Source organism: Amblyomma maculatum, chromosome 11, assembly GCF_055883805.1.
Source record: "Amblyomma maculatum isolate TAMU_Amacu chromosome 11, ASM5588380v1, whole genome shotgun sequence".
NCBI classification, from domain to species: Eukaryota; Metazoa; Arthropoda; class Arachnida; order Ixodida; family Ixodidae; genus Amblyomma; species Amblyomma maculatum.
The window spans coordinates 9,914,530-10,058,708 of record NC_139354.1 but is presented as its reverse complement, the minus strand read 5'-3'; the positions used below and the strand labels follow the sequence as shown (position 1 = coordinate 10,058,708).

The 144,179-nt window shown below is 43.5% G+C and overlaps 8 protein-coding genes across 8 annotated transcripts in view; all 8 read right to left on the bottom strand.

Moving 5' to 3' along the window:
• Positions 1–8,328: 8,328 nt before the first annotated feature.
• On the bottom strand, positions 8,329–16,892 carry LOC146172829 (uncharacterized). The gene is made up of 4 exons (XM_084583699.1): positions 16,805–16,892; positions 15,328–15,505; positions 12,483–12,624; positions 8,329–8,424 (listed from the first exon to the last, which is right to left on the bottom strand). Exons 1-4 carry the CDS (start codon positions 16,890–16,892, stop codon positions 8,329–8,331), a joined length of 504 nt encoding a protein of 167 aa, XP_084439825.1.
• An 8,778-nt stretch (positions 16,893–25,670) lies between these two features.
• Positions 25,671–37,178, bottom strand: LOC146172828 (uncharacterized). The gene is made up of 4 exons (XM_084583354.1): positions 37,063–37,178; positions 33,294–33,471; positions 29,317–29,458; positions 25,671–25,853 (listed from the first exon to the last, which is right to left on the bottom strand). The coding sequence occupies exons 1-4, from the start codon at positions 37,148–37,150 to the stop codon at positions 25,761–25,763; spliced, it is 501 nt and encodes a 166-aa protein (XP_084439480.1). The 5' UTR covers positions 37,151–37,178; the 3' UTR covers positions 25,671–25,760.
• A 1,972-nt stretch (positions 37,179–39,150) lies between these two features.
• Positions 39,151–59,942, bottom strand: LOC146172827 (uncharacterized). The gene is made up of 5 exons (XM_084584407.1): positions 59,780–59,942; positions 57,634–57,832; positions 56,745–56,886; positions 39,567–39,789; positions 39,151–39,244 (listed from the first exon to the last, which is right to left on the bottom strand). Exons 1-5 carry the CDS (start codon positions 59,940–59,942, stop codon positions 39,240–39,242), a joined length of 732 nt encoding a protein of 243 aa, XP_084440533.1. The 3' UTR covers positions 39,151–39,239.
• A 4,609-nt stretch (positions 59,943–64,551) lies between these two features.
• On the bottom strand, positions 64,552–83,720 carry LOC146172826 (uncharacterized). The gene is made up of 4 exons (XM_084584405.1): positions 83,636–83,720; positions 74,024–74,201; positions 65,041–65,182; positions 64,552–64,641 (listed from the first exon to the last, which is right to left on the bottom strand). The coding sequence occupies exons 1-4, from the start codon at positions 83,718–83,720 to the stop codon at positions 64,552–64,554; spliced, it is 495 nt and encodes a 164-aa protein (XP_084440531.1).
• Positions 83,721–95,107: 11,387 nt separating this feature from the next.
• Positions 95,108–106,826, bottom strand: LOC146172825 (uncharacterized). Its single transcript, XM_084583451.1, has 4 exons — positions 106,528–106,826; positions 100,061–100,241; positions 97,758–97,899; positions 95,108–95,801 (listed from the first exon to the last, which is right to left on the bottom strand). Exons 1-4 carry the CDS (start codon positions 106,619–106,621, stop codon positions 95,631–95,633), a joined length of 588 nt encoding a protein of 195 aa, XP_084439577.1. The 5' UTR covers positions 106,622–106,826; the 3' UTR covers positions 95,108–95,630.
• A 6,732-nt stretch (positions 106,827–113,558) lies between these two features.
• On the bottom strand, positions 113,559–118,197 carry LOC146172824 (uncharacterized). Its single transcript, XM_084584404.1, has 4 exons — positions 118,116–118,197; positions 116,853–117,036; positions 115,531–115,672; positions 113,559–113,645 (listed from the first exon to the last, which is right to left on the bottom strand). Exons 1-4 carry the CDS (start codon positions 118,195–118,197, stop codon positions 113,559–113,561), a joined length of 495 nt encoding a protein of 164 aa, XP_084440530.1.
• Positions 118,198–127,616: 9,419 nt separating this feature from the next.
• On the bottom strand, positions 127,617–130,068 carry LOC146172823 (uncharacterized). The gene is made up of 3 exons (XM_084585062.1): positions 129,953–130,068; positions 128,793–128,934; positions 127,617–127,891 (listed from the first exon to the last, which is right to left on the bottom strand). Exons 1-3 carry the CDS (start codon positions 130,066–130,068, stop codon positions 127,796–127,798), a joined length of 354 nt encoding a protein of 117 aa, XP_084441188.1. The 3' UTR covers positions 127,617–127,795.
• Positions 130,069–136,969: 6,901 nt separating this feature from the next.
• The window catches only part of LOC146172822 (uncharacterized), a 10,129-nt gene continuing 2,919 nt past the window's right edge, over positions 136,970–144,179 (bottom strand). Inside the window, exons 2-4 of the mRNA XM_084585043.1 lie at positions 143,332–143,515; positions 142,674–142,815; positions 136,970–137,139 (exon numbers count right to left, since the gene is read on the bottom strand). Coding sequence (XP_084441169.1) covers positions 137,059–137,139; positions 142,674–142,815; positions 143,332–143,515 — 407 coding nt within the window. The 3' untranslated portion in view covers positions 136,970–137,058. The remainder of the gene's footprint in view (positions 137,140–142,673; positions 142,816–143,331; positions 143,516–144,179) is intronic.

Genomic DNA, 144,179 nt, shown 5'->3' with positions numbered 1-144,179 from the left:
CCGTAACCACTGCGCCACCCCGGCGGGGCACTGCTTACATTGTGGTCACAAAGCAACAGAACATTTTTTCTGAGAATGTAAGAAAAATCCTCCACAAAAACACCTTCTACGAGCACCCTTACAGTGGGCCTGGCTTAGGCTCCAGAGGGACCCGGGTAAGTACACACAAATCAAGCTTGCGGGTTGAGTGGGAAAGGTCACCTTTGGGGGGGGGGGGGGGGGGGGGACACTGACCTTATCCTATAGGCAGCACAAAGTGGGCTATGAAGAGGGGTTCGGTGGGTTCGATGTACGCAGTGCAGACCCGCCTTGGTCAGCTCGATGTGGGTGCTGCAACGGGGGCCGACGTAGGCTTGAAATGGTCTGTCGGCAAAGCCCCGATGGGCTCTTCTAGCAACCGATGCAGGCAGCCCCCACATTTTCCCCGCATTGACAATATGTCACATCCCGCTAACTCCCCCCGATTGTCCTACTTTGGACCGATTCGGGCAGCCGCTCTGGATGAACATTTTTTTTTTTGGTTAGCCCCTCAGATAATGATATAGCACCGATGCAGGTTCTATAGCGCAAGCCGCACTTGGGCTTGCCCACATTATTCTCATAGGAGTCCGACGCCGATAATTGATAGGAAGCCCTAGTCCAAGTTCTCCCAATCAATATTTACGCACATAATTAGGTAATTATTTTATATGTATCTACCCTTTCTAAACAGCCACAATATTAAATTTTACAATAATTTCAAGCGTTAATCTAGCCTAAATGGCTTCATGTACATCTTGTTCAGGGTATGGAGATGTGTGTTCTGAACAGTAATATTGTGCTGTGAGTTACAGGCTGTCCACAGCAACCACATAAAGAGCAACAGCTAGCAATCAGTATGTTTTAGTATTTTTAGCGCAACTTGCATAAGCGCGAGAACTAAAGCCTTGTAATAGTTCCGACCGACTAAAAATGACATCAACTCTTATACAAATCATCTATAATAGTAATTTAGGGCAACGTCTAATACAAAGAAAGGATGGTAAGAATGATTGCACAATTGCACGTACGCCTTCTAGCCCCATTACCGCCGATGTGGGACCTACAGAGGTTTTCTATGGGCAGTCTAAATTGAGCTGGGTGTTGTTTTTGAACCTAAAGCCCACTTACTGTTGCACATGCCTTCAATTCCCCACAAGGGACCGATTTTGGTATCATGCGGGCACGCCCGCCTTCCAGCCCCATTACGGCGATGTGGGACCTAAAGCGGTATAGGTAAGATTACGTCGTTTGGGCTTCACGAGGGCTTGTCCAAATTGAGCTTTTATTCATATTCCACCTGCCCTCAAGTAACCTACAAGGGGCCGATTGGGGCAGCATGTGGGCATCTCCGTTCCTTTGTCCCACTACGGTCGATGTAGGTCCCACAAAGATTTAACGGGAGCGGCCTCATTTCGGATCTATGAGGGGTTTCCCATAAAAAGCCCACATTTAAGTTGGATTGCCCTCAAATATCCGACAAAGGACCCTTGTGGTCTGTATGCAGGAATGTGCTCTGCATCAGCCCGAGCAATGCCGCTATGGGACCCATGCAGAAGGCACAGGGGCAAGCCCAAATGGGGCTTGCCCACTTTTGCCCCATCGGGGACCGATGCAGGTTTTATGATGGTTGCTTTAGCCCCACTTGCCTACATCGGACCTACTGGGGCCCCACATTCTGTGCTACCTGGGTAGCGTCTTATTGGCCCCGAGCTTTCACCCTCGTTTAAAATCCCTGAAGACGCCAAGAATCGATCTCGGCACCTTGCGCTCTGTAATGCTCACTCCATGGACCCTTTTGCTTGTCTTCTATACCCCACCCGCTCTAGCCCTGTGATGACAAGTGCAACTATGTAGACACCACTGTGCCCTAGCGGACGCAACAGGAAGTACCAGCGCCGCTAACTTATTTTGAACTCAGACCATATTGCACAGCATTTCCCTTCGGAGGCCCCTTGACGTCTTACATCCTGCTGATTGGGAAATGATTGCAACTACCGGTAGGATATGCCCACTAAGTGACCCTGTTACACAGGACACATGAGGTCTCAGACGCAGAGTTGTGCTCAATTCTGACTCATTTTGCAATGCCGATGTTGACTCAGGCTTGCCGCACGTCGTTCCTACTTGTGCGGCACTCTGCAGTGTTGCCTATTAAGCAGCGGTGCGCTTTAGCAAAAGTAATTTCGTTAGCAATTGATTATTTTGCTGCGAGATTACTACCAAAAAGTGAATTCTTACTTCACTAAATTATAAGAAAAGAAAAGTCATTCATTGCATTACAAATTACTGGAAAGTAATTAGGCTGCAGTAATTTCATTACAGTAATTCAATTACTAGCATTTTGCATGGAGATGTTTATCATCATGTAACATTTTGTCAGAATGGCTACAGGGTTTCGATTGAGCGGTATCGTGATCAACAGCAGAATCCACCATTTGTAAGCTCGGATTCAACTTACTTCAATTCGTAGCTTTCATTTGCCTTTCGTTGCTAATGTCGGCATTACTGGCGTTTGAATTTCGTTCTGATTTTTGTCGACTGTGCTACTTTACTTTGTAGTTGTTGTTATCTTTCATTATACTATAAGCCGTCAAATTCTAGTCTTTTCTCCACATATGTGAAATAGAAATGCCAATGCTCCTGCCATGCATCTACCTCTTTTTTCATGTCCCCGTTAACTATGAAAATGTCCGGGATCAAAACGCATTTTGTTCATTGTATATGCCGGCACCTTGCGTGCGCTAGGTTTAACTTGAAAAGCAATGCCTTCCGCAGTTCTGTTCGCAGCTGTGCCTGCTACAGATATTGCAGTGCTTAACAGTGGTTATAGGTGGCAGTAACGACCTCACTATGGCCTGAGGCTATCACCAATGCGCTGTCAGTGACCCGTACCGGTTGGTTGCTCCCAGCACGTGCCAGAAAAGCATCATAGTGCAGACAGCAAAAACAACGATCTGTATATAGTACAACTGCAAACGGATGTTCTGCCGCTGAGATACATTTGCGCGCATTTCGCTTAAGAGCTGAAAAACACCGCTTATGAATTTCATTTAAACACTAAACCCAGATCTTCGTGTTCAATGTGCTCGTTTATCACCGTATGAATAGCTTCGCAGCAAGATAACATATGCTGAATATAAAGGTGGGCTAGAAGTTACGAAGGGTACTTCAAGTGTTTAGGATTAACAAAACACCTTTAGCATTTTCTCAAATAATGTCTAGTGTCTTATGCAGCCTCAATTGACATTTTTAATTGATTAAGGAGAAGTGACGTTGGTGCGGTCTGTGATGTTCCTATAATTCCTTTTCTCCATCATACATTACGCACAGTGAAGCCCCCTCCTGGCGCGTGCGTTTGGGATCAAACGTCAAAAACTCCAAATTTGAGCTACTTCCTAAAGTTTCATGACCTCCATAATATTGCCGCGAACCATCCAAATCTTTACTTGTTCTTTTTCGACAGCCGCCGGCGTGGGGCCTTATCACCGTGATTGTAGCGCAGGGATCAATTCGGTAATTTTTCTGCATTGTTCCTTGTCGAGAGACGCGGCTTTATTGTCCAGCCTCAGAATGCAAAATATGCTGATACTTATGACTACTTCCTGGTGCAAACGAGCCTCAATAAATGTAAAGCGTTTCGCTCTCCTTCTTCCCCCGCTCTCCTATGCCACGCCTGCTGATCGCCAGACGCATCGAACACGTAATGCATGACCTCTCACTGCATCTCATTGTTTGTTCTCAACCCTTCCGCAAGAAAACAAACATTTCCATGCTTGTTTTCTTTATTCACATGAAAAAGAGCATTCTGACCAAGAGAAACTTGTGAAATAGTTAGTGAGGATAACTCTGTTATAACCCCTACTTACGGTGGTGATAACAGAAAACTCTCTAACAGGTCAATTCAGCTTTGGATACACCTTTGGAGATCGAAAACCGAAACATTATCGCAATCAAGTGGCAATATCGGATATTCCCGCGTTTGGACAACCATTATTTGACATGCAGCAAGTAAATATTGGGCCAAATGTTCTGTTTGCAACATCGAGCATTACTCTGTACCGAAGATTAAAGCTCGTACGTAGTTAAGACCGCTTGGCCTACCATGATCCGACTCTGCCCAAACAGGGAATTCGAGATCCATCCTGGTTCCGCACGGTCACGTGTGCTCTTGGATGGGAGTCGAGCGGCTTGCTGATGCTGAATGCAAAATTGACAGTCATCGTTTTTCCAAGCTGGGCGTCTTCGAGGGAGACGTTGCTCAGTTTTACTATTCCCGTACCTGCATCAGTGGAAAAAGGCATATCTTGTGGCCTGATTTCGCGTTTTTCGATGGCACCTCTACGGAGGTGTGGTCTTTTTAGATGTTTTTTTTTTTTTTTCGATAAACTGAGGAGTCAGTGATCGATTGCATTGAAATTCCGGATTTCTATTACTCACATAAGAAAAGAGCATATGCATTACGAGCAGTGTGACTACACTAAGAAAACTGAATAGCTTTACGTATATATCCGAACATCGTTAAGAAACTCACTATTTCTTTCTCCCAGATCCACATTTAAGATTCACCTGTTGTGTCCCGTGCACATCTCCGTATAAGGCAGTAGTAGATATATTGTTGAGCTTACGTTCATACTTAATTTTGTCTCTCATTGTCTCTTTTTCTGAACTGCCCATCGGGTTAACAACAGCCAGAATTTGTAGAATGAAATTTAAATTCCGTAAATTGCAGCGCAGGAGTAACAGGCACGAGATTGGAAGAACGCGAACGCAGGCGCAGAGCTTCTGTTTGCGTTCTTCTCGTCTCGTCTCTGTGACTACTGCGCTGAAATTTGCAGTATGCAAAGCCAAATAACCACTCACTATGTTTTAACACATTCAAATTGTACTACAAATATAATTAAATTCTGCCAGGATCTTTTGCTGCCCGAATTTCTCATTTCACATGTGTTGTTCAATTTTGCTTTTTGTTTTTTTTTTCACAGTTCTATAATGTGTGCTTAATACGTTTTTCTTGGCGCAGTGTACCTAATCTTGTGGATGACCCATATTTCACTTGCGCTTCCTTATGTGTATCTTGTAATGAAATGTAGTCTCACCCTTATTCTTGAAGTTCGCCTTTGAGGCATAGGGTTCAGTATTTCTGTTGCTATTACATGTGTTTAATTAACTTTGTTTACTGCATGTATCTAGTTTTTTGAGGTTTCGATATTTCACTTCCACTTCTTGGTTTTTTGTAAAATGTGTATGGTTATAGTAGCAGTCCTTTGAGTACATCGTTTAATCTACACCTTTGAACCCTGACAGGTACCACTTCCAGGTACTCAGTTGAGTGGATTTTTCATGAAGTAGTGATTACTTTATTTCCTTTGATGCATCTCAGTTTAAATACATAAATATTTATCGTGGGCTCCTGCGTTTAGTGCATTAATAATTCACTCCATGCCTGTCCACCTCGAAGCGTGATGGTTATAGTCACCCTTTCGACAGCCTATAGAAGGCCGTGGTTCTACTTGCAGACAGAGCTGAAGTTGAAAATGCTGGAATTTAACAAAACTTACTTGTGCATGAACTGAGACTTGGGGTCTGCACCGGAGATATTGGATTCTGCATCGAGCCCGTCGCCAGCTGGCACCCCACCACGAAAAAGACCAGAACTTTGGAAAGCATGGCTGAGACGCTTTGCGTGTCCTTGCTGGGGGTGGAAATTCCTGATTGAGCCCGTAGTCTCATTGCATGGCTCAAATACAGCTACCCTGCTTTCGGACGTCACATGTGACATTTTTACTTCCGACAAAGCAACGTTATTTAATCTAGCAGAGCACGTTCGCAAGTTGAACGATCTCGACTTTCGCAAATTAATGTTTGCTGCGTTAGAGACTGTCAAAAGCGAGCAATAGTAAAACAACTTGGAGTATGCTGGTGTCTCTTTATGACGTCGGGTAATTTGCCAGTTGGTAATGTCATCTGTGTGTTCTCGTGTAAGCTGAATAAATTTTGAACTAAGTTTCTACATTTTAGAGTCCTTCTGTCTGAATAAATATATGTGCGATAAATCAGTCGCGTATACATTCTCACAGTAGTGTTTACTCGCCGCTTTCGTGCGACGTTGCAGTAGTGTATTTCCGAAAGCACCAAAAAACATTGTTTTCATAGCAGATTATTGATGTTTCTTCGGGCCTTCGCAAAATAACCTCTTCTTTACTAACTGAAGTCCTGATATATTATCAAAATATACCCTTACATGTGCGAAGTATTCTACAAATTTTAAGTGACCGCTGTTTTTAAAAAAATTGTTCTGGCTGAAGTTTAACTTATTTCGTATACAAAAGAATCTACAGGCCATCCACGCTCGCGAATGATTAGGTAAATTTGCAGCTAATTAGGCTGCCAGATCTCAGACAGAATTGCTCAAAAGCACGCCATGAGGAAGCTTCCAAATGCTATACAGATAAAACAACCAAGTGTTTCCACCTAGGTGCGACATGCTTTTTATGCCGCATATTAATTAAGAACTAAGTGCAAATAATATCAGCCCTAATTGATTCACCACTCTCTCACAATTAGCGCTGCTAAATTCGAAGCCTTCCAGAAATTAGAATGCAGTCACCTATTTCAATCTTTTGTTAGAAATTCCTATTCCTGGAATCTTATTCCTGCAGCAGATTGACACTTCATTCTAAGCAGGCTTATTTTCTTTTTACGGAGTGCTCCAACTGAATAAAATGCCATTCAAACAAATTTGCATATCTGTAGCCATTAAATCTGCAATTACTGCGTTTTTGAACTGTTATATGTTGATATTTAAACGCCATAATTTATATTTGAAGTGATATTGGCGCATTCCTTTCTTATTCAGCCCATTCCGCGCGTTACTGTTGGGGTCGCCATCTATGAACTTACCAGTGGCGCCCTCTACGCTGAAGCCCAGTCGGAGGTTATTTGAACAAAGCCGTTTTGTGTTTGGTTCTGGAGCGGCGTGGTTACTTGGCGATCTGGGCATGCGCAGTGCAACACGTGGTGGCGGATCACTGTAAACTAAAACTCTCTAATATCGTTGTTTAGGCGGTATAACTAGATTTTTCTCATAATAATTGTTAAACTTCTGCTCTGATTGGCCTGCATATGTCATTATTCAATATTTGTCATTCATTCCCTGAGTTACTTAGGAAGGCAGTGTCATGAGCGAACCGCATATTAATGAGGTATTATCCGTTGAAGCTTGTACATAGTTTCTAATCCAGGTCTCTGAACACCTTCTGCAAGCAAGATGTGAAGAGTACAGGAAAGACCGTGTCTCTTTCTCCGGCAGATTTCTTTATCGTAAATTTATTGCGTTCTTTATAAAGAATTATGATTGCTGCACAACCGCTTGATCTCATCAAAGATTTTTGTGCATGCTTCATTTACACCCTGATTTCGCAATTCCTTCATGAAAGGTGCTGCTTCGACTAAGTGAAATGCCTTCTCGTTATCTATGCAGGCTTACTATATGGAGAGCTTTTATATTTTGCGTATTTCTCTTATCACCTGGTTAATAGTATGAGCATGATCTGTTGTGGTGGATTGTCGCTCGTTGAGAAACTCCTACTTAGTCTTTGGTTGATTGAATTCTAAAGTTGTCTTGATTGTATTGGCCAATACCGTAGTTATATATACCTTGTATTAAACAGGCAGTAAACCGATCGGTCTTTAATTTGTCACCACGTCGCTGATGACCTCTATTTTTATGGTTTAGGGTAGCGTATATATATATATAGGAGTTCTTTCTATGTTCGGATACTTAAGAGGACAAGACATATTGCGTATTCAGCATGGTCACTTTTTTTCTAGCCTGATCACTCACCGTTCTTCAACAAATCTGCAGTATTGATCATTCCTCGCCAATTTCCCCCCGTTCAGTGCTTCTGTGGCTTTCTTCACTTTGTTTTCCGTTACCGGCGGAACGTGTGATTGCTCTGCGCTACTATCATTCTTATTATTGTTCTGGTTACTAGAAATACCTGAACCAATAGCATTCTTATCTCAAGACGAACGCCTCTGTACCTCGTTTGCTGAAGTAAATGTAAAGAAGATGACACTCTGTCATTGTGAAAAAGAAAGGATGCGCTCGTCTTCGGTGAGCAATAGACGTGGCCACATACCCGGCACCGGCTTGTGCTACGAATAATCGTTTTCAAAGGCATGCACGACAAGACAAAATGTGCCAATGGTGCATTTATTTCTAGAGCTTAAGTTAATGTTTTCACCCTTTCAACAGTAATGACCGCGCTCTTTGTTTCCGAAGATATTGCACATCTATTGAGCCGATCAGGCAGCCGCTATCGTCACTTTGAACGACTGGCATCCGACGACCGCTCCTCCATTGATCACTTTAAACTCGATGGTAATGGTCGTTGGTGCGGACTGAAAGAAACAGAAACAGCGGATAATCAGACATGCTTCACGCCATAGAGCGTGACTAATAAAACCATATTTTTTACTTATTTGCTCATTGACGTGCACATACAGACAGAAGTCCACGTTAACAACTATTTCAGAGCCCGTATATAAATAAATAAAGAAGGCAATAAAGAAGGCAATGGATTATTCGGACTACGTGAAAAGACAACACAAAGTAGTAATACAGTACTGCTAGACGAGCGATGTAGTTATCTTGTAATCTATTAGCATGGTTTAATTACCAGCTCACTATTCCGTTTTATTGAATCACAGTTGCAACTGGTCAAAATAAAATAAATCGCGCTAGCTCTAACACAACAACAGGTCAAAATTATAGTTACAGACTCGAAATCAGCGATTAGAAACTTTGACGCGGGCCGCATTTCGGCCATAGCAGCAAGAGTGTTGGCCAGTGGTTCACCACCGGCAGAGCAGGTCGCGCTCATTTGGACACCGGCGCACCAGGGGTTGAGGGGGAACGAGAAAACGCACGTACTGGCCCGAGGATTAGCTACATTCCGGGATCCCAGTGACGACTTATGCGCAACCCCGTACCCCTTGCGCGATGAGGAGCCCCTGCAGTTCGACGATGACCTTAACACCTACCAAGATATCCTAAATCATTACAAATTAGGCAGATCAGTACTACCAAAAGCGTGTAAGCAACTCACCAAAAGCGAGGAGGTTATGTGGCGTAAGCTACAGACTGGAGTATTCCCGAACCCCCAGCTTTACAGCAAGTGGCACCCGGAAATTTTTAGCCCCAGGTGCAAACGTTGCAATGGCATAGCGGACAGGATCCATATGATATGGACGTGTCCTAGATTTTTAGAACCTGACCGAACAGATGAGTCCTGGGAGGCACTACTTCTCAAGCAGGACGAAAAAGGGCAACGAGAAATCCGTCTTGCCCTGGCCGCTGCTAAGATCCAAGGGATCCAGGTCGACGGCTGAGGGGGAGGACATGGTTGGGACAGAGCTTCGCCTCGGATCCTCACCAGCCTTTTGACGGGTGCAATAAATGTTATTTATCTCTCTCTCTCTTCTCCCTTTATCCGCAAGCGCAATTTCGGCAGACCTGCGCTGACTAAGCGTCATATATAGAACAGGGCGAACAGAGACACGCACAAGAAACGTGGACGCGGACATGAAACAGCGCTTTGCTCGTATGCGTAATTCCTCATTTCTTTTGTGGCGCTGTTCTATGGATGGCGGGTCTTGGAAAATTCAGGTAAACGTTCGCCAGGGGCTGCAGCAAATTTGAGACTGAAGATTAAGCCATACTTAAGCCCAAAAATGTGTCAATCACACTAGCTCAGCAGTTTAGGGTATAACGCGACGGCATTAATGGCAGCCGTCTCTTGCGGACCTTCGTTCGCGTTCATACGCTTCGGTACTCGCTTAATCGGCTGCTACTTACGTTTTTGCTTCTATTATCTCAAAAATCTTATTTTCTTCGAGTCGTCACAGAGAAAATTATGTCAAGACTACCAGATATTACTTTCTCGTAATGTAAACCAGTCAGAAGGCAAAGGACAGAGAAGAGATTGGCAGACACGAAACCTCGATCATTCGTAGTGCATGCTTGTGCCTGGTCTCTCCTCTCTCTTTCGTCTTTTAACCATTTTATCTTTCGAGAATATGCACCAACTGACCAGAATTGCGACTCTGCTACAATATCTAATATCAAAGCTAGCCCCTCTTTTACCAAGCTGTACCAGCGAGCTTGCGTGACCTAGTAGTAGCGTGTCTGACTGAGCATGCAAGGGTCCTGGTGAGTTCGATTCCCTCGTCAAAGCAGAGGTCAGAGCTGGCCGCTCCTGCCATATAGGGTCTCGCGACGTCACTGTGTCCATCGACCAATCAGTGCGCGGTCACGTCACCCGGCAACTACCTCGTGTAAGAGCCATGTTCGTGATTTCTCGCGTACAACGCCGACGCCGGCAACATGGGATTCTCTGGAGAATGGGACATTTACCGCTCTGCCGTTCGTGTTTCAAAAATTGGCTAAAGTAGGCAACGCCATACTCAAACAATAGACAGGAGTCGGCGGCAGCCTGAGCTGACGCTTCCTACTCTTTTGTTCCACCTTGGCCATCGTAGCACAAACTTCGTTCAAGGATAAGCGGAGATAGCTGGGCTAATTCATTATTAATAGCGTTATGACTCATATTTATGTAGGGTAGACAGGCTCGCCTGATGTTGCCAATTGTTGTTTCATGTAGCCGCATACAAATGTGAGAGGGCAGCGTAGGCGGCCAACGCGTAGGTTTACCTAGAAAGAGCGGGCTAGCGCCATGGCACTTTAGCAGCATGGAACGCAGAGTGTGCCAAATATGAACGGTGGAAGACTGCCATTCATAGTGCACTAAAACCGGTGAAGTAGTCCATGTTTCAATATTCGTCTGGAAGAGCAGCGGCGGACTACGAGAGCTCTTCAAGCAGCCAAATGTTTCCGTGGAAACCACGCCTTCTGGCCGGATATCGTAGATTACACATTTGCCGAAGTGTACCGAGCAAACTAGCTTTCCAATAACCCAGTGCAGTTATACCGATCAATCAGGTGTCCGTATGTGCTATGCCCATGCTTACGCTTACTCTCGACGACAAAAAAAAAAAAAAAAACATTATTGTTTTTCTTGCTTGTCAGGGCTTAGTATATGTCACACATTAAACACACCACTTTTACGGCAGTGGCCACAGGGAAGACGTTCAACTCGTATTGTGATGGACTAGAAGATGACCGAAAGGATAGTGTTGCGGTAGGAAGCGCTTGTCTAACCCGTCAGCAAAATATCCCTATGCTTCCAACATAGGCCTATAATGCGTAACATAGGCCTTGTCACCACTACGTGACAATATTCCTCATGTGTTACAATGCACATTCCTATTATCTGCTACTTTCTCTTCTTAAACTTTACTCATATCTCTTATCTCCCATCGTAGTGAGGAGTAGCCGGCCGGAAAAAACTTCTGTAACATACGTCTGTGCTGCTTTTCCGTTTTGTATGTCAATGCGAAATCATTGGCCTTTCCGTCACACCAGCGTGATGAATAAAATTCCCCGATTTGTCGGGGCAGTGGTGACGCTATAAAGATCACGTGACTACGAAGCCAGTTACAGAGCGTCATTACGGAGAGCAAAATTCAGAAATGTCCCTTGCTTATCGCAAACATTTGGGGTCGTATACCTCAAGCCCTGATGGTGGTCGGCTGATATACTGGAGGATGCAAACATGAAACTGACGCAAAATACAAAACCGAGACGCAGATGAGAATTAGAATGCTACTGAATTCTCTGTCTAGGGATCTTAAGTGGCCCTCTTGTTTTCGTCAGCCTCCGTTTGGTTGTCCACAAACAGAGAAACAAGACGATAAATAGCCTGCCTATAAGGCGCATGGGAAAAAACTAAGTTTAGCTAATGACCATCACGTGCCAGCCCAAGAAGATTTCTGTTTCGCTTGCTTGAAATAAGGACAAAGGTTACAGCTATTCATAAATGTAAACTGCATGCATTTCCTTTAATCTGCTTTCATTTTTATTTTGTCAAAAGTAGCCATCTTTCAGGCCACATGCACCCCGATTTGTGGTGATTAATACTAGCCCAAGCAGTTGGGCGTTTTTCTTTTCATGCAAGAATATCTTGAAATAGCAATGCGTACTGCATGTGTTGTGCAGTGGTGGTCTTTTTCACTGAATGACAGCGTAATATGTCGCATTTGGATTGCTAAGACCTTTGGAATGTCGTTAAGCCCAACTTCCAGCACCATCATATGCCGTACATAAACAAAGCTTAGTTCCCCGATAGTTCCGTTAATATTATTTGGTAATCTCACTAAAATAAAGCTGACTACAGCCTCACCAAATACGAACCACGTCACTTATTGTTGCCCACATCCCATCGCGCCTCCACTAAACGCAAGAAGAAAAAAAATGTACTGGTGAAAACACAACGAAGGAATTTTTTTCCTAATCCAATAGGTGAGCTCAGCACTGAAATATTGCTGCTTTAAAAACTTACGCCGATAATCAATTGAATGAGAGGATCCAACTTGGCATCTATCGATTCTTGCACCGTAATGGCGGGTACTGGGCACTGGTTGTTCCACAGTTGAGCCAGATCTTGCTCTACACTGGTGGTTCCCGCGCAGAGCTTGTACGTGCTGCAAGATGTCGGAAGTATTCAGTTGCAGGTAATGGACACAGCAATAAAGGCAGGCTGAGACAGACGATTACAGAGATAGACACACTAAAACAGTGATAATGGCCTGAGTTTGTCAGTCCAAGTCGTTATTGCCTCACATCACTGTGTGCTTCGGACTCCGTGGTGACTATGAATGCTGACCGAATAGTACGAACTACACTTATGATTCGCAATCTTCTGAGTGCACAGTCGGTTTCGTTAGCTCTACATTCATTCCCGAAATAGCAAGCAAGGTCGCCTTTCCTAAGAGTAAAATCGACAGAGAAATTATTATTGATTCAGTGGGATATAACTCATTGTTGATAATGGAATAGTTGTATTAAATTATGTAAGATCTACATCAAAGCAGATCTTGCTAACTCCTGCTACTAACCCTGGCACAAACGCTGTAATAAACTGGGTGCGTTATATATCAGCTATGAAGCGTTGCAGCGTTTTCAAACATTTATATATTTGAATTACTTAAACGCTCTCGTATGGCGCACAAACTAAGACGGGTTATGTGTAAAGAAAAGTACTAGTTAGAACTGAAGGCTGGGCTAGTTGGTACATATTCACGTAAAGGAAAGGTTAATAGCGCAACAAAATGACACTCACAAATAGGCACAAACAGACACAGAGGACAGGCGCTGACTCCAACTTTTTTCTAAGAGCATCACATACATACAAACTTCTTCTTCTACATCCAAATGCTCCCAAAAAGTCAGCAACAAAGTCATCATAGCTTCTTAGGCCCACCCTACCTAACAACATTTATTAGTCAACCTTCACTACTATACAGCGAGAGCGATGATTCACTAGTACATTTTGAACCAAGTCTTTTTATATGCGAGGCTTCTAGCAGCTCACGAGCAAGAGTATCCCTGCTCCTGCCTCAAATCTTAATTTATTTGAACTTCGGTTCACATTTTGTCTTGAAATCGCACGATTTGCAATGAACAGGGAGATGTAAATTCTGATTGTTGTTTAGAGAGCGCTTATGTTCTGCAGCTTTATCGTTGACACAACGCCCAGTTTGCCCAATGTATACTTTTCCACAAATTAAGAAGATTTGGCAAATAACTTCTGTGGCGCATTTGGAAAAGGGCTTGACATGCTTTTTAGTGCAGCCTTGTCTTCGACAGGCATCGGCCATGACTCGTCCGCACATGCCAGCCAACTTTTGGGGCCGGAGATAACCAGATAACAAGGCTTCTATCAGCGGAATATCCTGAACACCTAGCGGTATCCGTTACGTAATCCATGTAGCAGAATATGAAAGAATACAAACGTTTGCAAAAAAGACACTATGATTAAAAGATTGGATCCAGACCGACTGTTGCCCCTTACTATATAAGGTGGCAAATAATATGAAGAAGGTAGCCAACCAATACGGTGTCAGAATGGTCTTCTTCGTCCCCAAAACGTTGACTGGAATGTGCGGACGAGTCATGGGTGATACTAGTCGAAGACAAGGCTGCGCTAAAAAGAATGTCAAGCCATTTGTCAAATGCGCCACAGGGGTTATTTACCAAATCCCCTTAACCTGTGGAAAGGTATACGTTAGGCAAACCGGTCGTTGTGTCAACAATAGAGTTGCAGAACATATGCGCTCTTTAATAAACAATCAGAATTTACATCTACCTGTTCATTGCAAATCGCGCGATTTCAAGACAAAATGTGAACCGAAGTTCAAACAAGTTAGGATTTCAGGCAGGAGCAGGGATAATCTTGCTCGTGAGCTGCTAGAAGCCTCGCATATAAAAAGACTTGGGTCAGAATGTATTAGTGAATCATCTCTCTCGCTGTATAGTAGTGAAGGTTGACTAATAAATGTTGTTAGGTAGAGTGGGCCTAAAATGCTATAATGACTTTGTTGCTGACTTTGTTGGAGCATTTGGGTGTGTGTAGAAGAAGTGTCTATGTATATGGTGCTCCTAGAAAGAGTTGGAGTCAGCACCTGTCCTGTGTGTCTGTTTGTGCCTATTTGTGAGTGTCTTTTCGTTGCGCTATTAAACTTTCCTTTTTGTGAAAAATATAAGTGTTGACAAATATAAAAAATAACCTAAGCGCCAGACAAACGTATAGATATGGAGCATAAAGTGCGTACAAGCGCTGGCAAAAAGCTTCGCGCTGATTTAAAAGAGAAATGTCCTGACGCGAAGCTAGTTAAAGCACTTTTATTGCCGAAAATGCACCTGAAGTGTGTTTGATCCCGACGATACCTGGAAACTCTAAACCCAAATAATCTGTGAATCCTAGAAAATACTTCCTATGCGAATCTTTCAGAGAGTGAATGCGCTGGTCACTGTTCTTTGATATCTCAGTCCTACATCGGTAACATTATCTGCTTCTACATCAGCAAGTATGAAGTTATAAGTAAACTATAATTAGGCGTACCGAGGGTGGGTAAATCCACACGTGATTTTTTTTGAGAGATGAGCAATATTTATGATTAGCTAAATTCGTTATACTGTGCTGAAAGCTGAATCTTTCTAGCCGTTAAATGTTGCCTTTGGACCTGCTGTAAGTTATATTATCGGTCATAAACTCGAAAAGAGAAACGTATAGTTACTGCCCGATATGTCTCACGTGACCCGTAAAGCTGGTTAAATTTTAATGAATGGTTTCCCGTAACTGCCCTAATTTCACTCTAAATGTGACAAGACGGAAAGCAGCATACCATGATCCGACGTTGTTCAGGCAAGATATTTTATTGCCGTTCTGCTTGCGCATGGTAACTTGCAGAGTTGGGTTGGATCCGAGTGATTCAGTGATAGTGAGCGTGAAGTTCACAATCATCGTTTGTCCAATCTTGGCGTTCGTGATGCTCACATTGCCAACCTTCACTTTTTCTACACCTGCGCACGCACGGAAAAATAACCTTACAAATTCTCCCGTGTCAAAAGCCCGTGTTCGCTTTTTTTAGAGCCCGATCACGCATGTAGCAGCAAGTTGATACTTCTCTTCAAACTTTTCCGCGCTCTCACTACAGCAAAGCTATGTTATATTCAATCTTTTAAAATGCTCTGATTAATTAGAGGTTTACAATATTCGATGTTATACACCCGTTTCCTTCAGTTGTCAATTCCTGTCTTATCCTTTGCTGGCACGCGTGCTGTAGTTATTCGACCCACACTTACCATTATTATGGACTGAAAAGAGGCTCATACAGGACCTAAGCTACAGCACGTTTTTGACATACACGATGTCTAGAGTACGTAATGTCGATCTTTAAATTACCTTTTTTCCACTGAATAATAGGACGAAAGCACGTGCATCATATTCACTTTCAATTCCGAATGCAGAAGCCACAAAAGCGCCTAAACCTAGCTCACCCTCCAGAACCCTAGGACACCATCACACTCTCCGATGGTTGGACTTAATATCAAGTAATCCGACATGAACAAAAGTCCCTTAATATGACTTTCGGACGTCACTGCTTGTGTCAAGCCTCTCCCAATAGCCTACACCACTTGAACAGGGGGTGTTGCCCCCTCGGCCAATTCTGGCTGAATAGCCAGAGCCTACTGAGCAGAGGAGCAGGGGAATGCATGTGTCCGCTAAGGGCATCATTCCATTTAAAATGGAGGATGTTCTAGGCGCTATAGTTAAGCAGTACAGTAGCCTAAAGCACTTGAATGCTGGCGTAGTTATCTTTCTTTTTCTCATTCTCTAGATGAAGTGTGTATCTTCTGCTTAATTGAGCCGTATTGGCAACAACTTTACAGCTTTTATTGCCGCAACAAAAATTCTTCTAGAAACTTTCTTCAATGGTTCTAGAAAAGAATTTCTTCACACTTCCCCAGAACTTTGGTTTTCAAGCATTCAACAAAATATAGTGAGGTATGAAGGCTCTCACGAACATGCCGACATATTACAAACAGCGTCATGGTTAATCGCAAGAAGGTTGGTAGTTATCTGGTCGCATCCCACAGGAAGCTGGTTTAGAGCAACCCAACCACCTGACTTACAGCTACAAGCAGCCCTATTTCTGCTCAGTTCTTAAATATGGTACTACGCAGGTGCGCAGGCGGTGCTCTCGAACTACCTTTAGCGTAAGGCTGAAGAACTGTTTACTTTTTTCAGAAACCTCTTAATGAAAGGAGTGTCCTGTTGTGTACGTGGAATTCACTGTTAATATAGCTATAAACACTTACTAGAGCATGATGTCAGAGTGGGCGTTTGCACTGAAGCTGCGACGAACGGAAATCCCACGACAGCGAGTGCTAGTAGGCTGGACAGCATGTCTGGGCTTCTTTCCACGGCAGACTTGGAAACAGACGTATTATTGGGTCCTGTTTTCAACCTGCTATATATATGTTGCACCCGTCCATAATTCAGCACTGGTAGCGATACTATGAAACAAAAACAAAATGACTCATAACAAAGGATGCAGTTCCGTATCCGCCTTGTGGACTTAACCTTGTGGCAAACGCACGTGGTATGAATTTAGGTGTCCACCATCTGCTCCTTCTCGGCAGCGCTCTAGAACAATAACTGTACATGGCAGGCCCACGTGGGCACCAGAAAAGTAAATCTGACCCTTCAAAGACATCCGCTGCAGCGCACGTGTGGACTAGAGCGGAGCATCAACAATGATCAGATGTTAATCACCTGCAGTCAATAAAGCATATGAAGAGGCTTACTTATTTCTCTTAGCTTTCACATATGGAGGTTGTACACAGACGACGGATGTGCTCTCCAGTGTGGCTGCAGACAAATGGGGTCCCAGAAATAAATGTTACATCTGGCACGTGGCTTCCTATGCGGGCTTTAGGCGAGTAACGACAGTGTATCCAGGCCAATGGGCCATCGTGAGCTATATACCCGCTGCAGAACTTGCCCTCTGACGTCGCGGTGTGATCTGGATGAAGATTAATTAGCCTATTAGCGATCTCGAGAGCATTTGTTCCCGAAAACTCACCATGGCGACTATCACCGTACCACGATATGATGATCATATCAATCAGTGTGAAACTTGGTTGGTTTTTGCTGTTTAACATCCCAAAGCGACTCACGCTATGACGCTATGAGATACTTCGTGGAGAGCTTCAGAAATTGTGACCACCTGGGATTCTTTACCATGCACTAACATCATACAGCCTACGGACGCCTTGCTTTTCGCCTGCATCAAAAAGCGGCCGCCGCTGTCAGGATTGGATCCCGCATCTTGGGCGCAATAGTCAAGCGCCCTAACTGCACCGCCGCGGCGTAGTGATCAGTGTGAAAACCACCGAGGGGCAATCCTTTACACGATTCTGTTTTTATATATGTATCACTGCTAATATTTGGTACTCGTATGCCCGTCAATAAAGACACAGTTCTTTTTAGGAATCAATATTCTCTACCAGGAAACCACCATTGCATTGAATTAGAGTTCTTATTTTATTTCACACCTTGTACCGTTTCATTTGCTTTGTATTTTTGTACATTTATATTTTCCTTTCCTTAGGTGCATAGGATCTATTACAGTTTCAACTGCACATTTTATTTTGTTCTTTCATTTATTCCTTTCATCAGTTTGCCTCCTTCCAGCGTATTTTTTTTTTGTTTATCCGTGATCGATTTTTACCAATCTCATAAAACCTCGATAGCAGTGCAGCACTCCCAGCCAATAAACATACAGATCAGGCATTCTGTCATAGGTACGTAACCACAAGTTCTTTTCAACCCTGTAGCGGTATGCACGAAAAACAATGTCAAGGGGAGCAGTGTACTAGAAAAAGAAACTAGGCCTTCGGTAACACCTGCGGCCTGCGAAGCTCATGCTGCCTTCGTAAAAAGCATACACAGAGTACACTACACCAATAGAAAATCTAACTACTGTCAGCAGTGTAACCTAGATAATTTGATTTTGATTTTATATGCGAAGTCAGCAAATGCGCTCCACTTTGCCCGTACTATGTGAAAATAAGATCAGCATAAAATTATTTCACGACCACGCCACGCCACGCTGAAAACTGTATTTTTGCTGATAGCATTTGCACACTGTTCTTCCCTTCAATAGATTACATGCACAAACAGCAATGATATTGAACTTCCTAGACAGGGATGTTTGGGTATTTGCCTACTTTGCACTGATTAATAATGCAAAAGCATTATATGTCCCAAGTGTAGAAAAGCAGGCAAAGACGGAAATTTAGAACAATCGCTCGGTAGGTGGCAAATGGCAGGTGACATGTCCGAGGCTTATAGGTCGCGGATTCTTGGATCTAGAAGCCGAAGCCCTTTTATGCTTCCATGCAGGCACATTCCTACTGTTTAGTTAAAGAATGGTTCGAATCCGGTAGCCTTGACGTCATATGTTCCCTGCTTAGTCAGAAATGCTTAATAAATTGAAAACTGCGCCTGTTTTAAGTTTTTACGCTCGTTTATTTTTGTTTTTCTCTGATTTGTGCTCGTGTTGCCTTTAATTACGTATGTAATATTGTTTGTAATTGTTTGTTAGTTCTGTATATCACTTTTTCTCATTTTTTCTTGTTAGCATGTGATGACACTATGAAACGTTTTAACAATGTTTTTATGACTTCTCCCCCCCCCCCCCCCCTATGTAATGCTCACTTGGGCCTTTAGGGTAATAAAATGAAATGAAATGAAATGAAATATCCGGTGTAACAGGGTTATCACATGGCTCCCGCCCTCCCCGTTAGATTGGGTTCTCGTGGTACGTATTCGCGGTCACAACGTTGCACGTGCGCCACTCCGTCGAACACTTTTGTTGGCCGCAGAATGAGTCAGCATTTTATAAAGTGATAAAATATACGATGTAGAGTTTGTTCAAAGAGTACGCAGAGGCACAGTCATAATTAATAGTCATTATGCAACCTGACATGAGTCAACATTGTAAAATAACACAATGCTTTCGCGTTCTAGCATCTAAGCAGTCTTAAATGTACGTTTTAGAGGTTCTGTCTGGCTTTTAATAGCATCGGCAAAGTGGTAGGGGAAATAGAATTTTAACAGTGTAGCATTGCCACCTGTTTTTAAAATGCAGCTGAAATAATGGGGCCACTAGTTGTACCGGCAGGACCATTGAAAACATTATAAACGGTAGGAGCTTGTTTTTGCGCCAGTAAAAGAATCAGGGAAAACCAATTGAAGGAGTAGCCAGGGAAAGTGTGAAGGTAACTTTGTGTTACAAAAACTTTAATATACACTTAGTGCGCCAAAAGCCAGAGTAAAAGTCTTGCTTTCACGGCTTCACACACTGGGAGAGTGACCGTTAACTTACTGAAACCTTTTCAAAGCACGTGTCATTGAGGCGAGGCATCCTAAATAGCAAAGCTGCAAATAGATTTCCGGTCTTTCAGATGTCCTTTGCTTGTTTCTCTTACGGCATGGCTATCAATTTATTTGTCGAGATGAGTAAACTGCACAAACATTTGCTGCTCGTTCCCACACACTGAACATCAGCAAGCTGGGCTCATTAGTTTAATTCATTTATTGCTTGGGCTTTAATTCATGCTGGTAAAAAGGGGACTTCTTTCTATATGTTTAGAGTGTAGCACTGTTTAAATACGAACACAGTGTACAATAGAGAAAGAAATTGAACCGCTGATAGGAAATAAATAATAACTAGTATCTAATTCAGACATCAGCAAAATCTATCAGTACAGATTCAGTGTACCAGAGATCTATAAGAGATCAATTCTGACAAGGGAAGCCAGCTCAGAGCTGGATATAAATATAAACGTTTCCTGGGCTAAATCTTTTACGAGGTGCGGTGTAATTGAATACTGCTTTTACAAATGATTTCGATTCTACTCTCTCGATTCTACTCTCTAAGGGCGGGATGTATTATGAGCTGCGATCGTGTGTAAACAAATATTCCAATATGGCATTTTTCTAGTTTTGGGCTAACGGAATATAATGACATCTACTAACCTAATCTTCGCTGCGTCAAAATGGAATAATTCGTGTGCATGACATGAACAAGAATTATTCAAGCAGCAGCTATAATCAGCCATATAGGGGCGTCATTCCAAATGTGGCGGCATATTCGGCTCAAGGAGCGAAGCCGTGACTTCATTCGTTATTGAGCATTTGGACAGGTCAAAAATTAGTGCTGTCCTCTGCTGTTATCCGGCGGATTTTGTTTTAAATCAAGTAAATTTATAGCGTAATGTTAGGAGCGAAGAGTGGTTGGGTAAAAATTTAACATTCGAAGCAGCTGGTTTTATTTTCCTCATAAGAGCAACTTTACTTTCGACAGAACTCTACCGATTACCAATGCAGGTTTTATGTTATTTTGCACTACGGTGATTTCGAGCTATTTACTGTGACTAGCGCTGCATATGTTTCCCACCTAATTTATGGTCAAAAGGTAACATGTAAGGAATTCCAAGACAGCAAAGTTCAACCTCAAGAAGCAAGAAAATAGGGCAATGAAGCTACTCAAGATGATAAACCTGGAAGCTTTCGGCAAAAAAGTCGAAAAGGGCGATAGTAAAGCTCTTCATGTGTGCTTTACTGAACTCATAAAAAGGAGTGCCCTCTGCAGCCATAGTTTTTGAAGAAACAATTTGGCAAAGGATAATTGGGGGCTGCCTTCGGCGCCACCTGGATGCGATAGTTGGAAATCGGAAAAGAGCTGTTCCTTGGCAGGAGCTCTAGTAAAGTGGTGGCGTGCTTGGACTAAGGCTTCTTGGCAGCCACGACAAGTTTTCTGTTGACATTCAAGATCTCTTTTATTCCGCACCTCATGCCTGTTTGTTCGATGCAATATGTGAAAGTATACACCAACGAGATGAAATAGGTTTCCAGAATAGGACAGGTGTGGGCACGGATCATTTTCTAGAACTGTTCAGGTTTTACCTCAGTTGCACTCTGTTGAATTTAGAGGCAAGCATTTTCTTCAAAAAGCTGGAATTTGAACAGGATCATCAGTGGCACCTGTCCACTGTGATATTTATTTCGTTGAGTTTGACCAGCGCATTGAGTAAAAATTGTGCCATCAGCACGATTATCTGGAGTTACTTAAACTGCCGCAGAAAATAATCTGCACGACATTATCACTAAGATTCTAGTACTATTCACACCATCATCCTTGGGCTTAATCTTCGCACACGAGTAAACTGCTGACAATAACTACAAATTTTTATCTGAAGCTCGAATTTACGTTTCAACGCATTTGCAGGTCGTATAATTCAAGAACCAAAAAGAAATCACTGCCGTGTTGAAGCGCGCACTTCAAGCTTGTAAAACATGCCAACGTAAACTTAGCCTGCCATTCTGCCTTAGAAAAATCACACAACCATGAAATAGACCCCAGCTTCAGCAAGCACGTTCAACGCTTCCGCTCCGCAGGTTATCTAGTCCATATCATCACAGCAACATGCGAAAGCTTGTTGGGCGCAGAAAGGACAAGAATGTTAAAGAAAAACCGTTGCAGCTAATCCTTTGTATTCACTGTGTTTCTCACAATTTCATCCTCATCTTCCTCCTCCTCCTCCACAATATGAAGACAGTTGGCGAACCAGTATGGTATTAGGAATAATGTTTCGACACAGATTAAGCTGAGCAGCGTCTGCCCTTTGGCGTCTACAGTAAAGAAACCAAGCCTCAGTGTAACAAGAATCACGAAAAGAAGTTCACCAAGTGTGCTTCAGGACTTGTATACAAAATTCCCCTTACATGCGGCAGATTTTACATCGGGAAGACTGGTAGATGTTTTAACGTAAGGGACCATGAACATAACTTGGCAATAAAAGGAACAACACTGGAGGGCATCTAGCACCCCATTTTAAGAACTGTGAAGGCAAGGACAAGGGAAAAAACTATGTACCTTGCACACCAATTTGGCGCGAAACCTCGTTTTTCTTTAAATTAAGAGATAAGACAGAAAGAGAGATTGTTGAAGCTTTTTGCTTATTAAACACTAGTGAGAGGTGTGTCAGCACTCTATGTATTTTGCTTTCCTCGAATGAAATTGAGGTTTTGGAAGGCCACATGTAAATGTGTCTTCCACTTACCAATATTGGTCGTAAACAGTTTTCTGATTTGGAAATGCAGGTTGTTACATGGTTTTACGTTCACCTTAACACCTTTTTTTTTTGTTATTTTCATCTTGTCATTGTTTCACAAGATTTTGTTTACCTGGTATTAATGCTCACTTCAATAACTGATCATTATTTTTCTATTTTGCCATTGTTCACATTTACTATGAATCCAGTATGAAGAAAGTATTAATCACCTTTACTTTTCAGCTCCGTTAATACCTTCACGCCACCATTGGTTTTCCATACAGTTACACTATATTCTATAGCCTTATCATTTTTTCGGCTCTTTCATCTGTATTGTCACTCATCTTTACTCGGTCTGATTGCAGCCTTTCTTTTTGTTTTTCACGGGATGCTTCTTGGGCTTGACGTTTGAGTGTTATGCATATTATCTTACATTCCGCATTGATTAAATGTTTACCTAAAAGTAAAAGAAGCTTGCGATAGCATTTTACTACATTTTATCACTTCTGCGAGCCTCGGTTCCTCACTTATATCATGTGCTCTCTTTCATGATTAAACAATTGAAAGTCCGCTCCTGTGTTGTCGGTTTTTGTTCCTTCGTCTCTTGTCCTGTTTCATTTCCGCACTTTCACTTTTACATGCAAAGAAGCAACTAGCCCGCAGCAATATTCTACTTCAAAAGACCTTGATTTGTATGATGTAGATCCAGAGCTATAATATTCAAGACATCAGGGTGTATAATTTTAATTTGGCACTGGAAGTCGGATGAAAACAGCTGATGTCGCCTGTTGCGGCAAGGCGAGTAGCTATCACTTTAGTATCCTATGCGTGACCACATCATGGAAAAAATATCCCTGGTTTTCATACGTACGTAGTGTTCTCAATTCTTTGAAGAGGGTTCGCGTTGTTCTAATGTATTTTGCACTCTCTGCTGCGCCTGTCAGCAATACGTTCGCTGTTACCGCGTTCACTAAACAGTGCGCCTAATTAGATGAATCGCTAATAAACACCATGACATGCAGGAACACTACTACCGTCGCGTAATCCAGGCTTTTGTCCTTAGTCGAGTAATCTATTCGCTACCTTATCACTTCTTCTCTCGAGTAGAGGAAACAAGGTCAACTGCCTTATCCGGCAAGCGTACAAGACACCCTTCAACTTTCCTCCAACCACATTGAATGAGCGCCTTCTTAAGATGGGTGTACAGAACACCCTCACCGAATTCGCCGAGGCCCATCAATCTTCCCAACTTGATCGGCTTTCCTCGATCCTAGCCAGTCCTTATAATGCTGACGCTAGTGGCTTACAGCCCCCCCCCCCCCCCTCCCTCTGGACGTTACTCACATGTCTCCTCCCGCCCCACGCACACCAGACGTTTTGACCATTTGACCTTCCCCAAAAACATGCATCCCGAAGATCACTCGGTTCGTCATGTAGCTAGGACTGCAGCTCTACGCAAACAGTATAGAACACAGCCTGAGACCGTCTATGTCGATGCAGCCTCTTAATGCTCCTCTCCTGTCTTTGCCCTTGCAGTAGTGTCAAACTCCTCCACCGCTCTTAAAGCAGGTACTATCATTGCCAAAAAGGATGTGTAGGAAATGAAATGTCCTGGTTTGCCGCTGAGTCTGCATGATGAGGAAAACTGGTCTTGGTATCGGAATATGGGATAAGTGTAGGATATGGAGCAGTCCAAGTCTGCTAGCTTCGCCAGTGTACGGCTTGCGCTATGGTGAGAGAGGGGGCTGGGGTGTACATTCCCTTCATTTGTCCCTGTAGTATAAAAGAATATCACGTGTGTTCGCACCATTAAGTGTACATCGTTAATAATTCTCTAATTATTAACGGTTGACAGCCTAGAATCTATGACCAAACGAAACTGGCCGAGGAAGCTTTCCGAGGCGAAAAGAAAAAGCAAAGAGGTTGGGGAGATGGCGACGGAGAAGGAAAGAACGGGTATGAAAGAGGAGTAGGAATAATTGGAGGGGGAGCTGAAAAGGAGGAAAGGAAAGCTAAAAAATGCGGTAGAGATATGAAAAGGCCTGTAAACTCACGCACAATGACCGCGGCTTCACAGTGCTGCGGCTACTGTGACACAATATAATATAGGAAAGAAGCGCAGGCTGGTGAAAAGAAGGTACGAGCTGAGAGAGACGAAAAAAATTGAGAAAAAAGGCGCCGAAGAAATGATAAATTCAGGAGCCTATACGATGCAAGAACGAAAACTGTTGTAATACTCAGTTAGAAACGACATTCCTGATGATAACTATCACACATTTTACTGGTGTTCATGTATGCTACCTGGACCACTCGGCCACTTGGCAAATATAGACCACAGCACTGCTTAAATAAGGTTATACGATAATCAATTGCACTAACGTGGCGCTGGGCACGCATTGTGGCCCTATATATAGAGTATTGATTTTCATTCTGTAGGGCGTGCCAGTTAATAAGTACCATGTATAATAGGGGCCTATGATAGCTTCACAAGTGATAAGCGCAAATTAAAACGCACGCGCCGTTCCCTCTGCCGCTACCCGCCGAATTGTTCAGCGCCAACTCATGCACGGGCGAAATCTTGCTCGCTGAAATGTCTGCTGCACACATGACAATGATCACTCGCTTTTTTGGCCATTCAAAGCTTGAATAAGGAAGATTCCGTGAGCTTATTTTTCGAGCAGGAATGGGCGTTTACGCCAGGTTCCGCCCCGTGCGTCCGGGTACAGAGCAATAACGTAGCGTGGCAAAAAAGGAAAAAAATTCAGCAGCTTCAGCAACGATGTAACACCAAAACGTGCAATGGTGGCACTCGTTATCAACTAAGACTACATAAATAAACGCGGGTATTAGCTTTTAAAACACACAAATTCAGTCGAGCGTCTGCTTCAATAGCAGTAAGAGGAATCACGTGATCCTACCTGCTCACCTAGGTCGACGCTAGTGCCATTCGCTCCAGTGGTGGCACTCACGCCCAATATATGGTACCGAATAATGTTGCAAAACATCAACGTTTTAAAAGACAGGCGGGAATGGGCTAAAATGTTTCGATGGTATTCATTTATTCCGCGTAATCTAGGCGCTTTTAATTACATTTTCCGAGTGATTTCCAAAGCTCTTTGTTTCTGGAGACATGGCACATCTTTCAAGCCACTCAGGCAGCTATCGTCACTTTGAACGACTGGCATCCGACGACCACTCCTCCGTTTGTCACTTTAAGCTCGATGGTAAGGGTCGTTGGTGCATACTGAAAAAACAAAAACAAAAAAAAAAAGAACAGGAAAAGCAAATACTGACAGATACATCCCATCACTGCACAGGACCAAAACCTCCTTGTCTTTAATTTATTTGTTGAGTCCTCTAGATATTCATAGACGCCTAAGTTACCTACTGCATAATAGCATGAAGAAAAGAAAATTAATGATGCAATAACAACAGGAATGAATTCTGTGCTAGCTCATCAGCGCTAAAAGACATTAAACAAGCAGCAACACGGGGCGAGTGGCGTAGTTCTCGCTCGTTCCACTAACGAGACTTAGCAACTAGCTCAATATTTGTTTTTAAATGAATCGCATTACCGAACTACGCTTGCCGATAAAAAGAACAGCAGTACGGCTATTTGTCTAGCGCTCTAAGGCTTTGCAGGTCCTGAGAATAATTTACGGATTACGGTTCATATATGAACACCGGCTGTAGCGTACTCGGAAAGTCTTCGAAGCATTCTGTGATATTAAACGTGGGCAACAATATATGCTCTATTTTGTGTATTTAAGCGAAGTTATAACATTTCGCTACCATTCAATACCTCTGGCCAGTTCTTGCTTTTTTTTATTCATTGAGCATAAAATCCTGATTGCTCCATTCTAGGCAAATTGAGGGAATTATTGTCTGGAGAGAATAGTTAATTGATACACAGTGATTAAACCGGTCTCAAAAACAAAAATTTGGGGAACACTTAAGCCCCGCCTTTAAATCTAAGACGTGACTGCCTTCACGGATCGCGTTTGTGGCTACTCGCACGGATCCTTCTTCGTGTACATGCACTTCGCTCCTCGTCTTATTACTGACCCTTTAATCTGTACTTCTATTCTCATACAAGTTATCAACGCATAGTCGTCATGCAGCTAATACATTGTGAAAGATTACCAAATATAAATCAAGCACCGCTTTTTACAAACCGGGCGATCGGGCCTGCCTGGCGTAGGAGTAACCTGTCTGAATCGGCATCCAATGATCTCGGAAGGTTCAATTCACACCTCAAACATGTAGTCCCTAACGCCATATAACCCGCCGACCAATCAGTACCTGCCATGCCACTCATCATGTATTATGTGCGCTAGCCGTACTAGTGATTTCGCGCAGACAACGTCGACAACTCCGGATTGCCTTGAGAATGGGACTTTTAACGATATCGCTTTAATAACTCCATACATAAAGCAGCTAAACAAGGCAAACGCCTATAAGGTATAAAATTTGCGGGGGCAGACGACTCGTAAGCGACGGCTGCGGCTGTTTTGAGCTGGCGCATCTTAACCTCTCGCTCCAGCGTACCTCCATTTTCCTGCTTGCGGAATTTACAGAGCGTGCAAGAGTAGGCACTGAAAATATGTATTGCCTAACTGTGCCTAAATTGTGCCTAAAAATAGTGCCTAAAATAAAGGCACAATTGAAGAGTCACATGCACGCCTAATATTCATATACTTGTCACACGAACCACTTCGTAAATATTTACGAGGACTTACACGACACCGTTTTCACCCACTGATCAAGATTCTGGACGAGCGGACGGACTACAGTTTTACAAGTACACTCCGTTGCCATCAGCCGCAACTACCAACAGAATATGCACTGCTATATCGTCCCGCCCAACCCCCATGGGCGATGGGTAAACCTTTGGTGCAGCTTCGTGTTCCCGGGATACTAAAGATATCAATGGTGCCACTTAATGGGCTCAAACAACTTACTCTGGCGCACATCTGGTCAGAATATTCTAATTATATTCATGGATACACCGACGGATCTGTGTCGGTACAGGCATCCGCTAGGTGTGGTCATACCAGCTAAGAAAACAACTCTACATTTCCTTTTGGGACATACTTCTACGTCAACCGCTACTGAACTTGTACACCTTCGGGAATCTATTCGGTACATATGTGGGGAACCTGCTCACAAATGGTGTATATTCACGGACTCAAAGACTGCGTTGCAACTTTTGGAAAATTTCTTACGCCACACCGCCTACTAGTCTCTGGCACTAAACGGTATGGAGCTCCTTACGTCTGCCCAATTGCAAGGCCTCAGGATAATGTTTCAATGGATCCCTGCCCACTGCGGGTTCCATGGAAATGAACAGGCCGATGTTGAAGCAAAACGTTCACATATTTGGAATGGCATCCAAACATCTGTGCCTTTTTCAAGAGCGGATACGACGTGTCTTCTTACGAACTGTATGAGGAAAGCTACGACAGCTTACTAGGTCGAGCCAGATGGAACATCTCACAAATGCTTCGCTGCTTAGTTTTACACGGACAAAGGAACTGGACAAACGCTGAGGTTAAGCGCTTAACCTCAGCGTTTGTCCAGTTCCTTTGTCCGTGTAAAACTAAGCAGCGCAGAGTTTGTGAGAAGATGTTCTAAGTAGCTCAATCTCAAGCACTTCTTAACTTTATTTCGAGCCAGACGCCCGACACATTCGTCTAAGAAGGCTCGAGTGTTGGTACCGGGTTCGATCCCTGGTGCCGCCAGTTACCCACCGGTTTTTAAATGGGTACAAGCTTTCCCCCGGCCTGATGCTCGGCTCTTCTGGGGTGAAATGCTTGGGAAAAAAAGGGCCACATAATGCGCTGTTGCCGCGCAAGGCGGACTTATTGTTGTCCGATGGCGGAACGAATCACTGCCACATCGGCGCCGACTGTTGGCTTCTTTCCTTCATGCATTATAACGAGCACCCTCATTTCCCCTTCATTTATCTGCTTGTAGCTTACGGGGGTCTCGGTTCTGGCAGTCTTGAAGCGTAAGAGGGTTCTAGCACAGCTTTTGCCCTCGCTCTTGATCACGTTCTACGTGACGCTGGCGGTAACACAGGACGTTCCACGTCCGCCGCTATGGTTGAGGGTGGCGCTGGTGAACACTCTCAAGGTTAGTATACAGACAACATTAATACCCGAGAAAGTAGCAGAGGGACAGCGGCTGATATAGCTCGGTTGGAAGAGCACCGGACGCGATATTGGGAGGTCGTGGGTTCGGTCCCCATCATCGGCACGTTGTTTTTTCTTCTACTTTGTGTGTAATTATCCTTCCCCTAAGCAGATTACATTACTCATTTTTGCAATTATCCAAGTAAAAATTAAGAAAAAAAAAGTCATACAACATAATCCCCAATGCTTTCCTTGGCCTCGCCAACTGTTGGCTTCTTTCCTTCATGTAATATCTTAGTAGGCGGTTTAAGCCAAACTTCCGGCCCCACGATATGCGGACCGTAATCCAGTCTTTGTTAACCTATAGTTGAGTTCGTACTCCCTGGTGACCCCACTTAAATAAATCGGACATGCAGCCTCACAAAACAAGAACCAGAATCGTTTCTTTATAACCACGCTGAACGGCGCCTCCACCAAACGCAAGAAGAAAACACTTAGTGTAGAAAAGAGTAAAATTGTCGTTAATGCAATAGGTTAGAACAATGCTGAAATGTTGCTGCGTTATAAACTTACGCCGATAATAAATTGAATGAGAGGATCCAACTTGACAGTTATAGATTCTTGCGCCGTTATTGCGGGTACTGGGCACTGGTTGTTCCACAGTTGAGCCAGATCTTGCTCTGCACTGGTGGTTCCCCCGCACAGTTTGAGCGTACTGCACGAAGTACCAAGTATTCAGCTGTAGCGATAAAACGTGTACTGAGCTAGAAGGTTACAGAGATAGATACACTGCAAAGGGTCAATGGCAGGAGGTATGTCAGACCATGTAGTTTTTGACTCGCGACATATCACTGTTGACCGAACGGCACGAAGTACACTTGTGTTTCCGTTTCCCGTTACTCTGAGACAGACGAACGGTTTGTCTCTCCTTCGCTGACTGAGAAACTGCAAGTTGAAGAGGCGGTGGCATGATTAATCGACAGGACAATTATCGATTTTTTTATATAGTTATAGAAATAATAAATTGATGAGTACACATACACTAAGATAGGCAACAAAGCAGAGGCCAACTCATTCTACTCACACAGACACGAGCAATGCATTAAACTGCGAACTTTTTTACTTGTGCTAGAAAAGTGGCAGCCTTCATGACCGTTACCTTGCTTCAAATGCCTTACAGGCTTCCTTATTGCGCACAAATAAAAGCTGGTTATATGAAGAGAGAAGACCCGTTGACAAATACAAAACGAACTATGTAGCAAACAAATGGTCAAACTATGCAGCATAGCCGGCGTGCAAGCGCTCGCAAAGGGTTTCGCGATAATGTAAAAGTTCACTGACATGATAAAGTGGGACGGGACTTAAAAGTGTTGTCGTGCCGAAGATTCACTTGAAAATATTACTAATTTAGAAGTTTTTAACCGCAGAGTGTACCGCCATAAGAATGAATTGTATAGTGTTTTTCGGGTTCGATCCCCGTCGGCGTCTGTATATGTATGGGGGCGAAACGGAGTGGCCTCCATACGCTGTGCGATGTCAAGGCATGATAAAGAACCCCAAGGGGTGGATATTTCTGGAGTCGTTCACTACGGCTTCTCTCATAGCCTGAGTCGCTTTGGGATGTTAAACCCTACAAATCAATCTACAAACCATCCTTTTAGGGAATGACGGCCCCGGCATATCTACCCGTTTGTCACAGTCATCGGTCTACGCCTTCCTCTTCTTCTGTGACAGCAAATATTCGGGTTTAAATGGAGGTAATAATCAGCAAACTATGGTTGTGTGACTAAATCCATGACGTATATAAAATTAAAAAACCGTAATTAAAGTATTACATTGTTTATGCGGTCATGCCACGGTCATCCAGTAAAATGCAGTAGTGTAGTCTGGCAGATAGTAGTGGACCTTAATATCCTATTTCCGAAATTTGAGCGCCCTAGATGCATTCCTTGTTTCGAAATGAGTGGCTGAAGTTGACACCACGTAGCTCCACCCATCGACAGCGATCGCCATGTTGAAATGCTTGGTGACGTCACAGAGTGACACCGACCACCGCATCGTCTGCTGTTGTGCCGCCGCCGTTAAGCTGCAGATACACTGTACTGTGTTCGCGCTTACTAACATGACTCCCAATAGCGTACGAAGTTTCCGCGAACGTTTCTAACTACGACGTTTCTGAGAAAGCTGTATAGCTTTTCTTTGTAATTGTATGGTTGCGCTTGGGTAGATGCCAATGAGTAATTAGCTCCTTTGCAAATCTACTCCCCCTTGAGGAATTCCCCTAAATATTTGGCCAACACCATTCCCCATTCGAGTTCTTGATCGATTCACGCTCGCCCTACCATCTCATCTGCTGACCTCCCCGGTTAACTCAGTTGGTGGAACGGCTGCCCCGAAAAGACGGTGGTCCCGGGTGCGATCTCCGGATCAGGACGAATTTTTCTTTAACTCCGAAGGTTCTGAGAAAGTTGTATATCTTTCCTTTGTATCCATACGGCGGCGCTAGGGTGGATGTCAATGAGTAATTACTCCCTTATTACCAATAAGTGTACTCTGCTCACTTCTGAAAACAGAACACGGGCTGCAGCGAAGCACGATTTAGTTCTTGCCTAGTTATCCACCTTCGGCGCGACCGCCGCCATCGGATGGATGGATGTCCTCTTTGATACGAGGTGGCAGCAGTTGCTATCATGCTCTTTTTCCCCCTGTATATTAATTATTGTTTTAGATCGGTTAACTATGCCGTCATTCTATTTATTGAATTGTTGTTTCTACATTACTAACATTATGTTACTTCTCTGCTTTTAAGCCACAAATCTTCAAATCATTTTTGTTAGCTTTCAGCGCAGGTTCATTCACTCGGCCGCTGATATCTCTAAACCCTAGGGCCTCAAGAAGACTGACTGCACGTGCATAGGCATCCGGATGGATACCATCGCATTCGATTATCAGATACTCAATTGTTTCTATGGATTTACCACATACTGCACATGTGTCAGCTTCTTGGTTAAATTTCTTTTTGTAGCTGCGTGTTGTGAGGCACCCCGATCCAGCTTCAAAAAGTAGGGCACTGCCTCTTGAGTTATCAAAAAAAAGGTTTCCTGCCTCATCTAGCTTTACCACTTTCGGTATAGTTCTGCATTCTTTTTCTTTTTCACAGAATTCATCTAATTTTTCTGTGTTTTTCACCTGTTGTTTAACGCTCTTTATTTCTCCATCCTATTGAACAGCATAATTACAAGTTAGTTTCCTTTTTTTTCCTCTATTGTGAGTCAATGCTTTTTAGGTATTGGTATTTGAGCACTTTTGCTGCCCACCTGTTACTGTCCAATTTCCTCAAGCGCTCCTCATATATAATATTTTATTCTGAGGTTCCCGTGCTTCGAAAGATTCCCAGCATATATCTCCCTGTACCTCCTCATTTGTGCTTTTGCCATGGGCACCCATTCCAATCGTCCGACGGATCTCTGATTGATTTCTAATCTCGACTGTACCTCGGCTTTTAGCCAAAGAATCGCATTTTCGAAGGTAAGCCTGGACACCATAATTGCTTTCCAAACCCCCCTCAGCAGTAAGGTTGGGCAAGTGGAATCTTGTTCATTTTGAAGGTAGCGCAAACAACGAGGACCAAGGAGTAGAAGGACACAACACGAGCGCTTTTTCGCAACTAAACTTTTTATTGAAAAACACGGAATAAATACCCATCTCACGAAGTATATGGCTAGATTCTGGGGGCTAGAGCCAGAATTGGTCCTGACAAAGAGTAGCGTAGACGATGCTGCTAAGACGGGACCGGGGTTTAGGTGCCTCGATGTAATGCGCCGCGCCCTATACACTGCGCTACAGCGCTGTCGGGCGGTACCCGAAAATTGTACAAAAGCGCCGTCGGATGGCACTATATACACTGCGCATTTCATGTCTTGATTTTCAGACACATTTTAGTGTAGAATGCGTGCGCTGTTCGAGCGGGTCAGCTCGTGCAGTTTTCGTACTCGGATGCAGACGTGCCCCTGAATCCCGCTCACAGATGATGCTATTTCCTAAGTTAAAAACACTAACAGAGATCGACAAAAGCTCGGTATGTGGTAATCTCGGTAAGCGGCATGACTGCTGTTTGACCGACAATACCGCGGCTTCGCGTGACCGTGGTTGACGCTGCTTGTGCACAGAACATGCAGTAGACAACGCGGCGTCGGCCTATGTCGTCACTGGCTGCTCAGGTTGCCAGAGCAGCACGCTGTTCAGGAGGTTTCGAAAATAGTCGTTTTTAAAAATATCTGCAACCCCCATGCAGCTGAAACATTCAGGTTTAGTTACCTGGCACATCAGGAATAAGATGCAATAAACAGTTTGTGTTCCAAAATTGGTGTCAGGACCTCGTTAATATTTGAGCTAATTTTGTCCATGCATAGGTTGTGGTTTGTATTTTTGGCCAAAAAAGCCAAGTGCGATCAGCGCCTGGTATGTGGGTTAGAGTTGATTCAGGGCCTTGCCATAATTGCTTCATTCTCACTTTAAATTAAATTTTAGCATGACCCAAAACAACGTACCATGATCCGACGTTGTTGACGCAAGGGATTTCATTGCCGTTCTGCTTGCGCATGGTGATTTTCAAAGTAGGGTTGGATCCGAGTGATTCGGTGATAGTGAAGGTGAAGTTCACAATCATTGTTTGCCCGATCTTGGCGTTCGTGACGCTCACGCCGTCAACCTTAACTTTCGTTGCACCTGTGCATTCAGGAAACAAAAATGCCATCGAGATTATGCTATCGAAATAGCGCGTTTGATTTTTGGAGAGCCTTGTGACGTATGAAACAGCGCAAGGTGACATATTTTATTCTTAGGCTTGCTCACACCCTCTTCATAGCAGTACGTAGCATTTGGACATTATATACTCACTCTTGAGGCTATGTTACATTCGGTCTTTTACAAAGCACCAATCGATTAGAGGTATCTCATGTTCAATGTTAAATATCGATCGTTCTCTTCTGCTGCATATGGCAGCCTTCATTTACGTGGGCTGGTACACGGGTTCGATTAGCATAATTCACTAAGACAACGGATTGAGGACGGACATTTAGGATACGCACATGACGTCTAGCACACACAATGTGGGCCTTTAAATTACATTTTTGGTAGCTAACATGCCAAATGCAAGGGCAGGCATCTTGTTGAACGTGCTATCCAGCAAAGATTTCTCTTTCGTTCTTTTAGAGTCGTTTATTTGTTTTTAGGACATGAGCAAAAAATAAAATGACATTGATTGGGGACAGAGAGAAAAATCACCCAATTTTTTTTCGTCTATTTAAATACAGAAATGTACCACCACTCTTAGAAAATATTTCTGCCAATTGTAATCTACAGATATGCACCAGGCGTCATTTAAATATGGCGTCAGATATGCCTCCACCGCCGTGGCCCGCCTACTTTGTGCGACGGGCCGCGGGGTTGCTGTTGATATCCTTGATTTAACAGCCCATAAAAGCGTTTATTTCAATAAATTTATAGAAACGATATGTAGAACTTCTTCAGTGTTTTCTCTAATGCCGCAACGGTGCTGCGTAGCATCATAAGACGCGCTTTTGTTGTGCAAGGTTCGCTTTTCTTTTTTTTTCGTCTGGCGCGTCTGGTATGCCTTCGGTCTTTATGCTTTAGTGTGCGTAATTCGTTACCTTTTAGCCATGTCGCAGGTGCTGTGTGACAGCTGTATTGTGCAAGCAGCAATATCTCGATTTTCTTCTAATTCACTCAAAATTGAATTCTGCGATAACGAGTACACAAAATGAATACCAACGTGTCAACCGATTTAATTTAAAAATGCATGTTTTCAAGCTATCCGCTGAAAGCAAGAAAAGAATTAAGGAAAAGCAAGTAAAAGAAAAGAGTTTACCAGGCAATCCGAAGCGAACAATGATAAAACATTATGCATAAGGGGCCTATTAGGACAGCATGACTAAAGGTCTCAAAACACCTTTTCTGCAGACGTAAGGAATATTTTCTCTGCATCCGTTCAAGTTAATACACTTTGTTTGAGTTGTTTCTGATTGCTAACAGAAAATTTTGAACCAAATAAAATGTGGGGTTGAAGTTACCTTTCTTTCTTGACAGTTTTTATCCGCTTAAAACGGTTAAAATTGTGGTGTTTGTAGTGCACGTATTTTTATAAAAGCAATGGTTAAAGCCACTAATATTATTTCGGTTCAGAAAACAGCCAGACGTATATATATAACAGCGAGAAAAGGTTTCAGAGGTCTCTATGTATAAACTTTTCTAAAAATGTTCTTTCAGCAGAGAATAAAAATGGAAAATGTTTCATAGTGATATTTTAAAAGGTTTTCAAAATATTTGTAACATATTTCCCAGGCTTATACTCGGCTTTCAATGAAAACAGCCTGTACATTTTAAGCTCACTTTTTTTAAAGAACGGCGAACATATAGGCAGGCGTATCTAAATGGGTGTCTTCAGTAGTTGAACTCGTAGTGCATGAAATGAGGCATACAAATAAAATACTAAATATCCATTTATATGCATGTAACAAGAAAGCAGAATGTTATGCCCGTTCAATATAATATCAGTTAAAATTCGCTAGATGAGGTAAAGTGTTTAAGTTTCTTAGGAGTGCACTAACACATAATCTTCATTGGCGACCCAATATTGAAAATGTCTATTAAAGCCTACCACAAGTTGTGTTCCCTGAGGTGAAAAATGCCGAATACGACTAGAGATATAAATTGATTGCGTACAAGACGTTCGTGCAGCCAATCATAGAGTACACAAGTGCAGTGTGGAGAAGGGTTGAAAACGAAAACTTCAAAGATTTCAAATTATTTGAGCACATTTTATATGTTCTAAATATCATCACACTGCTCCGGTCACAAAAATGCTAAAACAGTGTCAGTTAGAATCGTTATAGATAAGAAGATAAAAGTAGAATTTGAAACTTTTTTTTGCTGATAATGAATGACAAAGTAAAAATTACTAAACAACATTATGTTACACCTCCTTCGAAGTGTTGCCCATGAAAAAAATTCACAGTAAGGTATTGCAACCTACTATAACACGTACTGAAGTACATCGCTACTCCTCTTTTTCCCGATGCAGTAGAAACCTGGAATCAACTGCCAAGCAACGTCGTGGAAAAAACAAATGCAGAACAATTTTAGATAGGTGTGAACGCGTTCCTGAACGATATTGCTGTGCAAATCTATAATTATGTTTCTTTAGTGTACTTTAGAGAAAAGAATTGCCCTCGCATTTGTCTATGTTTCCCTCCCTGTAATGACGCTCATTAGAGGGTTAACAGTACGAAAAAATAAAATAAATAAAAAATAAATATCTATGGCCACTGTCCATCCGCCGTTCAATAACAAATTATCCCACTTTTCGCTTTCAATTCGAAACGCAGAAGTGACGATTCCGGCAGCACTCAGCCTTCCCTCCTGTGCCCCATGAAAAGAGGAAATTCTGCCAAGGCCGTTCTTATTATCAAATAACCCCAAATAGTCAACAGCGTCTGAAGACGGGAGGTTGACAACACTGCTTGGTATAAGCCCACTAAATAGTAATGCCCATTTGCGCAGGGAGTTTTGCCAGCACCACCTGGACCAAATCTACCTCATTATATAGCAGCGACAGAGCAGAGGAGGATGTACTACATGCTCTGAATAAAGACACTAAAACAGCCTATGGTTGTTAGGGTTCATTGTCACTCATTAAATTAGCCCTGTGTACTATGTTTTATGTAACTGTATTGACAACCGCTTTACTGCTTGCCTCTACAAAACTTCTTTTATATTTAATAAAATCCCATCTTGCTAACTTCTTAGAAGAAAAAAAAGTCTTTATCGCAACTGCGAAAACCTTGTTTTTTTTTCGCGTTCCTCGAGACATATTTCTTAAGTATGGGGGCTCCAATGAGCATCACGACGCAACAGTTCAGCGCCGTAGATTAAACAGTTTCTCCCATCTTTCGCGGCGCGCTCTGCTGCCAGTCTCTATGCCTTCCGAAACATGGGACAACTTGTAGAGACATATTTCGTGCAGGATGAGAATTTAACTGCAGATTACAAACAGGCTTAGGGTGAATCGCAAAACACGATGTATACAAATCGAGTGACCTTGACGATGACCCAATACACCCTTAAAGCTACAAAATTGTTAAAGAAGGTACTACAAGCCTGCGCAGTTAGTACTCTCTTACTCCTGTTTGCACTTAAGATGAAGCAATATTGGCCTTTTCAAAAACATTTTCAAGACGTTAAAATATGTGCATTGCAATGTATATGAGATCTACTGTTAATATTGCTGTGCACACTTACTAGAGCATGAGGTCGGAGTTGGCGTCTGTACTGAAGCTGTGACGAACGGAAAGCCCACGAGAGCAAGTACCAATAAAAAGGACAGCATGTCTTGTCTCCTTTCCGCAGCAGAGTTGTATATCTATGCCCTATTCGTTATTGGTTTCAACCCGCTTTATATGTTGCCCCCGTCTACAACCTGGCGTGTGTGTCATGGTGTAGAAATAGCAATAAAGCACAAACCAAGAGAAGCAGTTCTCTATCCGCCACGCTGATGTAGCGCGTACAAACTTTAGTGTCTACCATCTGTGGCCTCTCCCCTGCGTTTTGCAGCAAAAACTGCACATGACAAACCCAATTGGGAAGCAAACAAGTGAAACTGCGCCAAACGCATTCGCCGCAACGGAGAGCCACGTGTCCTCTGGAGAAGAGCTTCAGTATAAATCGGATATGAATCACCTGTGATCGACAAAACATTCTCAAAAGAAGCTTAATTACTCCCATTAGTTCTCGCGCATGCAGTGTCTATTCCGACGACGGTTTGCTCGCCAGCATGGCTGCATACAAATGGGGTTCCAGAAAAATGTTACGTCTGGCATATTTAGCTTTTCATGTGGGCCCTAAGTGAGCCATGACAGTGTATATTCAGGCCACTGGACTGTTTTGAACTATATAGTTGCTAAGGAGCTCGCTCTTCGAATCCGCACAATTCTTCGTGAAATTTAAGATTAGCGACCATAAGAACGCTTGTGCTGAAAAAAAAAAAAAAAAAAAAAGCACGCTGCGACGGCCACTACCTCAGTGTTGTGTTTTTCGAGATTAATACAAGTGAGCGATTGAAAATTGCGGATTCAACCCCGTTTACTCAGCATTATCATGGCCTGTGCTCAATGGCTTCGAGTAATATATTTCTTAAAATCCTCATTCACGGGGCCGTTAAAATGGCGGGTTCATTCTACACAGCTACAGTGTAGCAGATTGTAGACAAAAGCACAAGTACGCAGAGGGAACAAATGCGAGCTTTTATGAGCAATAGATAGCGAATAGTACTACGAAATCAATGCGCCCCTGCATATATATATATATATATATATATATATATATATATATATATATATATATATATATATATATATATATATATATATATATATATATATATATATATATATTGCTACGCGATGACGACGATAAGTGTGTCCTCTTGCCTCGCGGAAGGGACAAGGTGAAGAAGCTGGTTCCGTGTTGGTGCTCGCTGCTGTGCCAGTTCTAACTGTGCTGTAAATATACTGTAGATACATTGAGTTTCCACGTAACAATATATATATATATATATATATATATATATATATATATATATCAGAAAGAGTTGATGACAACTGATTAATAAATCTAAATTTTGACGTTTCAACCTGAGTCCGGTCTTTTTCAAGAATGAAGTACAGGAGCTTACACGCATCTTCTTAAAACCGTTCACAGAGAGGGTGAAAAGGGGGAACTAAACGAGTGAGGCAGAGATGTTACCTGCTGCGGCGACAAGAAATAGTAGACACACACTCACCAGGAAAGGGAGGAGAAAGAGGGAAAACGGCCGGCGTAACGCGTTTCCCCTTCAAAAGAAAAAGGAGAAAAAGGGGGAGAAAAGGAGGAAAATAAAAGATAAAAATGAAAAGAAGGGGTAGTGGAAGGTTTAGAACTCTACAAAATGGAAGAACGGATGCACCATTTGGTGCAATAATCGGGACCAGGCTCATCACAGTGAAGGCTAGTCTAAACGATTCACAAGTCAAGAGCGGCAAAGCCGTTACCATGCCTCCAGCAATTTCTGAAATGCATCAGGTAGTCCTCCACGACTTAGGTGAAAACCCATCAAACTCTTTGCAAAAATAATATTAAAGAATGATACCGCCACACGAGCTGAATAGTTTATCTTTTTCGTGGTGTTTAACAGGCGTTAATCGCATCGCACAGCAATTCACGGTCGCGTGCCAAGGCTGCCAGCCAGCTAAACGTTAATACCCGATGCCTTGTTAACAGCGACTGCATTCTCCTTCAACCAGTTCCGCCAGCGTCAGTGCGAAGTGAAGATACTACAAGTCAGACGTATCACACAGTACACCGGCTTTTATTTGTCCCCATTTGTCGTATGTGAGCAGAGTACCGTGAGTGAGTCTGTCGTTATGTCTTCTTAGCTGCTCTTACCCTGTTGAAAGAATAAAAGCAAAAATAAAAGCAATTGTAAACCATTCGTAGGCATGATATCAAATGAAGTAGAGCTAGAACAATCAATGAAGTCATTGAGGCAATCTTTCTAAAGATGTCGCAGTTCTGAATCGTCAAATGTACGAAGAGCCGCGGATGTGTCTGAGGGCACAACGTAGTTGCTTTTGCATTCGCTGAAATAGCGCACATTCGAAATATATTTCCTGCTGTCTCATGTATACATACATTCACGCGCTACCCTAAACTGGCAGAGGTAGGCAGGTTCCCCTATGACATATATACAGTAGTCCACAAGCACTCACCGGCGACGTAGGGCAGTGGGGCCACATAAGGGAAGGCGGCAACGACAGGGTGGTGCACCTTGTGGTGGTACTGGTAAGAGACAGCCGTGGGCGCCAGCAAGGGAGCAGCGGCGACCAAGGGTGCAGCGGCAACTGGTGCAGCCACGATAGGAGCCACGGCTCCGCTCTTCACCAGAACGGCGAAGCACGAGGCCAGGACAGTCAGCACCAGGATCATGGACTTCTGCATTGGGGAGACAGCACGCCGGGCGTGTATTCTCCACAATTACCCAAACTGCGAAAAGGCTAAGCCTCTAATACCGTGACAGTTGATTGATTGATTGATTGATTGATTGATTGATTGATTGATTGATTGATTGATTGATTGATTGATTGATTGATTGATTGATTGATTGATTGATTGATTGATTGATTGATTGATTGATTGATTGATTGATTGATTGATTGATTGATTGATATTAACATTATAGCATCCATCTTCTGAAACTTTGTCCGAAGCACTGTAATCTCTTGTGGTCCCATGAATTTTTTCTTTACCGCAATTCTAGCATATCATTGCTCCAGTGATGGCTTTGTCTGGTGGTCTGGAGCCAGTTCAGGGGCAACTTTTCTAACTTGCCGCATTAAAACGAAAGCATTATTGCTACTGGTACTGTTAACATTCCTGTCGCAATTCTTCTGTCCTTGTGCCGCCGCTATGTATTTTTTGTAAAGTATGTCTAGTCAGATCTCTTCATAGCTAAGAAAATATCCTCCCCTGCCTTCTCATCTAATCTCATCACTTTTTGCTGCGCCTATAGTGAACGTGCCTCTGTTTCGTCAACTAGAATAATAATGACAAGACACAGAGCTGGTACTGAGGCTTTGTTTTTCCTGAGTAAAACAATTGGAAAAATGTTATAGTACCAAAAATACCTGACCAATTACTTCAGATTTACCATGAAGAAAGAGTTCTCCTTATCGTCTGTTCCACCGCCTAACCTTCAGAACTAGTTAACAATTTCTTGTATATTTCCGTTCCGCTGTTCTTGCGTTAGACTGTATATGCCACAAGATCGACTGCACCTTTCTGTCCTTCACTGAATACAGTTATCGCCTCATCTGGAAGCAATGCTGTCAAACTTCACTTACCATTATTGCTTAGTTCCGGCTTGTGTTTCCGTTCGGAAAGAAGTTACGAGCAGAGCTCTTCGCTGAAAAAGGCACGTAAGATGCGAAAGGGCTCAAGTTCGTTCGATGCGTTCGCTGCAGTGGCGAAGGCACTTATATACCGACGCCTTCTTCTGGGAGAGGCGCTGTTCAGTCGAGAGCGCTGTTCAGTCCCTCCTTCGAAGCTACGTCGGCGTTCAGGCTGACCGCGCAATTAGGAGAAAAGCGAGAGCGAGAAATCTCTTGGCTTACTACACTCGGAAGAGCTTCCGCGGCGTCACGGGGCCACGCATTCTCGCTCATCGAGTCCGAGGAAGGTGATATTTCGTAATAAATGGGATGTAGCAGGTTTCATACCTGACGCCACCACGCTTACGCGCCCGCGGTGATGTAATCAGGCGACACTCGAAAGACTATACAGACAGGGGGTTTTACAAAAACCAAGAGTGAGAGCGAAACTACTAGAAATGTATGCAAATGGTGAGTCTTACGTAGGAGTGTGACTGGTTCTTCGGCGAAAGTCGGGAACAACTGAATGGTATTTCTGTGTTTTGTTTTGTTTTGTTTGCACTGAGGGTTTTATGTTCCGCTTACTCGAAGGCGAACGTCTTCGACACCCGTTGTGGATTCTCGGAACATAAAATTTGACTGTTTCTTTTCAATTTACAAATTGCCATAAACAGGTACGTCTCAGCCATAGACGACTCTATTGGCTCCCACGAATGTACCACTTCCAATAACAATGTCCACGTGGAAAATAAAGTCATATTGCCTGCCGAGGCAGGTGGTGGTGGCGGCACAGTCACCTCAGAAGGAAAATGGGTAGAGATAACGGAAGAACTTAAAAGCAAAAACAAATTCTTAAAAATTAATAAAAGCTTAAGCTTTTCAGAATTTATCATTGTCGCACAAAGATTTTGTCCTGTCAGACATTAGGCAGTAGACACGCTGTGCAGTTCTCTCACAGCGTCGTAAATAAATTATCTGAGTAGACACACTTAGTAATTGTGCGAAGCTTTCATGAAAACCAGCATAGACAACATCTAATGTATTGGAGTTCTCCTGCTCTCAGACCCTACCGTCGTGAAGAAAGGAATGAGTTAAAATAGGAAAAGCCATTTAGACAGGTGAGACAAGCCATTGTATGTAAAAGCCAGTTTATTGTGATTTTCACACCTTATATATAGGTATATATATATATATATATATATATATATATATATATATATATATATATATATATATATATATATATATATATATATATATATATATATATATATATATATATATATATATATATATATATATAGGATAAGTAAATAGACGTACTTGGTTGCTAGAGGTTACATAAAAGTGAAAAATTGCTTCATACTGTTTCCAAGTTTATTTGTAGTCGACGTTTCGGCAGGAGCCCTGCCTTTCTCAAGACTGATGGTACATGATTCTTGTTTGTCTTCTTATAGGGTTGGCCAGAGGTGATACAAACAATATGGGCACACACAGGTGAGTCAGCTGGACACGCACAACACACACACAGCTGCGGAGAGCAGGCTAGGCCCAATGGGCCATCAACCCAAGGCACCGGCCGCCGCGAGTCATCTGTATACAGTACAAGACACAATACAGGCAACCGCGGAAGAACCTTGGAAGGGAAAAAAAAAAAAAAAAAAAAAAAAAAAAGAACACGAAAACAGGTGGGGGAAGGTGTCTGCTGCAGGTGGTGAGAAAATTATTCTTCTTGTTCTCACTAAAAGATGGGAGCGCCCAGCGTGATGAGAAAACCAGGTGGACACTGCTGGTTAGAAGAACCTGACAGCGGCGAGTAAAGTTCGAGCAACTTGCGACGGGAGATGAACCGCAAAGAAAAAAAAAAAAAAAAAAAAAAAAAAAAGCAAGTAAATATGTGGGCAAGTTGCTCGAACTTTACTCGCCGCTGTCAGGTTCTTCTAACCAGCAGTGTCCACCTGGTTTTCTCATCACGCTGGGCGCTCCCATCTTTTAGTGAGAACAAGAAGAATAATTTTCTCACCACCTGCAGCAGACACCTTCCCCCACCTGTTTTCGTGTTCTTTTTTTTTTTTTTTTTTTTTTTTTTTTCCCTTCCAAGGTTCTTCCGCGGTTGCCTGTATTGTGTCTTGTACTGTATACAGATGACTCGCGGCGGCCGGTGCCTTGGGTTGATGGCCCATTGGGCCTAGCCTGCTCTCCGCAGCTGTGTGTGTGTTGTGCGTGTCCAGCTGACTCACCTGTGTGTGCCCATATTGTTTGTATCACCTCTGGCCAACCCTATAAGAAGACAAACAAGAATCATGTACCATCAGTCTTGAGAAAGGCAGGGCTCCTGCCGAAACGTCGACTACAAATAAACTTGGAAACAGTATGAAGCAATTTTTCACTTTTATATATATATATATATATATATATATATATATAGTCTTGAAGCCATAGGTAGCGTAAGAGGGTTCTAGCACAGCTTTCACCCTCGCTCTTGATCACGTTCTACGTGACGCTGGCGGTAGCAAAGGACGTTCTAGTCCGCCGCTATGTTTGAGGGTGGCGCTGGTGAACACTCTCAAGGTTCGTATACAGACAACATAAATACTCAAGCAAGTAGCAGGGGGGACAGCGGCCGATGTAGCTCAGTTGGAAGAGCACCGGACGCGATATTCGGAGGTCGTGGGTTTGGTTCCCACCATCGGCACGTTGTTTTTTCTTCTACTTTGTGTTTATCTTTCCCCTAAACAAGATTACATTACTAATTTCTGTGATTATCCAAGTAAACATTAAAAAAAAATAAAGACATAAAGTAACATCCCCAACGCTTTCCTTGGCCTCGCCGACTGTTGGCTTCTTTCCTTCATATATATATATATATATATATATATATATATTGTGAGCCTTCCACAGATCTTCTTTCATTTGTACATACCATAATCTTCTTCTTTCTTTTGTACATACCATCGTCATCGTCCCGCGGCGCCGGCTCCAACACGCGCCTGGGTTTACCATCAGATTAAAACGCTGACACGGCGTACCTTGCCTGCCGTCACGACTTTGGCGTCTCGACCTGGCCTTCTTTCAATATATATATATATATATATATATATATATATATATATATATATATATATATATATATATATATATATATATATATATATATATGTATGTATATATATAATTAAAATGCTTTCATTATTAAGTATGGAACCTCATACAATGTTTACACGTTGTTACTAGGCTCTAAAAAGCGAAATCAGCGTTATTGTGGCCGCGTCTCCTCACACAATTCGGGAGGCATCATATGGATTCAAGGAATATCTTTTAATAGTACTGATAATATATTGGAGGCAACTGAAAGTTTGTTTTTGTTGTCCCTTGGTGTATGTTTTGAGTGCCAGTTAAAGATAGTGCACTCAAATGTTTGAGTTTTTAGTGCGCCGTTTGATCACCGCATGACGCAGTTCGAGAGCGTTCTAGAGTGCTCACACCATCTGCTCGACTGTTACCGCCGAGGTTAGCTTTCGGTTAAGCTGCATCTGTCTTTCTTGTTTGTATTTTATTTTATACTAAACTTTCATCGCATGTGCATGGGCATACCATGAATATTTGGCTCTGCCTCCAAGCACCTGCAACAAAATATGCACTGGTACTGAGATTAGTCCTTCAACAAAGCATGCCCTACTGCTTCGCTTTTGATCATCCATCTACACAACATACCATCGCGTAAACACAAGAGTGGGTACTACGACGCCTTTTTATGCACTCAAGTATGTACACATACTTGAAATATACATTTATCCTTCCTTCCTTCCTTCCTTCCTTCCTTCCTTCCTTCCTTCCTTCCTTCCTTCCTTCCTTCCTTCCTTCCTTCCTTCCTTCCTTCCTTCCTTCCTTCCTTCCTTCCTTCCTTCCTTCCTTCCTTCCTTCCTTCCTTCCTTCCTTCCTTCCTTCCTTCCTTCCTTCCTTCCTTCCTTCCTTCCTTCCTTCCTTCCTTCCTTCCTTCCTTCCTTCCTTCCTTCCTTCCTTCCTTCCTTCCTTCCTTCCTTCCTTCCTTCCTTCCTTCCTTCCTTCCTTCCTTCCTTCCTTCCTTCCTTCCTTCCTTCCTTCCTTCCTTCCTTCCTTCCTTCCTTCCTTCCTTCCTTCCTTCCTTCCTTCCTTCCTTCCTTCCTTCCTTCCTTCCTTCCTTCCTTCCTTCCTTCCTTCCTTCCTTCCTTCCTTCCTTCCTTCCTTCCTTCCTTCCTTCCTTCCTTCCTTCCTTCCTTCCTTCCTTCCTTCCTTCCTTCCTTCCTTCCTTCCTTCCTTCCTTCCTTCCTTCCTTCCTTCCTTCCTTCCTTCCTTCCTTCCTTCCTTCCTTCCTTCCTTCCTTCCTTCCTTCCTTCCTTCCTTCCTTCCTTCCTTCCTTCCTTCCTTCCTTCCTTCCTTCCTTCCTTCCTTCCTTCCTTCCTTCCTTCCTTCCTTCCTTCCTTCCTTCCTTCCTTCCTTCCTTCCTTCCTTCCTTCCTTCCTTCCTTCCTTCCTTCCTTCCTTCCTTCCTTCCTTCCTTCCTTCCTTCCTTCCTTCCTTCCTTCCTTCCTTCCTTCCTTCCTTCCTTCCTTCCTTCCTTCCTTCCTTCCTTCCTTCCTTCCTTCCTTCCTTCCTTCCTTCCTTCCTTCCTTCCTTCCTTCCTTCCTTCTTCCTTTTGTTTAAGCAGTACACCTTTCTCGCACAAACACGAACTTCGTCGAATTATGTACCGTGCTTACTGCGCATACAGGGAGTCTTAACATAAAGATATTCAAAGAGCTCTCATGCTCCTGACTCGTTACGGGCCGAGAGTCGTGGCCTTCACTTATTACTTGTAATTATTATTTACAGGTCATTTTTATGATATGAATGTGTCTTATGAGCGCAGAAAGAAAGGTACTTATGATGCAGGGCTTACAAATAAATCTAAACTGTTTGCCCTGATGCGCAGCAGTTCGGTAGCGTGTTTGCCTCTAGCTGGCGCTCATTTTGCAACTAAGAATGCATTCGAGAGCTGCCCTACACGCGTGGTTGTGGTGAGTTTTTCAGCGAACTACTAATATCGGTCTGTGCTCGGATATTCCCAAAATTACTACACGTTGGTGATTGCTACACAACAGTATGGTTTGTTAGAGGTTTATTATGCATTAAATACATGTGTTAATGCAACAAACGACGGTGGGGAAACGAAGCAAAGCAAATGAAGGCTGCTGTGTGCTTGACGGTAGATTGTTGAGTCATCAACATGCTTGTTATTTAGCAATTTTAACATTCTTGTCCTCCCTGAACTTTGCGGCATTGCTTACGTTGCTGTAATATATGTTGATCATTTTATTTCTCCTATCGACTATGACTGATTGGTCTTTTGTCCGGTTATTCCCATATTTAGGACATTGTGCTTTAGTGCATATATTTTATATCTGTTACATTTTTGCTTTATAATTCCCTCCCTATTGCCTCCAAAGCCTTCCGGTGTCTCAAATACATTAGGCAAGTTATTTCCTAGCCTAACGCTCATGCAAACCTAGGCCTTTCAAATTTTAGATATATTAGCCCTTATTTAGGAAGGATTAAGGGAGAATGATACCAGAGCCAGGGCACTGGATATCAGCATGCGTTTTGTATTGTGTTGGTAGTATTATCCTCCTTATTGCGTTTTACCGGGGTAGATAGCTCCACACGAATGTCTTCCATATTTATTCCGATTTTGTTTGTCGTGGTAAACCGAACCACCGAAACACCTGTCGTTGTCTGTCGCATTACTCTAACGTACAGTAGCATTTTGTGCATCTTTTACTGAGCCCTCATGTTATTTATTGTTGTAATACTACTCTGCTCCTCGGCGGCAGCTTTTCGATGGAGGCGAAAAGCAAGGCGCCCGTGTGCTGTGCGATGTCAGTGCACGTTAAAGAACCCCAGGTGGTCGAAATTTCCGGAGTCCTCCACTACGGCGTCTCTCATAGCCTGAGTTGCTTTGGGACGTTAAACCCCACCAACCAACCAACCCTAAATAGTACACCTTCTCCCGGAACTTAGCAGACTAGCACCTTGTACACTAAAACAGATTTTAAATATTGCTTCCGTCTCCTTGTTCATATCACATGGCTTATTGTGAAGAGAACAATTATGTAACTGCCCGTGAACTTCCGAAGTACATGACAGTGAATAACCTCCCCTTGTCAGTCTTGATATCCTAGCTCCTTTAACGAATGCTGTTCTCCTGTGTAATTTTAACGAGATAAATTTAAAGGCACCGTTCGCCAGAATATCCGGCGTCAGCTTTGTCGGCGTCGTCGTCGGCGTTGGAGTTGTGGGCGGAAAATCCGGAGCGTGGCGTTGGCAGGCGGCAGCTGGCAGCTCACATGGCAGAGCACCAACTGAGCGTAGGGTTGCCTGACGTTACATTTGGCATCAGCTGCAAGCTCGGGCCTCTCCTTTCACGTGAGAGGCTGATATCAGAACCAGTCTGGTTGCATTGTGACTCAGACTCGTTAACCATTAGGCCACGCAGGAACGTTCATACGACTTGGTTAAAGCGGGGTTTCATGTGTTGGGTTGTGACCTGCAGTATCGCGTAAACTGAAATATCCTGCTTCTCTGCTCTAACCTATACCACAAAAAAGTAACGCCTCCCTGCCATTTCAGACACAGCAGGCACTGTTATCTAATAAATGATCGAGTTTAAAGAATCAAATAAAGCGCTGTAGCCCGCCTATTTGGCTTTCCACGCAAGTGAAGCTGACGCCACAAGCAGAGCAAATCCAAGCGGAATGCACAAGCTATAACTCTTCTTGCCCCTCCACTTATGCTTGCGTAACGAGCAGCGCGCTGGGCGACAGCCCGACACATCGTGCGGCATAAATCAGACGCACATGGAGAGGGTGGGGTCACCACGAAAGCCACAGAAATGCTAAACACGCCTCGTATTTTTTCTTTCCGCTGAATACATTAAAGGAAAAGGTGACAGAAGGTCATTTGAAAGTCGATATGCCGTCAGCATGGCATGAAGTTTCTGAGTAGCACATGTCAAGCGGCGTACCACTTGCCAAAGCAGCGCCATCAGGCGCTGCTTTGACTCAATGGCGCCGCTGGTGGTTTCCCTCTGACATAATCAGAAATGCGGTCGCTCTTGAGTAATAGTTGAACAAATGCCCTTCGACTAAACGAACGGCCAACATGCTTGAGCTAGACATGAGTATAGAGTGCGTGACACTATGCTGGATGGTGGTTTTAAGAAGTGTTCCTGCGCAACGCGTCAAAGGAAGTCAAGTTTCGCAAGAAAGCGATTAGCATTTTGCACCTGCTGGGCTTCTAGCAGCTTCGCGGTGACGTAGCGTAAGGTCTTAAGCAGCGTGTTTGCCAGCCATCTAACTTACAGTGTGCAGCCATGGAGCTCATAGCCGGAGTCAACATCTAGAGCACAATAAGTTGTTTTAGCTCGGACAAAAAAACATTTCGATACTCATAATATAAGCTACAAAATTCGCAAATCAAATGCAGGTGCATTGGCATGCCGTCATACAACCTCTAATAAATGAGCATTCAATAACTGCGGTTGGTGTCGTTGATTTGTACGGTTAACATTCAAAAGTGACTAAGCTATGAGGGACAACGTAGTGAGGGCTCTGAAGAATTTCCACGATCTGGGTTATTTTAACAGGCTCAGACATCGCACAGTCACACGGGTGCATTGCACTTCGCCTCCACCAAAAAGTGGTCGCCGCGACTAGTCTTTCCGCTATACACTGAACACAAAGACCCTATATGTGTTCAGCAGTTGAACGCCGAGCCACTGAATTAGGTTGCACAACTACCGGAAGAGTCGCGAGGTGATGGTTGTTGATACAAATGAAGCGCCGGAGGTTTTCTGTCATTGTGTCGACAACAATGGATGCAGTAAACGGATATTTCCGGGTGAAAGTAAGACGTACTGCTGCACAAGCACATTTCTCTAGTAGAAAGCAGGTACGAAAAGCTTTTGCGTTCACATTGTGAAGAGCATGGCTGTTTGTCTTTCTAATGTCCCTGAGTATTGCAAAGCAGCATAACAGGCTGCCAAGGAATGGCGAACGCCAATCTATACTGATACGCCCGTGCACAGTCCGCCCTTTTGAAATTTCTGTTCAACTTATCTAAAATATAGAATATGAAAATAACGTATTTTATTTGCATTCTTTTTCACATGTTCTTCAAGTGAAAACGCCACGAGTGAATCCTTTCGGTGACTACTGCGAGAAAGGGGTGGCTCCTCCCTTGGGGAACGGCATGCTAAACGCGTCGTCAACGGAACGTATTTCAAGGAGACAGGGTTGATGCTACCCTTTCAAACTCATCTGTGTGTGTCTGTGTCTGTGATATCGCGCGTAATTGATTTCTGTTTCGTTCTTTCTATTTTCTTCACTTTCTTTTCAGTCTCAACACCTCGTAGTATCTCTTTCTCTCTCTCTCTCTCTCTCTTACTTAGGGTGAAAACAAAGCGCTTTCAAGCTCTGATCGGAGCGCAATTGCGTCTGACCCGGCCGCGCATCGCAAGCAGATTGGCACGCAATGGGGAGCACCACCTCCCAGGTCTCATTGTGCGTACGCAACATTGTTCTTTATGCGTCCTAGTGGGGTGCAATGGCGCTTCAACCAGCTGCTCGTGTGTTCTCAATAAGGGTGTACGACCCCGTATATATGGCGTAATGTGACAGTATTTTGTATGCGGTCTTCACAAGCCGATACTTCTCGGTCGAAACATCCAAGCCCGGCAATTTCTGTAATCTTTTCAACACATGCATAGTCACAAAAACATTGCAAGAGAAGATTAAAGATTGGTGAATGCTTACAATAAAAGGTTAAAATGGGCGTCCTACGAAGTACCATTCTGGCAAACTACGGAGCATTCGTTCCGGTCTACATGAAATACTGTCTATATTTGGGAGATAATTAGGTTTTGCCTTTTCGGCTGAAACGCGCCAGAGTTAATAGCTCTTGTCTGCGACTACCCTCGCGAATCTTTGTTTTCGTACACGCCCTTTGCTTCTGGCTTGATATTAAATCCTTCTACTTTTGCCTCTATAATCTCACTCATACTTAATAGCAAGGCGCTGCTGCATTATGTAAAAGTCCGGTTTTAATCAAACGGATGAATATGCATGCATGAAGCCTGTTACTCTTTGTATTTTCAGGCAGTAAAGAAAAAAAAAGTGGTTTGCTTGCCTGTAGGGGTAACACCGAGTCGCAAAATACGCCAGACTGTTTAGTGTGCTCTAGTCTTAACGGCAGAACCTTCTGCTGTGCCTGGTGTACACACCAAAATAGCCTGTGGTACTTTATTCGGAACACCAGGACAACTTGGTGTGCTGGTGTTACCACCACACCACATTGCTGGTGTGCGGTGTAAGCGCTAGACCAGCCTGGTGTGGTACGGTGTAAACCCTGGCCTGCCTAGCATGCCTGATGTTACACCACACCAACTTGCTGGTCTCTGAAGTAAACACCACACCACCTGGTGTGCTCTGTTGTGGCGACCTGACCAGCCCAGTGTGCCTGGTGTCACCAACATATCATATTAAGGTCTCTGATGCTGGCAGTCAACCAACATTTTGTGGTGTGATACAAACACATTGAAAAATAATCTAATGCAATTGAATTCTTATATAGATGGCATACCGAAGTCTACAGATTGTGTGCATCAACACTCTGCTATGGTCTAGCCAGCTGTTTATAAGACAAAGGTGTGAGGTGTGAACTGAATCCAGACAGCTGCTCCTCCCTGCGGCAGTTTTGGAGCTTTCTGATTCGGGATGTAAAGTTCTCGGGATCGATTTCCATCTCACCTGCTCATCTCAAGATGTTTATCCCAGTTGGCAGCTTTAACAATATTTATCAAAAAAAAAAATTCAACCTCACGATCATTTTCCTCTTTTTAGTCGGAATAGCGGTTCTAACTGCGCCGGAGAACGCGGACATTAATAACAACATCCGGTCACAAAAATGGACAGCTTATACTCTATGTCTAGATTCAAATAAAGTTTCAACGAATTACAATCAAGGACCGTGTTAAGCTCATACATAGCTTCGAATTGGGCCATGTGACTAAGCCGGGCACTTATCACTCCGGCAGTTGTGCGTCATCACGAGAACCACATATCCTTCATGAACTGGCAGCTCCTACCAACTGGTCTCGCGACATCACATAACCTGCCGACCAAACACTGTGTAGCCAAGTAACCTGCCAGAAGCATGCTCGGGAGTTTCGCCATGCTCTCATTGAGACCTAAATTCTATAGTGCCAAAAAGGTTAAGCTGATCTCAACATAGGCTGTAAACAGTTCATCACAGAAGCCGGAAGCCGCATTAATTCTGTTTTCTTTTTTTTCAATTAGACCCGGTATTCCGAAAGAAATATCAATATTATTTTGAGGTATTCTTCTCACAAATGTAGCCAACAATTGGTTAACAATTGAGCACGAGTAGTTTCGTCAGAAAATGACTTGCTTTTGAGACCATTGTTTGCAATACATTAGTTTCGGCATAACAGAAATAATTCCCTAACATATGACATGAACATGCACTGATCGCTCCGCCGGTTGTGCCACTCGGTTGCGGCATGTAGTTTTGTGACGTCACACGAGCTGGCGGTCATTCCGTACCCAGTCATGTCACCTGCCAACTACCACCTGCCAGATGCTTATTCTTGGTGAGCTCATAATGCCACAGTGCCTAACCATTATCCTGATCTTGGGTTCTCGGCATAGAGTTTAATTTACCCATCATTATGACTGGAAGGTTTTCGTATTCGCTTTTGCCTTGATCAACATATCTGGCATTCCGAAACAAAAAGCAAAATTAAAGTGTCGTTAACTTTTTTGTCTGGATAAATATCGCGAGAAGTCATTTAGAAATTGAACACGAATTATTTTCTTAAAGAATGACCTACTTCTGAGGGCAGTGTTTACAGCATAGTCGTCCGAATTCCGGAAATAATTTGTACACCGAGCATATAAAAGACGGCCACAGTCTATGCAGCCGGAAACAGGACGGCGTATATGCCGGGCATGAAGCAGAATTAGACCGATAGAAGAAATCTCTGCAGCAGTGGAGCTAGCATAAAGGGGATATTTTTCGTTCAAAATGGTGCCACCTTCTATTATTATATCCTAGGCGCTTGTCACAAGCAAAATTCTCTTTTCGTGTTTTCCGCACTGAGCATGATCCAGTAATATATAGCGCTGTGGGAATGATGACCTTGTTTATCCCTTGTTCTCTTCGCCGGAAATAAAATAACGTAGCCGTGCCTCACGATCATTTTTGCTTCTTTAATTCGTCCCGCGCGTTTCCTGCGCCATACATGCTTAAAATATAAATAAAACATAAACGTTATGAACAAATAACTTTACCTCCCGAATGCGTATAGTATACTGCGGTAAATGAATATGCGACCCGCATTTCGAAGCCTCCGGGCTACGGCATGACCAGGGCATATGCCGTTGGAGCTTCCCGCGAGTATGGTTGCAGTGTACCCACTATGTAGGGCGTATACACCTCAAGCCAGGAAGCAAAAAGCTTAGGCCGCGCTAAAAACATTTCTGGTTCCATCATAAACAAAATGGTTTCTTAGCGGCGCGTGCTTCAAGGTCCTGTGGTTCAACGGTTCAAATGACATTGAAAGTGTATTCGTGTTCACGACCTACTACTTGGGCAACAACAGGTCTTAGACTCCAGAGCGCAACTCGTCCGGATGGAACTCACAGACTTGCTAACCAGCATAAACAATGATGGTCCGTGACGACTTTAAATACGCTGCTGTAAATATAAGATCAAAACTTCATGGGGGCCCACACGACCGCTAGGCATTCCTTTTCCGACGTAGAGTAATTTGTTTTGCCACGAGAAAGACTGCGGCTAGCATAGGGGATGACTTTCTCAATGCCGCAATGCCGTCTTGATACTGCACTAGGACTGCGCCAAGACCGATGCGATTACCGTCAGTGTCTATGTCGGGTTTTGGTTCACATAACGGGAACTTTACGCCTCTATACAACTGAGAATGTATGAGGTAATGGTTGCTATTCAGTAAGGGCTTGTGATCAAGCGAGCCTCAAAAAGGATGTACGCGAGCACCGCAAGAGCAACCAAAGATAGTACGCATTGAAGCTGTTGCGTTAAATTCTTAAAAGCGAAGCATGAGTTTCACTAGGATAACTTTATTTAACATGACAGGGTTAAACGTTTCGCTCGCCAGAAAACCCGGCGTCGATATTGTTAGCGTCGGTGTTCGGTGGTGGTAGTGTAAGCTTTATTGGCCACTAAAAATATAGGTGGGAAGAGCCCTTCCTTCCCTCCTTATGTCCTATGGGCTGTGTTGGCAACCCGTAGGTAGAGCCGCCGGGCGGGATCTAACCATTAGTTTTGTCTCGTCATACTCTTAAAACGTATCCTAATTGTACTTCCAATTTTATTGCCCCAGGTGAATGTTCTTATCGGCTTCACTCTTTTGCAGACATCATGGGATCTTGTAGCAGGCCGCACAGGTCTGCTCTTAGTGGTTCCTTGTCTAAATGCTGGGAGAATGGTGGTTGTCACAGACAGCGACGTTAGTGTCGTTTTCATGGTCCTTCACAACGAATAAAACAAGTGATTTCTTACTCTGCATTTATCATCATCATCATTATCATCAGCCTGACTATACCCACTGCGGGGCGAAGGCCTCTCCCATATTTCTCCACTTAACCCGGTTCTGTGCTAGCTGCATCCACTTGACCCCTGCGAACTTATTAGCATCATCCGCCCACCTAACTTTCTGCCGCCCCCTGCTACGCTTTCCTTCCCTTGGAATCCAGTTTGTTACCCTAAGCGACCATCGGTTATCCTCTCTTCGCACTACATGTCCTGCCCATGCCCATTTCTTCTTTTTAATTTCCACTAGAATGTCGGTAAATTGAGTTATTTTTCTGACCCACTCTGCACGCTTCCTATCTCTTAATGTTACCCCTACCATTTTTCGTTCCATAGCCCTCTGGGTTGTCCTCAACTTAAGTAGAACTCTCTTGGTTAGCCTCCACGTTTCAGCCCCATAGGTGAGTACAGGCAAGATGCAACTGTTGTATACTTTCCTCTTGAGCGATACCGGTAAGCTGCTAGTCATAATCTGCGAGTGCTTGCCAAATGCGCTCCATCCCAATCTTATTCTTCTTGTTATTTCCTTTTCATGGTCCGGATCTGCGGTTACTACCTGTCCTAAGTATACATATTCGCCTACTACTTCCAGTGCTTCGCTACCTAACGTAAACTGCTGTTCCTTTCCGAGGCTGTTGAACATTACCTTAGCCTTCTGCATATTGATTTTCAAGCCTAACTTTCTACTTTTCCTGTCTAGGTCATCAATCATTATTTGCAGTTCATCCTCCGAGTTGCTTAGCAAGGCAATGTCATCAGCAAATCGCAGATTACTGAGGTATTCTCCATCTACCCTTATCCCTAACTGCTCCCATTCCAAGTCTCTGAATACCTCCTCTAAGCAAGCTGTGAATAGTACTGGGGAGATTGTGTCTCCTTGCCTAACACCTTTCTTTATGGGAATTTTGTTACTTTCTTTATGCACAACTATGGTTGCTGTGCAGCCACTATATATATATATATATATATATATATATATATATATATATATATATATATATATATATATATATATATATATATATATATATATATATATATATATATATATATATATATATATATATATATATATATATATATATCTGCATTTATATGCCCACCTTACTAGCAAAACTATGATCAAATGTTCACTCTCGCCATCCGAATGTCATTCTTGTTACTTTACCTCTACATATGGAATATGATACCTAGATGAGTGACATTTTCTAATCTGCACACTTTTACCGTCACAGTCATCGATCTACAACTCTGAACATTTGAAAGTCGTAGGTGCAATCAACCCATATTGTCGTTTCCGGATTTTCAAAATATTTGCAATGTAAAACAAGAACTGTCAGCAGCATTTGCAACTGAATAATGCACAGATATAAAATACTTCTTTTTTGCTGCTGTAGTCGTAAACAACTACGGTAGCAAAAAAGAAGTATTTCATCCCTGTGCATTCTTCAGTTACAAAGGCTGCTGACTATCTTGCCCTCTTTGCCCTCTGCTTTCAAGCGGAGGGCAAAGTTGAAGCTGACTCAGCTTAACCAAGACAAAAGGAAATTTCCATATGAGATGTGGTTGGGGAGGTGAGCTAGGCATATACCTAGCTTGACTAGGCCCCATCTTCCTTAAGCTGGCATTTTGGCTTTGTTGTTTCACAGCTCCCTGTTGTAGCAGCGGACACTTGCAAAGACATAACGCATACAAAATACAGTTTTCGTAGAATCCCGCCAATATTTTAGCTGCATGTATATAAGTGGTATTTTCAGGCATAAAGAACGAGCCTCTCCTGTTAACTAGTCAGTTGGTTAACTAAATTATATTAGTTTACTTTTCAACTTCTACAGTCAGCTATGCTTCTGAGCACTGCAGCTTAAACAAAGGGTTAATTTGGCAACAGGATAAGGGGGATGTTAATAGCGCACTGTGACGACGCAGTGCATGCATTGTGCTAGCTACTTTAAATCGGTTTGCTTAAGCATTGATGTATGTAACTGAGTAACGGCACCATCCCCCTCCACATATCTGCTGCTGGTAGATTTTATTAGAGTATTAGAGTTTTATTAGAGAGATTTTATTAGATTAGAGTTGTTTTTTGCGAAAACAACGACATCAAACAACGACGGCGAAAACAGCGCATGCATTCAAGTTAAAAATTTTCGATGAAGCAACTTGAATTTGAAGGTCACTCAAGAGACGGCCCTGTGCTGCACGCTTGACTTCCGGGTCTATGTAAGAGAGTGAAAGAGCGGCCATTATTCATAGTTCCTCTGCATGAGTAAGCTTTCAGGTTTGAGCATCGTTATTCACTCGTCTAGAAGTGAGATGCATCTAACAGCACCAGGCAAAAGTCTCCGAATGTGTCCATAAATATCAGAGAAATAAAACAACTCCTCCTTTGGAATACATGAAGTAATTTGGTGCTTTGTGGGACATAGTAGAGTCGCATTTTATTACGGGGCACACCAAAGTTTACAGCTGCGTCTCTTTCCTGAACATCATCTTGATCTTGTAGCAGGCCACACAGTCATTCCCTTCGTGAAGCTGTGCTTGGATGTTCAGTATAGTTGTTCTCTGCACAGAGAAGCCAGAATCGCGTCAGATATCGTCACAAGGGATTTACGCCTCTGCCTAACATTGCATACTGTTGAGCTCATATAATAATAGTGCTTTTCCAACAATTCCAGCAACATTTAAATGGTAATTCAGATAATTTTATTTATGCTTTCTGATAACTGATAGCTGACTGCGGTCAAACAGCACTGTGATGTTAATTTAGCTTTTTGTTGGCAATGACGATCTTATTACACACCTTACTGAGGTACGTGGCACAGATTTCTTCGCCAGATACTTACAGCCAACTGACATTTGGAGCTCGCAGGTTGGGCTCCCAACAAAGTCAAATTGTGCGTTTCTTTTGTCCCCCTTCTCAAAGTGCATTGTGGAATAGAACTTCTATTCTACCTGAGCTTATAAATACAAGAGTACGGAAAAACAATCAAACAAATAATTATTTGTGATATCCGCGGTTTCAATTGCTGTAAACGTTTCTAGCATAAATGTTGTTCCCACGATAGCCACACATAATAGTTAAAAACTCTCCTCCTAATGACTAAAGGGGACTCTTGCCACATAGGGCTCGATTCTAAATTTTAGTAAAATACTCCCAAACAATTCAATTAGCCGCTAGATCAAATTGTGGTTTTCAACATCTAAACTAAATTTTCGAAAAAGAGGGTCGATATTGTGGGTACGTTAAATAGAAATAATAATTTACAGGTAATTACGTTACTTTCAAAAAATAAGAAAATAGGAAAGAGACAGCCATTGTATGGACATTCAATAAAAATAATTCGGTATTGTTACCTACCTTTTTCTCATGCAGTATCCTTGGCGGCAGATTGAACACGAACTCGTATTCGTAGTTACCGGGTCTCAAGGGGCACTTGCCTCGCCAGCGTTTTGTAAGTTTTTTCTCCTGTGAAGTCCCCGGGTTGCACAACTTGTAGGTACTTATGGAATAAAGAATATTACCAGGTAAGAACATTTATTACGACATATGGCAAAGTACGTCACTTATTCAGAACTCTACAGAATGGCAGGAGTGCTAGATGTAGTAGTAAAAATAAAAATCAATCAAATAAAATAATAAAAATGGCGCTTTAATGCACGAAGAATCAAAATAATAAGTTAAAATAATTGCATAAATTGATTACTAAAATTAACAACTAAAGTTCCTCTCATCATAGAGAAACGCAACTAACGCCGGTTTCTTACCCGAGATATTTGAAGCATCGTTCTGTTTTTGCTTCCATTCCTAAGCTCACTGGCTCTCACGTACCGGTTAACACCCTCATGACACGCAGGCAATGAATTCTTACTATGTTCACTCATATTGGACCCATATTCATTTTGTATTGCGATAGCAATACTGCACCAGGTTTCGGCCTGTCACGTGGTCCCGGGAAGGGCCACGTTTCACCTTGATCAGCCGCGAAGAAGAAAAAGAAAAATGAAAATAAAAAGGAAAAGAAGAAGAAGAAGTATTAGGAAGCATCAAAACCTCAGTGACATTTTAACGGGATAGCGCTAATTAAGGGCCTAATTAAAGGTCACGGACGGTAATCCTATGCCATACCGTGCGTACGTTTATACGGCTTGGGTAAAGCGGGGCTTTATATCCATGTCGATTTCAATTGGTCGAGTTGTCTGCTAGCACCAATACAAAACATCATTGTCTTCACGTTCATTATACTCACCACGAGTTCCTGTTCATACACTGGTAGCTGTACATTTTTTCGTCCGTTATGTAGAAGTGAAGTAGTGGGTTGTTCTCTAGTTGTTTCCTAAGGTCCACCCTGACGCTGACATTTCTGTAGTCATCCGCAAGAGACTTAGAGGACACGCTCAAATTAATGTTGCCTAAAAAAGCTTTGTTGTTGATTGGTGGGTCCAAACCTGGGCAAGACAAGAGCGCACATCAGTCAGGAGTCCGACTCAGAGAACGGGAAACGAAAAAAGAAATGGTGGAAGATGGTAGCCAGATATTCCACCCTGAGGTGATCGCATTTGGCCAAGATAGCGTGCAGACCATCTGCGTGGAGCAGCTGGTCTCAACTCTCACCATATACGGGACTCTTTCGCCATCATTGCTTACCTGAATGAATGGAATAAAGGAAGCGTGTCGCACGCTTCGCGTTGGTTGGCGTCTGCTTCTTTAGGGCGACCAATGAGAGCTTGACGTAGACCAGGCATAAAAACAATTTCATATTTGGTCAAACAACACTGGCCCACAATAAAGGTTGTGTTAATTTAAGCCTTTAATAGTGTTTGTATTAGTTGTCCTTTTTTCAAAGAAACTTGAGTTGGTAAAAAAATGAACGAAACTTTTTCTTTCAAATACTTTGCAGCAGGTAAGTGGCTTTGATATATTAGTGGTGCTAAATTCAGCCTTTCAGGCTGCAACTGCAAATTCTGCGAGTTGGGTAACAGCCATGAAATGCACTCGTAAAGTGCAAGTGACGCTTAAAGACAAACTTACCGTTTCATACTAACTTTCATGCCTTAATTTTATACTTTTATTTTATTTTATACGTCATGCATTGAAATTTGTATTTTCTTCAAAATTCACTTTGTTACGCACTTAGCCCGTTTGACACAAAGTTTCTTTGGTGCCCCAAGTTCACCTTGTGTGTCTTTCGTCTTGTGCTTCATAAGCGGTGGATAAAATGCATTTAGTTTAGTGCCTAGTATGGTCATTGGCTGTTGTTCTAATAGGGTTATCTGTGCAGCTTATTGTCCAAAAAATGTGATATCTTCACACCATCTTCCTGAGCCTCATCATTAATATGATCAGTGATTAAGGAACATTCTTTCCATCGGCCTAAAAGCATCAGACTTTAGATGATTAGATTAGAGATTAGATTAGATTAGATTAGATTAGATTAGATTAGAGCCACAAGCGGAGTGCCAATGACTATATTTGTGCTGTCTGTGTTGGCAAGCTGAGAAACCTTACAACAGATTAGGTATATCAACACAAACCACTGCTTGGAAGTAAAAACAAGTAGACGGGAAATCCTTACAGACGTATGAATAATATTGGTAAAATTAAAGCTCATTGTACATTCGTTATACATTTAATGCCTTGCAAATGACTAGTGTGGCTTAATGTAATCCTTTCAATTCAGTTCGCCCTAGTGAACACTGGTACGCAATAGTTTAAGCTGCATGTGTTTACATTTTCCAGTTTTAAATCTTCTGGTGTTTACGGAAATATTAGTTTAGGTTACTAAAACCCTAACAGAACAACCCGCAAACTGCAGTAAACAAAATGTTTTAAGATGCAATCAATAGAACTAATCTTGAAGAAGTAAAAGCACCTTCCTTATGTCGAGTCATGGTTTTACTTTCCTGATTTTACAATAATTGTGATAGATATGGGGCACTGTATGATTTTGAGGAGCTAATGACGATGTTGCATTCATCAGTGAGCCTACACCACGTCAATTGTGCCTCTCTCTTTAAGAATTGCCGTTAATTTACAGTGCCGGCGATGACGAGCTCGACTTAGTAGCGCCATGTGACTTGAAAAGCCCCGCTGATTGGCTCAGTAGTTTTGTTTGCGAATCGCGTGGTTTATCACACACTCAGGGTGCCACGGCCGTACGATGGTCGCTTTCTTAAATGAAGGCGGCCATTTACAACCTCCGCTTTTCGAACTAAGTGGTCCTGCAGTCTCCGCGATTCGGAAAAATGAACGTGCCTATATATGATATAATGCTCAACATCTCCCCAGTTTGCGTTTAATTTTCGACGCCAGAATACTTCATGCGATGTCTTCGGTGCATTCAGATAGCGAAGCTCTCAGGTAATTCGACATACTACTGGGGTAAACGCCCTTACCTACGCAGCGGTCTATCGTGGCGAAGTAAGTGTGACTTGCGTAATCGTCGTCTTCTTCTTCCCCTTCATCTGCGGCAAATTCTTCCTTTCTGTCCATCGCAGTTGACTCCTCAGCTGATGCAAAAACTGCCGAGCTCGCCAGAAATATGCAACAAAACCGCATCTCTTAGAAATGCGCTGCGGTTTGGCGATGAATAGCGCATTTAAGCAGGCACATTTTCATTGCTATTACGTCAGTCCCGCATCTGAAGAAATATACGCACAGCTGAGTGTCGTATAATCTCGACGTTTTTATATCCTTTTCGCAGCTCTAATTCGTTCGCAAGCCTTAGCTGAAAACTGGAACACCTAAGAGATATAAAAGCCCCGTTGAATTCTGCATCTGTGGGGCTGTAATCGTACCGCTGCCCGCGCAGCGCATGCATCGCGCAACGGCGCCTCATAATTTCACGAACTCGGCCGAAGTGTCGGAGGGACGAATAAACTAAACCGCGGCAAAAGATCTAACAGACTAGGAATTTAGGTGGCCTAAATTTCGTTATATCCGACGCCATTGGGATATTAAATTCGCCTTCAGCGCTGTGGAAACACAAATGACGAGGATATCGTAACCCCGTCCACTCCATCTTCCTTGGGAGCGGCCAGCCGATTGCTCCACACAGGCTGCGATCGTAATAATAATAATAATAATAATAATAATAATAATAATAATAATAATAATAATAATAATAATAATAATAATAATAATAATAATAATAATAATAATAATAATAATAATAATAATAATAATGATAATAATAATAATAATAATAATAATAATAATAATAATAATAATAATAATAATAATAATAATAATAATATTATTATTATTATTATTATTATTATTATTATTATTATTATTATTATTATTATTATTATTATTATTATTATTAAAATATTATAGTAGTAGTAGTAGTAGTAATAGAACTAGTATAATTCATTCACAGGGAGGGGAAGGCGCTTTATCTGTCACACCTGTTTCTATGGACACCAGCACCGCGCAGTAAAGGAAAAAAGGAAGGTGGGAGGAAAAGCGCGAAGAGAGAAAGGAGAGGCGAAGTGGAGGGCTTCGGAGTAATTTCGACCACCTGTGGATCTATAACGTGCGCTGATATTACACAGTACATGGACGCCTCTTCGTTTCGCCTCCATTAAAGCGCAGCTGCCGGTGGTCGGGATCGAATCCGGGTACTTCAGCACAATAGTCGGGGACGCGTATTTGGGTTTGCTCTTTACGGTGGCTCCGCAAGGGACAAAACGACAGAAGAGACGAAGAAAGCGGGCTGTTCCAACTAGCATCTGCCGCCCCCAGGAGCCGAGCAGCCTAAAGATTAGCGGCGCATGCTTTTTCAATGGGCGTCATGTTGGACGCGGCACTAGCTTGAGAACCTATAATACTATACTACTACTACAACTACTACTACTACTACTACTAAATAATAATAATAATAATAATAATAATAATAATAATAATAATAATAATAATAATAATAATAATAATAATAATAATAATAATAATAATAATAATAATAATAAAACACACTAATATTTCTCTGTTAAATTAAAACTGTGAAGATAATATTTAGCCAGTTAATTCGGCCGTTACCTACAGACAATTCCGTGCCAACTTCGTGAAACGAGTCTTCCTCTACACTACTAATACTACTACTAGTACTGCTACTACTACTAATAATAATAAGAATAATAATAGTAGTAGTAGTAGTAGTAGTAGTAGTAGTAGTAGTAGTATTGTAGGCTTTCTCAAGCTAGTGCCGCGTCCAACATGACGTCCATTGAAGAATCATGCGCCGCTAATCGCTAGGCTGCTCGGCTCCTGGGGGCGGTAGACGCTAGTCGGAACAGCCCGCTCTCTTCGTCTCTTCTGTCGTTTTGTCCCTTGCGGAGCCACCGTACCGAGCAAACCCAAATACGCAGTCGACGTCGGGACCGCAAAGGTTCAAGTTTACGCCACTGCGGCGACCGTGGCGCTAGCTATCGGCGAAGGATTGACGGAGCAGATGCCCTGACAGGGCAGTGGCCGCATACCTAACCGAATTATCGCTTGCGTTTTCTAAGAAGTAGAGGGGGAGGGGGGGGGGGGGGGGGGTTGTCCCAATGCACGTTTTGAACCGCATCAAATGGGCCCCTGTTATGTATGCAGTTAACGTGTTAACAATAACGTAAATAGTATTTGCTTCCTGACTTGCGTGTCGTATCTGAGTTGCCTGTAATTTTAAAATTCAAGGTAATTTTTCGCTTAAATGACGCCTTTTGCAGTATTTCATACCTTTAATTAATCCAAGTAGGGAAAAAGTCGAGTTAATGTAACTTCATACCTCTATAAGCATAATAATAAAAATTAACACTAATAAACGCATGGACGACATGAGCATAGACAGTTCTATTTTTATTGCGCATGGTGTTCTACAGTGATGTATTCAACACCTTATAATAATCAATGGCACTGCTTAGTGTATTATTGCTTAAGGGTTGTATTTTACGTACTCGCGCACAGAAGGGGTTGATTAGCTTTATTTCATAGGAAAAACGCGTCATGAAGTAATCCGAGATACATATTTTCGCACATAGAACAAGCCGGTAAAAGGTGGCGAGCACTAATTTGGCTTTCCAAAATTAACTGCACCCTAGTAAACCACTATCTTTGCAACTAGGTGACAAACTCGTACTTTTTATAACCAGGTGACTGCTTTAGCCGACATATTCTGATATTGCGAAAAACTTGTCCGTAGCATGACTTTTCATTACATCCAGTTGAAATCTGCCATGTTTCTTTCCCCGTTTTCCACAGCCACACAAAAATTTCTACTTTTCTCCTCAGTTTTCAGCGCTCTCGAGATACTCTGCTCTAATGCAGGTTGCTTGAAATACAAGGGCATCAGATGAGAGTTTTAGTCTACTTGGAAAGCATCAACTGTATGCAGCTGGTAAAATAAAAACTGGGTCGGAACCGCCGTCGGCTTCAGCAGCTGGTGCGTCATGCATTTCTTATTATAATTGGGCTGCTTCTTATGCAGCGCTCATAACTCGTAGAGCGCTGCTGATAATGGCTGCCCTTGTAGCGGAATATTGCGTAGCCTCACTTTCCAGTAGTTTTCTTTGGAGGGAAGTTCCCGGTAACACATTTCAAAGTTTTTTGGGGCATTCGATTTGTAGCAAAGTACGCAGCAGTTTTAAAGTCAAAGCTTCACTGAGCAATATATCAGTCAATGTGAACATGTCCGGCCACTTGACCATCAACGAGCCAGAGGCCACAGTAGATATATAGCTTGCCATTAGACCTTCGACCTTTGAGAGCAGATACAGCATCCCGTGTTCCCTCTTGTAGTTGACGGCATTCTCGGTTCCATAGCCTTGGCACTTTAATCGCTGCGCAACCATTACTGCCCACGTCTGAACCTAAGCCTTTTCAAGTCAAAACCAAGCAAAGGCATGCTTTAGCTTCGCCTAACTATAGTTCACCCAAGGTTAAACCTCAGCCAGCTTTTTGGGCCATCCCGAAAAGCCTGCGCAGGAATTGGCAGTGACGTAGCTCACACGGCAGCAGTTTAAAAAAAAAGAGCACATCAAGGATCCGGCTTTTCGGAATCGCGATGACTCGAGAGCAGCATCTTGGAGTAACCCACGCGTGTCAAATCTCAGCGCTGACACATAAGCGAACTGCGCGCAAAATAGATACAAATCAATGTTATCTGTGTCAGAATGTTTAATTTTCCATCACATGTAAAATTCATTTTTTGTTTCGGTCTTGAATAAAATGCTCTATTTTGTTTTCTTTTTTTTAGGGGAGGGAAGGGGGGGAGCTTCTCTCCTCGGTTCTCACGATTTGATGCTGGTACTCTTCTTCACTCATAGCCCAAGGTCCTGTTCTTCCCTTTTTGTTGTCCACAGCTTGATATCGCACACCTCTAATTTCCGTAAACCTTTCGAACCCTACGACAAGCTCAGAAGCCATCTGAGCTTTCGTCATCTTCTGGAAGAGTATAAGGTTCTCTGATGGCAGAGAGAATAACGGTTTTTTTTTTTTAAAGAAAAATTATGTTGACATTCGGAAGGACTACGGATTCCAAAATTACTCACTTAGGCAGGCGCCAGTCAATAGTGCCTTTCTATTTGTCTATTGGGGAATTCCTTCTAAAATTGGCCTTGCACGGTTGTGACACCATTTATAATGAGCGACGTACCGGCCTGGCAGCGTTGGAAGCTGGAAGACTGCCAAGCTCTCTTTGCTAAACTTATCGACTGCCGAACTTAAGTATTTTGTAGTACATTGGCGTAGAAACTATCCGAGCATACTTGTTCAACAAGCGTATGTCTTCACGGCAAAACCTGAACGAAACCAACAAACAAACTGACCGGGAATTCCACTCATGGTCACAGCTTTCGCGTCCTCTGCCGCAACCTCGTTCCTGGATCTTCGCCGATAAGTAGCACCCCACGCTGCCGCTCATGAAAGCAGCAATCACACACTCGGCACTGTACGCTCCGTATTTTGGGAAGCCGCTCCTACGGGAGATGGATTGGCCATGGTGGAGCACATAAGCTGTATGCATTCTCTCAGGCAAAAAACAATTTCTCTGAGAAAGATCATTTTTCAATTATCTCATTGTATCTTCAGAGTTCTAAGTCACAATTATTTTAATTTGTTTTGCAAAAGAAACAAGACACCAAGAAGGAAATGTTTATTTAGGAAGCAATAGATTTTATTATATTGTTCAAAAAGGCCTTATCATCACCGTCAGGCGAAAGCATGCTAAAAGCTCGCCACCTTCAATCAAATTCGCACGGATGAGGACAGCACGGCCCTGTGGTAATGAAATAAAGGAAAAATATTGATATATCATTACTATTTGTTCATCAAATAAACTTTTGCTTGATAATGATGTCCCTTCGCTTGGTTGCGATCGCGGGTCTTATTCGTGCAGAAATCGATCTAGAAAACAAAGCACCCCGTATTTCAAAACACTTTGAGAGCCTCGTTGAATGCAGTATCGGTTAAAGAGAAATTTAATTCATTTTACAGGAACGGAGCTGAGAAGTGTTCATTAAAGAATGCATTTCTCCTATCTACATGCATTATTACCGTGCTCATATTTGCTCCTGTCACTGCGAGATGGTGCAAGGCGCTCACTCGCTAAAAGAGTACTCTCTTTTTGTCTCACCGTAACCTTGCCTCCGTACGAGCAGACAGCATTGCAACTTACCTGAAGTATATTCCAGGCCGCATGACCGAGCCGGTATCGAAAATATCCGTTGTATAGACCTCTCGGTATGGGGCACTCGTTTCTCCAGGTGTCGGTGATCTGCGCTTCGATCTCCGTTTCGGCATTGCATAGACGGTACATGCTGGGCGTGACCATGCAAAGTTAAAAAATATGAGCTGCCTTTTTTTGCATTGTGAGGCAGACAGGCAATAGAAATGTTCAGTTGCTCGGTATATTTTCTCCAAGTGTGTGTTCAGCTAATGGCCGCGAGATGTTTTTAGAGAGTGTAAAACGTGTGACAATTCGTATATCCACACTTAATATCCTTTTTATGTCTAAGATATTGTTTCACTGAATTCGTGATCAACTCCCCAAATGGCAGCGAAGTGAATAGTTTTCGTTCAAAATGAACTCTACGGCGTACAAACCACACTATTCCCCGGGAGACCTTGTTTGATATTTTAGCACCTGCGCAGTAAAATAAGCCAGTTTCATGCTCCGAAAGGCAAAAATTGATCAATAATAATTTCAGTTTTGTCATTACAAGCGTACACTTCTTTTCATGGCCTCTTGCGTACGTGCCTAGAAGTATAAGGTTTATCTACGACATACAGGTCAGGTTAGAAATAGAAAGATGAATAACATGAAGATAGTACACTCGGATAGCGCCAGTTTTATGCAGAAGCTTGTAATGAAGCTTCAGAAAGAATTACAAGAACAGCAGAGGAAAATTTCAGGACTGCGCTCAAATCTGCTGAACAACGAAAATGGGGAATGTCATTTAATAGACTGTAGTTCAAAAGGGTGGCTTTTTGGGCTTGTTGGTGCGTGAACATAGCGAGACTGTAGCGCAAAGCAGACAGGACACACGAGAAGAACGAACAACACGAGCGCTAACTTCCAACAATCTTTATTTCAGACATGCAGCACATTTATACGCCAAAGATAGGAAATCACTTGTGCTGACAGTATCACCGCCGGAGAAAAGAGAGTTCTTTATCGCATAAACTAATAGACGGAGTGCTAACACAAGTCTCTCCGCAAGCATTTATCTTCTCAGCTTCAATTATCCTTCGCGTGGTCATGTCAAAATTTCTTGCTAGCACAACTGTTTGTTCCAAGTACGGTTTGCAAGTTTTCGATTCACAAGAAAGAATATGATCAACAAGAGTACTACCCTTCCCATTCTTGACGTTACGTGCGTGTTCCATTAATCGCTGATTTAGGCACCGTCCTGTCTGTCCGATGTAGTGGCCACCGCATGATAAAGGTATCTTGTACACAACACCTTCAATGCAACTGACGTAAGGCTTCAGATGACGAGTCGTGCAAGCACGTGCTCCGTTCCTGTTTGATTTGCCAGTCTTGCACAAGGTAGCGAGTTTTTTTTTGGAGCTGAAAATACGACAGTTGTGTTTGCCCTACGTCCAATTCTCTTTAAATTATGTGGAATTCTGTGCATATACGGCATAACAACAAAGCGTTTTCTTCCATCGGACAACGGAGGCTGTTGACACTGATTACTATTGAATTTTCTCAGAAGTTTCTCGGCGACAGATACCTTTACATCGGCAGAGTACCCAGCATTAGTCAACCTTGTGGATTGCTCTTTAAAACTTTCAGTTATCTTGTGGGTACACGACTTTTTCAGAGAGTTCTGGAAACACATGCTGACGATGGCTCTTTTTACGAGTTTTGAATGGCGGAATGATACGGCAGTACAGGTTTATTACTGCGAGGCTGGTAGGCCCAGCAAATGCGATTAGGGTGGAAGGTGAAGATGAGGTCTAAAAACCTGATAGTGTTATATACTGGCAATTCAGTGGTTAAAACCAGTGGGTCAAAACATTCCTTCATGACGGTCAAAATGTTAATGGCCTTTGACTCTAATGAGCCAGAGTCACTGTTAACAAGAATTAAGAAATCGTCAACAAATCTAAAGATTTGCAACACGTCCATACCATCAAGGCGACTGATAACAGTCTTGTCAAGTTTAGATAAAAACATGTTGCTTAAAACCGGCGCCAGGCATGAACCGATGCATATACCGTCCTTCTGAAGGTATGGTTTACCTTTCCAGTTAATGAACGTTGATAACCCTGAACGGCTGTTCAGGTTCATGGGAACCAGTGCAACCAGTTCAACCTCAGTAAGCTTGCCAAGGCAATAGCAGAGTCAAAGAAAGATTTCTTAAACGTTTTCTTCAGCGTTAAAACCCATAAACCTGAATAGCCGTTCAGGGTTATCATATCTGAAACTGGGACTTGGCAGAAAACTGTTTCCCTATATTTGCAAGAAAAGTTAAACCTGTTAAGAAATGACGACCCTTTCAGTGTTAAGAATTCTGACGAAATCATAGAGTTTGTCCGATGCGTGCCTGGTGGAAACATTAATGCATTTTCTGTTGACATAAAGGATTTGTATTACTCGTTGCCAAATGACAAGGTACTCTGCTGTGTTGAGGAGTGCATTGAAGATTTCGGGTGTGTTGCTTTTCAAAACACAGCGGGTGTATCAGTGGGTAGCTTCCTTGAACTTCTAGCATTTTGCTTGAAATCAACGTTCATTAACTGGAAAGGTAAACCATACCTTCAGAAGGACGGTATATGCATCGGTTCATGCCTGGCGCCGGTTTTAAGCAACATGTTTTTATCTAAACTTGACAAGACTGTTATCAGTCGCCTTGATGGTATGGACGCGTTGCAAATCTTTAGATTTGTTGACGATTTCTTAATTCTTGTTAACAGTGACTCTGGCTCATTAGAGTCAAAGGCCATTAACATTTTGACCGTCATGAAGGAATGTTTTGACCCACTGGTTTTAACCACTGAATTAATCATCTGTTTAACCGAAACATGGTATCGTCATGACACCGATGTTCTGCGAATACCGGGGTATAACTCTTTTTATGTTAACCGTGCTACAAAACGTGGGGGAGGCGTTGCGCTGCTAGCGAAAAACACGTACGCCTGTGAACTGTTATCTGATCACTGCTTCTGTAATGGTGATATCGAAATGCTCACTGTGAAGTCCGCCCGCCAAACGTTTTCTGTTCTTTACCGGCCCCCCCAGGGAAACTTAGCCACGTTTTTTGACCGCTTTGAGCGCGAATTATTCTTTTTTAACACAGAAACCTTTATTTCCTGTATAGCGGGAGACTTCAACATAGATATTAACAGAGTAAGTCCTGCACAGCAAAAGCTTTCTGCGCTTCTCGGAGCGACTGGATTCCACAACGCTATCAGTAGTCCCACACGCATCACTGCTACCTGTTCTTCGGCGCTAGACCTTATAGTAACAAACAGTCCCAGTACACTCTTTTCGGGCCGGATCGCAATAGATATCAGTGATCATTTACCTGTTTTCTTGCGCCTAGACAAACAAATCCGTACGAAGGCAAACGCACAGGCTCGACGGCAACTTATTTCTCAAGAAAGGCTTGAGCAATTTAGGAGACGCATTGTTTTGGTGAACTGGGATCCCGTATACCGAGAAAATACAGCCGAGGGCGCTTACCGCAAATTTCTGCAAATTTTTCTCTTATTGTACAATGACTGCTTCCCTGTGGTTGACATAACGCCATGCAAAAATGCTCGTAAGCCGTGGATGAACCGTCGCCTCACGCGACTCGTGAAAAAGAAACACAAGATGTTTGCACAGTTCATTAAAACGAGAGATGCGGACGTACTAGCGAGATTTAAATCATTGCGCAATCAGCTGAATAAAGAAATTAGGATAGCTAGAGCCGCTTACTATAACAACTTGTTTGATATCCAGCTTTCTAGAAATCCCAAAGAAAAATGGAGGCGCTTAAACTTAGTTTTAAATAGAAACACACACAGCAGGAACATAACGAGCTTAATAATCGATGGTAAAGAGACCTCAGGTTCATGCCTTGCAAATGCATTTAATAAATTCTTTTCCGAAGTAGGTTATAGCCAATTCAATGCCGGAATCGCGAATTTCTTGAGTGACAAGATAGAGGCATCTCTCTTCTTAAGACCAACGGACGAAAGTGAAGTTTTTGCAATATGCCGAAAATTAAAAGACACCTGCAGTCTTGATGCACATAATATACAGAGCCGACCAGTTAAGTACATTCTTGACATAATTACGCCATGCCTAACCTATATATACAACACCGCACTTATTACAGCTCATTTCCCTACTGACATGCAGCTAGCCAGGGTAGCCGTGATATATAAAAAAGGCGATGCGAACAAGTTGGGAAACTATAGGCCAGTGTCTGTACTTCCGTACTTTTCTAAGGGTTTAGAACAACTGATTCGCATCCGTTTGCAACATTTTCTGCAGAAACATTCCGTAATAACCGACTGTCAGTATGGCTTTACACAAAATAGGTCGACGGAGCATGCGCTACTCGTCCAAAAAGAATACATTTTAAATAATTTTGAGTCACAGCTTCTAACTCTCGGTGTTTTCGTTGATTTCAGTAAAGCCTTCGATTGCCTAAATCACGATATTCTTTTTGCAAAACTAGAGAACTATGGCATACGCGGACATGCTCTCAGCCTAATCAAATCTTATCTGAATTCACGCTCTCAGTATGTGGTGATTAATCATTCCTCTTCACAGATTCTAGGAATTTCGAATGGCGTCCCTCAAGGCAGCATTTTAGGGCCACTCCTGTTTAATATATATATAAATGACATCCCTAATATCAGTAACCACGCAAAATACATTATATATGCAGATGACACCAGCCTATTTTTTTCTTCCAAAGACGTACAAAGCTTAGCAGACACCGCGAATCGCATGCTCTTATCGCTTGCCACATGGTCATCAGCCAACTCATTAAAGATAAACAAAGAAAAAACTAAAGCAGTACTCTTCCTTCCTAAAGGAAAACAAGTACTTTACCGCCCCTCGTTATACCTCAATGGCAGTGAAATCGAGTACGTGGACACATTCAAATCATTAGGTGTAACGTTTAGCAGTACGATGACATGGGATGCCCATGTTAATAATATTGTGTTAACGCTTTCTAGAATTGTCGGAATTACTTCACGTAACAGGCATATTCTACCTATCAAAACTAAAATTACTTTATATTATGCATTTTTTTATTCGCACCTTAGCTATTGCCTTCTTGTCTGGGGCCATACAACGGTATCCAATGTCATTAAACTGCAAACATTACAAAAGAAAATGCTTCGCGCAATTGTCAACGGGACGTATGATTCGCCTACTAAACACATTTACCTACATTATAATATTGTACCTTTCAACAAATTGTTTGACTACAGATTTACATGTCTCTATAAATCAACGATAAAAAAGGGTGATTCATTTTTTTCTGAAATTGTTCCTATTACATGTCGCCACTCATCATACGACATCAGACTGCAGAGTAGGTTTGCATTACCAAAGTGCAGAACTAACTATGGGTTTTGTATGTTGAGATTTATTGTGCCAAAGTTTCTAAATACCCCTTTGAGTGACCAAGTGAATATTATGTCTTTTTCTTCCATTCGTAAAAGCTTCATTCAGCAATCTATGCTACAGTGATGTCAATTGTGTTTGAACGTACTGTGCCACTCTGTGTTATAGCCTCACGGTCTTCTGCGTCTATTATTGCTGCCAGTTATGAGATATGTTCTGTCAACCTTGTTCTGTAGATGCACTTGTATTCATTTTTTTTTTTACCAGTGGTTGTTCTTGCCTTGTGCCTACTGCTGACTTGTAGGGGTGGTGAGGCCCGTCAAGCGGTGCATAATTCACTGCTTTTTTCTCACCATCCCCAGTTTGTATGTACAAACTTAAATAAAGATTGATTGATTGATTGATTGAATTGCCAGTAAATAACACTATCAGGTTTTTAGACCTCATCTTCACCTTCCACCCTAATCGCATTTGCTGGGCCTACCAGCCTCGCAGTAATAAACCTGTACTGCCGTATCATTCCGCCATTCAAAACTCGTAAAAAGAGCCATCGTCAGCATGTGTTTCCAGAACTCTCTGAAAAAGTCGTGTACCCACAAGATAACTGAAAGTTTTAAAGAGCAATCCACAAGGTTGACTAATGCTGGGTACTCTGCCGATGTCCAGGTATCTGTCGCCGAGAAACTTCTGAGAAAATTCAATAGTAATCAGTGTCAACAACCTCCGTTGTCCGATGGAAGAAAACGCTTTGTTGTTATGCCGTATATGCACAGAATTTCACATAATTTAAAGAGAATTGGACGTAGGGCAAACACAACTGTCGTATTTTCAGCTCCAAAAAAAACTCGCTTCCTTGTGCAAGATTGGCAAATCAAACAGTAACGGAGCACGTGCTTGCACGACTCGTCATCTGAAGCCTTACGTCAGTTGCATTGAAGGCGTTGCGTACAAGATACCTTTATCATGCGGTGGCCATTACATCGGACAGACAGGACGGTGCCTAAATCAGCGATTAATGGAACACGCACGTAACGTCAAGAATGGGAAGGGTAGTACTCTTGTTGATCATATTCTTTCTTGTTAATCGAAAACTTGCAAACCGTACTTGGAACAAACAGTTGTGCTAGCAAGAAATTTTGACATGACCACGCGAATGATAATTGAAGCTGAGAAGATAAATGCTTGCGGAGAGACTTGTGCTAGCACTCCGTCTATTAGTTTATGCGATAAAGAACTCTCTTTTCTCCGGCGGTGATACTGTCAGCACAAGTGATTTCCTATTTTTGGCGTATAAATGTGCTGCATGTCTGAAATAAAGATTGTTGGAAGTTAGCGCTCGTGTTGTTCGTTCTTCTCGTGTGTCCTGTCTGCTTTGCGCTACAGTCTCGCTATATAATAGACTGTTTTCATAACTGCTTTGGCATTGCTATTCTACTATCATCACTATCGCTACTATCATCACTATCAACTAAACTGCATCGTCGTTGCTATCACTACTACAATTGTCACGCTAGACAAGGAGAATTGCGATCGGCGTGGAGTAGTATCTTGCGCTCTATGGGAAATGGTTCGATACCGGTGGAGGCAGACATTTTTTTAAGTCTCAGTTCGTGCAAACATTGCCTGAGAATGACTTCTGCGGACATTTCAGCAGCATATCAGCTAAGAAAAAATACCGTCATTAGTCGCCACACGCTGAGAAAAACTTGACGGGAACGCCTTCCTGCTACCATTACACTAGCGTTTGGAGAGCGCACTATTGCAAACGTTTGTTCCTGCCGAAACACATTACCTGTTTACTGCCGCATCAAGTGGACTGCCAAAATATTAACATAAATTAATTCACATGTGCAATGTCAGTGCACAGCAAAGAGCCTTTTGCGATCGATATTTCCAGAGCCCTTCACTACGGCGTCCCTTTTAGCCTGGGTCGCCTTTGTATGTTAAACCTTATGAACGAATCCTAAACAAAGCCAAACTGGTTATTGTGGTTAGCCGAAGTGTAAAGTTTTATACCCCTCACATGTGTACCTGACATTTTAATTCCCCGAGACACATTTATAAAAGAAGCGTCAGTTATTACATTCGTATTGGACTGCAGGGGGGTTTGAGGTGTGATGTTTTTCGCACGCATTCAAAGCCAAACAGAACAGCACATCGAGAATACATCGGATGAAGTAGCGATCACTTCTCGCAGCCAGTTCGAGGACTATGCCAGCAAATCTCTTTAAATACCAATTTCTCGCATCCATAGATAACAAAAATCGCGCAGAAAATTGTCTCCCGACGCCATGTTCGCACCGTGTCCGCAATCTCGCTGTGTAGGTGCGGGCTATATAATAACAATGAAACACGTGGTTAGTTCACTATATATTTTTTGGCTCCGTGAAATTTTAAAATGCTTATATTTTTTTAACATTGCACGCTGTTAGTTGGTTGCTCCCTTAAGTAAAATAAAAAAAAAATAGAACTAACTGTGCATTTTAACTGGTCCCGGCTAGCAGCTGTTTTTTGCTTTCCCCAGTAATAGTTACGAAGAAATAAACTGGAAATCAAGTAAGGTTTAAGCATTCCGCCGCAGTGGTGCAGTGGTTAGTGAGCTCAATTCTGTTCCCAAGGATGCACAGTCGAATCTCAGCCGCGGCGGCAACCTTTCGATGGAGGCAAAAAGCAAGGCGCCTGTGTGCTATGCGATGTCACAGCACGTTAAAACCCCAGGTGGCTGAAATTTTCGCAGCCCTTCCCTGTGGCGTTTCAAATAGCCTGAGTCGCTTAGGGACGTTACACACCAGACACCAATAAAGCAAACCGAGCGTTAAAAATACAGCCACAAGTACAGATAATGTCATGTGGGCTTGTTTGTTACCGTGTCACAATGAAAGAAAAAACAGGTCGAAGGACGCAACAACGACACACTGGAGCAGATACCACAACGCTTGCGCTGCCTGCTTCTGTGCAGTCGTGTTGCGTCCTTCGCATTGCTTTTGTAGCAGCAACAAGTTTTCGCAGAAAAGCGGATTCACGCGAAATACCGTTGCTAAAGGTAGCCTTTTCGTCAGTGTTCTCCAAAGTGAACACACGAGATTGGTTGCTGCAAGTATACCGAATGTGACTCTAATTCTAAAACGTCGAGCGCATCCATCATCATGCTGCTTTGTAAATATGAACTGAATATCAAAATCGTTCGCTAGTGACTAATATGGTCAAGGAACACCAGTTGAAGGCGATCCGGGTGCGCACAGACCACTAGGTTAAAATTTGGGTGCTGGCTAAGCCGTGACATAATGGACTTTCCCCGTGAATCGGGCTGGTTTTTGCCCCATAAACGTCCCCAGTAATAAAGCATACAAATGTGTAAGGACGAAGAAATTCCATTTTTCCCCCTACGCAATCGAACAATGAAACGTCAGCTTGATTTGATTGCTGAATGTATTTATTCTTATATTTTTAACGTTCTTTGCTATACTACATTTCCTAATCTTCTCTTGCCTGGACAACACTGCTGCCTAAAGTATTTGAAAATAAGTCAAAAAAAAAAAACTTCAAGCGTTTGCAACTACTTTAACGCGCATTGACTTACCAGGAGCCGATGTTGTCGACGCACGGAATCTGAGGCCCTCCGGCAGCCGCCATGATCAAATCAAGTCTCGGCCTATGCTGTATTCTGTGCATGAACTCCACCGTGTAGTTAAGGCTCAAGTACTGCCCCAATGTGGCATTCGTAATGATAGCGTTGCCAATGTACACATTCTTATTCTCTGCAAAAACAGGGGCCGAAATAAGGTAAACTGGTCATGCAGCAATGTGTTCCCTCCAATTTATTTTAAATGCCCTCTTCTTTCTCACGTAGAGCATCTCTGTTTATTTGTCGATATTGCATAGCGCCTGGTCTCTACATTCGTGTTATATTTCTTTATTTTTTTCGAACATTGTTTCTTTTTGTCCGTTTCCTCCTTTTATCGAAGCAGAAGTACGCTGTTTCTGCAGACAGTACCACCTAACGCACCGAACTTTCATTAGACCTTTTTTGATGTTACATTGAGTGGCCGGATGCTAAAAATATTCCTAATAATATCGTCGTTGACAGACGATTCAAGCTACTCGCTTTGGCGATCCTGGTATCCAGGCAAGTGCCACTGTTGTGCTTTCTCTTCAAGCAGCCGAATCACTTTCTTTGCAACGGGAACCTTTCCCCTTCAGGCGAATTTTTTCTCTTTTTTTCTCCAGCGATGGCAAAATGATAAGCAGGGAGCGGTACACCCGCATTTGGCCCGTTCCAATCATTTCATTTCGCTATATTCCAGGCGCGATATACGGGTGCTGGCAGCGATAGCCGCATTCTTCTCCTCCACAGAGAGTCTCATGCGATAGCTATTCGATCATACAGCCAGCAAAACTTCGCCCTCAAACCGTGTATCTAAATCGCCCTGTGACTATGCCAACACCAGGAATCAACCGGACGCGACGCTGTATGCGATCCTCGGAACATCTTAGAGGTGCCTGAAGCACAAAAATCTTTCCTCAGCCTCATTGTAGAGATTATGATACGCATGAAACGGATTTTATAGAAGAATGCATAGAATACCCTGAGATGCCTCATAGCTGGTGGTGCTATCTGCCCTCTGATTCTGGCAAGTTATTATTTTTTTTTGGCAACTGGAACGGTGGTCAGCATTGCCTGCTCATAATGTTCTGTGGCAGTCGCCAGGACGGGGCGATGCGCGTCCACATCTATGGAATAGTAGTTGGAGGAGCGGCAGCGGCCGCGTCTGGTAGAGGGGAAAGCGCTCGTGAGTCATGTTACGACCAAGCATCCGCATTTGCGCGCTCTATTGTTCGCCTGTGGGCATGGAAAAGTATTGTGAATATGTGGTGATGGTCCAATGGCTCTAAGTGAGCCTGTTTCCAGGAATCCTGTTTTGTAAGCCTGTTTTGCTTTGTGGACAACCTGCAAATGCCAAATTGACCCTGTCAAGAGAACGTCTGGAAAAACACAAAGAAACGTCCCCCTGCGGGAAATAGCAGGAAGTGCTTTCTTTTGTTCACCCTTCCAGTCGAGAAGGGCTATCGTCCAGTGAGGAATGTCTACTTTTCAAAGGAGACGACAGAGTGACATGTCCGCTGACGTGCAGGACAAGAAAGGAGCATGACGAATACAGCCATTAAGTGATTTCCCAGGAATGCAGGAAAGATTTGCAATTGTCGAAAACGGACAATGCTGGGAGCGGATGCGGCGCCACGTGCACTCGGGTTTCTGAGAAGTAAAACCCCTTGTCAGAACCAGCCTGTGGTTTCTTTGCTGAAGAATAGAAATGTACCTCCTCTCCTCGCCGTTCCCAAGCTTTTCCCGCCAACAAGTGATCACGCCCAACGAATGAATGCCGAACCAGTCAGTGCTTCAGACCATCAGTGCAGTGATGTGTTCGATTGGATGCCGATACCTGAGGGGCGTGCCCTGGATTTGGTTGGTCAGCATCTTCAGAGAGGGGCTGGACATAGGGGGTTTTAAGGACGCTGCAGAGCACGAAATGTCGCTCTGAGCCCTGGGTAAACGGCTCATCCAGTCGCTTCTCGCTATGAACTCTTAACGCTTGCCATTTTGCTGATGTACCCTTCTTTTTCGTGTAAATAATCTTGTAAATAAGTTTCTCAAAGTGCCATTAAACCTGCTTGTACATATTTCACCAACTTCGAAGATTCAATCCTACTTCAACCCCGAGTCTCTGCACGCTACCAAGTGAAGGCCGGGTCGACGTAGCCCCAGCGTCACGACAACTGGTGATCAGCGGTAGGATCTGAATCTACAAGCACAACGACTGGTGACCAGCGTTGGGATCTGAATCTACAAGCCACAACATCTGGTGATTGGAGGTGGATCTGAATCTACAAGCCACAACATCTGATGACTGGAGGTGGGATCTGAATCTACAAGCCACAACATCTGGTGATTGGAGGTGGATCAGAATCTGCAAGCCACAACATCTAGTGATCGGAGGTGGCATCTCAAGCAACAAGCAGGAGCAACAATCGGCCAACAAGAAAGCAGCTCGGAACATCGATCGCATGTGTGGGTGAGTGCTTGGCTTTTCTTCTGATGTGGACCAGGTTCTAGAACAGGGTTAGATTTTAGAACTGGTAAAAAGTGTTGAAACGCCTTTAGGTTTGGTAGTTTGCACTGTTGTTTTGGAAGTAGCCGACACTCGGAGCGATCATGGACCTACAAAAGCTGCAGAAACCGGAACTGTTGCAATTGTGTGAGGAATTGGGAATTGATACAAGTGGTTTGGCACGAAAACCCTTGATTATAAAGGCAATCACTGATCTGGGAACCGATGATGAGGAGCTCAGTGAAGCATGGAACCTCATCGGTCAAAAAAAGGAGCAGCTCAGACAGCAGAAAGAGCGGGAAAAAGAGGAAAAGAGGCGTGAGCGTGAACTTGAGAGGGAAAAAGAGGAAAGGGAGCGCGAACGTGAGTGGGAAAAAGAGGAAAAGAAGCGTGAAAGAGAAGCAAAAAAGCTGGACCAAGAAATTGAGCTCCGGAAATTAGAACTAGAGTTGAGCAAGAGGTCGGGCAATTGTCCCCAGCTAGCGGTACCTCTTCTCAACAAGGAGGCAGATTTCAAGATGTCAAAGTACATGCAGCCATATGTGATAACAGGGGATATCGGTCTGTATCTGGCTAACTTTGAGCGAACCTGCGAAAAACTGTCCTTCCAGCGAGACACTTGGTCTCAGAGATTATTGACGGTTCTGCCCTGCGAGGCAGCGGAGGTTGTCGCGCGGCTAAGCAAGGAGGACGCGGACAACTACGAGAAGGTCAAAGCTTGCCTTCTGAGAAAGTATAGGCTTAGCGCCGAGGCGTTCAGACAACGTTTTCGGAACGCTACTAAGTCCAGGGACGAGAGTTACCCTGAATTCCTGTACAATTTAAGAGTAAATTTGGGCGAGTGGCTAAAGAGCACAGATTCCTACAGTGATAGGGACGCTGTAGTCGAGCGAATTCTTTTGGAGCAGTTTTATAACTGCCTCCCAGAAAAAGAAAGAAATTGGTTACAGGACCGAGGCGAAATTAAGTCGGCAACTGAAGCTGCCGAACTTATTGAGGAGTATGCTTCGCGCCGACAATTCAGCAACCCAGCAGTGGATAGGCCCCGCAATCCCAAGTTCAGTGTGAAAAACCGTCAGGAAAGGCACTTTGCTAGAGTTGGAAACGAAGAAATGAAGGTTTCTTCAGGCAAATTCCCTAGAAAGGACGGCAGTGAGAAAAGTGGGGAAGTGACCAACGTGCAGAACACAAAGAATAAGCTTGAGGCTAGGAAGCCGCTCACATGCTTTAGGTGTAATGAGCAGGGTCACATTGCCGTCAACTGCCGGAAAGAAAAGATTGCTTTCTCGTATGTCAGTGACTGCGATGAAAATATGCAGCTTTTGGAACCTTACATGCATGACCTAGTAGTCAACGGGAAGCCTTGCAAGGTACTGCGCGATTCGGCCGCAACGATGGATGTTGTCCATCCGGTGTATGTGTCGCCTTCCGACTATACAGGACAGTGTGCGTGGATCCGCCAGGTAGTGGAGGAACAGAGTGTGTGCTTGCCAATCGCGAACGTGGTCATCGAGGGCCCTTTCGGCAAGTTGACAACCGAGGCTGCCGTTTCAGGAAAGCTTCCTAAGTGCTATCCGTATTTGTTCTCCAACAAATCGGATATGCTACTGCGAAAGAGGGGCATCCTTTTCGGAGACAGAGTTGTGCCAGCCTTAACACGTTCAAAGGCGCGAGAACTAGCTACACTGCTAATTCCAGAAAAATCCACCGCGGAGGAAACGACAGCTAAAACAGTGGTCGATGCGGAAGACAGTGGGTCAGAAAACTTTGAGAGCAAGGCATCTCAAATAAGTCAACTTGAAAGTGAGCTTGATGAGACGCGGAATGAGGACGTCCTTGGGAGTAACCTCTTGCCGCCAGCGTCTAGTAATCTAACGAGGCTTTTAAGTGAAAACCGAGAGGACTTAGCTATGGAGCAAACCGTGGTAAATCTAACGTTAAACCTTCCCGAGGAGATGGGGGATAACTTGATTTGCCTCAGCGGAAAGGGAAGCAACGCTCAGGAGCTTCTCAAAAAGACGGAGCAGAGAGGAGAACTAAAGAAATCCCAGCTGTCCGATCTGGGCGAGATAATAACAGAGTTTGAGGCCTGCTTCGTGGACAGGCCAGGCAGAACTGATTTGACTGAGCACGATATTGAGCTGACTTCAGACGTGCCAGTGCGATCAAGGTGCTACCGATTTTCTCCAAGGCAAAGAGAAATTCTGGATAGGGAAGTAACTCGCATGCTGGAATTGGGAGTAATAAAACCCTCGGAAAGCGATTATGCTTCGCCTATGATCTTAGTAGAAGCTCCAGGTAAAGACCCTAGGCCTGTGGTAGACTACCGAAAGCTAAATTCTCTCACCAGGGATCAAGTGTATCCTATTCCGAATATTGAGGAGAGAGTAGAACAGGTCAGTAGAGCGGCATATGTGACTACGCTGGACCTTACTCGAGGTTACTGGCAAGTACCGCTCACTGAACGCGCCAGCAGATACGCGGCTTTCGTCACTCCGACGGGCAGCTACCAGCCAACAATGATGAGTTTCGGGCTCAAAAATGCTCCATTTTGTTTTTCCCGACTCATGGATAGGGTTTTAAAGGGGTGTGAAACATTCGCGGTGCCTTATTTAGACGACATTGCGGTTTTTTCCGACTCATGGGCGGACCATATGGTACATCTAAGAGCTGTACTGAGCCTTTTGCGTCAAGCTGGACTAACCGTAAAGGCCGAGAAATGTTGCCTGGCAAGGGCGACCGTGGACTACTTGGGTCACAATGTAGGTCAAGGTTTCAGGAAACCCAGCGAGATTAAGATTTCTGCGGTAGCAGACTATCCGCGGCCGAGCACGAAGACGGAAATTCGAGCATTCCTAGGTCTGACTGGGTACTACAATCACTACATCCCTAACTATTCAGCTTTGGCTAGCCCTCTGACCGACGCTCTCCGCAAGACAGAACCGACAAATGTAGTCTGGGACGAACAAAAGGAAGCCTCCTTCGTAAACCTGAAGGCTGTGCTGATTAGCCGTCCGGTATTGCGAGCTCCAGACTATGGCCGAGAATTCACGGTCCAGTGTGATGCCAGTGATCGAGGGTTAGGTGCTGTTCTCTGCCAGAGAGATGACGACGGTAATGAGCACCCCGTGCTCTACTTGAGCAGAAAACTGAGTTCTAGAGAGAGGGCTTATTGCGCGTCAGAGAAAGAGTGCGCTTGCATTGTATGGGCCATTCAAAAATTGCAGTGTTATCTTGGAGGGGCCAAATTCACCGTAGAGACGGACCATTGTCCCCTGGCTTGGCTGCAAACTGCGACATCAAAGAACAGTCGCCTTCTTAGGTGGAGCTTGATTTTACAGCAGTACAATTTTGAAATAAGATACAAAAAGGGGAAGTTAAATGGGAATGCGGACGCGCTTAGCCGCTCTTTCTAAGCGGTCCGAGATGTTCCTCACCATGTATCCAAATTGATAATCAGGTTTTTTTTTTTTTCGTGCGCTTGTATATGTGTGACTATGTAAAGCAGCACTTTGGTTTTCTAGGAATACGTGGGTCCTGAACGTCTTGAGAGTGGGCTTTTCTCGAACAACAATGGCAGTTTTCTTTTGACCTGGTCTCTTCAGACGGGAGCCGAGTGCTTGTTTAGACATGTGGTTGAGTTTCAGACAGCTCGAGCAATTTGGCCTACAACAATCAAGACAACGCGACAAGCAACAGCGAGCTTCAAGCGTTCACGTGCAGGCCATTAAGTCGTCTCTTCATGCAGCAGCTGGGACTGCTGCCCTCCGAGACTCTTCTGGCGGGGGAGGAGGCTGTTACGACCAAGCATCCGCATTTGCGCGCTCTATTGTTCGCCTGTGGGCATGGAAAAGTATTGTGAATATGTGGTGATGGTCCAATGGCTCTAAGTGAGCCTGTTTCCAGGAATCCTGTTTTGTAAGCCTGTTTTGCTTTGTGGACAACCTGCAAATGCCAAATTGACCCTGTCAAGAGAACGTCTGGAAAAACACAAAGAAACGTCCCCCTGCGGGAAATAGCAGGAAGTGCTTTCTTTTGTTCACCCTTCCAGTCGAGAAGGGCTATCGTCCAGTGAGGAATGTCTACTTTTCAAAGGAGACGACAGAGTGACATGTCCGCTGACGTGCAGGACAAGAAAGGAGCATGACGCATACAGCCATTAAGTGATTTCCCAGGAATGCAGGAAAGATTTGCAATTGTCGAAAACGGACAATGCTGGGAGCGGATGCGGCGCCACGTGCACTCGGGTTTCTGAGAAGTAAAACCCCTTGTCAGAACCAGCCTGTGGTTTCTTTGCTGAAGAATAGAAATGTACCTCCTCTCCTCGCCGTTCCCAAGCTTTTCCCGCCAACAAGTGATCACGCCCAACGAATGAATGCCGAACCAGTCAGTGCTTCAGACCATCAGTGCAGTGATGTGTTCGATTGGATGCCGATACCTGAGGGGCGTGCCCTGGATTTGGTTGGTCAGCATCTTCAGAGAGGGGCTGGACATAGGGGGTTTTAAGGACGCTGCAGAGCACGAAATGTCGCTCTGAGCCCTGGGTAAACGGCTCATCCAGTCGCTTCTCGCTATGAACTCTTAACGCTTGCCATTTTGCTGATGTACCCTTCTTTTTCGTGTAAATAATCTTGTAAATAAGTTTCTCAAAGTGCCATTAAACCTGCTTGTACATATTTCACCAACTTCGAAGATTCAATCCTACTTCAACCCCGAGTCTCTGCACGCTACCAAGTGAAGGCCGGGTCGACGTAGCCCCAGCGTCACGACAGTCATGACTGCGCTGCTTAGTTCTATTCAATAGGCACTGGTCGCGCGCGTCTCTACAGTCCCACCTGGGCTGTGAACGTGGCATTTATGGCAATTTTAGAGACATGAAGAGCCATCACCACTAGCCACTTCACTTTCAGCTGCACTGTGTGTTTCGTGCATGTTTCATCCAGGATGGCTGAATAAAATGAGGGTTTCCTTTCGTGGGGATAACAAAGGTTTCATTACCATTTAGGCAGCCTAGGAGTAATTCGAAAGATACAGAGATCGGTCTACTTCAAAATCTCGTTGAGTTCGCTATCAGCTGCTGTGGATGGACCTGTTTGGCTGTAAGCACATCAACTTCTTCTCCACTATCTGCCCTAAAATTCACTTTGTTTCAGTTCGATTCAAGGAGTGTGTACACTGAGCTAGGTTTCTGGCTGTTCATTCCAAAATATGGTCTTCTTTGCTATTTACCTCCAGATCATCCACCACCGTACTGTATTTGCACACTACCGCCAAGTGTTGCTGCTTTTTGCACTGCATGCACACTTCCTGCCAAGTTGGGAATCATATTTTTCTGTGTCCATGGTTTGCTGTGTCCGTGGTCCGGGGTTTGCTACGTATCACTTCGAGAGGTGATACCGTATAACGTGAATCGTTCGCTGTCCGATGCGCTAGGCTCCTTTCTCACTTTCCTATGAGACCACATACGTAACCGTGGGCAAAATATCGAGCATTTCAGTACCTTGACTGATCCAGCTCTACTGCACGTTCACGGTGGCAGCACTGCTACCCCCAAACATTTTAAATAGCGGAAGTAATTAAACAAGGCGGGAACGATCGCGACGTCCTACTGTAATGGACCCTGGGCGAACACAATGCTGCTTAGGTTATTTTTGTTTTCACAGAATAGCGTTCGGACAGAAAATATTCGGCCCTTGGTTCCGAATATTAAGGATTGGCTTTTTTTCAGTATGGCAGTCATTTTTCACGTTTGGTTTGAGGTCCGCGGTAACTGTAAGGAATGTCCGCCTACATTTGGCGACTATTAGAGCTTAATGCATTCCTTGACGGACCCGTATATCATACATGTATGACGGCACTGTTTTTACTCTGAAACTTTACTGTGTAAAGGCATACGTTCAAAATTCTAGATTTTTTTTTTTCATGTGCATTACATCCATTCAGTCTTATACGTTGCATGCTTTTATAAATACCTGCCAGTTTTCTTTCGACGCCCTTTTCTGGCTACATGCCACCGAGTACACTGTGATCGATCGAGAAAACCAAAACGTATAATGATGCTTACATATTGCTATAAGTTAGCCGCTTATGCTATGAGAAAGACTATGTTAAAGTGGATATCAAATGCTTGGAGCTTTTCCACACGTAACCGCTGGTGCCCTTTCGTAGTGCTCTGCATTGCAAGACAATTCGAAATTCAGCTCTGTGAACAATACCTTCAATAATTACTGTACAATTCTGTATTCCTAAATGTACTAAACGTTCCTATAAAAGATTTTTTTTCGAATAACTATACTTTCGACATATATGGGCTAATGTAGCGGAGAAATCGAGATCACGAATGGGCGCAGAGAGCGGTCAGCTTAGCTTATGAGTATCGCCGCAAGCTTTAACATTTAGAAGGCACGCAGCTTGTCGTGATCATAAGCCAACTACGGTGAAATCACTGCATGATTACAATAGCAAGCTTCCGAGAGTATACTTGCTTTTTAGTAAACATGTATCTGATGGAACAAACGTACTTAGATCACTAAAGCCCCTTTATATTCCGTCCAATGTCGTATGGGATAAGCTTGAACAACATTGCTTTTAGCCAGTAAGTAGATCAGAATTTTGGCCTATGAAATGTTACGGTGCTTACTGCGATATTTGCCTCAGTGCAGTTCCCATCTGTACAGAACACGGCAGAGACGAATATGAATACATGTAACCCAGAGCACTATTTATGGCACTTATGTCCATGCCCCATGCAAGAACTAGTTTGCGTCGGGTACAGAGAGCTCTAGAAATGGTATTGTTAGCGGCGTCGAGAAACATTAGAGAGTGTGCATAAAAAAGAGAGTTCTCTAGTCAAATGTTTCCCAAATCGTTAACTAAATTCTGTCTCCAAAATATGAACGCATTGTTCAGACTCTCTTAAAGCATTTTTGGAGCACGGATGTTAACAAAAGAGAGAAGCCTATGCGATAGCTTCCAAGTGTATATGACAAATGTTGGTGGTATGGATGCACTCAGTTTCAAATAAGACTCTGCTTCACTATCTTTGCTATCCGTCACCTAAGCACCCGTGAACTATCTTTGCTCACCTAAGCAGTAGTGAACGGTCGGTGATTGAATCCAACCCTGACAGCCTGCCAGAAAGAAGACGAGCCACAGCCTTTCCACTGGCATTTGCTTCTTCGGTGAGATGGGCACCACGTTCTTTTATTACATATAAGAAGCCAACACGTGCGGCTACAAAGTCATAAAATACTCTTGGAGCCATCTGTTTGGCGTAAAACTGTAAATGTTGCTAATGAATGCGTTATTAAACGCGGTGCTATGCCCCAGGCAAACATTAAATGAACTTCATATGTAAGGTTGGATGGACGGACGAACGGACGGATGGCTGGTCTGTACGTCGGTCGGATGGACGGAGGGACGGACGGACGGACGGACGGACGGACGGACGGACGGACGGACGGACAAACAAGGAAACACACACACCAACACGTTGGGTCTCTACTCAACTACTGATTATGTGCTCCATGTCGTACCTAACTGTTTGCTACCCCTTCGAACTCTCTCACTCAAGGACCGCCACCTTAGCTTAAAGGGGCGGGGGGGGGGGGGGGGGGGGGGGGCGGGGCTGTCTCTGGTTGCAATGACATAACGCTAAACTGCAATGTTGTGGCAATTGATCACATACTCATACGTCATCTTGAATCTAGGATGGGCACAAAATATAGAAACGTAATGGCAAGGAATAAATGAACGTCTTACCTTTATTTTTAAACCTTAGGACCTATGGTATAGTGGCGGTCCCTGCTTCGACACCCGTATGGATGTGACCCCATTCGATTGTGAGATGTTCAGTTATTCCTAATCATATAATACACATTGCACATGTCTCAATTTACATAAATTTTCTTTCATAGCTGAGCATTCTAAGACACTCCGATCAGGCTTTTCTTCAAAACGATTCCTGCCCCACCGTGGTGGGACAATGTTGCGAGACTACTGGGCCGGAGTACCTGGGTTCCAACCCCACCACCGCTGGCTGCGCTTCGATGAAGACTAAAAGGAGAGGCATCCGTTTGCTATGCGATGTAAGTGCATATGTTAAGGATCCCCATGTAGTGCAAATTACTCCGCAGCCCTCCAATACGTCTTATCTTCCTCTCATTCTCCTTTCACTCGCCCCTTCCTCCCTTTTCTTAGGTGTCCACGGAAAAGATGTGACAGATACTGAGGAGGAGGACGAGGAAAAACTTTATTTAGCCCTATATTATTTGGCGGTTTTTGGACGTCTTCAGAGATGTCTGCTTGTTGTATCCACAAGAGTCTTCTCCGTCGACTTCGTCCACTTTTTCACAATGGTCGGTTGCCCTCAGTCCAGGGCTCCGCTGGCTGCTGCCGCCCGTTGGGCTCGCTGTACCAGACCTTGCTGGTCTTCGCAGCGGTCGCTGGACAGCAGAGTCTCCCATTGCTCCGCACTCGGGTTTCGAATTTTGGGGACCACATCTATGTTTTGACATGCCCATGTGATGTGATATAGTGTTGGTTTTTCATCGCACCACGGACATCTGTCAGCGTATATGGTAGGGTGCATTTTGTTTAGTATGTGTAGGTTTGAGTATGAACCCGTCTGTAATTGTCTCCATATGACAGTTTCCTCTCTGGTGAGAGAACTGTGCGGTGGGGGATATCGCATTCTTCTTCCTCTATAGTTTTCTAGTATGGCCGAGTATGCCTTGGGTGCTGGTAAAAGTTCCACGGACCCGTCGGATGCTCGGAAAGTAGTGTATGCTCGAGCTATCCTGTCAGCCTCTTGGTTCCTGCCACTCCAATGTGCCCCGGTACCCATATAATTTTGTGTCTGGTCTTGTTTTCTTCGTGGTTTTTAGTTCTGTCACTCGCTTCGAGGAGTATACAAAGCGCGTGACGACCAATCCTACCATTCATGAAATTTCGACAGGCTGTTTGAGAGTCCGTGAGTATCGTTAGCGACCGCGCTGCTCTATAGCCCTCCGCCACCGCTAGAGAAATGGCTACTTCCTCGGCCTCTGCTGCTGTGCAGTGTCGGATAGAGGCGCTGGTCACTTCGCGTAGAGACGAATTGACCACCGTGGCCACTGCAATTTTGTTCTGTCCTCCTCTCGAGGACGCGTCTGCATACACAGTCGTGTCTTGAGGAGCGTATGTTTTTTGAATAAAATCGGCCCTTGCTTCTCTTCTACCTTGGTGGAGGTTAGGGTCCATGTTTCTCGGGATTGGAGCTACCTTGAGGGACTTGCGAAGTTCGTCGGGGATCGTTACCGTCCTCGCTATTTCTCGCATCTGCTCACAGTATCCGAGTCTCTGTAAGAGAGCTCTTCCAGTCGTTGTCTGCAGCAGCCTGAGTTTTTGCGACTCAAGCTGCGCCTCGCGTAGTTCTTCGAATGAGTTTTGCAATCCAAGCGCCATGAGCTTTTCTGTAGACGTGTTGCGCGGTAATCGGAGCGCCGTCTTATATGCTTTGCGTATCAGGGCATCCGCTTGTTGTATTTCACTCTTGTTGAGGCACTGGTAGGGCAGGCTGTACATTATTCGGCTCACTACCAGGTTTCTAACTAGTTTTAGTGTGTCCTCTTCGCGCATGCCATGCCGCCTGTTGGTGATGCGGGTGATCATGCGTGTCACTTGTAACGTTGTTGTTTTGAGCATGGTAAAAGTGTGACTACTGCGCTGGTTCGATTGAACCCACATACCTAATATTCTTATTTTTGTCTTTTCAGGGATGGGCATTCTTTCCAGGTAGATGTTGAATTTCAGGTTCTCACCGGTTGGGACGGTCCGGTTTTGTTTGCCTCTCCACACTCGAAGCAGTTCCGATTTCTCGGTCGAGCATGCGAGTCCTCTTTCTCCGAGATATTTCTGTACACAGGAGGCCGCTTCCTGTAGTTTTTCTTCCTTCTCCCCGAGGGAACCGGTGTTTGTCCAGACTGTTATGTCGTCTGCATACATGGCGTGCCTGATGCCTTCGATCTTCTCTAGTTTTCGTGCTAGACCTATCATAGCTATATTGAAGAGGATAGGTGAGATGACTGATCCTTGTGGTGTTCCTTTGTTTGGCGCGTGAATTTTGTTCGATCGTAGGTCTCCCATGACGATGGTGGCAGTTCTATCTGACAGGAAGGCTTTGACGTACCCGTGGATTCTGCGTCCGCAGTCCAGGTCGTCTAGGCCTCTAAGGATCGCTTCGTGACTGACGTTATCAAATGCTCCCTTGATGTCAAGGGCCATTATGACATTTTCACCTGTTCGGGGTACGTTGCGGAGCACATCTTCTTGTATTTGAAGCAGCACGTCCTGCGTCGAGAGTTTTGCTCTGAAGCCGAACATGGTATGGGGTACATGTTCATTATCTTCCATGAAATTTTGCAGTCTGAGCATCACCACCCGCTCGTAAAGCTTGCCGAGGCACGACGTGAGCGAGATGGGCCTGAGATTTTCAATTTGGAGCTGTTTGCCAGGTTTAGGTATCATAATTACTTCGGCGTGTTTCCAGCCTTCGGGAGCCGTCTCCGCCTCCCAGTGTTTGTTTAGAAAGCTTACGAGCTCTTGTATGAGGTCGTCACTCAGGTTTCGGATCAGGGCATTGTCGATTCTGTCGGCTCCTGCTGCCGTGTTTCTGGTCCTATTCCTTATGGCCGCATAAACTTCTTCCACAGTTATTGGGCGGTCGAATCTCTCGTTTTCGGCTCCGCGATAGTTTCCTTGGTATCGTGAGGGGTTGTGATCACCGAAACATTTTTTTCGTGCCTTCTCTAAAAGGTCGGTGTCCGAACCCTCGAAGGAGTGGATGAATCTGTGGATGCTTTTATTGTTTTCTTATTTTGTTTTGGTCGGATCGATTAGTGGCTCTTAGGAGATTCCAGGTTCTGGCCGTACCTAAGGTTCCCTTAAGCGAGTCGCTGAATTGTTCCCAATTTTGTCTCGCGAGTTGCGCTGCGTATTCTTCAGCTTTTGCCGTAACTTCTGCTATCTTTAGTTTTAGTTTCCTGTTCTGTTTTTGCTTCCGCCATCTTTTGGTGAGACAGCGTCTGGCTTCCCATAGTCGCAGAAGGTGCCCGTCTACTTCGGGCGTTGTTGTTGTTCGTCTTACACTTTTTGTGCATTTGTCTCGCGTTTCTGTCAACATGCCGCTCCAGTCTTCTAGTGATTGAATGCCGCCTTCAGATTTTTTGCAAGCCCCGCTGAACGCGTTCCAGTCCGTGAGTTTTGCTTGTCCGATCCGGCATCTTACCCTTTCCGATGCTATTCGCGTCCGGAGGATAAAGTGATCGCTACCTAGGTTTTCCATCATGTTTTCCCACTGTGACTCCTTGCTTTTCCTTACGAACGTGAGGTCCGGGCAAGTGTCCGTGCTCACACTATTACCAATTCTCGTGGGGGTCGAGGGATCTGTGATTAGCTTACAGCCAAAATATTCGGCTACGTCCGCTAATGTTCTTCCCTTGATATCTTGTTTCCGGTATCCCCAACTTGTGTCCATGGCGTTGAAATCTCCCACGATAATGAGTGCATTTTCTTTGGCCAGCTTGTGCGCTCCGTGGAAGAGTTCGAAGAATTTGGCTTTTCTTTGTCTTGGCGGGCTGTACACGTTTAGTACGAATGTGCTTCTCCCCTTTCGCTTTTTCGGAATGATTTCGACAAGCGCGTGCTCGATGTCCGTGTCGGCGATGGTATCGTGCCTGATTGCGGTGATGGCTTTGATGACTAGAACGGCTGCTTTACCTCCGTTTTGGCTCTCGTAAACATCGTACCCCTGTAAAGAGGGCCTGGTTCCAGTCTCTTGGAGCGCAATCACATCGGAGGGTGTAAGCTGTGTGTTTATGTATTGTTTTAGTAGGGCCTGTTTTTTGCGGTAGCCTCTGCAGTTCCATTGCCAAATTTCTAAGTTTTCTTGGTCTTGCTGACGCGTCTTGGTCATGTTTACGTGTTCGTGCTGTTGCCTTGTTCGACAGCGAACGCCGTTAACGCTGGACGGTTGTACGCTCTTTCCCTAATGTTTTCGTTATGTCTTTGTTTTCGAAAAGCACTTTTGATTTCTGAGATCTGCCCCTGAAATTGTGCTTGCATCTGTTGCATTTGAGATTGGATTTGCCGCATCATATCCTGCATCATCTGCTGCATCATCTGTTGCATTCGTGTTTCAAGGTCTCCATTGTTGGATGCTTGTGGCTGTTTTGGAAATGCTCTAGTGATTTCAAGCTCCCGCTGTTGTGCCTTTAGTGTTTTTGTTAGTTCCTCGACCTTGCGTTCGAGCTCATTTTGTTTGAGTCGAGCGAGTTCAAGCTCGCGTCTGAGTGCATCACTGCTCGCGTCTTTAGCTTCTTTGACAGGAATATTTTTGTTGTTTGTATTGTTTGTGTTACTATTTTCTACCGAGTGCGGATTAATGATAGATGCCCAGCTTACCTTGCTGCCGCCTTTCTGGGAAAGCTTCTTTTTCTGCTTTTCTTGTTTGTTCCCCTCCTGTGAACCGGTCGGCGACAGAGGTGGGAAGAAATTGGACCTTTATCGGCTCCTCGAGGTCTCTCCTTCTGAGCTGAACCATCGCTTGCGTGGTCGCCCGCGTTGACCACTGCGCCCTCTTTCCCCGCTGGGCTTTGGTCTTGCTTTTTTCAGTCTCTCGGGGCACTCTTTGGATCCGGTGCGATGTGCCTCACCGCATATTAGGCACTTGAGCTCGCACACATGGTCTTTCGTCGGATTTTTATCTCCGCACAGTCCGCGCACAATAATGACCGGTGTGGGGCACACGTCGGAGAGGTGTCCTTGCTGGAAACAGACGTAGCACACTTGCCTCTTGGGGCGGTGCTGGTAGCACGGTAGTTCACCTCCGTAGAATATTACGAATTTCGGCAATATCGGACCGTCGAACGTGATCACGGCGGTCTTGGATTTTCCAAGCATCCTTGCCTGGAGAATGGTTACTCCTTGAGTTCTGACTCGTAGGTGTGCTTTCAGCTCTTCGGGAGACGTACCTGGGTCAACACCGTGAATTACGCCGCGAAAGACGTCCTCCGGAGCTGCCACGTAAGCGTTGACCTCGTACGACTTTCCGGCGAATTTAAGGCGGGTAATGCGCCGCACCAGGTGATCCGTTTCTTTATGTGGGGTGCTAACGATAATGATATTTGATTCTGTACGAAGCCTTGCAAGTATGTCCTCGTCCTTGCATTGTTGGCCGCACGCCATGATAACGGCGTGCGCTACTTGGTGTGTGGTGAGTGATTTCACCATGAGTCCTTTCTTGGGTCGCTGAGCATTTCCTTTCGTTTAACATATAATAATAATTGGTTCACGGAAAGGGAAAGGCGCAGTATCTATCACACTTGCTCTGTGGACCCCTGAACCGCGCCGCAAGGGAAGGGAGGACGGTGGGAATGAAAGTGTAAAGTGAGAAAGAGGAGCCGTAGTGGAGGGCTTCGGAGTAATTTCGACCACCTGGGGATCTTTAACATGCACTGACATCGCACAGCAAACGGACGCCTCTTCCTTTCACATCAACTATTATTTTTCTTCAAAGCGCTTTACGTCCCCGACCTTCCCTCCTGCCTACAAACCGCTTAGTTCCCGAATCCTTTTTCGTCATTGGGAGTCAGCTCTCTTTCCGAGCATTTAAATACAATAGTTCCCTACATATTTTTGCTCAATTCTCCAGGCCTTCTTATATTTTTACCTTGCATTCTGTGTCTCCCGCAATTTTCTGCCCATATCCCCATATACTGCCTCAATTGTAGTTTTTCTGTCGACATCTAGTGCGTATTTTTCAATCGCTCTCTGGCGTATTTCAAACCTCGATTGCAATTTTAGATTAGGCACCGAGTTTCCAAAAGCGAGCCCTCACAGCATTATTCCTGAAAATTCTATTTCTCATAGAAAATAGTCCTCCAAAGCGGATTCGTTCATCATTTAGTGTGTTGAAACAGAGTTCTCTGATTACGCTGCGTGCACGACTCATGTCCAGACAGAGTTAATACAAAGGTTCGTTTCAGTTATTTTTATACATTGCGTAAGTGGCAAGTGGTGGTGTCCCCGTGGTCTGCTTTGTTCCCCCGTATGTTTATTTATTGTTCTTATAAAGCGGCCCGTTAATTATTTGTCTTTATAACATTTTTATTCTTACATTTCTCTTCGTATGTCCCCTCTTTGCCCTTCAGATACCAATATTTCAATCGGTTTTTGCTAAATTCCACCCCAGGTTCATTCACTAAACCGTTATAATCTCTAAACGCTGTCTCAGGTAGAGTGGCTGTGCCTGCATTTACATCTAGATGCGTGAAATCACAATGGAGTATGAGATGTTGAATTGTTTCTAGGGATTTACCACGCACGTGTCATCTTTGTTAATTTTTTTGTAGCTGTGCGTTCTAAGGCACCCTAATCTAGCCTCAAGGATTAAGGCACTGCCTTTATAGTTATCGTAAATCTATTTCTTCCTGATCTGGCTTTTGAAATTTTAATATAGTTTTACAGTCTGCTTCTTTTCTATTGAATAAAACCTGTTTTACCTTCCGTATTTTCACCTCTTGTTTGAAGTTTTCTTTCTCTGTCATTCTATCCTGAATAGTCATTGGTCATTTAAGGGAGAATAGTCATTTAAGGGAGGGGGATGTGTAGGTGGGGTCCCTAGTCCGGGACTCCAGCGGCTGCCGCTGCTACCCGCGCACGTGTCACGAGGGCCCGTTGAGCCTCTAGTCCAGAGCTGGATAGGGCAGCCTCCCACCCCTCAATTGTTGGCACTGCATTCGGATCATCTGGAGGATTGTGTGGGCAGGTCCACACCATGTGGTGCAGGCCTGCCTTTTTCCCGCAATATTTGCATTTGGGGTCGCAGAACCCGGGGTGTATTGTGTTTAAACGGGCTGGTGTGTTATATGTACCTGTCTGTAGGCGTCGCCATCTAACTTCCTCCGCTTTGGAGAGCCCCTTGGCTGGGGGTGGATATTTTCTGCGAGAGAGTCTGCAGTGCTGTAACCTCTCCGCATACGTCGCCAGAGGGCCGGGATAGGGCGGTGTGGAGGATGGAGGGGTCGAGTCCCGGGGGAGGAGAGCTCGGGCAGCGGCATGGGCGCACTCGATCCCTTCCACGCCTTGATGTCCCGGTGTCCAGACGAGGCATTGGTCTTGTTCGGGGTGTCCATAATTTTGGTTAGTTTAGTTTAGACGAAGCGCCACCTGCCGACAACCTTACGAAACAAAATACAGTCGTAGATAGGGGCCCAAAAGACAGCAGCCTTCTTCCGTGGCCTGTAATGAAGTTGCGACGTCATCTATCGAGTGATATACCACAATGAAAAGTTACCAAGCATTCTTACCAGTACCCTTCAATGAACTCTCTAACTGAATCCGATATTTATTGTCCCGAAAAAAAGTATATATTTTACACAGGCATTCGTTGAATATGACAGCGATTGTGCAAAGCCTCGTGCTTCGCACCTGAGCCGCTCAGTACTCCGTAACAACTGAGATCGCGTCAACACACTCTAAACATGCGGCACAGTCTGTGAAGACAGCAGGTCGTTTCAAAGCCTCGAATCAGTGTTTCAGTGACTAAAGGAATGACTAAAGAAGTTTGATACAGAAGTTCTACGGGATCTGATTCCAGGCTCAACCTTATTTATCTGAAACTTTATTAACATACACGATCTGGAGGACTAATACGATTTTCAAAAAAACTAACACAAAGGGCGAGCAAGATCCCCTCATAGCACATGGTTTTTCATTGAGTTATGCCTTACGTTTAACGTTTTTAAACGCCCTAACGATGCATCTTCCCCGAAAGATCAATATGAGACCATGTATCTTTCTGCAAGCAGATGCTGATTCATTTAGTACATTCCATACAACAAGGATGCGCTACAGAAAAGTAATGAAAGCTAAATTGCAAACCATTATCCAGTCGCGCGTGAAAGTAGTGACGCCACGCGAAGTGACAGAACTGCATGCCAGAGTTATCTAGTCTTACATCATCATCATCATCGTCATCATTTTTACCCTTATGGTCACGCGTTTTAGGGCATTACATAAAAAGGGGAAGAGGGAGGGGGGAGGGGGGTCGAGCAACCATGACGTAATACAGTGGTCAGTAACATTAACCAGAAATACATGGCGGCAGGTAAAAAGCAATTATTACATGAGTTTTTGCAGCCGTGTATACGCTGCAAACTTAAAGAGTTGAAAAGTCGGCGTGAGGTGCGAAGTGGTTGGTGCAAGACAGCGTTTCTTTGTTGTGGGAAGGTGTAATACAATTTGTAGAATGAACAAAGCTGTGAAACTGTGTCGTGTGTCTTACTGCAATGAGATAAAACTAGCCGCACAATTTTGGGTCTCTCCACATTTGCTCGCGACTCTAAACGCGTAAGTCTAAGAGAAAATGATGAATTCTACAAATACTTATCTATATTTTGCTATCTATTTCGTGCTTCACTGCACGGAACAGAACAAAATCAAGATTAAAGCAGCACACAGTACTTGTCCCTATTTGCGCAAAATATGGGTCTAGTGTCATCAAATTGTATAATAAAGAAAAGTAGTTCATTCCATTCCAGATAACAGAAGTAAAGGGTTCTTTTACTACTCCAACTATGGCGCTAAGTAGGCAGTAAGCTTATACCTTAAATGGCAGCCTCTTCAGAAGGGGTGTTGAGGGCGGGAAATGCGTATTAGGAAAATTGTTCGAAAGTGCAAATTCAAGGTGTTCTTGTTACCACTCTCATCTGGCAGTGTGGAAGCCATTGAATAACTAGACGAAGACAGTGGTTTTTTATCTTCTAGAATTGTTCCAAAGCCCTCTAACTACATTTCTAAACTCTTTAGGGTAGAGTAGCATGCTTCTTATGAATTCGGTTGGCTTATTTTCTTTTTATTTGAATTTTATTGCGCCGATGGTCTCGTTTAGGCTTTAACACCTTGTTACAAAAGCAAAGTTGTTCTTCCGGCACAATATTGGCGAAAAACATAGACCCACAAAACGATTTCAAGGATGCGGCGAAAGATAAAGGAAGTAATGATTTATGCATTTCGGGAGAAAATGAAACGTGGTGTTAACAATTCGATGTTTAACTGCTACATTTGTACATAGTAGCTTCAAACGCACTTTCAAATATTGCTTAAAATTCAACACCATATATTACTGCGCAGTTAACATGAAACCGATATGTATCAAAATAATGACTGCATGCCAAGGTTGTTAATGTGTGTGTGTGTGTTTGTGTGTGTTTTATTTCTTTCCCTAAAAACTCTGTTTATGTACCCTTTCCTCCTTTGCTGCTAATATTTTATACAATTTTGCATCGCAGTGAGCATTTTATTGTACCCTCTCCTGCATTATTTTAATTGTATTTAAATACTTCGGTAACCCATATCACACTATTTATTTATTTATTTATTTATTTATTTATTTATTTATTTATTTATTTATTTATTTATTTATTTATTTATTTTTTTATTTATTTATTTATTTATTTATTTATTTATTTATTTATTTATTTATTTATTTATTTATTTATTTATTTATTTATTTATTTATTTATTTATTTATTTATTTATTTATTTATTTATTTATTTATTTATTTATTTATTTATTTATTTATTTATTTATTTATTTATTTATTTATTTATTTATTTATTTATTAGTACCTCACAGGCCCCGAAGAGCATTGGGTGAGGGGGGCAAATCGGTACAAGAATATCGTACGAGAACGCGGTACAAGTCAAATACAAGAAAGGAACACGAAATTTATACAAAACCGAGTTAAAATAACATCAGACACGAGACACGAAAAACAACGTTAAGAACAAATGAAACTGTTATACATTTCGAACATCACTATGGCAATAGATGTATACATAGATGTTTTTTAAACTCACCAGGATCAATGAAAGAGATTATGTTGTCAGGAAGATCATTCCAGAGTTTTATTGCTCTAGGTAATGCAGAGGAATTAAACGACAGGGTCTTCCCATATATCCGGTTGAAGCTGAGTTGATTGTGTAAGCGTTGTGAAGAGCGGAAAGGTGATGCCAGAGGTAACAACGAAGGACGGGTGTGAACATATTTATGGAATAAACACAGAAGTGAAATGGAGCGACGAATTTCAAGTATCTGTATGTCATTAAGGTTTTTAAGCTGGGATACACTTGCGAGGGGACTATAATTGCTAAAGATGTACCGGGCAGCTCTGCTTTGAATGGACTCGAGCATATCTATGAGATATTTCTGATGGGGAGACCATATAGGTGAGATAAATTCCAGCTGTGGGCGAACAAATGTAAAATATGCAAATTTTCGAACGGAGCTAGGTGAGTTTCGAAGGTTCCGGCGTATGAAACCCAATGTCCTCGACGCTTTGTTGCAGACTGCAGAAATATGAGAAGACCATGAAAGATTTGGTGTGAACTGAATTCCAAGGTATTTGTACGACGCTATATACATATATATATATATATATATATATATATATATATATATATATATATATATATATATATATATATATATATATATATATATATATATATATATATATATATATATATATATATATATTTGCTTAATACCGTAATGTATTTCGTATTTAGTTGCTTATTGAAATTTATTTTCATGGGCGGTCCCATCCGCGTTGTTATATCTTGGGACCTCTCGCTGTATACGCTTCCAATTTTAATGTGATTCCGTAATAAACTTTCAACTTCAACCAGTCGAAATTCTCGCTCCAAATATTTTCTTTTTTATAGCTAACACGAGTGCAGAAACACGTACACAGATAGAATAGGGTCCGTGCTTTTGAGCTCTTATTAGCTCTGTATTCCTACCAACTTGCCCAGATATATCTTTTTTTTTTTTTCACAGCAATATATTAGTTCACTGACGGCATCTCTAATTTTCTAATCCAGATGATAATGTGCAACAGTGGAAGGTATGACCGCACTTTTCAGGGCAGTTAGTCTTCGGAGCTGCCGTAATTGCTCCACTACGGGGTTCGAAGTCGAATTATGTCACTCATATACTCTCCTTCGTAGGATATACTAACTCCACTCTGAACCTGTCTACCAGCATTTCAGGATCAACAGGGAAAATACAAGAATCCAAGACATGTGGAATGCTGCATGATAAGAAGCTGCGGATCCGGGTCCAGGTGGGACATTAACTTCGAAGGAAGCGCAGCCCACAACTTTGCCGCTATCTTCAAACGTGTAGTTGAAGACCTTGATGGCACTCTGGAACACAAATGAGACGAAATTCACCGCGTAAGAAAACTTGGCTATACAATATTGTCGCTTCATCGCATCGCGATGCATCACAGAGTGGGTCTAAAAAACAAGGCACTTTAATGAGCGACTAGAAAGAGTCTCGCGTTGCAGCTTCCTTCTCCTCTAGCAACACATCGCGGTCCCTGTCGTTGCCTTGTTTTATGCGGCAATGTTTATTTTAATGATGCGGCAATCATAAAAACCGATCGAATGCTGCAGACAAAAATGGTAATGTTTTATTATGGGAGCGCTCTTTTAACTAGAAATATTTCTGCAATAAATAGCAATTTTTCATAAAGCATTTCTAATAACAGCGATTGAAAATATTAATTGAGTCCTGCAAAACGAACTTTGACCTGTCTGCGAAGAGGGCCAGTCAAGGTCTGCTACAGCGGCTGTCATCGTTGTGGCCCGATCCTTCAGCTTACGCGGCTCAAGTCGACCCCTAGGATTATTATGCTTGCCTACATTTGGCGCGGGAGGGGATGGTGAGGTTTGTGTGGATGAGTTTGCAGATCCGGATGGTATGGTATAAGGAAAGGTAGTCATCACCGGGTGGGGTCATGTTTGGAGTAAACATGGAGTGCGATCACTTTATGGCGATTCCAAATGCGTATACAGCGTTCTGCAACTTTATCGGAACCGTCTTGGCAAATTTTCCTACCGGTCGAGGCGGGAAAATTTTTCAAGACGGTTTCGATAAAGTTGCAGAACACTGTATGTAAGTGTAAATATACACTCATGTGGAATTGCTATACACTGATCCAACCCATGTGATATATATCTGTGAATGGAAAGTTGAGCTAGTTGAAAGCTGTTCATAATGGATATGAGGGTGCAGACGAAACAAGGACACAGAGAAGAATACAAGACAAGCGCCGTACACGTAAAAGAGCCCTTTGTACTAGAAATATAGTTAAGCAGAATAGAAATGTAGTTCAGCAGACGGCGCTTGTCTTGTATTCTTCTCTGTGTCCTCGTTCCGTCTGCGCCCTCTTATCCATCATATATCTGTGACTCTCACTGGACAACGGCCTTTCAGGGACTGAAAAGCGAACAGTACAGTTTATTGTTCGAGATATTTCCCCCCACTAGATCTTTTCAGTTAGTTTTAAAATGAAGGAGTACCGCCTAACCCAGGCTTTGCTGGTGTAAAGGCGCTGGCTTGGGCGATAACGCGGATATGCTCCCTTCCAGGTATGCAGTAGGCCATAGCCGCCAGGGATCTATGCCAGTGCGACCGTGGATTAGAATGGGTTTGCGATTTGAGGAATATGGCCACATTCGCGCGTATACCTACTTTACAAAAGAACTTTGCAGTACTTTCGACATGCCCACTGCGAGTCTGGGATGACATACTTATGTGGCTGGAGGCAACGCCGCTTCTGTTACCAGGGCGGTGTTGTTAGTTGGGACGGATAGCGTAACAGCAGTATCCAATATTTGGTCAATCACGCTCATCATGGTGAGTTTACGGTCGAGGTACTGAGCGGCATCGGTGTAAGACGGTACCTGGCGCCTTGGTTCGCCCCCTTTCCTGCTCCGCTGTGAAAGATGAGGTGCATATTTCTGGGAATGGTTGAACGTTGAAGGCGGTCCTTGATGACAGGGAAGAGTGCTGACGGTTGTGGAGTTGCAGCACTCAACCACGAATGGTAGTGAAGGTGAGGCGCCAAGTTTGGTTGACAAGGTTGGCTTTTTCTAGTCTGGAAGCCGCAAAAGGGATAACTGGGGCGAGGGCTGTCTGAGAAGATTTGAATGGCATTAGGCCGATTGATTTCATCGTAAATCCAGCCACATGGAGCGTCCGTATATTAGCACGACCGCAGCAGGATATGAAAGGTGGTAAGAAGTCTTCAGTATGAATGAACTATGTTCGTCCGTCGTAATTCCTAACGACAAAGGCACAATATGATGACTCACTCCGGAAGTAAGGTGCGGGTTCTTGGTTAAGTCCAAGGTCATGTTGACGTGGTATACCTTGGCAGGTATGGGACAGGTATTGTTCCATGATTTTGTAATTTCCATCTCCATAGTGGTATTTCCACCGCAAAGCATGTACTCGCTGTAAATGTGAAAAGATAAAACATAATGGCATTACATAGTGTCTTTCTTTACCTAATATGCAACTTTCTGGAGTTCTACAAGCAAGCTCCAATGCAAACTCTTTTCTTTCAAGAGCTCCCGTCTGGGTCACGGATTAATTCTGCGTGTCGTTTATCTGAATGTGTACTGCCTGGTCGTCGGCATGCATTTTGCGAAGATGATGTGGAATGGTTCACAGGAAGGGAAACGCGCAGTATCTGTCACACTTGTTTCTCTGGATTTAATTTAATTTAATTTAATTGATTATTTATAGGAAGGAAAAGGCGCGGTAACTGTCTCACTTGTTTTCTGTGGACACCTCAACCGCGCCGTAAGAGAAGAGAGGAAGGTGGAAGTGAAAGTGGAGCGACAAAGCGGAGCTGTAGTCGAGGGCTTCCGAGTAATTTCGACCACCTGGGGGTTTTTAACGTGCGCTGATATCGAGCAGCACACGGACGCCTCTTCTTTTCGCCCCGTCGAAACGCAGCCGCCGCGGTCGGGATCAAACCCGTATACTCCGGCACCGTAGTCGGGCGTCTTACCACTGCACCACCGCGGCGCGGCTAAAAATGCTGTGCCAATATCAATGCCGTTTTTCTATGATTAATAAAAAAATGCTCGTCCTCTATGTGTACTTAAAGCAGGTATAGGGAGCAAAGCAAGCTGAAAGGCATTATTCAGCTGCAAGCACTTTAAGCATAATATCGATTCAGTCAAACGAGATCGAAATATTCCTTTCATTCCTGCTTGTACATCAGGCTAACTGCAATACCTTTCAAGGATGAAACTCTTGTTGCGTCACATAACTTAGCGCCACGTTATACTGTTCCCGCTTCTGAGTGTCCACTCGGCCAAGGATTTGTTCCGTATTCTCGTTTATCCAGTAGGAGTCGTATTCAGTTCAGTTGTACAATCATTTGTTACTAATATCTTTTCAGAAATTTTGTGACAATTTATGGTCAACTATAGAACTCCTTTATATAGACTCCCAGCACAGCGCAATTAATTGCTGCCATAGGTGCAAGATTATGATTTGGCTCTTTCTAGCCAAATGTAGGAAAGGAAACGCGAATTTATCGCCGAGAAAATAAGATTTAAAATTATTCCAGCAGTCCACCTAAATCACTGATGTTCTTGCCGAAATCGACATTGCTACCATTTTGAAGAGCTGGGTGGTATTGCGAAGCCTCTGACATCAGCGACGACAAATCGTTGTTTACCCACACATTTATGCTGGCGAAATCTCCTCTAGTTGGTGATTTTTGACACCTTTCTTTCATTTTTGGCATGTTCTGTTTTATACCTACTCTGTTTATGGCGAGAGGAGCCCCTTTGGGATCAAAACTGGGTGCACTATCGATATAGGCCAATTTCAATTTTTCCAGAATATCCGTAGGACGCCAGATTTGTAACGTCATACATGAATAACAAAGGTATGAGCGAAACAGTTCAGCGGCACGTTCGCATACCTTTCAATTTGACATCTTGGCCCTGGCATGCAAGCTCCTCCATAAAATGTCCGCAAAGTCGAGCACTATAGGCCAAGTGCCATTCCAAAATGTTGAAGTGCATTTTTTTCTGTTCACAGCACGAACGCTCAGGAGGCAATATTATTGATTAAGAAATCAATTATTTCAGAAGCTTAACCAAATCACGAGACCAGTGCGATCACGGACGTTATTTGGAACATGTTCCTTGCGCACAGTCTCGGACCATTGAAATACCTCAAGAGCGCCAGGCGACCATTAGAAATACTGCATCACTTTTGAACTCGCTATGCGATCTGCATATCTCAAACTATGAAACTATATTTTATTCAATGCATTGTGCACATGAGCATGAGAACTTGCTATCGTGACAGCGTTGTATATGGGCTGTTTACATACGTTCCGAAGCCCCTAATAACCAATACTGAAAGTATAAAATATCAAGGCGTCTTCCTCTTCAGACAGTCTTTTCAATCTCACTCATCAGGCAAGAATACGCAGACTTCCCTACGTCATTTTTAAAGTTCGTCCGGACTTCTTTGACCCTCCACACCACCTTTCAATTCCAGCATACCAGATACGCACTGTGGCCTTTTGAGGCAACGAGGAAAGGGAAAATGCACAGAACGCGTGCACCCGCGCAATAGACGTTACCAAGATCCGACGTCTTCAATGCAGGGAATCATTGACGTCATTCCTTCAGCCATTATCGCCACTGTCAGTGTAACGTTTTTCTGGAGGCTGGTGGCAACGTCCATGTGGAAAGAGAGGTTCAGCATGTTGCTTCCGGGTTCGCTGGTCGCATTGAGGTTGGTCACTTGCACATTCTGGCTTTCTGTGAAGTGTGAAAAGATGTGAAATGCGATAATAATAATAACCATAGAATGGAAAAAAAAAAGCTATCACTAGCATGCAACTTTAAATTTTAACCTCTTCTGCTTGTAAGTGCTAAATTATGCGCCAAATAATGCCCGCGTACCTAAAGAAAAAGATTTGGTACACTTTCTACATACATCTGCAAGTTAATGTGTCTCCATAACAGGCGGAGATAAAATTCTCCGATATTAAAATGCAACTGGTTTTTCTCAACGAAACAAGTTTGCGTAAAACCTTCCTCCTTAGGTGAATGCTAACAGTATAATTCCTTTCTTATTGCATGTGTTATCGATTGTTAATGTTTTTAAAGAGTCATTAAAGGCACGAATTATACGACAGTTGGGAGCGTTTCCAATACAGAATGTTAGAATTCAAAGATAACTTCAGCTTCGTTAAGCTATCATATCTTCAATTTGGCTGAGATCTGCTAACAACATTAAATGAAACGCATTGTTTGTGGACACTTTTGCCGGGGCGCTTTACTGGCCAACTAAGAGCGAGTGTGGAGAAAATATATCCTTGCTAATAATCTCTTCTTTTCTCACTTAGTGGCAATAAATGTTAATCTCGTTACACTTTTAATAGGCTCAGTTTAAACAAGCACCAAACCGGACACAGGAGACATCGCTTGAAGGAGGTACAAAAACACATCAAAGAGGAATGTTGAATGAACCTATTTTGCCCAGGGTCTATTTATCACTCTTGATGCAGCTGGAGTGCTTGCTGGGAATAACAAAATTACGAAAAACGATGCGATTTGGTTGGGAAAAAGGACGCAATAGAATACGATGCACTGCCATTCAACTCTCCTCCAAGAAACAGCAGTGCGCTGCGTACAGCAGGTGAACAGAGAGGAACTTGTCATCAACCGAGCTGTTGGCGCTTGCCGTGAATACGAGGGGGCAACAGCGTTGGGCCGTAATTCGGAGTACTAAATAACTAAAGCTAAATTCCAATGGTAGATCCGGATCAAATTGTTCTGCTCCTTTTGGGACAGTCGTATTCCAATGGCAGAGTGGGAGCGAGAGCTGTCTGTTCAGATGGCAGATTGCGATCAGGTGTGGATCCCGGATCGCTCCATGGAGCAGCGATGTTTGCTGTGCCAAAATCAGGGGATTTGGGCAGAAGCCCTTTACAACTGACGTGAGAACAGTATTTCTAAGCATTCTTTACATTACTTGTATTATAACGAGCGAGCCCCTGAATAACTGTACATAGGAAAAACTTGCATTCCCTTCGCTTGAGCTGTCATGTTGCCGCGCTCGGTGTCAGCAGCTTTTTCAAACGGCGCCTGTACTGCTTCAAAGATTTGTGCTAGCTTCGATTCCAGATTTGTCTATGCTTTATCAGAAACGCAAAGATTTATGTCATTAAATGCGCTTGTTCCAACAACAGCAGCAAAAATGTGCCCTCAAGAGAGTGAATGCGAGCGAAGGCGACGGCGGCCATTGCAGAGAGCGGAGTCACGAGAACCAGTTCTGCGCGCTGAATGGCTTACGTCCAGTAGGGAGTATGCTCCCGCGGGAGCGAACGCATTCCAATCGCAAATATCGAGGAAGCGATATAGGCCGGAGCGGTGCGCTTCGTTTGTGATCCGAGCAAGCGCTCGCGATCTGCCATTGGAATTCAACATAAATTTATCTCGTGGGGGACAAATAACTTTGCCGAAAACACTTCCCTGTGCCGTGTATTAAATTTGGGCATTTGGCTTCCGTTTCCTGTGAACGGCGTCTAAATCACATGGCCAAATTTGTACCGCTACAGAGCTGCTGTAGCGCCATCACTCTGCCGCAAAATGCATTCGTTTTTTTTTTTTTCAGAGTTAGAAAATGCGCTAAGTTTCAGGCCCATTTTGAAAAGGAATGCTCAATACGCAAAGCATTCCAGAAAGAAGTAAAGCAGAGGCGTGCGAATATTAGAAAGTTCGGAATAGCCAATCGAATACCCTCCTGTTAGATCGTTCGAACAAATCAAGTATGAACTGGATCTAGCACGACGGCAGAGGTATACTTGATGTGAGCAGTTTAATACAAATTCATGAAATGCATCTCTCTGGTGAACATTCCGGGCAATGGAACAATGTCGCGTCGTCTAGACGCAGCGACTGCCGCATGCTTCGCAGCTAGCTTGTTTCCGGACGATTTTGCCAGAGAAGCGGCACGGAAGTTATTTTCCACAGTATGTTGTGTTGCCTCCCTCAACTACTATTTCTAACGTTGTAAGGATTCCAGCACACATAGGCAGACTGCCAACAGCACACGACACCGATGATATTACCAGTCCTATCTCCATGCCTTAGTTGCTTGCGGCAATAGATGAGGTCAAACGGAAAACATCACCAGGTCCGGATTCCATTCCAGAGGAAGTGTACAAGAACCTTAGTAACGCTGTACTCCCTCAACTTCTAAACACCATTGATAAAGTATGGCAAGACGGCTCTGTACCGAGACCTGGAAATCAGCCATTGTGATCCCGATTCCAAAACAAGGGAAGCCACCGACGGACCTCAGCAACTTTCGGCCGCTTTCTCGAACATCAACACTGTGCAAGCTGACAGAAAAAATCAACTATCAAAAATCAACTAAAAATCAAAATTCCACCATCGACTGTAAATGCGGCTTAGGCGACGATGCGATAGCTTCATTGCATTGCCTTTATATACCGTCGACAAACACTCGGGTACCGACAAAAACAACACCACATTCTGGAGTGTGATAGATGCACGCTCTCCGGATTGTGTAGTTTTCCTAATGGTCTTAGTTTGCCCTGAAATAAAGCCTCTTTCTACCCTGCTCAGTTTTCTTCGCATTAGGGCGTCTTACGCAACTGAAACCACCCTGGAGCACGTTGTATGCGGTGTCAGCAGAAGGCAGACACTATTTCTTCGACATATGAGCCGACAGGTAGCGCCATAAAAGCGCCACATGCAGGGAGCCTCCGTAAGAGGCATGTATGCTCTCTAGCGGCATATTGACGACACAGCTGCCTCGTCCCTCTAGGCTACGTGTTCGTCACTGCAATAGAAAGCTTCTACCGGATGTTCCGTACATCGCTATGGTGCACCTGGTAAAAGCAATGCATTGCAGCTAAAGAAGGCATTGCTTGTGTATCTGAAAGGGGCACGTGCCCCTGGCGTGGGACATTTAGAGCTCCGCCATAGATAAATTTGCGCCGCTTTGCGGCAGTAAGCAATACTGAGGCTTGGTGACATCCACTCTTCAGCAAAAAGAAAAAAAAAAAAGGACAGCGTAAGATATTACTGTGCACGTATATTTCCCGAATATTTTTCTGAACATTAGAGCCAAGTCTTCAGAGCCGAAGTGCTGCCTGACTTTCTACGCGGAAGAATATACCGCGTTTGCAATTAACAGTTTCAGTTCAAAAAAGAGCATGTTGTTCAGGGCAAACACAATTACATTTATTGCAGCTAGCGGCTCAAGCATGGCTTGCTTTTAAAAGAATGGGTGAGGGTTAACTCTTCTAAACCTAGATATACAAAGTGAAAAAGCTCTTCTGAGTGACCGCACGCGGCCTGAAGAGGTGGCCGAAGAGTTGACACACACGGTCCGGCGTGCGCCTCATCCAAGACGAAACTGGAGGAGAAACGGCGAACCAAATCTCAGTATACAGTCTCCTAGTCACGTGATCGAAGAGCAGCGAAACCAGGCGAGTGCGTGCAGCTGCACCTCGTGGTAGCGAGTTTGGCAGGTGTACGAAAAAGATGAAGCAAGGAAGAAGAAGCCGATGTGCCGACAAGAAGAGGAAATGAACGCCGCCCCAGCGGTCAAGGCCAAGGGCTCGCCAAACTTGACCTTGGCAGACCTGAATTAGTAGAGAGTTTTGCTTTGAAACTGCCATAAGTGACGCCAGCTACACCTGCGGAGTCTCGCAAACGTACAGCGTGATCTTGCCAGTCGAGTATCCAAACTACTTGCGCTATGACAATTCGCAACGCTCCGTTGCTGCATTTTTCTTTACAGTCAAAAAACGCCGCCGATCATAGCCACTTCGGCAGTGATGCCCTTTTTTTTTTGTTAAAAGATTCAAAACTTTAACAATGCTGCTTAGTTTTCAAAATTAGACTCTATAAAGGGTTAACGGGGGTTGTCTGCTGTTCCACGCCTGCTGCACGTGAAATAACGTGGAAACTGCGCAGTTGGCGAGAAACATCGAGCGCTCAAGGTTGGTACTATTTCCGTTTTTCTTTTTTTTTTTTACTCTCCATTTAATTTTGTCGTGCTATGTTGCAGCGTGTCAGTACAGGCGCCATATTTCTGTTTACGACATTTCCCAGCACTAGACACGGCAGAAAAAAAGATGATAAAAGTTTCATCAACTTCCTTGAAAGCTTAACTCCATTTCGTATTTCAAATCAGGACTACGGCATATGTGCGAGGCTGACCTCATTACGAATCGAAAACGAATAAAACATTTCTGTTTAGAAAGTTAGAAGCTCGTTTGCATTTTCTTTGCATTTATTGAATAGCTAACGGGCAGTTCCTGTAAGCAGAAAGTGCCTGCGCATGTGGATATATTTCATGATGACATTTTATATGTCTACTGAGAGGGGGGTCGTTACCCGCCTGCATCATGGTGTTGTGCTCCGGCATGTTGCATGTGGGTATGCTGATTATTGTTATGTCAAAGCACTTCATGCCGTTTGAGCTCAATAGTGACTAGAATATTTTGTCATCAAGAATATCGCCACTTCTAGCTGCTAATTATTAAAAATATAAACTGTTTGTTTTTACCGCTATTCGGAGAATCAAAACGAAAATCGCCCGCACAGTGAATTCGGTCATGTGCTCGTCGAAACTTGGTAAAATTCTATCAAATCACAAAAGCGCTTAAAACGTCGTGAATAATACCAAACATTTGCATTGTAGCCTGGAATGAATAATCAAGCAGTACCATACACATATCTTCCCACTTTGTACAGCCCTCTTAAGTAATCAGGTACTTACGACTAACGGTGTACATATTGAGCGACGTCGCTGATTGCTTAACGATTCGATCTTCATATAGATCTAGTTTGTTTTTACTACACAGTCAGGTTTGCATCATGTGTTTCCCACTCTGGACCTTGACTATAATGTAATGACGCTTCCTGCTCAGGACGGTCCTCTAAGTTCGATACTCATGTTTGTCATTCTTCTTGTGCGTTTTTAGCACTGAATGGACGTGAAACTCGGCTGGGCAGCAATAAGCAATGCACTTATGTACTTGACTGTCAAGATGTGCCTAACGTAGAGATAATTTAATTCTGGATATTAATTTTTCTTTATAGGCGACCACCAAGATGCGCGTTGTCTTGTGTTTGAAACTTGATCCTTACGTCACAATTTTATTAGAGACCCACATTTAAAGAGCTGCATCCGATTCTGATATTTGCAAGCGAAGCTGCTGACAACGCAAGAAAAAGAACAAAACATGCATGCAACGTTTTTACATCGTTTCTACACACCTCTTGCGAACCTTGCATGCAATGCGCCCTCAAGGTATCATAAAATGCTCCTTTATTCGCAATACCGCATACATCGCTCCAATGAATCTGCGCTATCGTTCTCAGCATGATGAGTGCTTAGAGTCATTGTTAGGCCATATCTGCATGCTTACTCGAGCGTTGCATCTCATGTGTCGAGCGTACATAACATGTATTGCATTCATTGTATTCACTGTCTTCGAACGAGACGCAGTCTAAGCTTTCTCTGAATACCATTGCATATTTGTGAGGAAGATGAGCACCCGCAGAACGTCCTCGCTGAAATTCCCTCTTCTTTAATGAGTGACTCGGTAGCATTACGGTAGGCTGCTCAGTAATTATAAGCAAGCTCCATTTGAAAATTTAGATCACGATGCCTCCATAATTAGACTAACGCATTATGCAAAGGGTCTGCAACATTTATTAATCCATAATATTCTGTCTTCATCAGTATCAGGTTTGTAAAAAAAAAAAAGGGAAGGGGGTACTTTGTAGCACGCTGTTTTAACATAATGCAATACTTGCATGTCAGCAACATACACAACACATGAAAAAAGGCATTATTGAAAAATCTATTAACGCAATGCAACCTCCGGATATGCTGTGTGGGATTTATCCAACCGAATAGCCAAAGTAAACAGTACTCACTCTGTTCGTTTTACACCGTATCTACAACAGTTCAGCTGACACACAGCGAAACAGTGCTGGATTAGGCCTGAACTCTCTAAGCATTGAATAAAGATCTACCGCAAGGGTGACTCACCAGGGCACATCGTCAGCATTGGTACCTGAACGCCTTCGGCTGAACTCGTTGTTGCGACACGCAAGACGATCGTTGCCAGCACTACTAGCAACATTTCGAATGGTCCTGCGGTCTAAGAAACAGCAAGAAATCACTAACTTAGAAAACCGCAGTTGGAACGTTGGTCAAGAGTCAAGCTATTGGGCTTTTCGCGGTTTGGCGAAATCTTCGGGTGTCAGAGACTGCAGGCTGTCGGAAATGGGTCGGCGGAACCTGCGAGATTCCGAGTAGGATTATTGTATCACTACTCTCTGCTGCGCATGTGCGAACAGCTGTGTGAGCGCGCCAGCATGGCAGCACGGTTTCCGCCGATGAGTCAACAGCTCCAACATGCCAGCGGAAGAAGCGGCGGCGGATACCCATACCGGCTCGCTGGGACAAAAAAAACAGGATCTGTGTACACCACATGCCAGCTGCGCTTCGCTACAGTTAGTCTCCTGGCCGTCCCTTTAGCTGCATATTTGTCTGATTTATAATTTTTATCTTCTCTGTTTTCCACTTTTTGTCGTCGGTTCATGGACGCGTGGGACAGGCATGAAATGGAGGCAAAGTAGACCTCCCACCTGCACGTGCTGCAAAATGTAGCGGTGCCGTCTTTACCTGGCACGGTGTAAAAAAACAGCCCTCGGCGTTGCATAGAGCGCAGCCTGATGTGTGTTCTGTGAAACTGAAGTGAAGATAGTTGGTGTCCCTACAATGGCATGGAGAGCTTCCCACTAGAATTATTTATTGGGCTACTAAATACTCGGCCGATTGAGTGAAATTTCACTTTTTTCCGGACTTTTCTTTCTTCTAATAAGCGTTCAGTCCCACTTCAGGATTTTCAGCCGGAGCAACGAGTCAGCGACCATCGCATCCTGCTTTTGATCGCGAGGTTTAAGATTCAAGGCTAGTTGTAGGCAAGATGCAAAAGCAAGTCTGTAATAAGACTGCATGACGTGGTAAACAAACGCAGCATGTTCCCTAGGCATTCCTTCTAATTGCAACCTAAACAAACAGTAAAAGGTGATTTTGTGACCGCCTTAGTGCAAAGGTGTCTATAACGAACATGGAGACACCTTTGCACAGCCATTATGAACCGATAAAGATAACGTAAGTCAATTTTTACTTATTGCCGAGTGACATCAATCACGTGGGCAGTGATCAGCAGTGCTACCTCCATTAACAAGCAAACAACATTGCAGAGCCAAGATTGTCAGTTTAAAGTAATGTTGCCTGAAAGCTATTATAGAATTCTTTAGCAATATAGCCGTGCATTGTGTCGTAGAACCGCCCTCGCGTTGCGTCTTTCTTTGCCCTCGATCTTCATAACCTGCCCCTACCATGGAAGCCCCTTTCTGGGTTCTTCCCGGGCCAGTCACATTGGGGTTGTGGATTCCCCAATTATCACCACAACACCCCAAGGCCACCCATCAGCTGCCACCCTCCTTCTCTCTCTCTCTCCTCCCACTAGCAATTCCCCTGTCTACCCCTTTTTTATAAAGAAACAAAGAGAGTTTTCTTATTCTTTCATGCAGGCGGTAATTGCGGCAGGTGATAATCACGTTAAATTTAATTCGCTACGTAATTAGGATTTAACGGCGGACCCTATAGATTCGACGGTATAGAATACAGGACTACATGACGAAACCGATCCTATATAACAGATCACAGATCCGAACAGAGTTCAATTTCATATTTTTATCCGCAACTGATAAAATAGTATCTGCATTTAATCATCTAAAGCCTAACTCTGTCTACCGCAGATAAAAGGCGTCTCCCATAACCTCAAATTAGCCTTGATAGGTGCCAGATGCGGCACAATCCAAATCTTGTGGTATGAATGTTGCCGTGTTTCTAGAAATGCTTAGCTTTTATTTACAGTCCACGTTCGCTAGTGTGGATACCAGGCTTTTCATCCAAAAACAAGGATTTTGCATACGATCTAGCCTTGCTCCCGTTCTTAAGGACCTGATTTTAGCCTCGTGCGATAGACGACTTCAAGCCAAGTTTGACCATGACACCATTGTTAACTTTATGCGTTACGTTGACGACTTCTTAATTTTTTATCTCAAAGATGACGCTCAACAACCTGTTGCTCAGATTTTGTACACGTTCAGCACTGAACCTAATGACTTACAATTGACCACAAAATATCCTACTGACAACAAACTTAGGTTTTTAGATCTGGAACTTGTGCTATCGGGCGACCATGTGCGTTGGATGTACTCTCCGCGCTCTCGGAAGAGCATTCTGCCCCTCCAATTGGCTCATTCAAAGATCGTTAAGCACGGGATAGCAAAATCCTGCATGAACGCAGCCTTGTATAGGTCATGCATACATAAAACTTAAACCAGCTTTGACGCACAGATCACTAGGCTCACCAGTGCAGACTACCCGACAAAGATACTTTCAAGCGTAGCACAGTCAATTATTTCGGAAAGCAGGATTCAGAAGGTTTCCCGCGATTCAAATAATAAGAACATGGCGTTCATACCGCACGTGCGTAAAGTCTCGCACAACCTGAAAATTACAGCAAAGCCGGCGTGAAGCTTCTTTTTTCGTCCAGGAATAAGTTAAGGTTGTGCAAGAAAGTCAATCAAGAAATTAGAAGGAAGGCATGTGAAAAGAAACACCGAAAGAAATTTGTGAACTGCTGTTGTGGTGTTGCTTACAAAATTCCACTATCATGGGGCCAATTCTACATCGGAGAAACTGGACGGTGCGTTAACGATAGACTACGCAAGCACGCCAAACACATACAAAACCAGTCAAGCCGAAATAACATACTCATCAAATCCACCGATTGCAAGGACCGTGAGACTTTTTTAAATCAGACCACTATCATTTCCAAATATAAAGACCTGACCTCACGCCTCATATCTAAGGTTGTTTACAATCACGAATTTGGTGACACATGTGTCAGCCAACCGTCCGTTGCTCTATTCCCACAAGAGCTTACCTATCTCAATAGAGAACGGTTCTGATAGTTTCATATCTCAGGACCATGATTGTGTCGTAATTTGATTTTTCTTATGTGCTTTGGTTCTCTGCTTTATATTGCTTCTTGTGTCGCAATAAACCATTTGGTTGTTAGTCAGCTCATGTGTCTGTCTCGCCTTCCTACAAGTCCCGTCTGTTTGAGCTTTTTCTTCTTTTCGTTCAACATGAACCAACCAGCCCGACAAAGCCCTCTTCTTGAATTGTCTTATCATGTAATGTCACCACTAATCACAATAACTAACCACATTCTATATCATCACGTTTATTAATTTCATTATTCAAATATGTGTTATTTCATTAAATAATTATGTCTTCATCATTTTTTTGTTTAAAGATTATTACGACGACGTCATCACTTATTCATCACGACATATTACGTCACTAATTATTTTATTGTTTAATTACATAACACTCATACTTAATAAACTTCGACACATCATAAATGGTGTCACTTCAGATGGAGATATTGACCAAGTCTTTCGATTACATGTTTCCTCTTTTGGTATGGTACGTCTCCTAGCTGAAGTAGTTAACGCATCTAATCTGGCTGGGTTACACCGATCATGCTGCATAATTTCGTCGAACAACAATCTCAATCCTTTTGTCGAAATTGGTCTTGGTGGCATCAAAGTTCGCCAGGCATTTCAAATGCGCTTTGAGGCTACATGAATATGCTTGTGCTTGCGCCATGTGGTTGTGCGAACGTTTGACATGTTTTTTTCCAAGAAAGTGGCACCATTATTCAGTTATACCCCGACACGAACAACTTCTTCACCAACTGCGTACGTGACTACGAGCAGCGACCAACGACAGGACGTCATATGTAACGGAAATGAAACTACGCATTGCATAATACGGCCACAGTGTGATGGCATGTATACTTCTGCCAGCGACCGTCCTTTGGAATACTGTCATACGGCGTCACCACACAATTGTAAAACATCACAAAATCCAAAGGGCTGTAGACATGCAGCGAGTTCACTGAAGAGAGTACACTTATGGGACGCTGCTCGCCAACTAGAAGCCCCAACAACATACGTATGCCAGTGACGACACGTTTCCTAGAAGAAAAATAAAATATGGGAGACATTAAACCTCCTCGTTTTAGGGTATGACGCGCTAGCATTAATGTCACATGACTGTGGTTCCCCCTTGCGGTTCCTCATTCGCGTATATATAGCTCCTGCTCTCCTAATATCAGGTTAAGTGGAGGAATATGGTAGAGGTACTTGTCTGCAATGAACTCAATGTGGCCGATGATCAACTACCAATCTCTAAACAAGTGCCTCCAAAATCACGCACATTCTCCTGATCATACAGTCCTAAGCTCCTCTTCGTACATCTACCGGTCGCCAGCCACCACCCGACGTACAGTACGGTCCACTGTTAAAGCAAACGTGCAATCACGTGATCTACATACTTCGCAAGGCGCTGCCGCCAACAACTGGAGAGATTGGGCGGTACTATGTGCATGCTTGAGAAGACCAGCCAGCGGGGTTTACTGTCCATTTCAAAGCGCAGCAGTTACACGGTCTCATGCTCCCTTTAACAGTGGACCGCAGTGTACATATAAAGCCCCGCTTTAACGAAGCCTTACGATCTTGCATGCATGTCTCAGGAGTAGCGTGTCTGACTCAGCGTCCAAGAGCCCTGGAAGGTTGATTTCTATCCCACACTCCAATATGTAACAGTGGTACACTGTTTTCTCCGTGCTGTGTTGTGTCGGAAACTCAGTGGCAGCAGTACCACCTGGTGGCGCCCCACTTGATGCATACTATACTTCCGCAAGCACGTCCTCTCTGTGCCGAAGCAACCGAGAATGTGTACCTTGGTAAGGGACTGTGAATTGTTTGAGGGAAATAAGCGGGAGCAGTCTTACAGACGGTGGAACCCTGAACAGAGCCGGGAAGCAAGGAACGAAGGGGTAAAAAACAAGATTTTTTTAATTTCTTATTTATTTTAAGTATCGTATAATTTTCTGATTGCCCCGCCTGGGTGGCGCAGCGGTTACGGCGCTCGACTACTGAGCCCAAGAGAGCGGGATCAAATCCCTGCCTCAGCGGTGGCGTTTCGATGGAGGCGAAATGGAGTGGAGACTGTGTGGTGTGCGATGTGAGTGCACGTTAAAGAACCCCAGGTTGTCGAAATTTCCGGAGTCCCCCACTACGGCTTCTCTGATAGCCTGAGTCGCTTTGGCACGTTAAACCCCACAAACTAAACTAAACCAAGTTTGTGACTTAGGCAATATTATCAAACTTTCCCATTTTTTCACTTAACGTTGAACTTACAGCTTAAAAAGCAGGGCCGTCGGCAGGCTTAACCAAGAAATATTGGGCATCACCTCAAGCTCCCAAATTGGTCTCGCCATCGCGGCGTGGTCAATGCCTGTCCCCGATCTTGTGGCTGTCAGCTGATACTTACGGATATAGTGAAATTTGCCCCTTGAAAGCCAGCCCCCTCATTCATTCTGCACTTGTTTTGTTGGTGGCTTTACCAGTGAATATAATGGTATGGGGCTAAGAAAGCTTCCTATTGAGACTCACGTATGTAGACTGACTAAAATGTATAGGGTAAACCTCAGACTGCGTGCAAATTATTAAAGAGTACCTAAATGACCACAATGATTTCGTTTATTGATCGCGTTGTAAGACATGAAATGCCGTGTTAATGCACATCTCACAAATGGCAAAGAATCCTCGTGGTGGAGCGCGCAAAGTGCAGCCGCGTTTTTCAAGCTCAAAAAATTGGTGATGGAGGCAACTAGTGCATATTCAAGCAACTAACAATACCCAAAACAATGACTTAACAATTTTAACAGCACTGAACAAGGGTAGAGAAGTGGAAGAATCAGTTCATCCCCTGCCTGTGTTGATCGTTCTGCCCAGACGAAGACAAGTTCACATTTCGAAACGTTGGCTCGACCTGCAAACCGAGGCTTCCTCCCCTCTACCCTTGTTCAGTACTATTTCATAGCGTGTAGCCATCTTCTTCCTCTCGTTCTACCTGTAACTATTTTAAAACACATTAGACATCTGTGAAAGTGCTTCAAAGTTAGCAAACTGCTAACCGGAGCAAGTGAAGATTAAAATATCTCCCCTTCCGTGCCCGAGCTTTACAAAGTGGGACCCTAGAGTGCCTTCGTTTTTTTATAACTTAAAATAGTGATTACTGTCATTCACTACGAGAGCACAGGCCTCGTAAAATTCGCCCCAACCGAAGCCAGTGAAAATGCAGGTGTCTTCCGTGCCCGAAGTTTACAAAGTGGGACTTTAGAGTTCCTTCCTTTTTTTAATTTAACAACTGCAAATAGAAAGCACTGTAATTCACTGTCAGAGCACAGGCCTCGTAAAAATCACCCCACTTAAAACAGGTTGTGTTAAAGCCTAATGCTTGCCTGCTCTCTTTAAAAAGCTGAATCGCATTCAAGTGTTTCAGCGGCTGTACATCTGACACGACTAGTGATGTATACTCGAACTTATTCGTCGCCATGAGATGCATCATTTGGAATGGAATAGCGAAGTTTATTCACTGCAGGACATAGGTCACTGTTAGAGACACCTCCAGATATTATCTTCTTGATTCAACAGACGCAGCGGAACCTAGCGCACCGAATGCGCTGGGTTCGTCACAAATGCTCAACTTTTGCTTGTGTTTTCTACGAAAGTATGAATGATAATAAGCATAAATAAGGGCAAGAACCAACTTCGCGCGCCTACGTATACCAGCGATATACAAAAGTATATCACGCGACGGACGAGAACAAATGAAATACACAAACGGTAGGACCAGCACCTAGATGTTTGCGGAGAATCATGCCGCACCTGATGACAAGGCCAGAATAGTATTCCCAGGAACTACTGTAACTCACATTAATGTATTTCTATTGTTGTACATATGAACGTTTTTATTCGCTAGCAAACGTCTCTAGCACGTATTAGTGTCGGTGCCCATGCACTGTGCTGTCGTGCGGAAGGCTGATGGATGGCCGCGTCTCCTTGCGGCTAGCTTCGCTACTTCTCAACCTTGACGTCAAACTCTACACACACCAGCGTTTTTCCGTTGTTCTTGCCTTCGATTTTTATGTGTATAGAGTCGGACTGAAAAGCAAGAACAAGAAAAAAAAGATGTCATCCTATTGACACACAGCTCTCACGAACCGGAAGCAAGGGGCAAGTACTTTTAACAAAGTACCAAGGCCTACTGTGAAAAGGTCGTAGTAAATTTGGAACAGCCTCGAAAGACTCGACGCTGTATTAAAGTAAAGGCAATATTCGTTACTTTCACTTTGTTACAACTTCTGGGCATTTTATTTCAATACTTGCTCCTAAGATTTGAGATCTTCATTTAATGTGTTTATTTATTGATTATTTCATTCTTCGACAGGGTTGTTTATTTATCATTAGAAATTTTCTTTCTTCAAGCATAACTGCTCACCGTACAGGTGGCTTAGATGTGCACCGCATGATGAGCTTGTGCAATAGATACAAAACCTCGACTCGAAATAATTTCAAGAAGACATTTTACACTATATCTCATCTTGAAATAATGCTCTCCGGTGTCTTACAGAATCAGCTTGTGCTCCTATTATTATATTTCCTTCGAGACATTGGCTGTTAAACGGCCGATCCTCTCACTTCAGTGCCGCAGCCGCGGTCTATAGCATGTTCCCTGAGTATAACACTGCAAATTATTTTTAAAGCCAGAACTTCGTTTTCTACAAATGTTAGAAAAGCAATACCTAGCGAAGTACATAAAATTTGAATAATATTAACTGAGCTACTACAGAAGTTCTCAACGTTTTGCATCATTGTTCATTAAAATATTACATTGAGCACGTCCTTAAGTGGGTTCTCCCGCAAAATTCTCGATCGCATTTTTCTTTATGCCCGTCGCAATTATTTCTCGCATAACATTTTTTACCGAACAAAGTTCATCTCTGTGTATGTGATGACGTATATTCTCTTTTTCCTCCTAAAGAGATGGCCAAATAAATTTTAACACTTCGATAAAACATTATCGGAATTTCCTCTCGAATATATTAGTACCATTTAAGAAATTTGATACCGTGTGTGGTAAGTCTTCACATGCTTGCTACCGAAAGGAATTACTTGTCTCGCATACCTGATGCGTTTTCTACCGCGCACTTCACTAAGCAATTTTATGTCATGGCTGGATAAGATAATATTAAATACTCATCATTTTACTCCATATTGTTCAGGTTCTCTTGTTTGCAAATACTAATTTAACGAGTCTGAGATTTGTTTAGAACATTACTAGTGCAGGTTTGAACTGAATGAGTTGCAAAATAAAGGTTTCGAATGAAAAAACACTCCTATATTTTCTTGAAAGAGGTGAGCATTCTTAAACCACTGAGACAAGGTAACAAAATATGTAGTCCTTATCTTTAGGACACATTGCTGGTCTTCGACCGTGTACAGTGCCGCTTCGACTAGCGAAAGTATTCATTAGCAATTTTGCTTCAAAAACAAGCGTGGGAAGAGGATATTAAACAGGCGTAGGAGGAAAAAAAAGCATTTTTGTGTTCTGAAAGAAATCAAATGAAAGTGTCGCGCGCACAGATGTAACGGGCTATTTATGCAAATGCTCCGGAATTAAAGGGGTAACAAAGCATCTGATGCGTCACTGAATGCGAAAAGCGGCTCAAGAAGATGTAAGTTACCTCGACAAGTTCATAAAGCCCATCTTCTAAGCCCTGAGCTTATTTTGCTGCATACTACAAGGCGGATGTCTTGTTATCATGGCTTTGTTTTTCTGCGGTGATGTATAGGAAGGGATTGGATGGTAAACTTGCGGTGTTTAAACCCGCTCGTATATGCCAGGAAAGTCGTCAGTGCGAAGTCAAAACCATTTTAACTTTTTTCTAGTGCGGCCATGTAAAACAAAGTGTCGGTGAGCATGCGCTGTCACTGACCTGCATGTGTAAATTGAAAGGGAAGCGTCACGGGTAACCGAATCACTCACTTTGATCAAAATTCCGGCCAGGGTTGGTATCTGGATGCTCAGGCTATTCGTATAGCTTCCCTTTGGTATGGGGCACTTGTTGTTCCATGAAGAGGCAACCTGCTTCTCAACATTCCCAGTTCCACCGCATAAATCGTAGGTGCTGCAGTCATCAAGGTTGGAAAATTTAGTTACTGCCATTATGCTCTCATTAGACATAAAGTAAAGGAACGGAACTTTCAGGCTTCGCGCCTTTTTCTTGAGCCGTGAAAACAGATTGCGTCAAATGTGTGAAGATAAAATTAGTAGTACGATCTTATGCCAGAAAGGTCGATATTCCAGCAACTGCATTATTTCAATGGCATGACAATGGCCGAAACTGAAATGAATAAAAGAATATTTTCTCCCTAAAATTTACTGATGTCTTCCCCGTCAGATGAAGTAAAAACATAAAGGTAAATACTCTAAATCACCTGAGCTCCTTTAGATATCAAAAGACAATCGGCAGGAATATATTAAAAAGTCGCTGACGAAAACTTCATTTTAGTTCGTTCCTAGTACAAATGCATAGTTAAATCTTGGTGGAATGCTGATATGCCTTCGGCACAGGTATGCAAACTTACAAATGAGAGAACTGAATAAGAGCAATATTTTGTTTCTCCGCCAAGTGATTTTATTGTAATGTCAGTAAAGAAAATAACTCCGTGATTTCAAGTAGTCAAGAGGGGTTGCCACGTGCATACAGTCAACTTTGCAGTTCTAGCATAAAACACACAACAACAATTCTAAAAGACAAGCACTCATTTCCGAATCAGTTTTTATACGACACGGAGTCCCTTTCATATCATGACCACAAAACCTAGGAAGCAAATTTATTCAAAGCACTTTTCAGGCATTTTTGTCCTACTATCTAAACTTTTCTTGAAAGGCTGGCGGTAAAGTGCCTCGGTCCTATCACTGCGCTACGGATAAAATTATGGTTTAAAGTCAATGCATTATGGTGTAGAGGTGTTGATAGCGTTGTTGTTGTTGGTTTTTCTTGTGGCTGAGAAATTCGTTATTTTGCCTCCGTAAATTTTTTCCAGGGGCAATTAGCCGCAAACATAAATGCCTTGAAGTAATCGCAAATTTGCTTCTGAGCACCGGCACATATGTACTTCATTTTTCGCATTATCACTCTGGTGAAAACTCCACCATCATCTACGTTTGCGTCTTTTGTGGTAATTAGTCGATATAGGCTGGCATCAATTCGTCCTCAGATTCCCTTCAACAATGTCCCACAAGACCAAGCAGGCAGGACTATCACGAGAAAAAACAACGGGCACAGACTTAAATTCACTTACCACGAACCGACGTCGCCAAGACAAGGCATCTTCGTGGTTCCTGACGTCATAGTGAACACAAGCTGCGGACTCCCAGATATCTCTTCATTCAGCTTGATATTGTACTTAAGAGTCATGGTCGAGCCAATTTTGACGTTCGACACAGACACGTCGTCGATGGCAACGATGCTGTTTGCTGGACTTCCTGCATGTAATAGTAAAGAAAAAATTATGACATCGATCATATGTAAATCACGCTGGTAATTGTGCAAAGTACTTCAAGAACTGAGTTAGTTTCCTACAAATTTCCGCCTCCAAAATTTTACTTCTGTTCGGGTAAACGGGGAACTACGCCTAGATGTTGTCTAGATGTCTAAGCACTCCTCGGCGTTTTTTTACTCATCATCATCATCATCAGCCTGATTATACCCACTGCAGGGCGAAGGCCTCTCCCATATTTCTCCACTTAACCCGGTTCTGTGCTAGCTGCATCCACTTGACCCCTGCGAACTTCTTAATCTCATCCGCCCACCTAACTTTCTGCCGCCCCCTGCTACGCTTTCCCACCTCACCTCGCTTTTTTTACTCACCAAGCACATAACATATAATTGCATCCACAGCGTCAGCGGTCACAATCCATGGTCTGCTAAAGGTACAGACCACTCATATTCTTTATTGCAAGTACAAAAAGTACACAAGCAGCCTATTATATTTATCTATATATGCTACCCTATATGGCCGACAACTACTGCACTGTGGTCAGGACAGCAGCATTATAATAATGAGTTAAAGTGTACATAATGGTATTTTTGCTCTCCTTTCATTTTTCCCTCACACTACAGGTTTTGGTTGCTTCTGTGTGCAGCTTCAGTGCTTACGCAAATAGAGATTGGACAACACTCGACAGACTTCGAGAAAATTCTCACAGTGCTTATATCGAACATGACCTGGTTCCTTAAGCCGGTTCGTGTCACCCTCAGACGACTCCTTGCATCTTCGCGATAACGAACACAAATCTAACTTTTGAAAATAGTCACGAATAAAACTCAACAACACTCAAGTAAGTAACTGAGTTGTCCAGTAAAATAAAGTAAATTAAGCTCACTAGTTTGGGTAAATTTTTCTGGCAGTACCAAAGCAGTTTAATAAGTGTCTAACCTGCGCTCTGTTCTAGCTGTAAATTTCTTTACACTAAGCTCTTCGGTATGAAAATTGCCTGCAGTATTTGAACCAGTTGGCCTGCTGCAGCGCGTCGCTCGAGAAGGAACGGAGACGGGAACGTACCAGGGCACGATTTGATGCTAGGAGTTTGAGTGGTCGACGACGCAATGTCTATGCACGTTACAAGCAACACAGCCGCAATCATCGTAGCCACGGTGAGTTTCTTGCAGGCAAGCTTTCAGTACTGACACTATATTGTGTCGTCGTCAAGGGCTGCTAATGCTGAGGCAATTTCAGCGGTTCATCGCCGTGGAACTTTTTATACCTCAATCTTCCTCTCAAGCTTCACTGTTTACCCTCGCTGCCGGCATTGGTTTCGCCGCGGCTACACGTGCAGTCACGGACACACATGAAGTGTCATCAAAGGGTTAAGCCTCACAGAGTTGTACTCATTTTACTACGATACGACCTTCTTGAGCATCAGCGCTTTACGCACAAGTACACACAGTGGAGAGTCCTCGAAGTCACAAGTCACACTCATTTCGCTGCTGTTTCTTTATTTTTGTACTTAACTGTACGCAAGTAGAAAACAAGGTTATCACAATGACGCCATTGAACTGAAAGCGACCTATTTTGGCCCGAGGCGCACATTCACTGTTTTCGCGTGCGTGCGGTAGTGATATTATATACTCAACGGAGACCACAATGAAGAGACATTCGTCAACTGTTCCAAGAAATGAACGATATTCGTCAGGCATTTATTACAGCCGTAAAACAAAATCTGTCCGTCATACCAGCAGGAACGTTGGGTTGAAATGTCACCGTCATTATATTGAAAACATTAGATAAGATCCAGGACACGTATGCTATTATTTCTTTCCAACTGTTAACCCGCTACTTGAGCGCTGCATCTGGTAGACCGCTTGAAACTTGTTATTATTGTATTATTGTAGGGTATTATTGTGGGGTATTATTGTAGGCACGGTTATGCGCAGGTTGATAGAAATCGCCTGAGCTTTCAACGCATGAAAAAGTTGCCTCTAATGTTTTTTCTGCACTCGCCTTAGCTAGTGAAAAGTGCCATGAAAAACCAACACTGTGGCTAGATGTTTTTTTTAATAACTTTAACTGTCGTAATCTACCTTTATGAACACATTCATATAAATGATCTCAGCTCTCGATGCCTAGCAATTGTCTGCTTCTGAAGTTTCTCCTGCGCTCACAACGGATCAGAAATGCCATGAACATCCAATGGGGTCCATTTTAAATAATTGTAGGCGTAATAATATAAACTTATTTCATATACATAATAAAACATAGCCTAGATTTTCCATGGGCAGCAAACTTCCGGTTCTAAAGTTGGTCCTCCGCTCACTAATAATAACCAAGACTCAAGCTGGAAACCAATATGGCACAATTTTCAAAATAAGCAGCAAATCTACAAACTTGCGAGCCTACTGAGCAAGGCTCTGTAGATATGATCGTTATTAGGGTACAATTATCAAGGAGGTGAACATTACATTCAAAATTTCTATCTGTATTCACCCAAACGTTCTCAGTATGTCATTTGAAGTATTTGGTCATATTAAACTTCATTATGCATATTCTCCTGAACCATTTTCCAATTTTAACAAAGATGCAAATTGCTAGAGAAGTGTAAGCTTTACATTAGTCTCTTTGGTGCTGACAAAAAGAGAAGAATAAATGGGATCACCGTTTTATGGGGATCTCTAAACACTAGCATTGAATCGAAAGTTGAAGAACTGTTTTCCGGAAAATGTGCTTTGAAATAAAATTGAAGGTACACTAAGCTCATGCGTAAAGACAAAAGAAACATGGACGCACAAACAATCCTGTCAAAGGGCCAACAAGGCGCCATAGATGAACGTGAAAGGGAGAGCATACGCTAGCAGAGTTGCGCGACTCTCACTTATGGACCTGCGTGTAAAGGTGCATCAATATTATTTCGTACCTAAGGGTTCTAATATTCTTGTGGCGAGATCAGCCGCGAAAAACCGTCTGAAGATTTAAAACATTTAGTAAAAATCTAGTGTTAGCCTGATACATCATGTGACATACTGTGTTCCATACTGTCCCCAAACATTTTCAGTTCGAGTCGCTGGTAAGCATATGCTCTCCATCATTTTAGCTTATTTCTAGGCAGTTCTTGACACTCGCACTATTCCATTTTTTTTTAAAAAAACAACAATTTTTTTTATTCAAAATGTATGGTTTGGACAAGCATTAAGCTTAAATATGTTGTTAAGGATGGGGTGGGCTTACTCACAGATGATGGGGTAGGAACTCGACGCATAACAGGCGGCCAGACCAGTGTCGTTCGCATCTCTTCAGCCCCCTCCCCCCCCCCCTCCCTTCTAATCTTCACTTTCACTTCATTCACATCAGTCGCTGCGTAGCGCGTGACAATATTTTTCCTAAGTGCAGTTATTGATTTTCCCTCTTGGCAAAAGGTCGATTTCATTCACAGCATTCGTGGACTTCTTGTATCTCAGCTGTGTAAGCAGCAAGTAACTTTCAAATGATCCTGCTAATACGAACGCGCAACCGAAATTCTTTTTATTTCTCTTCAAATGCCGCAAGTCCATTACTGAGATGTACCTCAATTGAAAAATGTTATAAATTAATGAACGGTGCATTCGTGTATCATAGGTCACCCGACTACGTTATAATCCATAACTGCTTCTCCGCAGTCTCCGAACCTATATAATGACTGTCGCATTTGTGCATGCTGTGTGGGTTCTATTGTTTCGTATAGTAGTGGGCCACTGTTTTGTTACAACACGGGCTATCTCCCCTGCATGTTTTCGTGACCCGCGCTGCCATACCCTTGCAGAGTTTGTCGGGGCAAGCAGCTCTTTTGGTGTCGCGCTACTGATTTCATTGTAACTCTCGCAATAGTTCCTGGATGTCGCCTGAATATCCGGTTATTGTTCTTCAACGGATGTCGATGCGAACGCGTGGCACCCTGTGAAAATTACGGGCAACTCCCCCCCCCCCCCCCCCCCGCTTGTAGTGACCACATTTGCCTGCGCGCTTTTTCTTATTTTGGTAAGTCGACCCTTTTTTTTTCCGGCATCGTGACGTGCTCATCCAACCTTTCTATGCGTCAACTACTTTATAGGAGGCTTCAATATATTGAGAAAATAGTATGACTTTTACACATCGGCCCAACAGCGTTACTGTGTAGGGTCTTGTTCAATTGTACCCCATCCTACCATCAAGCAGCCGTCCTTGTTAGTTCAGTAAAGTAACACGCTCCTACCTAAGCTAACAGGAATAACAGGATAAAACCTAATTGTTAAGAAATTCCGAGAGCACTGTGGAATCACTGCAGAAATGAGAAAGCTGGAGCGTTGCTGCTGCCCACGGTGTATTACGTTTGTTCTCATTATCATTATCAACTAAATTCCCACCATTATCATTACCACTGTCAGTATTATCATTATCACTACTTTTAGCGTCATTATCATCACTACTATCATTCTCATGGTAGACTAAGAGAATTATGATATGTATTTCACGATCCCGGGCGTGAAACAGTTGGTTAAAGCACTCGGCTGGGGATCCGAGGGATGGTGTTTCGATTATCGGTGGAGACAGGATCTTTATTTTTCTAATAACGTCATCAGGATGATTGACAAGTGACACATCAGCACACATCTCGCGCGCTACTCTCGTTCACGCGATTTCGTTCCATGGCCCTAGCAAGGTTTCCGCCTTAACTCAATGGTAGAAATCTACCAAGTGCGTGATGAATTGAAAATATTCAAGCAGTCTTGGTAACACTAATTCACACTGTTACCTGGCTCACCGGTACACCAACAACAACCCCAAAACAATCCTTGCAAGCTTAATTGCCTAGGTGTGGTTGTTGTCGTTTTTTTTTTTTTTTTTTTTTTTTTACAGGATGCCTGTTTCTGCTGCAATAGAGAGGAAAAAAAATCTTAATTGGCAGAATGCCGATCCCAAGCAGCCGCTGGTGCTTGTTTAAATTTCCGGACTAAGACAACATTTCTTTCAACAGTAAGGCGTCGTAAATCAAGCTGACCGGTAGTTAGCAGCAATGAAGGATTACTGCATGTCTCCATACTGCTTCCTACAGCTTCCTGTAGACGAGAAATGCCTAATGAACTAATAGTTGGCTTCTGAAATATTACCTTGATTGTAACAAGACCAAACAGAATACGTTTACGTAACTCCTATATGTTCTCAAATTAAATACTTAAACCGTTTTCAAGTTTCTTTTTTTTTTTGCCATTATATAAAAGAAATACAGTCAATTTGTTTTCACTAAACGAAATAGATTTCAAATTTCAACTCAATTTTATTTCATTCGTGCCGAAAGCAAGTATAACTCAGTGACAAATTTTCGAATCCATAACACAGTGCCTATGCACACTTCACGAGCACTTTTCTATCGTGTAGAACAGCGCGAAAAACAGACAGGGACGAAGGAAGACAACAAGACGAGCGCTGTGTCTTCCTTCGTCCCTGTCATTTTTTCGCGCTGTTCTACACAATGTATTACCATCATGCCCAAGCTTCTGTTTTAACACTTTTCTATCCTCGTCCTTTTAAAACGAATTGAATTATAATCTTATTTCCTATTGCATACATTGCTTTGTGTTAAGCTCTTTTTATTGTATTTTCGAACTGCGCGACATGCTGCAATATATTTACAGGTATCCTTACAGAAAGCCCAAAAAATGATAACTCAAGCGTTGTGAAGATGTGCACTCACCAACAAAAAGAACCCAAGTCCTGGCCTAAAAATTGCAGGCACAGCCCAGGCGTTGAAATGCAGCAGATGTTTGAATGATTAAAGCATGTTTTCTAAATATGACAGCGTGTATGAATTTTCATATTCTTTATTCACATTTCGAATCATGTTAACGCACTCATACAACATCTAAGAACAGCAACATTCTTCATTGCTAAACATTGAATTACATCTTTCTTCTTGGTCAAGAATCAACACTGTGCACTTTCATCACTTTTTGCTCTAACGATTTCAACATGTTCATCAGCAACACACTTTTTGATTATTGCAAACACTGTGTGGTGGTCGCTGAAAGTGTGCGAGAGAGCAAATTTCGTCTACTCTCAGATTTACCCCGCGATTAGCAAAGTTTGAAAATACCAAGTCTAAAGTAGTTCCCCACTAGGTCACACACGGGAGTCAGATTTTATCCTAAGTTCGAAGAAGTCCACCCACGCCACCTACGATGTCTTAGTGGTCAAGGCGCCTAGCCAAACCCCCTGGTTCAATCCTAACCTCGGCTGCCTTGCTCAATGGAAACGAAACGCAAAGGCGTCCGTGCATGTGCTGTCAGTGCACGTTATTGATTCCTAGGTGGTCAAAATTATTCTAGAGCCCTCCACTATGGCGCGTTTCTCTCTTCTCTTTGATTCCCACCTCTCTCACTTCCATTACGGTGCGGTTAACAGGCCCACCGGGAAGTGTGACAAGTACATGTGCCTTTCCTTTCCTTTAAACCAAATGAGTGAGAGGGAGATAACTTATTTGTCCAACAGAGTGACTGTCCAGTGATTCGGAGGTTGAACCCAAATGTGGGTGGTTTGTGGTTTGTGGGGTTTAACGTCCCAAAGCAACTCATGCTATGAGAGACGCCGTAGTGGAGGGCTCCGGAAATTTCGACCACCTGAGGTTCTTTAACGTGCACTGATATCGCACAGCACACGGGCGTCTTGCTTTTCGCCTCCATCGAAAAGCAGCAGCCGAGGCCGGGATTCGATCCCGCTTCCTCGGGAACAGTAGTCGAGCGCCGTAACCACTGCGCCACCCCGGTGGGGTGGGATAGTCGCCTTAGTTGCTGGTCGGCAGTTCTTGGACACCGGCGACATCTTCGGTCAGTCAACAATTTCTCTTTTGGCTCTTGGGTCTGAGCTTCGTAGAAGGGTCTCCCAAGTATATTTTGTTATATTTTAGCCCTACCTGGTAACTTCGCACATTCCCATACTATGAGATCTAGTGATTCTCTTTCTTTACATGTGGAACATGTTATAATCTTATTTCCGGCCATATATGCCTGACTAGAACCGCGTTTGGGTATGTATTTGTCGGTAGCTTTCTCTAGGCTATTGCTTCTTTTCATAACGTGAGGTCTGGTGGTGGCAGGACCTTCTTTCTTAGTCTATAGTGCGTCGTTATTTCGTTATAGTTTATCAGGTCCTGTTGTTGTTCTTGCTACGGTGGCACTCCTCCAGCCCGGTGGGCGAGATCTCGGGCTAGTTTATGTGCCGCCTCATTTCGGGGCACGCCTGCGTGGGCTGGCATTCAAACAACGGTGACGTCTCTTCATATTGGAATTTGATCGAGGATTCTACCAGCAGTCGTCGCTATGACTCATGCGGTGTAGCTCTTGATTGCGCCTTTACTCTCACTGACTAGGTATATTGCCTCAATCTGAGCAAGATTGAGGCAATATTGCAGCATCTTGCGCTGTCTGCATCGATTTTGTTTTTATGTAGATTGATGTTACCATTTCTCGCTCGCCATTGACTACGACTGCGTTCATTTTTCCTTTCCTTTGCCGTAGTATGCAGCGTCTAAATATGCAATTCTATCTGGATTTTCTGCCTCGAATCTCCGTGCCTGTGTTTCTGCCTTTTTCTCTCGTCTTTGCTTATTATATTGTGGGCGCATGTTCTTTGGTATTGGTACATGGATTCGTTCCCGCTCCTCCCTTCTCATTTCCACTCTCTTCTTCTAGCATTGCTTCGGTTGCATGCCTATTCTTCTGAGAATGTCCCCCACCTTCTGTTTTCTCTAGCCTTCTTTGTCGTGTAGCTAGCGTTTCCTCAATTATTTCGCCTAATGTGTTGTGTATTCCCAGCATCATTAGCCTGTCCATGGAGGTACTTGCCTGTATCTGTAGTGCTTGTTAATGCATTTTTTTGGTCATGCTATCGACACCATCTTTTTCTGCCTTCTTCCGGTCTACATATGGCATAGCATAGCCGATCCTGTTTATTACGAAAGCTTGTAATAGCCATAATAGGTTACTTTCCTTAAGGCCTCCTTTTTTGTTGGCTATTTTCCTTATAAGGTTTGTCGTTTGTATGACCTGTCCTTACAGTTTCTTTACCGTTTCGCTGTTGTTTCCGTTTTTTTGAAGAACCATTTCTAGCACCTTCATTTGCTCGACGTTCGTGGCCGCTTGTCCCTTCACTTCTATATTTACGTCGACTTGTTATTTTTGCCTTAGGTGTTCAGTAGATCGATGTTCGGTAGACCGCAGTTCGGTGCATCGAAGGTTCGAGATCAATGGCACAAATTATCGCTGATATCGGCGTCGAAGCACGGAGCTCATGCCAGCGTGTTCGTTCACCTCAAGCTCTTCTAAAAGCACCCCCAACCAGTTTAACATTTTATCGTCCCGACCCGCGGAAATTACACGCTCGTTACGTTTTCAACGGCCAAGGTCGTCGGTACGACGCCTTCATACACTTTAAAGCCCACCTCAATTAGCAATTTTGTGCTCATTAACCCAACGAACCATTTAACACCAGTCCGAACATCTGCGTGACCAACGACTAGACCGCAATTTTGAAACAAATGTTCCACTCCTCCCGTGATCCAACATTGACCCTTATTCAGTTTGGAGTCACCGACAGACCGACAGAGATCATCAAATGTGAGAACATCTTACACTCTTAAAAGGCACTTTGTCAGAACACATCAGATTATCCTTAGTGCAATGTCGAGAAGGCGACAGGACTTTCAAGCTGCACAGAGTTCCGGTGAAGTAGTGATCGGAAGCAAAGGCGCCTAGCCCGACACAATCATTCGAACCCTGCCTTGTTTTGTAGCGAGAGCTACACTACGCTACCCAGCCGAGTATTTCGCAGTGTTTGGGAGAGACCACTAGTGCGCATGCGCAAAAACCGGAGAGGAGCAGCAGGTGCGTTGCGCATGACGTCAGAGCTCTCGGCCGCCGCGGCCGCATGCCAACTCCACTACCGACGCAGCAGAGACGCCTGAACAAAGAGAAGAACGTGCTCAATACGTTCTGAGTTCTACAGCGCAGTATCAACACGGGCAGAAGAACGAGACGGACGCAAACACGGGACGCTGAAGAACGTGTTGCCAAGAGGAGACGCCAAGATTCAGAGCAGTAGACACGCAACGTCTTTCTCATGAGAGACGCCAAGATGCAGAGCGTAAAAAGCGGCGCATAGCAGCAGCAAAGAAAGAATGACCGCAAGAAGGCGAAGAGAGCAGTGGAGACGCCCGAACAAAGAGAGGAACGGCCCGGGTTGCCGAGCGGTGATGTCAGACTGCCGAGCGTAATAAACGGCGCATCGCCGCCGAGATGGGGGCCTATATAAGAGTTCACTCAACGGGAACCAACAGAAAAAAATGTGAAGGCACGTCGTGTGACTGATACTCCATTCGAGTTTCCGAAAGTGCATCTGCGGCCCGGGCATTTAAACCAGACTTTGTGAACAGTCCGTTTGGACACATATGTGTAGTGTGTGAGAGAGACTGTGGCACCAAATAGACTTGACACCGGTGAGTAAACCAATGTATGAGGCTTTGCGTTTGGAGACTCTACCAAATCGAAATACTGTATAGACAAAATTGAGACTGCTGCATGCTACTTCACAGATTATCGGGCAGTCTTCGTCTCTGTCACGCAAAGTAAATAAAAAGATTTGTGTACCCAACGTCTCTCATTGCTAAACATACATGGCCACAAGCTCAGCCAGGGAAACGTACCTCTCGCTACGGATATCCTGACATAGCCGAGCTAAGCCACTGACATGTTTAACCCACCCTGCATCTTGAAGTAGCCTGCTGGATTAGCTACCAGGATAACACCTTCACTAATCAATAAAATATGCCTTCTCCTCCTACCATACATGTCTCGGAATCATCAGAAAAGAAATGAAATCAAGAACACCCATATGTATTCAGGCGACGAAAACAGAAACGCAATGTAGGTGAGAAAATCCCGCTTTTCTGGTCCTACAATCCAGGCGAGCTAACTAGACGCGAGAACCGAAGCAGCTTTAGCCACCCAGGCAGAAGCATCGCAACATCGATAATCAATGGCTGCATTCAAGACAGAGGCTACAATCAAGCTATTACGGACGGCCCTGGCTAATTTTCTAGGATCATGCTAAATGTTTGCGTGGGCTGAAAGAATCAAATATATTGTTGAACTACTTGCCTTACGTAGAACGAAATATGATACATTAGGTATTAAGACCCCCTTGGCAGTCTTAGAGACGCTGCCCTACTGGGACACTGGTAGGAGCTATGTTGAGAGTATGGAACACACACCGTGCAATTGCCCACATTTTCAGTGCAAGGCTAACCTCTGCTTGATTCTTATTGTCGCCACCATCATCATAGTGTTTAGTGTCTTCAGTCGGATTTCCAAACGGCTCGATATGACAACAGCACTGTCAGGCTCCTGGCACATGTCGCTGGCCGGTAAGTGAAAAGTAAACTCCGGTGTCTTGTTTTATTCTTTATATGGTGGAAATATATTTCAGTAGAAAAAAATTGAGTTTTAAATAGCTTACTGCTTACTCGCTTTATTTGCGTCTCTTATATTATTTCTTGCAAATACAATGTAAACCACAAGAGGTAGATGCAGCGTAGTCTTGTTTCATGCCACAGGCTTCTAGAACGAAAATCATCCACGTGGGAACAGCGCTTGCACCTTCCATTCCCGAAATTAGTTTGATTACATTTGCCGCCGCTGGTAATCCTTTCGCTGCTTTCCTATTCAATCATCTTCACTTCTTCTTCACTCGTCTTCGCTTTCCACAGTAACGTCAAATTCCACGCACCCCAGCATTTGGTTGTCTGTGAAGCCCTTAATACTCACGTGGATAGTGTTATTCTGAAAATAAACAATACACAGGGAAGTTTTCAATTGTTAAGATAAAAATGCACTTCACTCTCACAGATCCCCTTTATCGAAACAACGAAACACTCAAAATGCACGGAAGCAGGAACGCAAAAAAAAATGAAGGATTCCTTTTGTTGCTAAATGTTATCAATATTATGATTGCTTTAGCTAGTGACGGCCATAGCGACGGTTTTGTGACCTTGCCTAACCTGACCAGTCCTAACTGTTTACTATAAACCACATCCGGCAGGTTCTTTTGAAAAAATGCAATAATTTGAATTAAGAATTGCTGAATCAATAATTTTGTCTTCGTCCGAGTTCTTTTTTTGTTATTTTTGTGCTTGTCGATGTTTTCAGGGGTATTGAGCCTGCGCCGCTGAACAAAAGATGTCGGTTTATACTGTTTGTTTCTTAATGCTCGTGGTATTTAGTCGTTTAGATTTCTACCAAATCAAAGTGCACTGCTTTCCTTGCACATGTCATGAAAGTGACAATTCACTGCCACTCCAATAAAAGTGATTCAGAAATTATGAAGCATTGAATGTTGTTTATTTTAGTGGTGCTGATGATACTGTTATGTTTGGTTACTGTTAGCAGTGATAATGATGTAGTTACCATTCATCTTGCGTTGAGCGCCATTTTTTTTTTTCATTTTGCTGATTTCTTTCTCGACAGGCATTATACCTAGCTTCAGATTTCTTGCGTACTATTGATGCAGCTCTAATTTTAGCATGTTGTTATTGCACCTTTTTTCAAAGGCATTTAAATTATGACCAAGATATAATTTTCCTGTTGTTCATAATGCTGTTCTTGTAATTGTTATTCCCGACCTTGTTAAGCTGACTGTTCACCTGCGCGGCTAAAGAATGACAGCAAAAGCCCTTGTACTCACCTCAATAAAAAGGCTTGCCAACGTTGGAATAGTGATGTTCAAATTACCGGGATACGTTCCAGCAGGTATGGGACACTGGTTGTTCCATGCTTCGCCAATCTGTGTCTCTATCTGGTCGCTGCCATTGCACATCTTGTACGAGCTGTGATACATTGCGATACACGCGAAGGAAAACAAGTTTATTTACATGAACAATTCAGTGGAACATCACCGCGAAAGTAGTACACGAGACAGATGGGATAGCGTTGCACAACAGCTGCGGGCGTATTTCGTCGTTCTTTGCTTTTATTGGACCTCTGTGACTGGTTTGAAAAATATGCCTTTTAGGTTGACTAAAACAATCATCCTGCGACCAGGAGCCTGATATAAGACAGTTATTGCACAATGGGAACTAATGTTCCAGATTACTTCGTGTTGAGCATTCGCTGAACATGTTTTTAAGAAGACATCTCGTCAACTCTATCGCGAGCACCCTGAGACTTAATTAAACACGCAAGGAGTGTTGCGGGCAGGAAAGTGATGCAGCCTAGGGTGGCAGAAAGTTCAGGATGGCACAGTGCATTTGCTGGCAAGCCACAAAAACCAAAATGTCGACCGCCGTCGTCTAGGAGTTAAATCGGTAATATTACAAAGAAAATTTTAAAATAACCAAATCATTGAGGTGATTAAGTTTACAAGAAGAATAATGGCATTCTTTTGATGAAACGAATAATCTCAATAAGAAAGACTAGAAGAATAAAGTATCGAATAGGACTGATGCTTGCAGAATAGCGATAACGCCTCAAAAAAATTCAGAACAATTTACCGAATTCTGGCTGGAGAGATATTCAGGGAACATTAAGGCACGGCGAGCAGCGTGGATAAAATGACAAACTCAATCTAACCTTCCTACTCTCAAAGCTACAACAGAAAATGACTGTGTTAAGCCTTCCTACTGTTGATCTGGTTGGCGCAAAGAAAAAGTAATTAACGACAGGTAAAAAAGAAATCAATATCCTTATAACCGTATCGCTCTCACAGCGCTCCCATGGTCCTTGGCACTGTATGATCCTCCACTAAAAACCAAATGGAGCGTAACGGTATTTTTATTGAGCTGAATTGATAACCAAATGTATTTTGCGATAACAGAGTTGATTTCAAACGCTGCCATTTATACTCACCATGATCCTACGTCTTCCACACACGGAAGCTCCGATTCACCCGATGACATTATGAAAGCTAGCTGGGGTTCGTCGTCTACATCTTGGCTCACGCTCAGTGTATAGCTGAAAATCATCACTTCGCCAACCACGGCATTAGCGAATGTTACGTTAGAGATAGACAGGATGTCGCTGTCCGGAGTTTCTGGAATAAAACACACGAAGGGACAGATGTTTAACGTGATTAGAATGTCTTGTTTACTGTCAGTGAGCCAATTTTAACGCCTTTTCGCCTCCACTAGATCGACTGTTTATCTTTCGCTGCTTGTGGGCTCTGCTGTTATCTTCAATAACACCAGCGTACTAATATATACACATATCCACACAGCTTAAAAAGGAAGAGCGCAAGATGCTTCAGAAATCACTATGTTTATGAAACCTCTTGTCCATTCGTAGCGACAATTCTCAGTTTCCCAAGCAAATGCCAATTCATTTTACAAATGCAATTTGTCAGGCCCATGGTAACGGTATCAGGCAATCCATTTCGTTCTTCGTTCCTACTCTCTTTTTTCTCATCTTCAACCATTCCTTCAATTTGTGTGCTTTATGCCAGGTGTCCCAACTGAAGATAACTAAGCTTTTAAAACAAAACAAATGCCATAGCATTGACACAATCTAATGGTAACTGAAAGCAGCGTGGATAAGTCTACACTATTTCTCTGCTCACCAAAGGTAATTAATTCGCACAAACTAAATATTTAATTGCTTCAGTTACCGGCAATAATGTGCCAGGTTCCAGCTGCTTGCACGTGTCTTCTCTGTGCGATGCGCAAAGCTCTACTGGAAACAACACTGCAAGGAAAACGTATTTCGACCTTTCAAATGTACATTTTAAAGAGCAAGCGACATCACTGCCACGTGGAAGCCCAGGTGACGGCGTACTACATGGAGGACAGCGCGCTGCTACGTGGAATTGTGAGTTTTTGACGCCGGGAAAAGACGCTACTGTGAGTGAATACGGTCACCTTGCAAATACTTGGGCCAGAAGTTTTCAAGATGATCTATTACTTCTGTACTGAAACTTCTGTATATCAAACAATGAATTTCAGGTTATTTGCTCATTACCATATAGTAACAGAATAATTTTGAGAGTAAAACATACTTCAAATGCTACCTGAGAAGCCTTCCGTGGGTTTTGTGCGGCTTTTACGTAGGCATTTTTTTTAAAGCTCTGTTAAATTTACTTTCAGTTCATTGTAGAAGTACTAGGGTAAAAATGGACGGCAGATATACCGTGACGTTGTGACAAGTGATGAGAATGAGCTGGTAGAGCCATGATAAGCGAACTAGTGACAGTTTGCAATAAGTTTTACAGTGCTTGCTTTGATGGTTAGGTAATGTTTAAGGCAGGAGGTATACTGCGTTTCGCAACCGCGCTTTTAAGCTCCCTTCATTTCTATTTGCGAAATCTGACTAAACTACCTCCTGCATCTGCTACAGGTGTTGACGATGCCAACAGAAAATGATTATCTACCAGAGAACAGTTCCCTGGTTCGACCCTGAGGAGAAATTTCTCGTGCCCTTTGACGTTTCCGTTGAAGTAGACCGGAAAGGTGGTTAGCAAACTTTATGACCGAAGTGCGCTAGCTTAGCCTCGGCGAATGTCATGACGTTTTCCTCGCTGCCAATAAGTGGCATTTGGTGGCGTCATGCTGTTACCTCGTGTCCTGACTGACTATGGCAAAGCCACGCAGAAGGTACGAAATACTGGCCGTAGTCACGGGACCGTTAGAGAACGCACTGTATCCAACGACGAAAAAAAGTATTTGAGGCGCGAGGTGTGAGGTGGACGAGATGACAGACACTTCGAAAAAATTAGAAACGAAGCTTAAACAGTCAATGGCATAAAAAATGGTAGCATGAAAAGACTCATCTATGAAGGCATTGGTTTTTTTAACGACATTTATAAAGTTTCACCCTCTATCCTTTTTTTCCTTCCTTCCCCCCTCTTTATCTCTCTCTATCTCTCCAAATATCCTATTGGTAAGCTGAGAGAACTATAACATCAAAAAGCATCTCATCAGTCCTTTTGAGCGATTTGCGCACATAACTATACCGATTTATCAAATTAGCATGATGAATGCGACAATTCTTTTCTGCCATGAGGTCATGCAAACGACGCGTGCATGTTTAGCTTATGAACTTCAAAGTGCATTCCGTACTCACATTGGCAACGGCAGAGTCAAACAGGTGATGCATTGCTTATTAAGACAGACCTACAGTAGTAATGCCGATACTCGAAAAAAGGGAGGTTTAGCTGGTAGTCCTGCCAGCTCACAGTAAAGTTCTATTGCGAAAACTATCACGCCCGAAATATGTCTGGTTAATTACATTAACAAGTGCCTTGCTATAGAAAGCGAATTTGGTTATATCCACCTAAGAATTTTACGAATTTTGCTATATGATTTAGCCAATTTTTCTCCTCCCTCTAAATCTAGAAACCCAAAAAAAGAACACACCTGAGCAAGACGTCACAGATGGTGTCTGAGTAGATGCCGACACAAGGTGCAAGGCTGCCAACACAGTTACGAAAATCATTCTCGTTATCGAACAGGGCTTCTGCTATCTGACGCTTCTAGCTCGAGTTTGCTTTCATGGATTGTGCGACGCCGTAATTTATACCAACACTACAACCTTCGCAGGACCAGTGTTTGCGTTCTCGTGACATTCTACGTGTTTGTAGCGAGCATGTAGCCTTCGGGCCTTCCAATGACGGTGGGCATGTTCGAGACTGATAAGACTACTGCTGTGGAGAGAAGCACCGGAATCGGCTCTGGGCCTCAACACGAGCCTTTTTTAGTGGCACACATCATCGTGCATTGATGGCGGAGCATGGAAATTCACTTCCGTTGCCCATGTGAGGAAAGCCCTTCGAAACAACACAGAACTTCATGGAAGGCCTGCTAGCGTCAGCGGAGCTGTACCGCAACACATTGCGACCTCGTTTCACGAAACTGCAGGGTTGCTCTTTAGCGATAACGATACGCACACCAAAAAAAAAAAAAGCAAGAAGACACTTTTTGCTAACTAGTCTAAAAAAATGGGACAAGGTGACAGGCTGAAGGCCAGACCTGCATAACCTTAGTGAAAGCTTTCCAGAACATTTCTGCTGTTCAAGTCCAGCTATCGTGGACGGATGGACGGACAGATATTAATGGCACCTCCGTTGACCAGGACGTGTCTAGCGCCACCTTGACAGAGATATAAAATGGCGGCTTTATCTATTTTTCATTTTACCAATTACCCGCTATATACTTGTTGACAAGGAAACCTACTCCTAGTTGTCGCCTCTCTGGTAAATCTCGATAACACAGTACATGCCCATCCTTCAGTACAGTTTATGCCTCATTAGGCCTCCTAACCTCACTAAGCCCTATGACATCCCATTTCATACCTCTAGTTCCTCTAACAGCACTGCTAAACTAGCTTCACTAGCTAGGATTCTAGCGTTAAACGTTGCCAGGGTCAGTTTCCAATGGCGTCCTGTCCAGCGGAGCCAGGAATTCTTAGCACCCCTTGCTGCGTCACAGGTTCGACCTCCGCCGTGTTCAGTTGTTCCGCAGCTGCTGGTGACTGAGGGCCGGGGTTTTTTGTATATGGCATTTTGAAATTGTATATGACAGTCCCAAATAATCAAGAATGCTGGCAACATCCGCTTTGGACCACTCAAAAATTCGTGATTTTTGCCTTTGAACAGGAGTCGGTGTGCTTAATTGGGAGGGTGCATAATGTAGCCTTGTGATCTGAAACACCATCTACTACCTCGCATTAATAATTAGTAAGGAGAACTATGTCGCTAATAAACGTAAGGGGGCACGACACCGCTTTCACCATGAAGCACGCACCGTTTGTGTTCTTCCAGGTTTTCCTGGTTCTTCATTACCCTTGGAATGCACCGACTGCGGATCCACTGAAATTGTGGACGCTGCCAGACGTGAGAAACCGCCTTTCTTGGAAGAGATTGCCAAGTTCGGCTGGCAACTAGCGTCATGTACATCCATCCACCCCGCAATCAGCGTTGGAAGCGAGGGATATAATCTGCAACCGTACAGTGTTTTCTTGGGGCACGACACTGCTTTTGCCATGAAACACTCACTAATATTTGTCGGGCTAGTTAGTTCATAGTTCAATGCAATAAAAAGCTGCGCTAATAAGACACGTACGAAGGAAAGGCAGGACGCACACAAATGCGTCTGTGTGCGTCCTGCCTTTCCTTCGTCTGTGTCTTATTAGCGCAGCTTTTTATTGCATTGAAACACTCACCGTTCGGATTATTCCAGGTTAGTTGCAATGATGACTCTATCTGCTAAAATCTCCAATCGTTTTTCGTTCGTGGTGTCGTGCCCCAGACACTGGTTGAATGTTCTCACTGGTTGTAGGACTAGAATGGCACTCTGTATTAGCAGCATTCTCTTAGCGCTTTCTGGAAACGTGGAGTCGAATCCCGGTCCGCCTGGCACCGATCAAGAAAGCGCCCTGGCAACTGTACTTGCGACGATCCAGAGAATTGAATCTCGCCAGGATGATATCAGGAATGACCTACGCGCACTAAAGCAGTGGCAAGCATCAGTGGACGTTGAGCTAAAAAAAGCTTTCTGCTAGAATTCGCACAGTCGTGGTCGAAATGGTAAAAATAAATCAAATAATTTTACGCCATCCACACAACTGTCTACAATAGGTCACTCAAAGGTAACCGAGCAATTAAATATAATTACCTCGCAATGTGACGACACAGAAAACTGACTTCACGCTCTAACCTGCTTTTCTTTGGTATACCTGACGACCAGTTCGAAACATGGTACACCTCAGAAACGAAGGTGTTGGAGCTGTGTGCGGAACACCTTGGCTGCACACTTCAGCCAACACAAATTGAAAGGGCCCATCGGCTTGGTCGATACCAACCAGAGAAAATGAGACCAATCATCGTTAAGTTCACGCACTACAAGGACAAACAGCAGATAATATATAAAGGCCACAAGTTTAAAGACACGCAGTATGTCGTTCGAGAAGATTTTTCTTTCCCAACACGCCTGGCCAGGAAAAAAACTGTTTGATTTCGCAAACTTGGAGGGCGAATCGTTTGAACTCAGAGTCGATATACTGCGCATGAACGATACTGTATATATGTACGACGCTACTTCTGACACTGTCAAACAATGCACCCGATAGCAAAAACGGAGAGCGGTTGTAAACAAGGCAGACTATCATCCAGAGCCTTCATACGGCGGGAGTGCCCACCCTCCGCGTTCCATATCATTTACTAACATACGTAGCATCCTCCCAAAGCGCACCTAACTCAACTCATATCTAGAATAAAATGACCCTGACGTCCTAACATTAACAGACACGTCGCTGCCCCGGATATAAATGACGATGAAATCTTACCTCAATTACACGATTTTGTTATTTACTGGAATGACAGACCTAATAAAAGATGTGATGGCGTAATGATCGCCATAAAAAAATGCATTCCTCCCTTTCGTGTCACCATTTCGTCCCTTCCAGAAAGTTTATGGGTTGGCATCACGTCCTAATCTATTAAGTCTCTTCTTGGTATATGTTACCGACCATCAGATAACTCAGAAACTTTCTTAACAAATCTGTATGCTAACCTCTCATATATAAAAAGCAACTTCCCAAAGGCCGGCATTTAGTTATTCGGTGATTTTACATTCCTTCCTTCCAAAATTACATTCCTTCCTTTCGTGTTAACATTTCGTCCCCTCTAGAAATTTTATGGGTTTGCATCACGTCCTTGTCACCTTCACATACTCACATACATAACAGATACTCACATAACACATACTCAACGCTGTTGCCCATTTACAACGCTTCCAACATTGTCCGTAAGATATCCGCTCAAATCGTTGCAGATTTGCGTCCAAGTCATCTCTTTTGTCATCAAAAGGAGCCATCAGCTTCCTCGGACAAACTCTCGTCGATATAGACGCTCCTATTCCTACCTCGGAGCCCCGATCGTCATCCGTGCTCCCCTCGCGTTCTCCGATCAACTGCTGCTGTTTACACCGCAAAACCTCCTTCTATCGTTCCATTCTTACTTCACGTTCCTCCGATTCCTTCGCTTCTATCGCTCTGAATTCTGCTTCTCGTTCTGCGGCTTCACGCGCTGTTTCACGCTCTCGCTCCGCGGCTTCACGCGCATCTTCACGTGCCTGTGTTCTTCAATCGCCTATTCTTTGCTTAGTCCTAGCTTGAGAGCTAACTCTAATATCTTCGCCAAGTACCCCGCCGGGGTGGCGCAGTGGTTACGGCGCTCGACTACTATTACCAAGGACGCGGGATCGAATCCCGGCCTGGGCGGCCACTTTTCGATGGAGGCGAAAAGCAAGGCGCCCGTGTGCTGTATGATATCAGTGCACGTTAAAGAACCCCAGGTGGTCGAAATTTCTGGAGTCCTCCACTACGGCGTCTCTCATAGCCCGAGTCGCTTTGGGACGTTAAACCCCACAAGCCTACCAACCAGTCTTCGCCAAGTCTATACTGTCAGCCGTCGAGAAATCTGAAAGATCTGGGACAAATATAAAATAAACAAGAAAATGAATCCTGGGCCCGTATTTCGTGTTTGCGTCGTTATCTAAGTGTCGCCATCTCAAATGACCTCGAGTCATCTGATTGGTCAAAACGCCGGAACCGGATGTTGCCAATACGGAACCCGATGAAGTGGCAACATCACGTTCCGGTGTTTCCGCCAATCAGATGACTCGAGGCCAGGGAGATAGCGACACTTTCGATAACGACGCAAACTCGGAATACGGGCCCTGCAGGCTCGCCACTTGTTTCTTTGTCACGGATCTCCAGAGAACGCTCAGGCCAAAAGCATGAACTAGACGCCAGCCTTACCCACACGGACGCACATTTAATACACACACAGAGACGCTAGCACGCAAACAAAATTAGCAAGAACTAACGCACCAAAATGAAAAGATAGTTCTGAAATCCAAGCGTCAGCACCTCGACGAGAATCTTTATTGTGTCAGAGAGGAGTTGGCCAAGAAAGAAACTGTTGTCATTTTTGTCTGTTCAAATCGCTGGTTATTTTATTCTTCCTAAACCTTTAGATCGAGCTCCACGCAAAGCAGTGTTTTCCCTTCACTTACGACTTCAATTTTCACATGTATTGTGGATTCCTGAAAAAGATTGAAATGGTTGGTGGTAACAAAACAAATGAACACACACACATATATGTGATGCACATGCTAATAGCATTCTATATTTTTTGTTACTGTATTATTAAATAAAGCAGTCAACTTTTTTGCAAGCAGCTTAGAGTTTTGACTTTTTGTTTCTGGTACTACTTTGAATAAAAACTCTTCACATTTTGTGTCAATAATCGGGTGATGACAAAAACTTCTAAATTATATGAACATTATATATTATACATACTCAGAAATTTTAAAAATATTTTGGAAGAGTTCATTGTATTGTTTTTAAGTATTGTGTTTTCACGCAAACAAAAATAAAAAAGATCAATATATCCGCAGATGCTCCGTGGGTAGCGTTATAGTTCTTTGGCATTAAATTTTCAATATGCTCCCAATTGGTTTTATGGCAGTCATTGTGAACGCCGGGCAAATTTTGAAAGCAATATTTCACTGCGCAATGGAAGCTTAGACTATTCCCACTAGTGTGCACAACAGTATTCTACAATATCCCACAGTTTGCCCACAAGAAAAAGGCGTACCGAAAATCTGAACTCACAGTTATACTTACGCTAGTTATTATTACATGAGTTTCCGGCATGTAGACAGAAAAGTATTAATATTCAATGGTGTGCCTTATTCGTTCATTACACACGCAGATTAAACCTTATTAATGGCAGATGAGGATGAGAGATAAGACTCTATAAGGAGCATGTTAAGAGGTACAGCCTTTATCAAAAGTTTGCAGCCCAGAGATTTAGCTTTTAAGCCGTATAATATGGCTTCTGTAATAATCGAGGAAGTACTAGCCATTGGAGAGGGTAGGACGAAAAATATATTCTTCACTTGAGCAAATATGGAAACCTGGGAATGCATTTCGAGCCACATAGTATCGCTTAGACGTAGACTCCCTGAACTGTAAACTTTTGATAAAGGCTGTACACAAAAACGGGAAAATAGGGAAATAATTACTCATTCACATAAACCCAAGCGCACTGGTAAAGCTACAAATGTTAGCTACATAGCTTTCTTAGAAACTTCATCGTTAATGAGACCTTCTTGGTCCGGGCATCGAACTGGGACCATAAATAATATTGTGGCAGTCGCTCTACCAACCGAGCTAACCAGGATGTTGAGCAGGTCACATTGTACGGCAAGAACGAAATGATCATTACCTCGAAGTGGGAACGGTGTTGGTCGAATTTTTAAATATCCTCCAAGGTGGAGTAGATTTTAATAAGGGAGTAATTACTCAATGACATCCACCCAAGCGCAGCCATATGGTTACAAAGAAAGGCTACACAGCTTTCTCACAAACTTCGTAATTAAAGCAAAATTCGACCTTGTCCGAGGATCGAATTCGCGACCACCGCCTTCCAGGGCAGTCGCTCTATCAACTGAGCTAACCAAAAAGAAAGAAGATTTCTTTTTATTCCGACTAGACAGCATAAACAACGCACAGGAATACTGTGACATGACAACCAAAGCAATGATCACTTTCCGGCAGGTGCATGATGATAAAATGGATTCCATGATTTTGGTTCGTCGAGGACAGGCAGCCACTCAGGTTGAGCTGCTTGCTACTCGAAATCTTTCTGAGTATTGGTAACGCTCTCGGTGATATACTGATAAGCAGAATATGCAACAATCCCAAAGAAAAACAGCATCACGACAGTCAAGAAAGATATCTTCTATAGTTTCTAGTTTCTTCACAAATAACACAATCAACCGACCAAAGTACAAAAGGTGATTTGGCATGTAGCCATGGCTTGATCGGAAGGATGCTAGTAAGCAAGTGAAAAGAAAAAAGAAAAACAAGCGCACTGAAGGCTTCACCGGCATTATTTAAACTTTTTTCAGCACGTTGCGTGTGGGTCATAAAATATACACAGCTATAAACAGGCACGGGCAGGAACACATCAAGTAGGTCTTTCTATAACGTTTTCCTCGTAACAGTGGCCAGTCACTCATATGAAAATCTCGACTTGGGGATAGAAACTGCTCAAACAGTTTCTTGGAAAAAAGCACTTAATCGACTCAGACCTGCAACATGGACGACACTACATAATAAGGCAGTGATTTCGACAATCGCACTTGGAAAACAGTTCGCAGATAAATATTTTGTTGGCGTAAGAAAAAGAACCTGGTCACTGTCGACAACCGTAGCCCATAATACTGCACCATATGCCATAGAGTGCACTGGCTGATGCGCTCTCATATTGACGCCAAAATAAACGTTGGAAACACTCTGTGCAACTTTTGCAGGGAAATCATTGCCTAAAATAACGCTTGCAAAACATAGAAAAGTTTTGCTATTAAAGACATATTGCACGCAGTGGCTCTTGCAAACATAGAAAAAATGTGAGAATCACACTAGTTTGTGTATCTTTGACTCGCTTGTCTGAGCTCTGACTCGAGTGTGACAAAAGAACTTGTAGGTAAATAGTATCTCGGTCAGCTTAATTCAGAACGACCTAAACTTATGAATTCATCACTTCCAGCAGCCAAGAATCATAAAGTTAGCTAATAAGCTATAAAATAAACTTTTAGAGGTGACAAAACTAAACACTATATACCACACAACTTTCAAGAACCTTCAGCTGGTTTCAGTGGGCTATGACAGTGCGTCTTTTTTTATACTTCTCTTATACATACCAGCGATACTCAGTATAACGATCTTTCGAATGATTGCCTACCATTCAAGCAGTGCCTATGGCGACCTCTGCGGCAACAGCAGCAGAACGAAAAAGAGGAATGTTTTACGCGAGGCGCATAAAGCTCGTTCAGTCGAAAATCCGTCACCGAACTCAAATTGAGAACTACGGTGCAGGAGAAAATGGGCATGTAATTTCGTATCAAAACCGTTTTTAAACCGCACTTTGCGAAGCGTTCAAGCTGGTGTCATGTCGTTTGGATTTCCAGTCAGTATCAACCTCCGAGTAACGCTGGAGGATATTTTGCGTCCAGGATCCGGGATTCGAATCTACAACTGGCAAATGTACGTTTGCAACTCCATAAGCTGAGGATATATGCTCATATACACACTGTCCAACTCTATATCAAACAATGATATACAAGCTGCAGGTCCGTCCTACACACCGACCATTGCACTAATGCCAAGCTAGAAAGCACAAAACATGAACGTGTTAAGACTTCAACATCCCTGTCAAGGAGAGTCCACTGAGAAGTCAGACAAATACTGCGCCTTCCTTTACCCAAAAGCAACCTGCACAAAACAAAAAGCATAAGCATATAGGCGGAATGGAAAGGCGGTGTTAAAGACGCTTATTGTGTATTAAATCGTTGTTGTTGTTGTGGCTGTAGGAAGAAGGTTGGTTGGTTGGTTCATAGGAAGGGAAAGGCGCAGTATCTGTCACACTTGCTCTGTGGACACCTGAACCGCGCCGTAAGGGAAGTGATGAAGGTGGGAGTGAAAGTGGATAGAGAGAAAGGGGGCCGTAGTAGAAGGCGACGGAGTAATTTCGACCACCTGGGGATCTTTAACGTGCGCTGACATCGCACAGCACACGGACGCCACTTCGTTTCGCCTCCATCGAAACGCAGCCGCCGAGGCTGTAGGAAGAAGGAAAAGAAAAATTTGGAGGACGCTTAAGCTTCGCCTTCAAGAGTGGAACGCGATAGAGTTATTGCACCTCGTCGAGAAAACTTGTTAAACGCAAGGGTATTGGGGCATCCTCGCACCGGTACCCGCGTGGCCCGAAGGGGAGAAGCGGGTGAGCGAAGATAGTGATCAAAAGAAAGGAAAGACGCTTGATTCTACAACCCGTGAGGGTGCACGGCGAAACGTCAGGGGCGAGTGGCGCGCCACGTATCGGGGCAGCGCCGCACATTGCGAGGAGGGGTTCTTCTGTGTTTGCCGCAAGATGGCTCTGCATGTGCGCTGAGCGCAGAAGAAATGTAGCGCTCTGCGCACATGCAGAGCCATCTTGCGGCAAACACAGAAGAACCCCTCCTCGCAATATGCGGCGCTGCCCCGATACGCGGCGCGCCACTCGCCCCTGACGTTTCGCCGTGCACCCTCGCGTATCGGGGCAGCGCCGCACATTGCGAGGAAGGGTTCTTCTGTGTTTGCCGCAAGATGGCTCTGCATGTGCGCAGAGCGCAGAAGAAATGTAGCGGAAACGTACTTCGCTACTCGTGTAACTGCGACTTCTGTAAGTAACATGCTCATAATTACCGATATACACCGCAGTATAACGTTCTACGGCACGTTTCTAAGGCAACACCGCATTCACTAGAAGCGCTTTTGTACCGCTTTCAAGCATCGAACTCGTGGCTGAGTTAAACTGCATTCTGGTTTTAACTCAGCCACGAGTTCGATGCTTGAAAGCGGTACAAAAGTGCAGATATACAAGTCAATCCTGTACGAGAACATTTCATACACAGTGTTGTGCGGTTCAGAGAAGTGCATATGACACTTCCCGAGCAGCCACAATGGATTCATGTGCTTGACAGTTTGGTAAAACTGAAAAAGCTTTAACCCGCCGTATCACGCGAAAGTGTGCTGGCACGTTTTATTGTTCATCTCTTGTTTTGAATGTCCAAGTCTGCAATAAAGAAAAAAAAAAAAAACTCGTGACTGAGTGGTAGCGTCTCCATCTCAGACTCCGGAGACCCTGGTTCGATTCCCACCCAGCCCATCTTGGAAGTTGCTTTTTATTTATGAAGTGCATGCCGGAGTTTATCGCTCACGGCCAACGCCGCCGACGACACCGGCTTTTCTGCGACACGAGCTCCTTAACGCTACCGCGTTAAAATGCACGGGCCTGCTGCTGGCTCTGCAGCTGAGCCACCTCCGCTGCCTAGTGCAGACAGAAGAGAAAATAGGAAAGAAAGAAAAGGAAGAGGGGGAGAAAGACGCGCGCCGCAACAACACCCGTCATCCACCACCTAAACGGTGGCGGGTGCAATGACGGCCTACAACAGATAAAAATTCTGTGGCAGGCCAGCCCCCGCCGCAAGCGGCGGTGATCTACCTGCCCCAGTTCCTTCTATTAAATCGAAGTTGGTGTTGTTGTTGTGGCTGTAGGAAGAAGGAAAAGAAAATGCACGGGCCTGCTACTGGCTCTGTAGCTGAGCCACCTCCGCTGCCTCGTGCGGACAGAAGAGAAAATAGAGAAGAAAAAAGGAGAGGGAGAGAAAGACGCGCGCCGCAACAACGGCCGTCGTCCACCATCACCGAAGCGGTGGCCGGTGCAATAACGGCCTACAACAGGTAAAAATTCGATGGCTGGCTAGCCCCCGCCGCGAGCGGCGTTGGCCCATCGTCCCAACCCCCTAGGGCCAGGAACTGCCCTATTATATCGAAGCTTGGCCGTCCTCTTACTCCTGTAGGAAACCTTTCCTATGAAACGTTTAGGGTGGGTTCCGCTTCTGCTTCACTGCTATACCAAGCAATGAATCTGTGTATTTGCCGTTCCACTGCGTTGTCTGCCGTGCGGCGTCGAAAGCTGAAAATTGGACGAGTACATCCCAATATTCAAACGCTAGCTACTACATACCTGTATGAATCTCTTCAACAAGTAGGGAATGCGAACTTGCACGGAGTTCTCGCTGCTTCCAGCCGATGCGGGACACTTGTTGTTCCATGGCTTCCCGATTTTCTTCCCGATTTTATCGCTTCGCCCGCAAAGATTGTACTTGCTGTGATAGAAAAACAAATTCAGACGCTTTACTGCAATTCAGCGCTGTGCCTGATGCGGGAGCACGGCATTCCATTCAGTGAATGTATTACCCTCTCTGTGCGTGTGCGAATGTATACACACACACACGCACACACTCATAGAGCAGTCCTGTCAGCTTCGTTCGTACACTGCAACGTCTTGTATGTTAATTTGTGATTTTATGCGTGTATGCTTTTTGCCGGATGCGCCATTTACAGCAAACATATATATTATTTTCTTCGTAGAACAACGGGGCAGAAATATTTCGCTCTGGCGACGATAATGCGATTTTACCAGCTGCAGTAAAGGTACAAAACCAAAGCAAAAAAGAAGCAAAGATTTTGCGTGGTGGAAAAGAGCGTGTTTTTTATTAAAGCTTTTTATATTGGCAATGAATGCCTTTTTTTATATTAGACAACTACGAACACAAGTAGGAACAACAATGAAGTCAATTATTTCTTTTTTTTTTGCCATTTTGAGGGGTACCAGTACCTACCATGATCCGATGCCTCCGATGCAGGGCACAGTTTTGTTTCTATATGTCATGGTAAATATCACCACGGAATTCTCCGGCAGTTGTTCCTTCAATTCCAACGTGTAGTTGAATGTTGCCTTTTTTCCAGGTTTAAGATCGGTGACAGTAAGGCCCTTGATATCCGCGATGGCGCTATTATTGTTTCCTGTGCCAAGAGAGAGAGATATATATATTTTAATGGCAACAGGAGATGTCTGCCTGGTGGTAAGCCTAGCATGCTACTCCTGATGAGGGTTGAGGGATGAGGGTGACAGAGTGTGGGAGGGGAAGGGGAAATAAATGAGAAAAAAAGAGAATCGGTGTCGCACACTTTCACACGCACATAATCACACACAGATGAGTTTTAAAGGGTATTGATCAACCCTGTGTCCTTAAGAAAAGTTAACTTTCACACGCACATAATCACACACAGATGAGTTTTAAAGGGTAATAATCAACCCTGTGTCCTTCAGGAAAGTTAGTAAGGCCTTGGTAGCTCGCGCAGGAGACGATCCGTCGCACCAAGGACCCAGGACATGTTCAAGGCGCAAGGTTGTGTCTTTAGGTAAGCTTAAATTATTGCGCAGTGTCCTGCGATGTGTAGTAAACCGTTGACAGGAGGTTACCAAATGTTCAAAGTTTTCACACACATCACATGTAGACCACAGAGGCCTGCTCGCTATGCCTATTTTATGTAGGAAGTAGTTTGTGTATGACACATTCAAGCGGATTCGGTGTAGACAGTTTCAGATAAAATCAATAACCAAGATAACATCAATAACGCGATTACAGTTTCGTGCGCGTCGACATATATAAAGCGAGCTTCTTAT

Bases quoted from the DNA above. Each gene is read 5' to 3' on its own strand.
- LOC146172824 (XM_084584404.1), bottom strand. From the start codon at position 118,197: ATGATTGCGGCTGTGTTGCTTGTAACGTGCATAGACATTGCGTCGTCG. The intron at 115,673-116,852 runs GTAAGTGAATTT...TGATGACTGCAG, and splicing joins CTTGGCGACGTCGGTTCGTG to CACCTACGATTTATGCGGTG. The intron at 113,646-115,530 runs GTGAGTGATTCG...CTTGCTTTTCAG, and splicing joins TGGCCGGAATTTTGATCAAA to TCCGACTCTATACACATAAA.
- LOC146172825 (XM_084583451.1), bottom strand. From the start codon at position 106,621: ATGTTGCTAGTAGTGCTGGCAACGATCGTCTTGCGTGTCGCAACAACG. The intron at 100,242-106,527 runs GTGAGTCACCCT...CACACTTCACAG, and splicing joins AATGCTGACGATGTGCCCTG to AAAGCCAGAATGTGCAAGTG. The intron at 95,802-97,757 runs GTGAGTCATCAT...TTTGTGTTCCAG, and splicing joins ACCCGCACCTTACTTCCGGA to AGTGCCATCAAGGTCTTCAA.
- LOC146172823 (XM_084585062.1), bottom strand. From the start codon at position 130,068: ATGATTTTCAGCTATACACTGAGCGTGAGCCAAGATGTAGACGACGAA. The intron at 128,935-129,952 runs GTGAGTATAAAT...AATGTATCACAG, and splicing joins GTGGAAGACGTAGGATCATG to CTCGTACAAGATGTGCAATG. The intron at 127,892-128,792 runs GTGAGTACAAGG...GTTTATTTTCAG, and splicing joins TGGCAAGCCTTTTTATTGAG to AATAACACTATCCACGTGAG.
- LOC146172829 (XM_084583699.1), bottom strand. From the start codon at position 16,892: ATGCTGTCCAGCCTACTAGCACTCGCTGTCGTGGGATTTCCGTTCGTC. The intron at 15,506-16,804 runs GTAAGTGTTTAT...GTGCGTGCGCAG, and splicing joins CACTCTGACATCATGCTCTA to GTGTAGAAAAAGTGAAGGTT. The intron at 12,625-15,327 runs GTATGCTGCTTT...GACATCTTGCAG, and splicing joins CTGAACAACGTCGGATCATG to CACGTACAAGCTCTGCGCGG.
- LOC146172826 (XM_084584405.1), bottom strand. From the start codon at position 83,720: ATGCCAGTGGAAAGGCTGTGGCTCGTCTTCTTTCTGGCAGGCTGTCAG. The intron at 74,202-83,635 runs GTGAGCAAAGAT...CTGTTTTTGCAG, and splicing joins GACCGTTCACTACTGCTTAG to AGAATAAGAATGTGTACATT. The intron at 64,642-65,040 runs GTAAGTTGCAAT...TCATTACCACAG, and splicing joins CGGCCTGGAATATACTTCAG to GGCCGTGCTGTCCTCATCCG.
- LOC146172828 (XM_084583354.1), bottom strand. From the start codon at position 37,150: ATGCTGTCCTTTTTATTGGTACTTGCTCTCGTGGGCTTTCCGTTCGTC. The intron at 33,472-37,062 runs GTAAGTGTGCAC...CTGAATGCACAG, and splicing joins AACTCCGACCTCATGCTCTA to GTGCAACGAAAGTTAAGGTT. The intron at 25,854-29,316 runs GTAAGTTTATAA...TTGTTTTTTCAG, and splicing joins TCATTCAATTTATTATCGGC to TATGCACCAACGACCCTTAC.
- LOC146172827 (XM_084584407.1), bottom strand. From the start codon at position 59,942: ATGCGGTTTTGTTGCATATTTCTGGCGAGCTCGGCAGTTTTTGCATCA. The intron at 56,887-57,633 runs GTGAGTATAATG...TTATTCCATAAG, and splicing joins TGTATGAACAGGAACTCGTG to TACCTACAAGTTGTGCAACC. The intron at 39,790-56,744 runs GTAGGTAACAAT...TCCCCAATGCAG, and splicing joins GGATACTGCATGAGAAAAAG to AAGTCCATGATCCTGGTGCT.